Source organism: Cryptomeria japonica, chromosome 10 (genome assembly GCF_030272615.1).
Source record: "Cryptomeria japonica chromosome 10, Sugi_1.0, whole genome shotgun sequence".
Taxonomy (NCBI): Eukaryota; Viridiplantae; Streptophyta; class Pinopsida; order Cupressales; family Cupressaceae; genus Cryptomeria; species Cryptomeria japonica.
This window is the reverse complement of record NC_081414.1, coordinates 279,390,614-279,515,783: the sequence shown is the minus strand read 5'-3', so window position 1 is coordinate 279,515,783 and position 125,170 is coordinate 279,390,614. Positions and strand designations below refer to the sequence as shown.

General features: G+C 35.4%; 1 protein-coding gene across 5 annotated transcripts; it reads right to left on the bottom strand.

The window, feature by feature from the left end:
- Positions 1-9,069: 9,069 nt before the first annotated feature.
- On the bottom strand, positions 9,070-103,017 carry LOC131075949 (MADS-box protein JOINTLESS-like). Of its 5 annotated transcripts, none has more exons than XM_059211987.1 (7): positions 102,920-103,017; positions 102,559-102,704; positions 102,165-102,367; positions 64,756-64,813; positions 40,262-40,323; positions 40,062-40,161; positions 9,070-9,259 (listed from the first exon to the last, which is right to left on the bottom strand). In XM_059211987.1, exons 3-7 carry the CDS (start codon positions 102,344-102,346, stop codon positions 9,137-9,139), a joined length of 525 nt encoding a protein of 174 aa, XP_059067970.1. In that variant the 5' UTR covers positions 102,347-102,367; positions 102,559-102,704; positions 102,920-103,017; the 3' UTR covers positions 9,070-9,136. The 5 variants fall into 5 exon arrangements, with proteins under 5 accessions (XP_059067970.1, XP_059067969.1, XP_059067968.1 ...); XM_059211986.1 differs by having other exon boundaries at positions 102,559-102,735; positions 102,920-102,998; XM_059211985.1 differs by having other exon boundaries at positions 102,559-102,966.
- Between the last annotated feature and the right edge of the window lie 22,153 nt (positions 103,018-125,170).

Here is a 125,170-nt window from a genome sequence, read left to right as displayed (position 1 = left end):
ATTGTGTCTGAACGGGTCATATGGTGTGTTATGACCCCTTAAGACACAATATGACCCCTTAGGACCCCATACAACCCATAATGACACCATATGGTGTCCTAAGGGTTCATATAGTGTCCTAAGTGCTCATAGGACACTATATGATCCCTTAGGACACAATGTGAACCTTAACGACATGTAAGGGGTTATATGGTGTCCTAAGGGGTCATAGGACACTATATGACCCGTTAGGAGACCATATGACCCATTAGGACACCATAAGACCCCTTAGGACACCATATGACCCATAACGACACTATATGGTGTTCTAAGGGGTCACATGGTGTCCTAAGGGGTCATCTTGTGTCCTATGACCCCTTAGGACATCATATGACCCCTTAGGACACAATATGGGGTTGTTAAGGGTCAAAGTGTCGGCAGGGGTCATATTGTGTGCTATGACCCTTTCCTTTAGGACACCATATGAGCTCTTAGAACACAATATGGTTTTGTTATGGGTTGTATGGTGTCCTATGAACCCTTAGGACACCATATGACCCCTTAGGTGTCATTAGGGATCATATTGTGTCTTAACAGGTTATATGGTGTGTTATGACCCCTTAAGACACAATATGACCCCTTAGGACACCTTATGTTGTCATCATGGGTCATATGGTGTCCTAAGGGGTCATAGGACACTATATGACCCCTCAGGACACCATATGACCCATAATGACACTATATTGTGTTCTAAGGGGTCACATGGTGTCCTAAGGGGTCATCTGGTGTCCTATGACCCCTTAGGACACAATATGGGGTTGTTAAGGGTCAAAGTGTTGTCAGGGGTCATATTGTGTGCTATGACCCTTTCCTTTAGGACACCATATGACCCCTTAGAACACAATACGGTTATGTTATGGGTTGTTTGGTGTCTTATGGGGTCATATGGTGTCCTATGAACCCTTAGGACACCATATGACCCCTTAGGTGTCGTTAGGGATCATATTGTGTCTTATCAAGTCATATGGTGTGTTATGGCCCCTTAAGACACAATATGACCCCTTAGGACACCTTATGTTATCATTATGGGTCATATGGTGTCCTAAGGGGTCATATGGTGTCCTATGGGATCATAAGACACCTAATGACCACTTAGGACACCATACGACCCATAATGACACCATATGGTGTCTAAGGAGTCATATAGTGTGCTAAGGGGTCATAGGACACCATATGACCCCTTAGGACACAATGTGAACCCTAACGACACGTAAGGGGTTATATGGTATCCTAAGGGGTCATAAGGCACTATATGACCCGTCAGGATACCATATGACCCCTTAGGACACTATATGACCCATAACGACACTATATGGTGTTCTAAGGGCTCATATGGTATCCTAATGGGTCATCTAGTGTCCTATGACCCCTTAGGACACCATATGGTGTCGTAAGGGGTCATATGGTGTCCTATGACCGCTTAGGACACCATATGACCCCTTAGGACACAATATGGTGTTGTTATGGGTCCTATGGTGTTCTAAGGGGTCATATGGTTTCTTATGGGGTCATAGGACGCCATATGACCCCTTAGGTGTCGTTAGGGATCATATTGTGTCTTAATGGGTCATATGGTGTGTTATGACCCCTTAAGAGACCATATGACCCCTTAGGACACCTTATGTTGTCATTATGGGTCGTATGGTGTCCTAAGCGGTCATATGGTGTCCTAAGGGATCATCGCACACCATAAGACCATACTGACCCCATATGGTGTACTAGGGGCTCATATGGTGTCCTAAGGGGTCATAGGACACCATACGAACCATACTGACACCATATGGTGTCCTAAGATGTCATAGGACACCATATAACCCCTTATGACACAATATGAACCCTAACGACACCTAAGGGGTCTTATGGTGTCCTATGACCCATTAAGACACTATATGGTGTCATTATTGGTTGTATGGTGTCCTAAGGGGTCATATGGTGTCCTATGACCACTTAGGACATCATATGGTGTCGTTATGGGTCCTATGGTAACCTAAGAGGTCATATGGTGTCCTATGACCCCTTAGGACACCATATGACCTCTTAGGTGTCGTTAGGGGTCATATTGTGTCCCAAGGGGTCATATGGTGTCCTATGACCCCTTAGGACCTAGAGAGAGGAGGGAGTGAGGAAGAAACTGAGGGAAAGAGGTGAGAGAGGGAATTAGATGGGTGTAAGGATGGAGAGGGAGATAACTCGAGGGATAGGAGAATAAGGGAATTATGAGAGTTCGAGAGGGGAGGGACAAAGAAGAGTATGTATCTATAAGAATGAAGAGCCCGAGAAGAGGTAAGGGGAGAGAGAGAATATAAGATCTAGTTCATAGAGAGAGATGGAACTACGAGGAAAGGGAGATAAAGAACGGAGGGTGAGATGGGGGTTTCTATGTACACATTTGGCACTCTCCCTATTTGGCGCATGCCAAATGTGGAATATGGACCACATTTGGTGCATGCCAAATGGGAAAATCCATTCATCACATTTGGCGCACGCCAAATAGGGCGAGCACCATATTTGGTGCACACCAAATGGCCCGCTTTGGGAAACACCAAACCTATGGGTTGGATTTGCCTTGGGCATCCAACCCAAAGGTTTTGATGACCATTTAAGGCTAGAGACGTGTTTTTATCAGAACATTGAAAATTCTGACATATTTTTGGTCGTGCTCTCCATCAGGTTTGCAAGTGTTTCAATGAAGTTAAAAAAAAATACCATGGTAAACTTGAGCTCCCTCTTATCTATCCAACAATGTAATTTATTTCAAATTTTGATTTCGTTAAGTCTTTCATCTATAATTTCTTTTGATAGTGTGTCCGTTTTTTGTCAAAAACCAACATGCACTATTTTGGGTATAGATTTTTACACGTTCATCAGATTTTAAAAAAACTTACATTTTTAGAAACTAGACTCCATTCTACACAAATTTTTTTAAAAAGTTTTGATTTTTGATTAGTTTTCAATGATTTTAGGGGAAGCACGCTCAAATTTTTATTTTTCAGGATGTGTCCACTTCGAAAATTAGTAAAAAATCATATACTCATTAAAAAACTAGCTGAAAAATCTGGCATAAACTACAAGGTGTTAGCTAATTTTTCACCAAAGCAATTTTAAAAATTCAAAAAAAAAAGTTAACATTTTAGGGGGGCCACAATAGACGCTATGTTATGTTTTTTGCATAAAAATAGGACCACTTTTTGTGGCCCCCCTTTTTGAAGCCCTTAATCTCCACCATTTTCAAAACAAATTAGTAGTTTAGAAAGTAGACTCGAAGCACTCCGACTCTTGTTCTTGTTGCATCTTCAAATTTTGGAGTGTAATTAGGTTCAATTGGTCATTGAAGTTCAGACTTAGCTGATTTCAAAAAAAAAGTGGCATCTTAAGACCCCCTTTTGGTACCGCAACTTGGTGCATATACCCTTTATAATTAATGTATGTACAATGGGCCACTTGCAAACAAGAGCAAAGTAGGATTCTGATTTCAAGATTATAACTACTACAGATAGGCTAGATACAATAGTCAAACCAATAATGCACAAGATCTAAATTAAGATCCAAGCAAATTACAAGTACCAAATAGGCCAAAAAGACCTAATTCTGAAAGTAAAATTTCTACTAAAAAATGGTGAAAAACTAATTTAGCATCACGTGAAAGTAGACAAAAAATTATGCACTTTCAAAAAAGCAACACCTGAAAAGGAGTTCGTATGAGCCTTAATGGAGCCCAAGAAGGTGTAGAATTGAGGATTGGATAGGTACAGTTGTGAAAAACTAGAAATTTAAAAAAACTATCCACCGAAATCAGAAACTAACCACACCATTGTGGACAACACAAAAAAATAGCCCAAATAAAAAAAAAAATTACAATGAAAAAGACCTCAAAGTGACCAAGCTATGAGCCTTTGAAGTTTGACTACAAAATAAAAAAGCTCAATGGAGAGGGGTCAATTTTTTTCATAAGTGTTGATGCATTACAAACAATAATAATTTATAGGTTTAAATTTCACTACCATATGGTCATCATGCTAAAATCCTCCTTGCCTGTGTGGCAGTCCGTACTACATGGACTATTGATGTGGTTGTATGATCAACGACACGTGGCAAGTTGACGTGGAAAATCTGCATAGCAAATGTGTCAGGTGATGTGGCAGGTCGAGTCACTATCCGTAAGATAATTGGATGTATAGTTGATGATGTGGCACCTATGTTGCATGTACAAACAAGATGAATGGCACCAACTGGGCACTTACATTGTCGAATTTAATATTGGCGTGTGTCCTAAGTAGGTTGGCATGGACAAATGAAAACTTGTTGTGTGGTGTTACTGGTGGTGTTGTTGTGTCATGTGAGCTAATGGAAGATAGCCAAAAGGCGTAGCAATGTCTTGTCGCTGGTATTGGTGGTAAGTAGCAAACGGTAGCTTGCGTTGGTTGTGGGGTGTCGCACGAAGCTATTGGGAAGAGGATGTTGAGCTATTGTCTAACAGAGGTGGAGCGACCAATGACTGGGATGAGGCTCGAGAAAAGTAGACCGGACGGGTGGAGAGGCAACACAGTAGCATAGGAGGTAGTGGGTGCGGTTGTGTAGCAGGGGCCGACAACATGGGCACTCAATAGGCAGCTTGTTCGAAGGAACCAGGGGTTGAGCAATGGTTGCCAAGAAGTTGCGAAGCTATGAGCTTGGGACAAAAGCGGATGGTAGGTATAGTTGCTTGAAAGAGACGACAGGTGTTGAAAAGTACAACCAACAAAGGAGCATGAGCCTACAAAAGAAATAGAGGCAAGTATGGATCAACAGTAGGGATCTAAAGACCCCTAATTTAATTTTTTTAATTTTTTTAATTTAAAAATACTTTTACAAATAACTTTTTAAAAATTATGAATTGAAAAATGTGTTGGCATATGATGATATGATGATAATGTATGTTGTCATTGATGTCAATAAGTATAGGTGAACCGGTATGAAGATTGAAAGAAGTTGTTGTTTATGTTCAAGTAGGAGAACCGGTATGAAGAGATGTAGTGGACCGGTGTTAGGGTTTCACTAAGTGTGACTACCGGTTGGTAGTCTCAGCTCTAGGGTTTCCGGTTTGGCAATCTAGCTTGTGTGATGCAACCGGTGACATTCTGTGATGAGTTAGCTAAGAGATAAGGATGAGATCGAGATGCCATGTCATTTTTGTGTACATGAAGGATTTCCTTGAGGATCTTGCATGTGAAGATCGATTGCATTAAATGTGTACCTCATGAATGAACATTCTTAGTGGTGTGTGAAGAGAGCGTGATGGGTTAATGATTTCCATATGCGGTGAAGAATGGATGATGCAGAATGACTTATGATCTGTTTGAGATTGTTTTATTCTATGCAAAGTGTGAGAACGGTCAAGATTGGACCGCTTGTAATTGTAAACCTAAAATGTTTAGGGTTTAGGGTTTATGCTACTGACCTAACTGTTGTCTATAAGGTCAATGAGTTTTGATATTGTAAGTGTTGGCAAATGTTGTGTTTGTATCCGAGTGATGAGATACTTGCCAGACTAGTAAGTGGAAAACTGTAGTGTGATTGCAGAGTAGAGTTGAAAAGGATCTGCCTTAGCATGTAGTGTTGTTATCACATCAAAGCTTTACCTGTTGTCTTCTAACCATTTGAACAGTAGGAAAATCCCTTTACCAGGTAGCTTTAACAAGCTTATTGCAAATCCTCTAACCAGGTGACTCAAGATCATTGAGTTCTTCAAATCCTCTAGCAAGGTAACCTTTAACAAGGTATATAGCCATCCCTTAACCAGGTGATCTTTAATAGAATCGGTTCCTAACAAAACCTTATTGTAAAGTCTTTAACTAAACTAGGCTCCTAACAGAGCGAGCTTCAAAAGAGTTCAAAAATAAGCTTGTGGGTATTCATCCCCATCGTGGTTTTTCCCATTTGGGTTTCAACGTGAAAAATCTATGTGTTATGAGTTGTGCATTTTTCATGTGATGATTGTGCAATCTTTGTTTAAGTGATTATGCAGGCAAAGTTAATGGCTATGGTATTACTAATACAACACATGCATGAGTATATTAGTGAAGTAGTTATCAAGTGTTGAATGTAAAAAAAATTGTACTGTATTGCCTAATAGGCGAATTTTTTTCCTTGATGCCCTGAAAATGACTTTTGCCCAATATAGGCAAATTTATAGTCAAAATTTATGGAAACAGCCTCCTGGACTCAATGGTGATATCGTATTTGGTGTAGGAAACTCCCAAAAGATGTTTCTCCTTAAATCTAAATATCAAATGCACCAAGATCTCTCCAAAATGGCTACCAAATGGAGCCCCAATGGCTCTAATACCATGTAAGATTTTCTCAATAATAACCAAGATCTAGAGCCCAATGAATAGCACAACACAAGAGAGACAAAGAATTATAAGAGTAAATTGTATTCTCATCAAGATGCAAAAATGGATCAACTCGATAAACCATACAATGGAGATGAGCCTACTTATAAAGGCAAGGCCATTTGGATATGAGAAAACACAATCATGACGTGTCCCAATAAAATACAAGGGTAGGTACGAGAAATAATAAAATATTTTACAAGAGGTGGATCACCCACCGAAGGTGGAATGTCACAACAAGATATCACCACAAAAGGTGAAATTTCTCCTACAACCAACTTCCATAGATGCGCACTTCCCTGAGAGTCTCATATGCAAACTACTATGAATGCATTAACCTAAGTCAACTTAAGTAAAGTGTAATTATGAGACATAATTTATACCAAGAATTTGCAAGAGTTGATTTTGATGATTTGTTCATGATTGGTTTTCTTGGCCTTCTAAAATGAAGTGTTTTGTATCAATTATGCTATGTGAATATTCTTTTGATGTGCCAAGGAGAAAGAAGTATTTGGGAATGTTGCTGGATGCTCAAGGAGCATTCTTGCATGCTCCATGTGATGCTAGAATGATTTGTTTCTTGTGTTTCAAGGTAACTATTATAATTTGATCGACAAAAGTTGTTCTCTTGCTCATGGTGTATCCTTCGGTGTCGACACCTGCATTGAAGGTTGTGTATCATTGTATTTGAGTCCTACTTTGGCTTGTGAGGATCAAAATAATTTGATATATTCATTTAAAAGATATATTTTGGGCTAACTAGTAATGTGCTGGATGGCTTATATACATGTTATCTTGTTTACCGACTTTGGAGGATGTGTGCTAGCATGTGAAAAGTTTGAGGTAACTTAAAAACATGTGATACGATTATTTTAGATCCTCTCTATCTCATACATTGGATTGCTTTCACCACAAGTATGTTTTGGTGGTTGACTTGAAAAAACCTATGTTTTCCCTCTTCTTTGGCCAACCTAATTGATGGTATATGTAGAAGATCAAATTAGTGTTGATGGAATGGATGAGTGTGTCAATCAATATATACAGTATGCTTACATGATCATATCATTTACAAAGTTATTGATGTGAAGTTGTGGTAGTGTGTGGTGATTGTTCTAAATTTGGTCACTTGAGATAGAGATTCAAGGCTAGCTTCATACTTGGAGATTTGGATGTAGTCTTGCTAAAGGCATAATCATCTTGATTCATATGTTCATGTACCTTGCTCGGAGATAGTGTATATCCTTAGCAAGTTTTGTATCTTTCCCAAAGGTAGTGCGTCTCAGCTTGCAAGTCTCATGTATCTTTCCCTAATGTAGTCACCTCATCTTGGAAGTCTCTAAGGGAGCAATGTGCTTTCTTGGTAGTGAGCCTAAAATATTATTGTAATATTTCTTACATATTATGAGTTGTTTCTCACTGTGGTTTTTCCCAGTTTGGGTTTTCAACATAACTCTGGTGTTCTCTTGTGCATGACAATTTATTGTTTTATCTTTCATTGATGTTGATAAGATTAAGGCTAGGTTGACATTGAATTGAGGTATAAAGCTTAAGTGTTTGTTCAAAGACTGATTCACCCCCAACCCCTCTTAGTCTCGAGGTGTGTTTAACATGCACCATGCCAAAGCTCGTGCTAGGATATCAACTCATGCTATGTGGAGATATAAAGAATCACACCCATATAAGAGGAGGTTTCACATCATAATGAAGAGAAAGGTGACAACAAAGAGATTGAACTCTTAATTACCATGCCCAATAGTCTAAACCAACAAACTAGCTATAGCTCAAAAAAGATTGATGTCCAAAAAAATTATTGTACATGGCCTAGGAAGCATATACATGTAATCCAAAAGAAATCAACCTTCATGAATCCTTGGTTATTTTTTATTTAATTTCCATCCATTCAAATAAGCTAGCAAGGAGGACTTGCTAGCACATAAAAATCAAGAGGGATTGATTATTATATGTAATAGTATTAATGTCTAATATTGTAATTTATCTTTCTCAATAAAGTTCTCCTTCTTTGTCTTGTATCAAGTGCATATTAGGTCAAAGCTATGCTAGCATAAAATGATCCTTCCCATAAGAACATATCAACACATCATTCTCCTTATTCAGGAAATATTTTGTTTTATCTTAATTTATGCATTAATAGTCGATTTTCTTATCCATGCCTAAAATTTAGCACAAAAACTACAAAAATTCCTCCACGTCCAAATAACTCCAACCTAGTTAATCTTAATTTTAAAATAAATCTCTCATTTTTAGCTTAAATTGTCCTCTCTTCATTGCCCCGACCACTACAACAAATTTCCACTTTTCCAAATGTTGTGTTGGATGATTTGAACAGGCTTTGTCTCCCTTCAATTTTTTTTTGTCTTCACTAATGTAAATATGAACATGCAATTGCTTTCCAATACAAATGAATTTCAAGTAACAATCTAATTTGATTGTTTTCCTAGAATTCCAATAAAAACATACATATATAAAAAGCAACTTAAACCTCATAAAAATTGTAATATAAGAGCTACAAGTATTGATATTCACAAAATTAGAATTATTTGTCTTTCAACTTTGTATTACAAGTAAACACTTGACAAGAAAGACTAAGCATAAAATAATTTCATAAAGGTAACTCTACCTACTACCTTAGGTGTGATACACCTTCAAAATTGCCTAAAAAATGCTCATACAATAAGCTATAGATCTGTGATGAAGTTTCCAACTTATCACAAATCATAAATACAAGAACCAAGGTTCACAATACTCAAAAATGTATCTGAAATGTTTTGGAACAACAATATTTTAGGAAGAATTTGTAGACCACAATGCTTAGAAGTTTCCACAATCACCTTCAATGTGCAAAGACAAGATTGGAGCATTTCCTTAGGTAAGCGATTTGCAAAAAAAATTATTCCTTCACCAAAAGACACATATAATACCTTGAAAAGAGCAGCATGAGGAATACACTGAAATGATAGCCAAATTGATACTTAGAATTCTCACTGAGTTATGATCAATATTTTATTTCCCAGTTTCTCATAAAAAAGCACACTAACACTCAAAAAAACCATCTAATAACTACCAAACTTGAACAACACTCCAAAAGGACTCAAACCAAATTAAAATATGAACACTGGTATTAGAAAACTAAATAAATTTTCATCTCATTCAAATTCAAAGTAACCCATAAGCCAACATCACTATATTTCTAAAACCAAGAACACTAAGTAGCTAGGGTGGGTCTCTCACCACCAAAACCAACAAACAAGAAGAGAGTTTTCATCCTCAACCAACAAAACAATAATTCCATGAGCTCATTATATAACTATAACACAAAGTTGTCAATTCATCTACATGCAAATGAGAGCTCAAACTCATATTTGTAAAGTGAGACAAGAATTAGGGCAACTTGCATTTGAACTTTATTGTTTTTGCCTCTCATTTCACTTTATGAAATAACATCAAATTTTCCCCAAGAGTTTCGACCATTTTTGAGCTCATAACATAATTATTTAAACCACTTTATCTTTCCTTTAATCTGTTGGAATCCAAGAACACTGAGAGGGGGGGTGAATCAGTGTTCTCCCGGAATGATTAATTTTAACCTTATTAGCACAACAACTTAGTAACTATTATGCATAAAATCAAATAACAAGAAGTAATAATGCAACCACAAAGATGAACACCATAACACCACAAATTTATATGTCAAAAACCTCAAGGAGGAAAAACCACGATGGGATTGGAGACCCACAATATCTATCCACTGATCAGATGAATAAATATTACAAATAAGGGGCCTGCACATGAAAGAAGGCCAACAACCTAGAGGACACTTCTTATCACAAAAGAAGCCTCACTGACTACAAGAAATCTTCGGACTACAATCCGGAAAGAAGAGTGAACTACAAGAATACCATCTCCTATGTCTGAGTACAGTTCCGGTTAAGCACAATACCAGAGGTCTTAAACCTCTTACTCAAACCCAATTCGATCACCTATGATCGACCAAATCTTCTACATATAATTACAACTTTATTCGCACATAGATAATCTCATAACCCATGATTGATGATCTACAAAGAGATCTTACATCATATTTATACAAACCCAAGACCTAAACAATTAGGTCAGCCACCTAAAAGTAATACAATAAATCCATTACATAAACCCACAAACCAATGATAACCCAAGTCGGCCTAAGACCGAAACAACATTAACCAAACAATAAATCCAACCCATAACACATTGGGAGAATCCACCAACACATTACATAAACCGGTCCATAACCTAACAAGATAGCACTAGACCTAAAATAGGTTACCATAAGCCAAATGTAACACCACTGATCAACTAGAACATGAACATGATAACCATCAGCATCCTGAGAACCTTCTAGAAGCTGCACCAACACCACTTATCGAATCCATCAAAAGATCTTCAACAAAGCTCTGTCGGTAAAACCCTTACCAGTAACCAAAAGGCTTACTAGAACATATGATAGTTTTTGGATCACCAAATCCCAAACCAACTGAATGTGACACGCACATGAATGACTGAACCAAACCATTTCCACCAACCTGAACATACCGGAGAATACCGAAGATGATCTCCCGATCAACATCACAATCCAAGCACTCTACCGGAACCCGGTAGACAACCAAACAATCTAGTGTTGACATCAATGACAAACATCAATGGAACACATAATCAATTCCTCCAAATTGCCAATAATCTCCCCCTTTGGCATTGATGGCAACACTAGATGTGAAAAACATCCAAATGCCAAACAAGTCTCCCCCAATGGAAGACATCCAACAAATGATATATCAATGAAATTCTGAACCAATTAAACATCCATAGACCAAGCTCCCCCACTAACTGATATCTCTGTTAAGCTCAGTTTTTCACATGTATATCTCTCCCCTTTGACATCAATGCTAGAAATCTGACATAAACATCAAAGAAAAACCATAGATCCTCTGAACCACACAACTTACTACTCCCACTGAGTAGTAGCACCAACTCATCAATCCAGAGTGAATGATAGTTTTGATAATACATACTAGACTGATGCCAATTAACATCACTTAAGTCTCTATGAGAGGGGTAGAGATCCCAATCTGTCTCTAAAGTACTCAAATGATTCCTTGGGCAAAGGTTTAGTGAAGATATCTACAATTCGCTCTTTAGTGTTCACATAAACCAATCTGACTTCATTTGCTTCTACCTTTTCCTTCAAAAAGTTATTCTTGATTGATATGTGCTTTGTCTTAGAATGAAATACCAGATTCTTTGATATGTCAATAGCAATAGAGTTATCATAGTGAATAACTATCGGTTCATCACAATCTACCCTTATATCTTTCAACATTTGCTTCATCCATAGAACTCATGTACAACTAGTAGAAGCAGCAACATGCATGACTATTTCTTGTTGATCCATGAAACAAGTTACTTTCCAAGAAAGAAAACTCTACCAGATGTGCTTTTCCGGTCATCTATATCTCCAGCCCAATCTGCATATATATATGCACATAGTGTAAAGTCATCATCTTTAGGATACCATAAACCATATTCAGTTGTTTCTTGAGAATAACTGAATATCCTAAATATCGAAGCAGAAGATTCATCATAATTAATTCCTTCCTTCTAAGAATATCCTTTGTAGACCAATCTAGTCTTGTTCCTCACAACTTGTCCATCTTTTTTCAATTTATTCCTAGAAACCCATTTAGTTCCAATAACATTCTTATTTTTAGGTTGGGGAATTAAAGTCCATGTGTTGTTATTTTCTATCTGATCCAATTCCTCTTCCATAGCTTTCATCCAACATTCATCCTTACATGCTTCAACTACTGATACTGGTTCAATTTGAGAAATTAAGAATATCTCTTCAACTACCAGCCTTCTCCTTGTCATCACTCCTTCTCTCTTGTTTCCAATGATCTGATCTTTTGAATGATTCAACCATACCTAGGAGTCTTCTGACTTTCTATTTTTCTGCTCTACTCTTCAATTACAATTGAATTTTATGATACTACCAGGGTGACTGGTTCAACATTTTGTTCTGGTGCAGGCATTACCAGATTAGTTATTATCATTTCCACTTCCGGTTCTCTCTCATAAGTTTTGATTTCACCTCTGTACTGCTCATCCATCTTGACATTAGTGCTCTCCACAATTCTCTGCAATCTTTTGTTATAACATCTATATGCTTTTCTTTCATTTGAACAACCAAGAAATATCCCTTCATCATATTTAGGATCAAACTTTCCAATGGAATCATCTCTTTAGATATAGCATTTACTACCAAAGATTCTGAAGTACTTAACTATAGGTGTATGGCCAAACTATAACTCATAAAGTGACTTACTCGTAAACCAAACCACATCTAAGATCCCACAAATCTTCTTCGGTTAACCTTCAAACTGACATCTCCAATGTCTGAAATAGGCTTTCAGACCACTACCAGGGGCAATGCAAGATTTGTCATCAATTTGCCTCCCCCTAAAGCTAATGCCTTAGTTACCGAATCAATTTCCTGCTAGTGCAGGAACATTCTGCTCTGCCGGTTGAGTAACCAAGGTATTTGCTTCTACCGGTTGATTCTCAGACATTCTAATCCACTTCTCCTCATTCTCCTTCCCGATATCATCAACTTTTTGCTTTCCCTTCCCATTGGATTTGTCATTTCTTGTCGATAGGTTCTTGCTTCTGCAAAATTTAGCAATGCGTCCTAATTTGTTGCATGCATAACAAGTGACATTTCTCTTTTGAATTGCTTTGTTGTAACCTTGATCATTTCTTGACCTACATTGATTAGCCATATGTCCAAACTTTCCACATGCATTCCATTTTACATTCATTCTACAATCTATTGTCGTATGACCATACTTTTTGCAATTGAAACACTGACCGGTAAATGAATTGTTGTTCTGATTGACTCTATATCTCCATTGACTTTCCATATGGCTAAACTTATTACAAACAAAGCATCCAACATTAAATTTATGTGCATTCGGTTGTCTTATCAATGACCTTTGATTCCGGTTAACTAGTGGATTCTCCTGATTGTTCTTCTCACTGGATGTATCATCCTGATTTGCAATACCAGAGCTTTCTCCATGCTCAAATCCAAGACCTCTAGTGTCTCCACTGTCCCTTTGATTCTTCAATAATTCATCAATCTTTGCAGAACTGACTTTGAACTTGTCTTTGTACTCATTTGCAGAATCCAGATCACCTCTTAGGACTGTCACCATTCTTTCCAACTCTTGCTCATTGTTCTGAGGTTGTACTAATTCAGTTCTCAATATATCATTCTCATGTGCTAACCTAATGCATTCTTAAGATCTATCTTTTAGAGATTTAGCAAGATTTTCTTCATTCTTCTTCCAATCCTCAATATTCTTGGACATCCCCATAGTTAGGGCTTGCATTTCATTCTTCATGACACCATTTTCTTGACTCAGCTTCTGACATAGTTCCTTAAGAGCATTCATTTCTTCATCATCCTGATTTTGTAATTGATCACAAAGTTTTTTCCTTTTGGCTTGTGCAAATGACAACCTCTCTTGTAGAGTAAAGATAAATTCTTTCACAGATCTCAACCCATCTTGCAGCTTCATGTTCTTCAATCTTTTAGCATCATAGTCTTCAAGTGCTACTTCAAGTTCCTTCCTCAAACTCATCTACATGGATTTTGGATATAGGATCTTCCTCAAGCGATTAGACTTATTCCAAGGCACTAGGCTCTAATACCAATTGTTGGAATCTAAGAACACTGAGAGGGGGGGTGAATTAGTGTTCTCCCAGAATGATTAATTTTAACCTTATTAGCTCAACAATTTAGTAACCAATATGCATAAAAGCAAATAACAAGAAGTAATAATGCAACCACAAAGATGAACACCATAACACCACATATTTATACGTGGAAAACCTCAAGGAGGAAAAACCATAGTGGGATTGGAGACCTATAATATCTATCCACTGATCAGATGAATAGATCTTACATATAAGGAGCCTACACATGCAAGAAGGCCAATAGCCTAGAGCACACTGCTCATCACAAAAGGAGCCTCACTAACTACAAGAAATATTCAAACTACAATCCAGAAAGAAGAGTGAACTACAAGAATAACATCTCCTTTGCCTGAGTACAGTTCTGATTAACCTTAATACTGAAGGTCTTAAACCTCTTACTCAAACCCAATTCGATCACCTATGATCGAGCAAATCCTCTGCATATGGTTAACACTTTATTCATACACAAATAATCCCATAACCCATGATTGATGATCTACAAAGAGATCTTACATCATATTTATACAAACCCAGGACCTAAACAATTAGGTCGGCCACCTAAAAGATAATACAATAAATCGATTACATAAACCCATAACCCAAGTCATCCTAAGACCAAAACAACATTAACCAAACAATAAATCCAACCACTAACGCATCGGGAGCATCCACCAACACGTTACATAAACTGGTCCATAACCTAACAAAATAGCACCAGACCTAAAATAGGTTGCCATAAGCCAAATGCAACACCACCAATCAATTGGAACATGGACATGATAACCATCAGCATCTTGAAAACCTTCTAGAAGTTGCACCAACACCACTTATCGAATCCATCAAAATATCTTCAACAAAGCTCTTCCGGTAAAACCCTTACCGATAACCAAAAGGCTTACTAGAACATTTGATAGCTTCCGAATCACCAAATCCCGAACCAACTGAATGGGACACCCACATGAATGACCGAACCAAATCATTTCCACCAAACTGAACGTATCGGAGAATATCGAAGATTATCTCTAGATCAAGATCACAATCCAAGCACTCTACCAGAACCCGATAGACAACCAAACAAGCTAGTGTTAACATCAATGCAACACATAATCAATTCCTCCAAATTGCCAACATAATCTTTTAAATTCACTCAAAATATAGAAATATTTTAAATTCACAAAACTCCTATTCTTTGAATTAAGAGGAGATAGAATCCAAGACCAAGTGCTAAAAATAACACTCTCAAAATAGCAAGAACTACCCAAACACTAAAATTAAATATGCTACACATTGAACCTAAGAGGAGACAAAAGTTATAACCAACTATGAAATATAGTGGCTATTATAAATAGTTACTACCAAAAAAAAGAATTTGCTAAAAATAGTAAGTCAGCCAAAAAACTCCCAACTAACCAATCGATGTCCAAATTGACACTCTAGAAAGTTTTGCTCGTGTCCATTAATCTGGCTTAATACATTAGCGACAACAAAATACTCCTCCAATCCTCTTGAAACCAACCTAGAAAGCTAACACTAGGGTACAAAAATTCTATTTTTTATTTGCATACAAGAATTTTTATAATAAACCCAAATCTACAATTAGATTAATGATCTAATTTTTTCGCTAAAACAAATAAATTTTAAATTAGTATTATTGAATTTAGGAAAAGTAGAAAAAATCCTTTTATTTGAACCCAAAAATTTCAGAAATGCATTACAATCATTTTTCTTCTATTTTCTAGAGATAAAGTTGAAATAACTTTGTAGATTGAAATAAAAATTACCTCAAAATTTGTTCAAGCCCTAGCCATCCTCAAATATGGCATCAAACCCCCAAAATATATCAATGCAAGGTCTAGTTTTGTATTGTTGTCCTTAAGAATGCTAAAAAAATTGAGATACCATGTTGAAGTTACTCGAAATGTCAATATTCAACTCCAAATTTTATCTCTAAATCAACCTCCAAATCTGATAAACAATTGCAACCCTAAAAAATTAATGTGCTAAGGCTTGACAGACCAAATCTCTTTCACTAAAACACTCCTTTCTAACTTGCAGTGGCCCACATATCTATCTAAAACTAAGAATGCTCAAGGGTTTCAAACCTAAAGCCAAGTTGCAACAACAATAAATAGAAAAATCACCACATAACAAGCTCTAAAAGAACCCTAGTGAGTTATATAATAACTTCCAAAAAGATGAATTAATATGAACCCTTAACTCACCACCTCTTAATCTAATGCTCCATATTGAAACCCTAAAACATGAGTCAATAAGATCCTAAAAAACCCATGCCTCCTTTGCCATTTTATCTTACACTTTTTAAGATCACTTAAAGTACATGAAAAGGGGACAATTTAAGTCTTTTAGCTAGGAGTCATTTAAGTTGCATAAAAAATGTGCTTACAATTTAAGAAAAGAATAAAATACAAGCCAAATACTTCATATCCAATAATGCCCTATGTGCTCTTCCTCTTGCATAATCCAAGTAAAGGGAAACTTATTAGTCCGCATGGTTTGTGTTGAGGATATTACAATCCTCCCCATCCAAAGAATGCTTTCCCTCAAGCATTTGTAGTCTAGGATACTTAAGAATCTCCTCTTCTTCCCATGCTACATCCTCCAAAGGTATTTTTTTCATGTTGATGAGATATTCTGAAATTACTTTATTCCTTAGCCTTTTCTCTCTTACTTGAAAAACTATTTTTGAAATGAGTATCAGTTTATCTTCTTCATCTATGGGAGGCAATTCTATAGAAGGAGTCGCATGTTGTCCAAGAGCCTTCTTGAGGCATGACACATGGAATACATTGTAAATTTTGGTTGTATTTGGTAATTCTAACTCATATACTACTTCACCAATTCCTTTGACCATGTTGAAAGGCCCATAAAACCTCAATTTGTGCTTCTTCTTGCCACTTACTTTCAATTAGGATTGTCTATAAGGTTGAAGATGTAGAAATTTCATGTTACCCACCTCAAAAGAACTCTCAACTCGATAGCAATCAACATATTTTTTTGATGTTCTTGTGCAATATGAATATTATTCTTAAGTACCTTAAGGATATATATTGATTCTCTTTAGCCCACTCAAAAAAATATGGTGCTCTAGAATTTGAAAAAACCAGATCCATAAATATAAAAGCTTCATAACCATAAAGATTTTTGAAAGCAGTCCTACCTATTCTCATATGATATGTAATGTTGTAACATAATTATGCCAAAAGCAACCACTTTGTCCATGCTTTTTGCTGCCCTTGGACATAGTTTCCCAAATAGCCTTCAATATATTTATTTATAATCTCAATTTGATCATCCGCTAGTGGATGCTAACTAGTGTTATGTTCAAGTTCTGTAACAGCCAGCAAGTGTTGATGAATATGCAATCTCTACTACTTACAACCCTCTTCGACACATCATTAAGTTTGAACACTTGTTCCAAAAACAAACCAACAATTCGTGGTGCATTAAACTCAAGAGGCATTGGCATAAAATGAACATATTTATTGAGTTCGTCCACCACAACAAAAATATAGTCCTTACCATTGACCTTGGATAGCCCAAAAATAAAATCTGTTGATATTTGTTCCCATGTTTTATTGGAAATAGGAAGTGGATGTAACAGTCCTGCTGAAATTCTTGTGTTTATGGATATCATTTTGTGCTCTTGAATCATTTCCACCATAAAGATTTGGTGTCTATTCCCTTCTACCTCTTTAGCTCCTTAAATACTAGCATAAAGGATTTTAAGGATAACCCAGATAGCAACCCTCCCATGCATGAAGGGTGAATGTTTCTCTTAATACAACCATGTCAAGGCCTCCTCTGTGCAACATTCTATCACTGAGATTTCAAACTCAGAAGATGAGTATGAAAACTCAGAAGATGAGTATGAAAACTCAGATCACAATGAAGATGAGGGGTCTGATACAGAGTTGGAAGATGAGATCGATAGGGTTACCTCTGCTAAAGGAAGTGGGAAGGGTAAGGATAAAGATATGGCTTCTGGGTCGGGCAAAAAGACCGCTGGAAAAGGGGTTAAAAGAAATAGGAGTAAGGTGCAGGAGGAGGACAACTGGTTTGAAGAAGATGATGAGGATGATGAGGGGATGGAGACTGAAAGCAAAAATGCTACCCCTCCGCCCAAGAAGAAAACTAAGTGGAGACCTGTCATTTCTGATATCTGCCTATAGAAGGAGGACAATACCTCTAAAGATCCACTCAATTCCTCTTGACCCTAAGAAACAGACTTGTGATTTTGAGAAAGATGGGAAGATGGGGATGGAAGGTGAGACTCTGCCTCCCAATGGCAAAGCTACTGCTGCTGATGTGGACACCCTGGTTAATATTGCTATCTTTCCAGAGTTCAACAAAGGCAACAACATTTCTCCTATGACCATGCTTCATACCGCGAAGAATGGGATGATGAAGTTTTACAAGGTCATTGAATGGCTCTATCCAGAGATGAATAGCTTGAAGACCAAACATGTAAAATCTTCTAGAAAAGTGGATACTTTAGAAGCTGTTGGGATAGGTAATCTCAGGTCCCTGCCTAATTACCTGAATGAATTAACTAAAGCCATCAGTGATGTGAAGGCTATCACTGGAGTGTATGGCTCTCAATTCAAGGTTGTGGAGGCTGGGTTCAATGAATTGGAGAGGAGGGTTCTCAGCCATGAGAATACTCTGAAGAAAATCGGCAGACAAGGCCATAAAATTTTGAAAGCCTCTATCGATAGCTTTAGTGTGATGATTAGCAAACTAGAACAGATCCAATAGGAAAAGAACACAATAGATATTACTAAGGATAAGGTTTCGACCCTTGAAGGGGGGGTTACTGGACATGGGAAGAGAACTCGGGTAAGTATGCGGAAGATGGCTTAGCAAGCCAAGGAGATGGAGGATCTGAAGAGTGTTGTTGCCTCTATGGTCCAATTGGAGCAAGAAGTTGTGGAGCTTTTAAAATTTTTCTCTTAGGTCTCTTTTTCTTTGTTCTGAGTTGTCCCTTTTGTGTTTTTGCATTGTCCTTATGTTTCTTTTGGTGCTCTTGCTGGCTTTTCATCTTTGTTAGCTATCTCCTTTTTGTGTTTTGTTCTATCTTGCTGGGATTTCAATGTTTTATCTATTTTATAATCTGATGTAAAGAGTTTCAGAGCCCCTTCAAAACCTGCTTTTCACTTAATCAAAAACAGTTCTGCTGAAAAAAACTTTGCCATTGTTCCTTTGGCACTCCTAACATTCTGTCACATGTTTGAGAATAGATCTCATCTATTATAAACATAAAATCTATTAAGTACTAGAAAGTAAGCTAAAATGTATAAAAAACAACTGTAATATCCCTCATTTTTTGCAATCTTACAATTGAGTACTATAATTTCTCAACATCCACCACACCGTTGTTTTAAGTTCATCTTTTCTAGATGTTTTTCTCATAGAATATAAAATTGCATGATAAAATAAATTACAATTGCAATAGCAATATCACCAAGGAATGCTTAGAAAACAATATAACTTAGATAGAAGTAAATCAGATCAGATCATGTAAACTGCCGCAGGAATACTAAAATAAGATATAGTAGGCGAGCTTTTACATAGATAGCAAAAGAGATTTTTGCTTGGTGTTGCGAATCGCCAAAATATGTTACAATCTTTTCTCAAAACTCCAATAGCAAAAAAATGGAAGAATAGACAGATTTTAAGAGAGGAATTTCATTAATAAACTCACTAGTTCATACAATAGAGATTGATTCCTTTCCTTTCAACTAGCAACTCCCTCGAAATGTCTCTTTCCTTGACATAACTCAGCAACAAGTAATAAGATCTCATGCCATGAGGTTGAGTATTGGATTCTAATGCAGCAACAAAGGCGAAGTGCCTTCAAAAAGATCAGATATCCCTCTGTCTATAGTAAGTTGATACAAGGAAGAAGACTTCACACTAAATCCACGATTCAATATGAGAGTTTTGCACAGGAAGAGATAGCCACGCCGAGCACAACACACCAATAGTCTCAAGCCTCAAACATGACAAAGACCATGAACTCAAGGGAATAAATCCTGATCCACAATGCTAAACTCTAAAACATGAAGAAATGTCATGATCTCCAAGCAATTCCATTGCTAACTGCCTCAACCGGTAAGAACTACACTAGTACTCCTACATCAGACTCTCGGGGTTAATTGAAAAGTGACTCCCATCACTTGATTTGGTCTGATGATCTGAACAAGTCCACAAGTTGCCTCAACTTCCTCTCCAACCAACCGGTGCATAACCGGGTCCTCCTCCAACAACAGGTTCACAAACTAGCTCTGATACCACTTGATGCAGTCAAGGTAGGGAGATCCAGTGAAGGACATCCAATCCTTGCAGCCTAACACAAACACCATGCAAGATATACCAGTAACCACTAACACAATGCCAAATAAAGAAGAAAATACAACCGGTAACAACACATAATACAAAACCGGTAAATAGTATGAATAAATCTTATAACAACTTGAAGAATTACATATGCCACATGCTAGACTGCAGCCCAAGATTACAAAACAACTCTTACAAATTAGATCTATGATCCCTAGATCATCCTCTCAACAAATCATCATCCGGTAACAACTTCCACTGTTCTGCACTAATCCAGACTTCAGCCATCCTGACTTCAATCTCCCTGGACCAGAATCTCGCTGGAATCAATATAAAAATCAAAGATCTGCAGATCTTCTGCTTGATGAATAGGTCTCTCGTAACAGTCTGCACTGATCCGGACCTCAACCATCCTGACTTCAGTCTCCCCGAACTAGAATCTCTCCGGAAACTACATCTTGCTCGATCTTGAACTTCAGTCTTCTATCTTTCGTCTTCTATCTTCTCAAACGATTCGCCAACTTTTATTTATACCGTTCACAAATAATAATAACTTGATCAAGTTGGCCCAAAGACCAACCAGTTCATGAAGCATGTAAACAATAACAAGTCGGCTCAAATCACTAAGAACATCGTCCAAAATGCATAAAACATCACGCGGTTCTTCGGGAACATCAGAAAAGACTCAAGAAACATAAATCAACGATCTTTAAGTCACAAAGACCAACTGCAACCCGATCCAACTTCGCTCAACACACTGCAAGACTAACCAGTAAGAACATATCGACCAGGCCAATACCAGAATTGATATCTCACCAAAATTAAATCCAAATTCCATGAAACTCGAACATGACAAAGACTACAAACTCAAGGGAATAAATCCTGATCCACAATGCTAAACTCTCAAACATGAAGAAATGCCACGATCTCCAAGGAATTCCACTACTAACTGCCTCAACCAGTAAGAACAACACCAATGCTCCTACATCAAAGGGTATACCCAAATATTGGACAAGTCAAGCATCATTGACTAGTGGTGATAGTAAAAATAAATAAAGAACCATTACCACCATAATTGAAAGACTTTTTATGGAGGAATGTACACTGTTTTTCTTATTTCTAGATTCCTTCTTCACATGTCCTTTCTTACCACAATTCCAACACTTTACTATGCTCTTCCATAGGGTTTTAGAATGTCCTTTAGACTTTGATCTATCTTTCTTCTTATCCCTTAAGCCCCCCATTTTTTAACCTTATTTGTATATGCAAAGAATTTTCATGGATTTATTTCTAATCTATGCTAAAAGTAGAGTAGCAATAATATTATCCATTTTTGACTCTACACCACTACTACTAATGATAATAATCAGATTCTACCAAGCATTAAGTAAAGAGAGAAGTAATAAGATGCATATTCTTCTTCCAGCTTAATATCTACAAAAGCAAGCTTAACCTAAATCAAATTAGACATAGTTAAACAACTTATAATAAAATCACAATATTTCATTTTTTACTGAATACAAACATTTTTTAAGGTATATGTTGTAATAATACTTTCAATTTGATAGATATCGTCTATCCTCATCCATCTATCTTGTAAGGCATAGTCTTCTAAAAAATATTCAAGATGAAATAATCTACAAAATAAATCGAATAGTTCCCTAATCCTTCTTTTCTAATTTCAACCAATATTCATTAGACATATGTGATGGTTTCTTTTCTTATGAAATAAGAAACTAGTGATCTCTAAGTTCTTCAAGTAGATCTTTTACCTTCAACTTTCACATCTCGTATAGGATCTAGTACCACTTAATTTCTCAATTTATATAATATATACAAAGGATTGCAACGTAAGTTGCACCTCAATCCTATGTTTTTTTAATTCTTGATAAATGAAGCTTATTGATTTTTTTAAATTTTATTATTAAAGTTTCAAAATGGAACACTCATTGTGAGGAGAATACAAAAAAATGGTACCAAACTTATTTGTACACTTTATGAATGTCTAAATATTTACGTTCTTGTTGAATACTTATTTTCTTTAACATATATCCTTTTTGGTAGCTCACAATCAATTTAAAGTAGGGAAGAAATGTAATGGTGAAAATTATATACCTTATATATTTCCCATTTATTTTTCACTTATTTTAACCAATTTATTCCTACTATAATGAATAATATGAGAAATGATGTATATTTTGGTTAGAAAATAATTTGTTTCTAACCTAATTCCCTCATTGTACATCGAAAGGGTCTAGATTAAATTTTCATTCTATTTGCACATAGATTTGTCCCTTTTAAAGGATAAATCAAAACCCTCTGTGTCCTATTGATAGAGACAAATATGCAACAAACAGTTGGAGAAATTGCTAAATAAATTAGCAACTTTCCTCTGAATTTTAGAGGTATAGCTCTCTCTTATGATATAATTGGGGTTTTTATAGGGTATACTTTTAACTAGAAAGCAAGAAAGACAAACACACAAAAAGAACAAAGGGAAAGAACATGGCTGAAAAAGACATAAACAGGTGACGCAAAGTTAACCCATTCGTTACACATGATAAATGAACATAAGAAAATGACAAATATTCTTCTCAGATGATATAAATGCATCAAGAATCAAAGTATTGTAAACATATACATCCATAATATAATATGCAGATGAAATCAAGAAATTGATTGTAAATCTCAAAGTAAATGCTAACCAGAAGAACATGCATGAATACAAAGCTTCAAACAATTCCCATTCTTAAAATCACATTCAAATGCACACAGTCTCCATTTTTTGCATATAAAAATTATGTTACTGAAAGGAAAAACATGTTGTCACTTTCAAAAAACCTAATTTAAAAACAACTCAAAAGTGATAACTAATCGATTCTAACTCACGCATCAATGTACAAGGGGGATCATGTTAGACAACTCAAATACCCAGAAGACAACTGAGAGAGGGGGTGAATCAGTTGTCACAGATTACCAGAACATTTAGCAATTAAAACTTTAATACCTGAACCCAAAATATTAATACCGGAATGCTTAAACCAAATATCAGAATAGTAATTAATCCAATTAAGCATAAACAATAATCAGAAAATAAATACCATCCATATGACACCAAGATTTATACATGGCAAACCCAATAAAGGGAAAAACCACTGTGGGAAGCCTACCCACAGTCAAATAATACTTTTGCAGTAAGTATGTGAACTACAATTGAGGGGCCGAGACTTGCAAGAAGGCCAACAACCTAGAGTGCACTGCTCATCACAAAAGGAGTTTCTCACTGCAAAGATAACATCTCCTATGCCTGAATACAGTTCCAATTAAGCTCAATACCGAAGGACTAAATCCTCCTATATTAACCCAACTCGATCTCCAATGATTGACCAAATCCTTTGCTTGAATGATATTGCATTATTCACACATTACATATCCATATCCCATTCCCTAACCATAACCTATGATGATCTACAATTAGATCTTACATCATATATATACAAACCCTCGAACATAAACAATCAGGTCGGCCACCAGACAATTAACCAATTACATAACTAGAAAACATGTCGACCTTAGACCAAAAAAAAAATATCCAACACATAAGACATCCCGGAAACACATTGAGAGGTCCAATCCACATGTTACATTAAGCCGGTCCATAACCTAGATCAACCGGGACCCAATATAGGTCCATAGGATACAACAATGATCTCCATCCCCCTAGTCTCGAACATGATCACCAACAGCATCCTGAATCTATACTAGAAGTTGCTCCAGCACAACTTATGCATATCATCAAAGATTTTCATCAAACCTCTGTCGGTGAAACCCTCACCGGAACCACAAGCCAAGCTTCCAAGCAAACAGGATAGAATCCGATCACCAAACCAAAACCAACTTACTGAATATGAACATGAGTATCATGAATAAGCCAATTCCATAGCCAAACCATACCGGAGCATATCGGATCATGCTGATCCAATCCAATTAGACACCATACATCCTACTGGGACCAAAAGGGTGCCGGTAAAGCATCCCAAATAGCTAGTGTTGACATCAATGACAAAACATCAATGCAACACATAATCAATTCCTTCAAATGGCCAACAATATCCCCCTTTGGCATTGATGGCAACACTAGATGTGAAAAACATCTAAGTACAAAGAAAATGCCAAACAAGTCTCCCCCAATGGAAGACAACCAACAATCTCTTACATAAAGATATAGCAATGAAATTCTGAAACAAAGATCAAACTCCCACTGTGAATTATATCTCTTTAAAGCTCTAAATTACACATATATCACTCCCCCTTTGACATCAATCCTAGAAATCTGACAAAAATATCAAAGCAAAAACATAAACCACTGAAACACAAGGCTGACTACTCCCACTGAGTAGTAGCATCCCCACATCAGTCCCAAAATGAATGATATTTCTAATAATGCATACCAGACTAATGCGAAAAAGCATCAATCAGTTCTCTACCAGAACTACCAGAGGGGCAGAAACCCCTAACTTGTCTCTCAGGTACTCAAATGGTTCTTTAGGAAAAGGTTTAGTGAAAATATCTACAATCTACTCTTTAGTGTTCACATAAACTAATTTGGCTTCATTTTCTTCCACCTTCTCCTTCAAAAAGTTATACTTGATAGATATGTGCTTAGTCTTAGAATGAAATATCAAATTCTTTGATATGTCAATAGCAGAAGAGTTATAACAGTGAATAACTACTGGTCTAGTGCAATGTACTCTGATATCCTTCAATATTTGCTTCATCCATAGAACCTATGTACAGTTAGTAGCAGCAACAACATACTCAGCTTCAGTAGTAGATAAAGAAGTACATGACTATTTCTTCCTGATCCATAAAACCAACTTCTTTCCAAGAAAGAAAGCTCCATTGGAAGTACTTTTCTGGTCATCAACATCTCCAGCCCAATCAACATCTATATATGCACATAAAGTAAAGTTATCATCCTTAGGGTACCACAAACCATATTCTGATGTACCTTGTAAGTATCTAAAAATCCTTTTCACCGCACTCTCATGATTTTCTCTAGGATCACTTTGAAATCTAGATGCAATACAAACACCATTCATTATTTCAGGCCTAGTCTGAGTCAAATAAAGAAGACCACCAATCATAGATTTGTATCTTGTAGGATTTACTAGTGCATAAACATCTTTCCTTGTCAATTTCTCACTTGTAACCATAGGAGTACTTACCAGTTTAGAATCTCCCATAACAATTTTTTTCAACAATTCCCTAGCATACTTAGTTTGACAGATGAAATTACCTTTATCAGTTTGAGTAATCTGCAAACCTAAGAAAAATTTCATTGCCCCAACAATAGACATTTCAAATTCTTTCTCCATATTATTAGAAAATTCCATGCACAACTTATCTTCACCTCAAAAAATAATGTCATAAATAAATACTTCAATAATCAGTATATCATCATCAATGATCTTATAATATAAATTATTGTAAGCATTACCCTTAGTAAAACCAAGCTTCAAAAGATATTTATCCAACCTTGCATACCAAGCTCTAGGTGCCTGTTTCAATCCATATAAAGCTTTCATTAACCTGCAAACCATGTTTGTATCATCTGATAGTGAAAAACCATCAGGTTGCTCAATATAAACTTCCTCATCAAGCTCCCCATTGAAAAATGCACACTTAACATCCATCTGATAAACCTTGTAGTTCTTATGGACAACATAGGCAAGAAATAATGTTACAACTTCAATCCTAACTACTGGTGCAAAAGTCTCTCCATAATCAATTCCTTCCTTCAGAGAATATCCTTTACAAACCAATCTAGCCTTATTCCTTACAACTTGACCATCCTCACTCAATTTATTCCTAAAAACCCATTTAGTTCCAATAACATTCTTATTTTTAAGTCGGGGAACCAAAGTCTATGTGTTATTTGATAACTCAATGATGAGCAAATAGTACCAAACCGGTACTGAGAGGGGGGGTGAATCAGTACAGGCAAAAATATAGTCTTAAACTGGTTTGACAACAAACACTTCAAAAGACTGGCAGATAGAGATACCGGTTTGAAATAGAGTCCAACCGGTAAAGCTAAGAATGTCTGAGACAAGCATTAACCAGTTATTCACTTAGCCTTTCACTCAACTTGAGATTACACTACCATTTCACCCTTATGCATAAACAGGTGATCTATCATCAGATCATAATAATAGCTAGTTCAACATGTTTTATTGACAGGCATAAAACACAGAATGATCATATGCTTGACAAACAATAGCAAAGCATCACAAGATAAAAGCATCACACATGACACATATTTTTCACGTGGAAACCCAACTGAGAAAAACCACGGTGGGGATGAATACCCACAAGATGTTTTTGAACTCTTTGGAAGTCCGCTCTGTTAGGAGCCTTGTCCGGGTAGAGACATTACAATAGGTTCTGCTAGGAACCAATCCTATTAGAGATCACTCGGTTAAGGGATGGCTGCAATACCCGATTAAGGGTTAAACCATGTTAAAGGTTACCTTGTTAGAGGATTTCAAGAACTCAATAGCTAAAGGACTTCGAACTTAGTAGCTTAGAGTTACCCTATTAAAGGATTTACAGCAAGTCGGTTAAGGCTACCCTATTAAGGGATTTTCCAACTGTTGAGGTGGTTAGAGTCAACAGGTATTACAATGATTTGGTAACAACACTCAATGCCAATGCAGATCCACTTAAGCTCCTTTTTTCCTTCTGCACTTACACTCTGCAGGTATCACTTCTCTCCTTTTGGTCTGGCAAGAATCACGTATCCCTTCTCTTGGATGCTCACACACAACATTTGCCAACAACCCCAGAAAGAGTCACAACATCGACCTTATAGAAAACAGTTAGGTTGATAGCATAAATCCTAAACCCTAAACCTAATAGGTTAAGGAATTCAAACGGTTCAATCCTGACCGTTGAGTATGCTGCATTAATCTCCATCGTTCGTTTTCCACCGTTTTCATGGCGGCTGATAACCCACCACACGTTATCACCATTTTACAGTCTTCTCATATTTCTGAGGTAGATAGGCAAGATCTTCTTCATGCACGATCCTTCATGCACACAAGGCTTACATGGCAACACGATCTTGTTCTTTGTTATCATGCTAACTCATCGCACAAAGTCACCGGTTGAGCCACATAGGCTTGAAGCACTTCAACCGAAAACCCTAAAGTTGAGACTACCAACTGGTAGTCATACAGTGCTTCCATGTGTCGGTTCCCATAACCATATGTCGGTTCACCTTGAACAAGCACACCGCTTCACCTTGGCACAAATGTCGGTTCACAGTGTTATACCGGTTCTCACATATGCCGGTTCACACCTCTGCAACATATTGACATCAATGACAACATACAATGCCATTATGTACTCATACCAGTTCACATAATGCCAACATTATTCTTCCATAGCTTTCAGCCAATATCATCTTTACATGCTTCAATTACTGATACCGGTTCAAATTGAGAAATTAAACATACCTCTTTAGTTGTCAGTCTTCTTCTTGTAATCATTCCATTGTTCTTATCCCCATTGTTCTTAATCCCATTATTTGCTGATCAGAAAGTGCAATAAAGAGGGCTTCTCTTTCTCTACAAGCATTCTAAATCTCCTTATCCAAGTTTGCTGAACGAGGATTGCCAAATGCCAGAATATGAGGTGTAACACCATTCTGTGTGATCTCCCAAATCTCCATGCCAAGACATCTCAGATGAGTCTCCATCTGAATCTTCCATACTGTGTAATTTGTTCCATCAAGCCTAGGAATATCTCTCCAAAAGATAGCTCCAGATGAACTAGATGAACTTGAACTGTTAGTCGCCATAGGATCTTCCTCAAGCGGTTAAGCTTTCTGTAGAGAGGACCAGAGCTCTGATACCAATTGTTAGATAGTTCAACTAACCAGAAGATAACTAAGAGGGGGGGTGAATCATTTGTCACAGATTACCAGAACATTTAGCAATTAAAATTTTAATACTAGAACCCAAAACATTAATACCGGAATGCTTAAACCAAATACCGGAATAGCAATTAATCCAATTAAGCATAAACAATAATCAAAGAATAAATACCATCCATATGACACCAAGATTTATACGTGGAAAACCCGATAAAGGGAAAAGCCATGGTGGGAAGCCTACCCATAGTTAGATAATACTTCTGCAGTAAGTATGTGAATTACAATTGAGGGGCTTGCACTTGCAGGAAGGCCAACAACGTAGAGCACACTTCTCATCACAAAAGGAGTCTCACTAACTACATAGAAATCCATACTACAATCCGAAAGAATGAATGAACTGCAAAGATAGCATCTCGTATGCCTGCAAGCAGTTCTGGTTAAGCCTCAATACCGGAGGACTAAATCCTCTCATATTAACCCAACCCAATCTCTAATGATCGACCAAATCCTATTCCTGAATGATATTGCATTATTTGCACATTACATATCCATATCCCATTCCCTAACCATAAGCTATGATGATTTACAATGAGATCTTACATAATATATATACAAACCCTCGACCATAAACAATCAGGTCGGCCACCAGAGAATAAACCAATTACATAATTACAAAACATGTCAACCTTAGACCAAACAAATAATATCCAGCACATAAGAGATCCCAAAAACACATTGAGAGGTCCAATCCACAAGTTACATTAAGTTGGTCCATAACCTAGATCAATTGGGATCCAATATAGGTCCACACGCTATAACAATATTCTCCATCTACCAAGTCTTGAACATGATCACCAATAGTATCCTGAATCCATACCAGAAGTTGCACCAACACCAGTTATGCATATCATCAAAGATCTTCATCAAAGCTTTGCCGGTGAAACCCTCACCAGAACCACAAGCCAAGATTCCAAGAAACAGGATAGCATCTAATCACCCAACCAAAACCAACTTATTGAATATGAACATGAGTATCATGAATAAGCCAATTCCATAAGCAAACCATATCGGAGCATACCAGATCATGCCGGATCCAATCCAATTAGAAACCATACATCCTACCGGGACCAGAAGGGTGCTGGTAAAGCATCCCAAACAACTAGTGTTGACATCAATGACAAAACATCAATGCAACACATAATCAATTCCTTCAAATGGCCAACAGATCAGTCCTCCTCTTTTCCGTCCTACCTACCTATTGCTATATATAGATAAAAAAAATTGTAACTATTCTTGGAAATAACATGAGTCTTTGAAAATGACCATTTTTCAAAATAAAACCGACAAGTTACTTTATTTTAGACCTTATAAAAGCATAACCCGCAACACCAATAAGGCACCATATCTCAATTATCTTGGAGTGTAGATTTTTTGGATTCCTCGATCATTTGTTAAATATGGGTGTCAATCATCTCATCTTTCTCTTCTTCTTTGGCTAACACTATAGTTTGTTAGACTTATGTGAATATTATTATCATTGATGTCAAACCAGCTATCTAGTTTGGACCGAATAGTGTATGTGATCCGAATATTAGTCTAGACATTGTGGATATTGTGGATGTTGTAGACGTTATGGATGTTGTGGATGTTGTACGCAAGGTTGTACGTGTTGACAATTTGCAGGAATTGATTATGTGTTGCATTGATGTTTGTCATTGATGTCAACACTAGATGTTTTTGTTGCCTGTCGGGTTCCGGTAGAGTGGTTGGTTTATGATATTGATCTAGAGATATTCTCCGATATGTTCAAGTTTGTGGAATTGGTTTGGAGTGGTTATTCATGTGTTCCTGATGCATATCACATTTAGTTGGTTCGGGATTTGATGATCTGGATGCTATCATTTGTTCTAGTAAGCCTTTTGGTTATCGGTAAGGGTTTTACTGGTAGAGATTTGTTGAAGATCTTTTGATGAATCTAATAAGTGGTGTTGGTGTGGCTTCTAGAAGGTTATCAAAATGTTGATGGTTATCATGTTCATGTTCCAATTGATTGGTGGTGTTGCATTTAGCACCAGACCTATCTTGGTGTTATTCTGTTAGGTTAGGGATAAGTTTATGTAATGTGTTGGTTCATGCTCTCGATGTGTTACCGGTTGGATTTATTGATTGGTTTATGTTGTTTCGGTCTTAGGTAGACTTGATTTATCATTGGTTTTTTAGGATTATGTAATGGATTTATTGTATTATCTTTTAGGTGGTTGACCTAATTCTTTAGGTCCTGAGTTGGTATAAATATGATGTAAGATCTCTTTGTAGATGATGGATAGATGGTTATGGGATTATCTGTATGCGAATAGTGTTGTAATCATATGTAGAGGTTTTGGTCGATCATAGGTGCTCGAATTGGGTTTGTGTAAGAGGTTTAAGACCTCTGGCGTTGAGCTTAATCGAAACTGTACTAAGGCATGGGAGATACTATACTTGCAGTTTGATATTCATTCCAGATTGTACTCCGATGTTTTCTGTAGTTAGTGAGGCTCTTTTTGTGATGAGCAGTGTGCTCTAGGCTATTGGCCTTCCTACATGTCCAGGCCTTTTATTATAATATTTATTCATTTGATCATTGGATAGATATTGTGGGTCTCCAATCCCACCATGGTCTTTCCTATTTGAGGTTTTCCACGTATAAATATGTGGTGTTATGGTGTTCATCTTTGTGGTTGCATTGTTTCTTATTGTTATATTCTTTTATGTTTACCAGTTGCTAAGTTTTAGTGTTAATAAGAATAAATTTCTTCATTCCGGTAGAACACTGATTCACCCCCCCTCTTAGTGTTCTTGGATCCCAACAATTGGTATCAAAGCTTGGTGCCTCGGAATAAGTCTAACAGCTTGAGGAAGATCCTGAATCCGGAATCCATGGAGATTAGTATAGAGAAGGAACTTGAAGTAGAACTTGAAGACTATGATGCTGAAAGGTTGAAGAACTTGAAGCTGCAAGATGAGTTGAGATCTGAGAAGGAATTAATTTTTACTCTGCATGAGAGGTTGTCATCTCCACAAGCTAAAAGGAAAGAACTTTGTGATAAATTACAAATCCAGGATGATGGAGAAAAAAATGATTTAAAGGAATTATGTCAGAAGTTGAGTCAGGAGAATGGTGTCATGAAGAATGAAATGCAACCCATAACCATGAGGATGTCCAAGGAGATTGAAGACCAAAAGAAGAATGAAGAAAATCTTGCCATATCTCTGAAAGACAGATCTGAGGAATGCATTAGGTTGGCACATGAGAATGATGTGTTGAGAACTGAATTGGTGCAATCATAGAACAATGAGCAAGAGTTGGAAAGAATGGTGACAGTCCTAAGAAGTGATCCGGATGCTACAAATGAATAAAAAGAAAAGTTCAAGGTCAATTCTGCAAAGCTTGATGAATTATTGAAGGATCAAAGAGACACTAGAGGTCTTGGATTTGAGCATGGAAAAAGCTCGAGTACTGCAAATCAAGAGAATCCACCAAACAACCAGAATCATCGATCATCGTTAAGACAACCCAATGCACATAAATTTAATGGTAGATGCTTTATTTGTAATAAGTTTGGTCATAGCGCAAGTCAATGCAGAAATAGAGCAAATCAGAATAATAATGTAGTTCCCGATCAGTGTTCAAATTGTAAAAAGTATGGTTATAGGACAAAAGATTGTAGAATGAATGTGAGATGTCATGCATGTGAAAATTTTGGACATATGGCTAATCAATGTAGGTCAAGGAATGATCAAGGACTCAATAAGGCAATTTAGAAGAACAATGTTACTTGCTATACATGCAACAAAATATGACACATTGCCAAATATTGCAGAAGCAAGAATACATCGGAAAGAAATGATACATCCAATGAGAAGGGAAAGAAAAAGGTTGATGAAATCCAGCAAGCTCATGCTAAACAGTGGGTTAGGAAGTCTGAAGATCAGTTGGCAGAGGCAAATTCCCTGGTTACTCAACCGATAGAGAAGATTGTTCCTACACCAATAGGAAACTCATCCAGTAACTAAGGGATTCGCCTTAGGGGGAGGCAAATTAATGGCAGATCTTGCATTGCCCCTGGTAGCTATCTGAAAGCCTATTTCAGACTTTGGAGAAGTCAGTTTGAAGGTTAACCGGCGAAGATTTGTTGCATCTTGGATCTTTGATCTTGGATCTAGTTTAGTTTACCAATAAGTCAAGTTTATGAGTTATGGTTTGGTCATATATCTATAGTTAAGTACTTCAGAATATTTGGTAGTAAATTGAAAGTTTGATCCTAGGTGTAATGAAGGGATATTTCTTGGTTATTCTAATGAAAGCAAATTAAAGCATATAGATGTTATAACAAAAGATTGCAGAGAATTGTGGAGAGCACTAATGTCAAGGTGGATGAGCAGTACAAAGGTCAAATCAAAACTTATGAGAGAGAATCGGAAGTGGAGATGATCATAACTGAACCAGTAGCACTTGTACCGGAACAAAATGTTGAACCAGTTACCCCATCAGTATCTGAAAATTCAACAGTAACTGAAGATCAGAGAAGAGAAACAAAAAATTAGAACACTCCAAGGTATGTATGGTTGAATCATTTAGAAGATCAGATCATTGGACAAGAATAAGGTTGGCAGCTGATGAGGTATGCTTAATTTCTTTAGTTGAACCGACATCAGTTATTGAAGCTTGTAAAGATGAATGTTGGATGTAAGCTATGGAAGAGGAATTAAATTGGTTAGAAAAGGACAACACATGGACTTGGATATTATTGGAACTAGGCTAGATTAGTTTGCAATGGATATTCTCAGAAGGAAGGAATTGATTAGGTTGAATCCTTACTCCGGTAGCTAGGATTTTTCAGATATTTTCAAGGATTTTCTAGTATGGTTTTTGGTTTAAGATGACTTTACACTATGAGCATGTTTAGATGCAAATTGGGCTGGAGATATAGGTAACCGGATAGGCTCATCCGGTGAAGTTTTCTTTCCTAGAAAGAAACCGGTTTCATGGATCAACAAGGAATAGTCATGTACTTCTTTATCTACTACTGAAAGCTGAGTATGTTACTGCTGCTACTAACTGTATACAAGTTCTATGGATGAAGCAAATGTTGAAGGATATAAGGGTAGATTGCAATGAAATGGTAGTTATTTACTGTGATAACTCTGCTAATATTGACATATCAAAGAATCTAGTATTTCATTCTAAGACAAAGCACATTTCTATCAAGTATAATTTTCTGAAAGAGATGGTGGAAGCAAATGAAGTGAGATTGGTTTGAGGAATCATTTGAGTACTTTAGAGACATATTGGGATTTTTTGCCCCTGTGGTAGAGACTTGAGTGATGTTGATTGGCATCAATCCAACATGAATTATCATAACTATCATTCATTTTGGATTGATGAGTTGGTGCTACTACTCAGGGGGAGTAGTCAGCTGTCTGGTTCAGAGGATTTGCGATTTTTCTTTGATGTTTAAGTCAAATTTCTGGCATTGATGTCAAAGGGGGAGAGATATTTATGTGAAAAACAGAGCTTAACAGGGATATCATTCAAAGGGGGAGTTTGGTCTGTTGGTTCAGAACTTCATTGTTGGTGCTACTACTCGGCAGGAGTAGTCAGTTGTCTGGTTCAGAGGATTTGTGATTTTTCTTTGATGTTTATGTCAAATTTCTAGCATTGATGTCAAAGGGGAGAGATATTTATGTGAAAAATAGAGCTTAACAGGGATATCATTCAAAGGGGGAGTTTGGTCTGTTGGTTCAGAACTTCATTGTCATATCATTTTGGGGAGATTGTTGGATGTCTTCATTTCGGGGAGACTTGTTTGGCATTTCTTGGCACTTGGATTTTTTCACATCTAGTGTTGCCATCAATGCCAAAGCGGGAGATTATTGGTAATTTGGAGGAATTAATTATGTGTTGCATTGATGTTTGTCATTGATGTCAACACTAGATGTTTTGTTGTCTTCTGGGTTCTGGTAGAGTGGTTCGTTTATGATGTTGATTTAGAGATCTTCTCCAGTATGTTCCAGTTTGTGGAATTGGTTTCGATTGGTTATTCATGTGTTCCCCATGTGTATCACATTTAGTTGGTTTAGGATTTTATGATCTGGATGCTATCATTTGTTCTAGTAAGCCTTTTGGTTATCGGTAAGGGTTTTACCGACAGAGCTTTGTTGAAGATATTTTGATAAATCCAATAAGTGGTGTTGGTGCGGCTTCTAGAAGGTTATCATAATGTTGATGGTTATCATGTGTTGTTCCAGTTGAGTGGTGGTGTTGCATCTAGCACTAAACCTATCTTGGTGTTATTTTGTTAGGTTATGGACTGGTTTATGTAATGTGTTGGTTGATATCCCCAATGTGTTATCAATTGGATTTATTGATTGGTTTATGTTGTTTCAATCTTAGGACAACTTGGTTTATCATTGGTTTATCGGATTATGTAACAGACTTATTGTATTATCTTTTAGGTGGCCGACCTAATTGTTTAGGTCCTGGGTTGGTATAAATATGATGTAAGGTCTCTTTGTAGATCGTGGATGGATGGTTATGGGATTATTTGTATGCGAATAATATTGTAATCATATGCATAGATTTTGGTCGATTACGGGTGATCGAATTGGGTTTGTGTAAGAGGTTTAAGACCTCTGGTATTGAGCTTAATCGAAACTGTACTCAGGCATAGGAGATGTCAGATGTTTTCTGTAGTCAGTGAGGCTCCTTTTGTGATGAGCAGTGTGCTCTAGACAGTTGGCCTTCCTGCATGTGCAGGCCCCTTATTGTAATATATGTTCATCTGATGAATGGATAGATATTGTGGGTCTCCAATCCCATCGTGGTTTTTCCTCTTTGAGGTTTTCCACGTATAAATCTGTGGTTTTATGGTGTTCATCTTTGTAGTTGCCTTATTGCTTATTGTTATATGCTTTTATGTTTACCGGTTGCTGAGTTGTTGTGATAATAAGGTTAAATTTCTCCATTTCGGTAGAACACTGATTCACCCCCCCCCCCTCTCAGTGTTCTTCGATCCCAACAGTACGCAATCAATATGTGCATTTTCATGTTATGTACAAATTTTGCCGATATATATGTTGTGGACATCTATGGATGATTCTTGTTCCAAATTTTTTAGTGCACTTTGCATGAACTCATTGATCCTGGTATCAGTTATGTTTCCCAGTATTAGTTGCCTTGGTTAATATCAATAGTATCTCTTTGAGCTTTGTATTGTGTTCCTTTTGGTATGTGTGGATTCTACATTTTGGAGATATTGAGCTTGATCTTGTAATAATGGGTCGGTACTCTTGGCTTCGGATGACCCCACCCCATTCTGGTAATCTTGATATATGCATTGGCAATTGTAGTTTGCAAAGGAAGTGTGTAGAAGTCTTGTGGAGGCCAACATGAGCATATTGATAATGTGTTGAGGATAGACAACACACTATTTAGTATTTGTGTCCACCGGTATGCATACATATACATATGTAGTAGCATGATGGACAAGGATAAGTGTATGAGGGTATGTGTGATGTACAAAACAGAGTTAGAAGCGAAGATAGGCAGTGTGTGAAGTGTGAGTTGCAAAAAACAAAGGCAAACAGTGTTGCAATACTCCTTTATTGGACTTGCTATTGGACAGTTGTACAAAGATCTCTAATCAGATCTTTTGTGGAGTTTGAATATGAGCTTAACTTTAAGAACTGATCCCATGCATTTGGAGATGCAATATTTTTCAGTTCAACCTTTTCAATTGTAGTGAGCATTCTAACAGTTAGCCATTTCTTTGTATGTCTGCAATGAGCAGTCAGATAGTGAGTCATTTTTGTAATCTGGTAGTGAGCCACCCCTTTTGTAAACACAAATATAACCAGTTATATTCTCCCGAGAGTTAACTCTCTCTGTGATTTTTCCCATTTGGGTTTCCCACATATAAAAAATGGTGTTTATCTTATGGTTGTGTTCTTCATGTTTATTCTGCATTAACTTTTCTAGATCAGTCAAGCTTGTTTGATATTTTTTGTGGAGGATTTTAGTTGAGATGAAAGTTTCTTTTTAAAATATGTGGGAATATTGGTTCAACCTATTGGATTATTGGGGAGATTGTTGGATTTGGTTGTTCATTTTTGCTACTAGAATGGGGAGATTGTTGGATTTGGTTGTTCATTGCTACTGCTAGGATATGTTGTTGTCATTGATGTCAACATATTCATGTGAGTTATTCTAGTGAGTTTGGAAAGGGTTTTTGGTCCGGTTTTGTAGTTTGGTTTTGCTGATCACTGTTTTGCAGAATCCGGTATTCCCTCCAGTATATTCCAGTGTGATTAGATGTTGTGCTAAGACTTTAGATTATATTTGGGATGATCTTGTGTATCTTCATTTCAGATGGTTCGTCATTGGGTGCTCCGCAAGTTAACTTTCCTTGTGACAGTTGTTGATCGGTTGTGTTCTTGAGCTTTGAGACGTTGACTGATGAAGATTTGAAAAGAGGTGTTGGTGCAACTGTTCTAGATGATTCTAACGTGCTTGATGGTGTTTCCTAGTTGTGTCCTATTTGTTTTGGCAATTCACATTGATCGTTGTGCAAGTTTTTGGTGATTTCTACGAACCGGTGATAATTTGCGTGTTTTGCAGTATTTCTGGTGGTGTAGCATGTTGTGGTTGATCTTGGCAATATTTTCGGTGGATGTAATCATTTAGGAATTTGAATTAGGTCCATGCTATGTAATGTAAATCATAATATTGGTCCAGTGATCACTCTTTGTATCGTGTAATGTAATTTTTGTAATTATGAGTTGAGGGTTGAGGGTTTAGTCGACCTTGTTATCAAGGGTGATGATTTGTATATATAAGTGATATACTTATAGAATTTAGGTGTTGGTAGTGTGTCTGCATTATCAGAGAGAGGTAAATGTGTGAACAAGGGATATATCATTTAGCGAAGTGTTGTCGTGTGTTTGGTATTGCAGAGCAGACAACGGTGCTTAACCAGAACTGTCATCAGGCATTTGTAGATGCTATCATTGTAGTTCATTCCTTCCGGATTATAGTTTGAATCATATTGTAAGTCAATGAGACTTCCTTGGTGGTTGTAGCCTTCTGGGCATATATCTTTTGAGTAGTGAGCTCTACAAAGTGTGCCTGAATGCATGTGCATTCCCCATTGTAATATTTTCACATACTACTGCAGAGTATCATCTTGTTCTGGGTAGGTTCCCACCGTGGTTTTTCCCTTAACTAGGTTTTCCACGTCAAAATCTTGGTGTTATGTGTTGTGTTGTTAATTTGCTTATCTGTTATTGCTATAGGTTATCAGTTTACGTTTTGGAGTTTAATTTTCTTTGATCCGGTAAAGACAAATTCAGCCCCCCCTCTTAGTCTTCCTTCTTGATTGCTTCTAACACACCCTCCCTCTCAATATTCTAGTGCTTTCAACATAATCAACATAGTCAACATCATGAATTCTCAGTCGTTGTTGTGGCATTCCTAGGCTAGAACGATAAGCTTGCAAATAATATCTTCATGTGGACTTTCCATCATATTCTCGCATGGCTTCGTAACTAGAATGAGACCCTCCCCTGGAGGTACCATTATGTTGAAAACTCACTATAGGACGAATCTTTCTATGTTATGAGTCAATCTGTTTTGGTGATGAAATTTTTTGAGTATAACAATTTCCTTTTTGTAGGAGAGGATTGTGAATCTCTGCCTATCCCTTTCCAAAAGATGAAAATTACCTATACAGGGTCACCAACTTGTCAAGTAATCATTTTCTGGCTTAATTTATAAAAATGGAAGAAACTAGAAATGTTGCCACCTTTGTCTTATTAACGAATGATATTGATTTTCCATACCATTCTTTTTCAAAAATTGTGTCAGTACTATTCACACATTTTAACTAATATTCTTTTTGAGGCAACATTAATTTAATTTAATTTTTGGTGGTAAAAATAATTCCATCTTATCTCAAAAATCATGCCAATAACCCATACATCTTGACGATCTAATCATCCATTAATGTACCATGTGCATAATATCTTTAAAAGACTGTTCCTCGAGAGGTGGATAGATTCCTTAGTCAGGGTATCGGGTGATTTCTGAAGCCTCGAACCATACTTGCAGACAGGTTCTTGAAATCTAAAAACCTCCGATCGACCAACTATAAGGGTGACAAGAACCATTTTGAGTCGAGGATGTCGGAGAACAATAAGATAATTGATAGATTAGAAATACACCTTCCACCTTATCTCAGAAATTATGCCAATAACCCATACATCTTCACCATCATTATCCATTAATGCACCTTCCACATAAATATCTTGAAAAGACTATGCCTCGAGAGGTGGATAGATTCTTTAGTCGAGGTATAGAGAGATTTTTGAAGCCTCAAACCATCCTTGCCAATGGGTTCTTGAGTTATGAAAATCTCCGATCACCTGACTATAAGGGCAACAAGAACCATTTTGAGTCAAGGATATTGGAGAACAATCAAATAATCAACAACTTTGGGAACTGAGGAACTATGGATACAAGTTCCTACTTTATGCGGTTCACCAATTAGGAGCTATAGCCAATTGAAAAATTAAAGAAGGCCGCAATTGATATTTTGGACTACGGTTGGAAATTGGCCAAGAGAGGGCGAGCTTCAAAGTTTAAAGATGGGAGTAACACATTCTCAATGTTTCATTGACTCCATTGATTCTAAAAAATAAATGAATGAACCTTATTTAGATATGTGAGTGCAAAATTGACCCCTAAACTTATAAATTTAAACATTTAAATATGACCCATTCTGACTAGTCATTATGATCCAAATAAAGTGCAGATATTTAATTTTGAATATTAGGATTTTTTATAAATTGATAAACCCTAATTCAATATTAAGATTTAGAAATTAAGAGGAATCATTAAACATATCTAGAACAAAGAATCTATAGACAACAAACCATTATTATGTGACACCAATATTACATTAGCATTATAGGTATATTGCATAATTACTTAGTATCTTTGATCATCATATCATATTGTTGATATAGTAACTAAAGTTCAACAAGAGGAGAGCAAACCTAGACTAGGAAACTCCTAAACAATGTCTATCAATACCACCCTTTTCAAACACAAGTTGTATACATCGAAGTAAATAATTTCTAAGCAAAAAATAACAAAGTTTAGATTCACTTACAAGGTTTTAATTAGTAGGGGAGGAGGCCAGCTTCATAATCATAAAAGTGAACCACAACAATAAACATAATTATTGTAGTTTAAAAAAAGTATTTGAATGTTTTAATTTTCGAACACATTGACAAATCAGCTGATAACATAAATATTACAGTTAAATAGACATCAAACTAAAGACTAAATATATTTTTAATATTAATTTTAATTATAAACTTTTATAAATAACATAATTTATCTCAACTTTTTCTCTTAAACCGAATTATTTGTTTAGTAAAAATTAATTGATTATTTATATGAAACATTTTATATTCCATAATAATAATATAAAATAATATTATACCTTTGTTGATCGAATTCTATGCAACCCAACTTCCAACATTTGTTCTAGGCTTTGCAAATTTTTTATGGTTAGCCCTTGAAGGTCCTCTCCATCCATATGCCTATTAGAAGGCAACGAATAAATTCTTGGTTTTCAAAAAACTATTTACTTGCAATAAATTGTAGCTTCAAGATTTCAAATAATATTTATTTATGTTTTACCTTAAAGTATAGTTGTTGTTTTCTATGTCTTGTTTTAGCCTTCCGAAGTCCTCAATATCAAGCTGCAAGTACCTAAAAAAAAATTAGTAAAATATTTAAGGCTAGTATACAAGTTTAAACTATACGTAAAATGTTACATTATCATTTCTATTATATATCAATATAAAAATATTTAATTTAAATTAAATAAATAAAAATTAATTAATTTAATAATAAGCGATAAGTTAAATTTAAATTATTGATAACAAATGATATTAAAAAATTGAGTTACTAATAAAAATTTAATTTGATAAAGATAATAAAATATTATTTTTATTATAAGTTATTATAATAAGTTTAGAGTATAATTTTTTTATATTTATTATAATGGGTCATAAAAATGTAATATTACATAATTAAAAATGAAAGATAAAAATACATAAGTTTTGAGATACATAAATATTATTAATATCAATCAATATTGTTATCAATAGAGACAAAACTAAATGTAGAGATAAAAATTGTGTATTTAGCACTTTTTTCTAGTGTATTATTTACATTCAACTCTTTTGTTTAAAAAATGTTGTAATGACACCTTTAAAATTATTCAGTATAGAAACACTTCTTGATATTGTAGTATCTCCTACATTGACACCTTTTTAGACCAAAATAGACCAAGTATACCTCAATCCCTAATATTTATCCATATTAGATATCATTACATTTGCAATAGTATCTATTGGATAAAATGGTGAGTGGTAATGTTTACAACATTCAAAAGCTATGTTTTACCATTTTAATATTAGAGTTTTTACTCTAATTGCATCTCCATCGTTTCCCACATCCAAACCACTATAAACAATCACAAAAGAACTTATTAAAGAAATATATTTACATGAATGCATACAACAATTTACAATGCATAAATTAAAAAATATATACATTTAAAAAGCATAAGAAATGTCATTACTCATGTGTTTACCTATATATGAAAGAAGAAAAGTGTTCTTCAACATTGAAAAAACACAAAATAAACTAGTAGGGTGGAAAGGTAAGTTGTTAAGTCATGCTGGCAAATTACTTCTTAATTCCTACCTCCAAAGCATCCCTACCTATTATCTTTGTCTTCCTAAAATTCTTGTTTATCAAGGTGAAAGGATAAACTAGGTCCAAAAGAAGTTCTTATGGTCGGGTATCAACAAGAAGAGAAGGTTTGTACTAGTTTTCTAGGATCAAGTATGCCAAATTAAAATAAATTGAGGGTTTGCACTAAAAATATTAGATGAGTTAACATATGTTTGTTTGTGATGTAGAGCATCCATGGTGTAAGGATAATCTTGCATCACCAAAAATAATTAGTTCAACTTTTGTACAAATATTTATGAATAAATATTGTAGGAGAATAATTTATGTAATAAAAGCCAAATATTTTTCTCACTCTATATTGTTGCAACCTTATTATAATTTAAATTTATTCTGGAGGGAATTTTAAGGGAAAACGATTCACATATGTCTTTCATGGCATGGAAATTTGGAGTTACAACTTGTCATTTCTCCTAGTATCTTTTCTTAATGCTTGACGTTCAAAATGGGTGCCCATGAATTAGTGGCGTGGTAATTTCTATTTTCGAGTCCTAAGTGGAGTTATGTAGTGTCATAACTGACTCTTGATTTAGAATGTTGGTGGAGGTGGGATGGAAATTTCTTTATGAAGTATTAAATGCTATTTTTTTTAGCTTTATTGCATTTTATCCATCTTGGCATGGGTGGTAGGAGTCCATGTGCTATCAAAATTAGCATTATTTGCAATTTTTCTAAGTTAAAACTCAACTTCTCTCTTGGGAATAGGATTTTTGTGTGGTATTATACCCTTGGTTTTAGAAACCCATAGTTGTTTTCCCTCTCATTATCTCTTCAAATGGAGGTCTTGAATTGGCAGTGGGGGTATACTGAAGAGTAGAAGATACAGTTGAAGGAGACAATTTTCCCTTGTAGCTTCTCTTGCTTATGTAACTCATTTAAATATATTAGGTTTTTTATTCTTATACATGCCTATGAGGCTATAATGCACTATAATTTCATATTTCTATGTATTTGCATGTTTTTAGGAGTATTTGAATAGAAAATAAGAGTTTTGCCTTGTTGACATTCTAGCATTTTCTTTTCATCTCTAAGCTACTCATGTATGTTACATTGAGTATTAGGGGAGCACCCTACATCAATGGTATCATAGGAGTTTTTGAGTGTGCAAGAAGAAGCATTGATGGAGGCAGTTTGCACCAAGACCTGAGGGTTTTGTTTGTGGATTTTTCTTGCAAATGTATGTGCAAGTTGCAAGAGGAGCTACCTCAGGAATTTGAGCAGAGGTTCTTGAATTTGTAAAAAAATTGTGTAGTGTGAGGTAATTTGTAAAAGAACCTGAGTGTTGAGGATTTATAAACAGCTTATAGAGTGAGGTAGTTTACATGTGTAGAACCTAAGGGTTTTGAATATTTCTTTTGAGGCTTTATGAGACCTTGAGTATGGAAAAGAGAAGAAAAGAGGAAATTATGGGTATGAAAGAGTTGCATTATTTCTCCAACAAAGATGTATTTGTAAGTGAAGTTCTGTGTGTAGGTCAAGAATATGATTTACTACTATAGATTACAATAGTAGAGGTAGAGTGAAATACCTTGATTGTAGAAAACTGAGGTGGTATAAAGACATGTATGATGTGTAGCGTTATAAATTGTCATCGGGCCAATTTATACCTTGTATTTGTACCCCTAATTTAGCATGTCCTATCCTCATCACTTGTCTAGGTCCATTTTGTGCCCATTCTCCAATTCTAGTACAATGAACACCCACTGATGGATTCCCTTGTCGGTTAACCCTCTCCTTGAGGCTTCATTTTGGTCCCTTCTGCAAAAGGACCATGGCGCCCAGTGCCATGGTTCCTCTCAATGGGGCCCAAATTTGAATTAGGGTAGGGGTCCTATCCCTCTGACGTGAATTTATCTTTGTGGCTTTGCATGACCGTTGGAGATCAGCCTAGTCGATGATTTACCTAGATACCCTATATAAAGATATTTGATCAACCTAATTTCATCTATCCAATATAAGCATCATAAGTTGACATATCCTAGCATCCTTGCATTTGTGAAGCATTCATTATCAAGCGTTTTCAAAGATCTTCAAGGATGCATATTCATCATTCAAACATTGTGGACCAAAACTACATCTCATTCATATGCAATCATGTGTGTGTGATTAGGGTTTTGTCATATGTATGCCATTTCATACAATATATGTGATTGCATTCAAAGAACAAAGCATCATCATCAACAATTGTAGATCCGAGGTATATCCTTCCAATATTTATTTTAGAATATGCATTATTTCATTCAAGGTTAATTCCTAAACCAGAGTTTGACATAGGCAAACCCCTATTCTCAACAATTTTCTCCCTTTTCACTATGTAGGAACAAGTACAAAGCTACATTTGGGAGAAATGACAAGATTTACAAAGACGAATAGGTTCCCCTTTGGACAACAAAAATTTAGGACCAACACAACCACCACCATGGTCTTGCTATTTTAGGCCAAATTTTGGGGAGCAAATTTGAATCATATCCCTTAGACCAGATCCAGGTTTGTATCTCCATGCGATGACATCAGCTCACTGTTTATCTCTTCAATATTCACTTATTTAACCTAATTTTAGCATTTTCACAATTCAATTTAGAAAGAGGGAGTCAAAACCCTAACAAAGGTGAACCTAATTAGTATTTCAGATCTCTCTTCTTCTTAGGAGGGATTAAGCCTAGATCTATTAGGACCCTCCTTTTAATGTAATGGTCTTTTAAGCAAAATTAGTGGTTTTACTACATATAATGGTGAAACCCTAATTTTCACCCATTACATTTTGGTGAACTCGACTCCTAACACCCTTATTTCTGATTTGTGTTCTCAAATATGATTTGTGAGCATTTTAATCTTTAAATTTACATTCATAGATCTTATTTTTAATCAAATTACATAAATTGAGACATTAAATTCATTAAAAACCCTAATTTATTTTGGTTAATTTGATTTGTGAGTTTGCATAATTTGTAACTTTTATTTTTCAGATATGATCTTAGACATTCATAATGACACTTAATAGATCTGATTTATTTGTCATTTCACATATGATTACATTGATTTTTACTTATATTTATCACAATCATGTGTCAGATAATGGTTTCTTTCACTTCACCTTGCTTATTTTCATTCATAACATATTGGCATATTGCATTTTTAGAATTTCCAAGTTGCTTCATCTCACCTCTATATCTCTCTCCTCTCTAGTTCATTCCTCTCCACCTCCTTACCCCTCTTTCTTTCTTTGCGAACTTATCTCTCTTATTTTTTTCTCTCTCTCTCCTTCACCTCTCTACCTCTTCCTTCTCTAGGTCTCTTAGTCACTCTCTACCCATCTCTCCCTCCTTCATTTGCTCTCCCTTTTTCTTTATTAATCCCTCCCTCCTATTCTTTATCCCTCCTCTCTCTAGGTCATCACCTCTCCCTCCCTTGTATAGGATTTAGATAATAAGTTGTAGGATATAAGGTTTAGGGTATAGGGTACAAGATTGATGGTATGTAAGGTTTCACATACAAAGTATTGAGGGTACTAGTCGTATTGATACTTCTCTCTATCTCTCTATCTTCCTCTCTCTCTCTCGTCTCTCTCACCTATATCTCCCCTCTCTAGGCCACTCCCTTCCTTTCTTCCTCTCTCCCTCTCCATCCCCCCTCCCTCCTTACCTCCATATCTATCTCCTTACCCAACTCTCTCTTTTTATATCTCCCTTTCGTATTCTCTTTCTTTCTATTGTCCAAGTAATCACCTCTCCCTCCCAACCTCTATTGTTATGTGTAGCCTAATCACACTCAAGAGGTTAAATTTTTCCTACTTCTATCGGCGTGGTTTCCTCCCATATTTTTTGACGGGGGTTTGGGTTAGGGTTAGGGGTTTTCTATAGAGAATTTTATAGCATTTTTCAGTGGTATTGAGTTGCAAGGGATTTTTGGTTGTAATTGGTTTTGATTTACTGGATAATAATATTGGACTCTCTGTTTGGTGGATGTAGCCCGAGATTGGGTGGACCATGTTAAATATTGTCTCTTCACTGTTATTATTTCTATGTTAATATTTATCTTCATATATTTGATATTTTTTGCATGCAATTCCTAACAACCACTCTCTCTACTATTTAGGTTTCTCCCTTCCTCCCTCTCCCCCTTTCTATTTTTCCATCTTGATATCATTACCCACCTCTCTTTATCCCCCTCTATCTATCTCAATGTTCTCTCGCCATCTAGGTCTCTCACCTCTCTCTCCCCCTATAGGTATCTTGCTCGTCCCCCCTTACCCCTCTCCTTTTATGAACTCTATCCCTCACATACACTCATGCTCTCTTCCTTCACTTATCTATCTCCTCCTTCCCTAGGTCCCTTGGTCCTTCCATGTCTTCTTCTCCCTTCATCCATTTCTCTCTTTTTCTATCTATCTAGTATAGGGTTTAGGGTATATAGATTCTTTAGGGCATAAGTTGTAGGGAATAGGGTGGAGGGAGTAACAGACCTAGAGAAGTAGATAAGAGAGGTGAGAGAAGAGAGAGAAGTAAATACGAGAATTCATAAAAGGTGAGTGGTAAGGGGGGAAGGAGAGAACTAGAGAGGGTGCATATAGAGAAGTGAGAGACCTAGAGGAGGATAGAGAGGTGAGATACCTAGATGTGAAGAGAGGGGTGAGATAAATAGAGGGGGATAGAAGAGGAGGGAGAGAGAACAAAGAGAAAGAGAGGGCTAAGGGAGGGGGTGATGGAGAGGTAGACATGGAACAAGAGACCTAAAGATGAGAGAGGTAGATAAGTAAGGGAGAAAGAGAAGAAAATGATGGAGAAGTTCAAGAAGAGAGAGAGAGAGAGAGAGAGAGAGAGAGAGAGAGAGAGAGAGAGAGAGAGAGAGAGAGAGAGAGAAGTGGATAATTAGATAGGTATGGAGAGGTAGAGAGGTAAAGGAGGGATGGAGAGACTTATAGAGGGGAGGAGAGAGAGAGGGTGGGAGGGAAAGTTAGTGATCAAGAGAATGAAGAGAGATTGGGGAAGAGAAACAATAAGAGAGGGAGAGATACAAGGATAGAGAGGGCTTAAGGGGGAAAGTCAAGGTAGAGAGGAAAGGAGGCAATAAGGAAGTGAAACTCCAACTATACATCATCAATTATAAACCCTAAACTCTAAGTCTTAATCGAGATATGAGATATGAGATAGAGAGAGGTGGAGAGGGAGGGAGAAAAATAGAGAGGGGTTAGATAGAGATATAAGTGTAGCATCATGAATTTTAACCGGTCCAATTTACACCTCATGCTTGTGCTCCTAGTTTATCTTGTCCTATCTCTGGTCCCCCACTAGGTTTTATTTGACCCTATTCTCCAACTTTGATGTCATGAATAGTATTTGGTTGGCCTCATCTTGGAGGTACCTCTCCCATTTCTCTTTGTATTGGTCCCATTTATTGGAGGACTAGAGCATGGTGCACCCTGGTTTGGACAAGGGCACCCCAAAATGCCCCACTCCCCCTTGAACAGCCCCAATTTGAAATACAGTAGGGCCTTTATCTCCTCAATGGCTTTTGGTCCCTATGGCTACACATGATCATTGGAGATTGGCCTAATTGGTAATTTACCTTGTGAGCCCTATATAAAGACATCCTATTAATTCATTTTGACATCAATAACATATCTATAATATTTGTGCATCTATGAAACATTCATCATTAAGCATCTTCAAAGATTCAAGGCTATATATTCATCACTCAATCATTGTCAAGAAAAGTTAAATTAGTATTCATACAAGCATGTGTGTGTGATTGGGATTTTTATATTCATGTGCTTTTCATGCCATTACATTTAAAATTTATGTTTACATTCAAAGAGCATTACATAATCATCAACAATTATAGATCTAAGGCATATCTCCTTAAAAGTTATTTTAGTATTTGAATTATTTCATTCAAGGTTACTTCCTAAATCAAGGTTTGACTTAGGCAAACTCCTATCCACGACATCTCTCCCTCTCTTTCTGTGTGCAGGAAATAGGTTCAAGAGTTGTACAAGGAATTCCAACAGAGTCAGAAGTGATGACCAAGTTTAGCTTTCTATGGAGGAAAATTTAAGAGGACCAGGGCGAATTTGTGCTACCTAGTCCCAAAAAATTAGGCTGAACTTTTGAGAACACGTTTTGAATCAATTATTTTTCCTAAATCCAAGTATGTGGCTCTATGGGACATTTGTAGCATTTTGTATTCATTAATTTACCTCAAAATATCCCTCATTTTACCCTAATTTCACAACTACATTCCAAATTCAACTAAGAAAGAGGATATAATAATTCTAAAGTAATAAATACAATCAAAATCTCTTCCCTTTTATTATTTGGATTTTGGCTAGATCTATTGGGTTCAATCCTCTTTCAATGTATTTGGTTTATTTGAATTATTACTCATTTTATTATCTTAATTAACCCTAATTCTAAATTACACCAATGTAATAAGATACCTAGAGGGAAAGAGAGGTGAGATACATAAATAGAGAGAGAGAGGGGTGAGATAGATGAAGGGGGATATAGAAAGGTTGGTAATGAGATATGGATGGAGACATAGACAGGTGGAGAAGGAAAGAGGGAGAAACCTAGAGAGGGGGAGAGAGGGTGTGATGGAAAGTTGATGATATATATAATGGAGAGAGATAGGGGTAAGGATGGAGAGGGAGATAAAGAGGAGGGGAACAAAGGGAGAAGATACCTAGAAAGGAGAGTGAGGGATAAGAGGATAGATGAAAGAATCAAGAGAGAGAGGATTAAGAGGGAGTTGAAGAAGAGGTAGACATGGAAGGATTTAAATACCTAGGGAAGGAGAAGATAAAGAGGTGAGGGGAGAGAGAGAGAAAAGGAGAGAGTTCAAAAATAGATAGGGGTAAAGGGGAGAGATATAGAGGTTGAGAGAGGGATAAAACTAGAGAGGGGCCATATAAATAGGTGAGAGAACTTGGGTAAAGAGAGATGTGAGACCTAGATGGTGAGAGACAGGATTGCGATAGATAGAGGGAGATAGAGAGAGGTGGGTAATGACATATGGATGTAGAGGTAGATAGGTGGAGATGAAGGAAGGGAGAAACCTGGAGAGGGAAGAGAGAGGTGATGGCCTAGACAATAAAGAGAGATAATATGAGAGGAAGAGAGAATAATATAGAGTAGGGCAAGAGATAGATATGGGGGTATGTATATATGGGGAGATAGATAGGGAGAGGGGAAGAAAGGGAGGGAGATAATTAGAGAGGGACGCGAGGTAGGAGAGGAGAGACAAAAGACCAAACAGAGGAGAAAGAGGGGATGGATGGAGAGGTAGACATGGAGGGAGTGAGAGATATATGGAAGAAGGAGGTAAAGAAGTTAAGGGAGAGAGAGAAGAGAAGGAAGAAGTTTATAAAGGGATATGGTTAAGGGGGGGGGACAAGAGGTAGAGAGGGAGGGAGATAACTATAGAGGGGACATATAGATAGGTGAGAGATCTAGATAGAAAGAGAGGAGTGAGATAGGGAGAGTTGAGCAATGAGGCCTATATGTAGAGGTAGATAGATGGAGAGGAAGGAAGGGAGAAACCTAGAGAGGGGAGAGAGAGGGTACAACAGATAGGTGATGATCAAGACAACAAAGAGATATAATAGAGATTAGGTGATGGAGATAGAGAGGGAGAGGGGAAGAGAGAAAGGGAGAGACCTAGAGAGGGGAAGGAGGGAGAGGAGGAGAGAGAAGAAAAATGAGAGGAGTAGGAGGTGATGGATGGAGAAGTAGACATGGAGAGAGTGATAGATTTGGGGAAGGAGGAGTTATATAGGTGAGGGGAGAGAGAGAAGAGGAGAGATTTCATAAATGGATAGGGGTAAAGGGGGAGGGAGAGAACTAGAGAGTGGAAAAATAGATTGTTGACAGACCTAGAGGGGGAGAGAGAGGTGGGTAATGATATAGGGAGGGAGATGTAGAGGGGTAAAGAGAGGAGGGAGAGACCTAGATATGGGGAGAGAGAGGATAGAAGGGATAGGTAGTGATCAAAAGAATGGAGAGGGATGAGAGAGAAACAATAAGAGGAAGATAGAAGAAGAGAGACTTAGGAGGGAGTCAGGGATAGAAATGAGGGTAAGGAGGGAATGAAAGGTAGAGAGGGTAGAGAGAGGTGAGAGAGACAAGAGAGAGACAAAGATAGGTCTATAGTTCTGGGAACATAAAGAGAGTGAGATACAAAGATAAAGAATGCTAATAGGAGCATGTTGATTACTGAAATTTGACATGGTGATTACTAAAATTTGACTGTTTAAAAACTTAAATGATCTTCTAGAAGATAGAATCTACAATACAACTCCTATAGAACTAAAACCACTCACAAACATCCTACCAATATATACATGAAATATAACTTAAAGTATAAGTCACATTTCATGTATATACACATGAAATGTGAAAAATACTTAAATGTCATATTTCATGTATATATTCTTCTTTAGGGATTTGGTTTAATCTATGTCCAAATTGGAACATTTGCCCATTCACAACATCTCATACAATTTGCCTATTCAAAACATTTGGCCAGAACCAAATTTGGCACTAGCCAAATGAAAAAAGTACATTTTTCACATTTGGCGAGCACCAAATTTCTCACTTGCCAAATGTGAAAACTGCACTTTTTGAATTTGGCGAGTGCCAAATAGTGCAAGCGCTACATTTGGCACTTGCCAAATTGTTTTCATTGGAATACACAAACCCTTAGGGTTGGATTGTACTTGGGCATCCAACTGAAAGGGTTGGAGACCATTTCAAGCCTAAGATGTGTTTTTATTAGAAGATTTAAAAAATCACATATTTTTGGCCATGCTATCCATTAGGTTTGCACATGTTTCATTGCAAATTTAAAAAAACACCATAGTGTCCTTATGCTCTCTCTTAGCTATCCAACCACGTAATGTTTTTTCACATTTTGATTTTGTTAAGGCTTTCATCTTTAATTTATTTTTTTAGTGTGACTGTTTTTAGTTGAAAACCAATGTGTGCTATTTTGGGTATAGTTTTTACACAGCCATCTAATTTTGAAGCAACTTACATTTTTAGAAACTAGAATCCATTCTACACACCTTACAAAAAACGTTTTTATTTTTTATTCGCTTTCAATGATTTTAGGGGGAGCACACTCAAATTTTAATTTTTTCAAGATGTGTCCACTTCGAAAATTAGTAAAAAATTCATATACTCATTAAAAAATTAACCAAAAAATCCAGCATAAACTATAAGGTGTTAGCTAATTTTTCACTAATGTGATTTTAAAAAGTCAAAAAAAAAATTAACATTTTAGGGAGGCCACAATAGATGCTATGTTATGGTTTTTGCATAAAAATATGACCACTTTTTTGTGGCCCCCTTTTTCAAACCCTTAATCTCCACTGTTTTCAAAACAAATTAGTATTTTAGAGACTATACTTGGAGTACTTTAATTATTGTTTTTGTTGCATCTTTGAATTTGGAGTGTAACTATGTTCAATTTGTCATCAAAGTTTAGACTTTGCTAACTTTTTATAAAAAAAGTGTCATCTTAAGACCCTATTTTGGTACCACATCTTGACCTACACATACCTATAAATGATGTGGATGGCCTTTTGGCACTACTTGTGGGGTGACCCAATGAAGGTTGATATGATGGGGTCATGTCCTGATGATTTTCAAAATTTTGGGCTAAGAATTAGCAGAAAATGTGATGTTGCTATCTACCCTTGGGATTTGGCGTCAGAGGATATTTTCATTTGCACATGAAACATGTATAAAAATACCTAGAGAGAGACAGATTATAATTATCACTACTTATAGAAAGTTGTAGTTCAAAATATAAAATCAAATGAATCTTTGTTGGCAGCTTGTATTATTTATTTTGTTGATATTTCAAAAAGAGTCATCACTAAATCTTTTGCTCTAGTTTTGGGTCTTGTTGATATTGTTTCTAACTTCTAGATTGAAAGAGGCACTACCATGGGTGGCACAAGATTGAGGGTTGAACCTACCTTGTTTGCTTCTCTCAAGAAAAATGCCTAGGTTTGAGATATCTTCAACAAAGGTGGAATCACTTTATTTTTTAAAGCCATGATTGGGAGTGGTGAGGAGTTATCCTCACATTTCATGAGAATTTGGAGGAATGGTAAAGTCGAGGTTAGGGGTATTAAAATGGAAGTGTTAGAGGAACTCATTGACCAAGTTGTAGGCCTTAATTGCAAAGGTGAAAAAGTTCCTAGGTTGAGCTAGAAGAAAGTGTATCAAGACTGCTTGGAGATTTTCTGGAAAGAAGTGAATGCCTAAAAATGCATTAGAATAGGTTTAACCTAGACCTACCATCTAATTGGGGTATTGTGAGCTACCCTCTAATTAAATACTTTACCCTAAAAGAAAGGTTCACCATGGTCCACAACTACCATTTCCCTCTATTGAATCATCTCTACCATCACAAACCAATAAGTTTCCCCTACTTTCTCTATTCTTCAATTGAAAAATGTGCGTTCAAATGGGTCTATCCCCAATTCCATCAAGGTTTGATTTAAAATCTTTAAAAATTTTATTTGGATAATACCCATGTTGTGAATTTGAGCCCTCCCCATAATTCTTGTGACAACCTTGACCATAGCCTTTCTCTTCCCTGCAATTTCAAAAAAAGAATCACCTGTATATATGGTGTCATTTTCCTCACATGTCATTTCCCTTAGAAAAGATCTACTAAGCTCCCCTAAGAAATAAGTTCAAAACTTGGGTTGTGATACTCCCCCTCTAGTTGTGAATATTGCCCCCAAGATCACCTTAGGTAAAGGGAAGCAAACTTAGACAAACCCTAGTTGTGGTCACTCTAAGCCTATGAGTGGTAAGAGAAAAATGATTTGCATGTCCTCTAAATACATCCCTTTTATTTATCCCTTGTCTCTCATTAACCTATTTGATAGTGAGCTAGATAAAGATACCATTACTAACTCTTCATGGGAGCATAAATTAGCTAGATTGGCCAGGTTATCTACAACTACAAAAATTGTGGAGGGCATTAAGAAAGCCCCTTTGAAGAGTAGAATGGAGAGATATTTGAGGACTCTACCTTGAATGAGATTGGCTCTGAAAGAAATTAGGAAACTTAAGAGGACCTAGTTGATTCAAATCTAGAAAACTCTTTATCCCGTTTGTCCCCTATGGGAAGACAATGAAATGAGGCTTTGGAAAGACTAAACAACCTTAAGGATTTTGGGGAAGATGAGGACCTCGACACTGAAGGGAAAACAAAGGAATGATATGATTAGCAGAGGACCATTGTGCAGATGGAAGACCTTAGTGCTAGAGTTGAGAACTTGAAGACACCTCAGAATTGTCTAGGATGTGAAAAAAATCACATTGGATAAGGAAGTTGAAGGGTAGTATACAGTACCTAATAAAGATAAATTGATTCCTCATATAGATTTGTGTTATGTAGGTTAGCAGTGTCTCTAAGAGGATCAAGAATAACAAAAAATGAAAGGGATTTACTATAAGGGATGCTAGAAGGTCAAAGATGTAAAAGAACAACAACCTACTTGCATGGGAGGTGGATTGAAAAGGAATTTTTGGCAGTTGGCACTATATTTTTTAGTTCTCCTATAGCTTCTTAGGTTGTTCTTAGTTCTAGTACTATGTTGTTATTTTTTTGTTGTGATGCTTGCTCTCTAGACTCTTACGTTTATATTTTGTTGTGGTTATTTGGTTAAAACTCTTCAATTTTGGGGGCTTACTCTCCAAGCCCAATTTTTGATTGAAAGTTTTAAGTGTTGAATTGTATGTATTTGGGGCCTTCCCCACTTAACTTAATTGAAAACATATAAACTTCTATATATATACATATATATACATATATATGTATACATATACATATATATATATATATATATATAGATATATATGTATATGTATACATATAGATATATATGTATACATATACATATATATATATATGTATACATATACATATATATATATATGTATACATATACATATATATATATGTATACATATACATATATATATATGTATACATATACATATATATATATATATATATATATATATATATATATATATATATATATGTAAAATTAAATTGTGCTAAATTTAGGAGATTAGGGTCCAAATTTTAATATACAATAGCATGATATATTTATATGTTAGAAAAGCAATTTTTTTATTGTATGTAATTTTATTTTGGACTCATGAAAAACTATCAAATATGGGTAAATTGAATACTCCTAGAGAACCTAAAAATATCCAAATGGTGATGTATGTTCACTAAATACACCTTACGGTAGATAAGACATCCAATTTTAGAAAATAGTTTCTTAGCCAAAATTAGAATCAAACCCTCAAAACTAGAACCTTAGAAACTTAAACTACTCTTCTTGTCACCTATTTAGTCCCTTATGATCTAATACTTGGAAGAGATTGATTAATAAAATGAGACCATTGTAGATTATCATGTAAAAATAATGAAATATATAATTGATTAGAAAATGATTTAAAGAAGGAACTATTACAATCACTTAACAATAATTTTGAAAAGTTTTCTTATAGATATTACTAAAAACTAAAAAAACTCAAAGCATGATCTTTATTAAAAATTAAGGCAAGAAAAGACTTAATAAGAACGAAACAAATAAATGAAGCTCAAAATAAATAGATTTTAATCTATAGTTAATTTTAAGTTTTATTTTTTACTTAATTGAATAACTAACTTTTCAAATGTCACATCCCATCTCTTAAAAATTTGAAATGTCGCAGCACGCGCGAGGTGCAGGGGAGACTAGGGTTGCGGGAGAAGAAGCAAGAGAGGAAGGCAATGAGGATCCATATGGAAAGGGGTCGGTTGGTGGCCATTCAGTGTTGTGGTCGCCCTTCTTTTTTCCTGTTGTTGGCTCAGTCTAGGGGCTTTGTGGATGGTGTATGTCAGCGGCCTCGTTGGATCGTGCGGTTTTGCTATAGGATCAGTTGATTGTGGTGGCTTTGCCCAGCTTTATGGCTGGTGCGTGCGATTGACATGGAGTGTTATACGGTGCTAGGGCTTCTATTGTCGGGTTTTTTGTTGAAGACAAAGATGTCCATGTCTCTATTGCGTGCAGGGGTGTGTGCGGTGTGGCGATGTTTCCTTGGACGACTCTCCCTCGGTGTATGTCTGCTGCTTCCTCGCTGTGGTCTTCCTACGCGGTTAGGGTGTGTGGTTGTGTTGGATGCTATGCGGGTCTTGTTGTGGCTCTTGGTGGTGGGTTTGGTAAGGCTGTGTTGTGCCCCTATCCTGGAAGTTTCTTTTCCCTACTCACGTCTAGGTGTGAGCGGGAAGTTTGGTATCCGGGTGGAGGTATGGTTGCTTGAATCCTTCTTGGGATCTTGGGCTCTTCTTGAAGCAGTCACCGGTGAGGAGGGACCTCAAGGAGATCAGTCTGGACTGGTCAGCAAGAGTAAACATGACAGAAACACATAGATATGATGGAGGCAATGCAGAACGGATAGTTTTATTGCATGAAATTTGATTACATCCAACCAATAACAACCGGGTTACAACATACCGGCACACAGGCTTGGTAGAATAGGTCACAACCGGGACTTTGAATCGAAAGATCTATCTTCTAGGCACAGTCTATCTATCTGATACCCTGATAGATTCTAATTGATTCCATTCTAAAGCATGATCTTACAAATATATATATTGATCCAAAGGATCCAGTCGGCCCAAAAGGGATCAAAACCTGAAGAACAGACCTAACGTGCAAAATGAAAAAGGTCGGCCTCCGCCAAGAGATTCCTTCAAAAATCCAAAGGATGAAATGAAGAAGGTCGGCCACATCCCTAGGAACATCGAAATCAATGCTCAAGGCTCCACAAGCTTCAGAATGGGTTCTGGTAGACCACCAGAATAGGTCTTAGGCAACTGGTAACAAGAAACTGTCATGGAAACCGGTAGCGATATCTTGTCGGAAAGCGATCCAAATGAGATGTAGTCTGAAAGAAAGAAAGATGATTAAGTCTTCAAGTAGAATCCAACTCCACAGCATCTGGTGAGCCAAAAATGGGACACACAGAAAGAAAACTGAAACTACAAATAAAAGAGAAAGGAAAATGTTTTTGGTTGATGCAAGATTGTTGTGAACCGGGGATGCTCCTACATCAGACATCCGGGGTTAATGAAAAGTGAGCCTCTCACTTTGCTGGGGTCAGAGGGAAACCAAGGTGGTCTGCCTCTACCTAAGAAATCCAAGATGAATCTTCAACTGGCCTTCTCTTCCACTTCACAAGATATTCTTTGTACTGACCTTTCCGGGTACTACGCCCAATCCTACTATCCAAAATCTCTTCAATCTGATCCGGTTCCTTTTGGGGCAATTTTTTCTCAAAGTCTACAACATTGTCCTCATTGAATTCTGGTTCATGATACTCATGAAGATCTGCAATGTTGAATATAGGTGAAATACTTAGACTATCTGGTAGCTCCACTTCATATGCATTTCCAGAACTGAAATTTCTCAAAATCTTAGACAGTCCAAACTTCTTCATCGGCAACTTATTATAAGTTCCAACCAGGAATCTCTCTTTTCTCAAATATACCATCACTCCATCGCCAACTTCAAATTCCTTATGTCTTCTCTTCTCATCTACCTTCTCTTCATATTTGTTGTTCATGTCTTCCAAATGTTGTTTAACCTGAATATGCAATGCTGCCATGTGATCTGCAAAATCTTTTGCTTCTAAACTCTTCCGATCTTCATTGCTAATATCTCTCAATTCTTCTATTCCTCTAGGATGCACTCAGGTAACAATCTCAAAAGGTGTTTTTCTGGTACTTCTATTCATTGAATTGTTGTAGGCAAACTCTGCTTGTGCAAGGATCAAATCCCAACTTTTGGTTTTATCTCCCACTAAACATCTCAACAAGTTTCCCAAGCTCCGGTTAACAACTTTTGTTTGTCCATCAGTCTGTGGATGAAAAGTAGAACTGAACTTCAAATCTAGCTTCATCTTCTTCCAAAGTGTTCTCCAAAAATAGTCAACAATCTGAAACTATGCTCTTAGGTAATCCATGCAATCTCACCACTTCCTTGAAAAATAGGTCTGCTACATGTAATGCATTTGATGTCTTCTTACAAGGTATGAAATGAGCCATCTTTGGAAATATATCTACTACCACAAATATAGTATCATTCCCTCTTGATGTTTTAGGCAATCCAAGTACAAAATCCATGCTTATATCCTCCCAAGGTCTTACCAGTACTATCAAAGGTTTATACAATCCCACATTCTGACTACTACCTTTTGCAACTTGACAAACGCTACAACTCTGCACATATCTCTTAACATCCTTAAGAATCTGGGGCCAAAAGTACTGCTCACTCACCAATGCAACTATTTTGTCAATGCTAAAATGTCCAGCTAAACCTCCACTATGTTTCTCTTTTATTAGGTTCTCTCTCATAGAACTCCCTTGAATAACATCTCATCCTGAATGAAATAATCCAACCATTTGCTCCTATCAATCATAACCAGTTCTCTACATGCTTTCCAAGGTTCTGCAAAATTCGGGTCTTCACTATACAAGGTCTTCAAATCTTCAAAACCTAATACTTTCACTCTCATTTCTATCAACAAATTCCTTCTCCTACTCAATGCATTAGCAACTTTGTTAGATTTCCCACTTCTATGTTTCAACACAAAGGTGTAACTCTACAAGAATTCTACCCATCTCATATGTCTCTGATTCAATTTACTCTGACTGTTCAAATATTGCAAAGCTTGATGATCTATATACAACACAAACTCCTTAGGCAACAAGTAGTGTCTTTATTTCTTCAAGGCTTGAACTATGGCATAAAATTCATGATCATACACTAAATATCTATTCTGGGCATCATTCAATTTCTCACAGAAATAACCTACTTCTCTCTCTTCTTGACTCAAAACTACTCCTATTGTTGTTCCACTTGCATCACAATCCACTTGAAATACCTTATTGAAATCCGGTAAAGCTAACACAGGTTTCTCAGTCACTTTTTGCTTCAACAATTCAAAACTTTTGTTTGCTCTGGTGGTCCACTTAAATTCCTTTCGATCTCCTCTCATGGTCTTAGTCATAGGGTTACAAACTGGACTGAAATTTTTGATAAACTTCCAGTAAAAACTAGCCAATCCATGAAATGATCTTACCTCTCCAATGCTTTCTGATGTAGGCCACTCAACATTGGTTTTCACTTTCTCAGGGTCCATCTTCAAACCATCCTTTGATATCACAAATCCTAAATAGACTAGCTCATCCTTCATGAAAGTACACTTCTTGATATTGATCAACTTTTCTTCTCTCAACCTCTGTAAAACTTGTCTTAACTGCAAAAAGCTCCTTTTTTGTTCTACTAAAAATCGGAATGTCATCCAAATACACAATAACAAACTTACCTAAGAATTTATTCAATACCTCATTCATCAGCCTCATGAAAGTGCTCAATGCATTAGTCAATCCAAAAGGCATCACCAATCATTCATATAGTCCTTCATTTGTCTTAAATGTTGTCTTCCACTCGTCACCTTCTCTGATCTCGATCTGATGATATCCACTCTTCAAATCTATCTTTGTAAAGTATTTTGCTCCACTCAAACAGTCCATTATGTCATCCATCCTAGGCAAAGGAAACCGATATTTCATTGTGATCTTGTTTATTGCTTTTGAATCGGTACACATCCTCTATTATCCATTCTTCTTAGGTGCTAATACTACTGGTACTACACAAGGGCTCAAAATCTCCTTGATCAAACCCTTCTTCAACAGCTCGTGCACTTGTTTATTTAGTTCTTCATTCTCTGTCGGTGTCAACCTGTGTGCAGCTATGTTAAGCAAACTAGCTCCGAGAACCAAGTCCATCCAATGACTAATACTTCTAACATGTGGCAATCCATCATGTACATTATCTGAAATGATGTCCTCATATTCTATCAGCAAATCTCTTATATGTTTTGGGTGTTCTCCTTCTAGTTTCGATGTCTCGGTCTTCTTAGGAATTAAGGCAAGACACACATTCTCATGTCTCAGTCGAACCATGAATTTCCTTCCATCTACTAAACAGATTATGGTATTTGTACAGACTTCACTCTTCAAAGGTAACAAGGTTTGATTCATCCCATTGGCCACAATAGTGTATGTATTCTTCCTCACATCATGTATTGCCTGTCTATCAAACTACCAAGGTCTTCCCAATAAAAGATGACAAATATCCATAGGCATAATATTACACAAAACTTCATCATGATAATTCCCTATTTTGAATTTTACCAAACATTGTTCACTTACTAACAACTTACGTTCATCCTGAATCCATGCTATCTGATAAGGCTTAGGGTGTTTCAATCTCTCCAATTTCAACTTATTCACCATCTCTTCTGAAACAAGATTATCAGAACTACCACTATCAAGAACAACTTTACATCACTTATCAGATACCTTGCATCTGGTCTTGAACAGATTCTTCCTTTGCAATGGTTCTTCATCTCCTCTGGTGTGACACAAAGCTCTCCTCACCATCAACAGTTCTCCATCTTCTGGTTTACTGTCTAGCCCGATGGGGTTTTCTTCCACCACTGCTACTCTTCTAGTAGCCTATGTCTTCTTACATTTAAATGCATGGTGTCCTTCTCCTCTACACTTAAAGCAAGTTTCTTTAAATGTCCTCTTGTCTTGTCTTCCAAAGTTCTCATTTCAGCAACCATCCGGTTCTCTCCTCCGGTAGAAATTTCTATCATCCTTCTAGTACGAATTACCTTCTTTGCTCACTTCCTTGTCCTTATTCTAATTTATATTGGTTCCTCTTCCTCCTTGAAATCTTCCTCCGGTAAACCTTCCACCTCTGTTCATGTCTTTTGTTCAATTTCTCTTCAGCCTTTAGTGCATACTAGTAAGCCTCTTCAACACTCTCCAATTTGATCATATTGAGTTCATCTTGTATAGACATTCGTAATCCATTCAAATATCTTGCAATTTGTTCAACTTCATCATCAATAGTCCAGATCTGATGTTCAATTTGTAAAATGCTTTGGTGTACTCCTTCACACTAGATTCCTTCTATCTCAGGTTATGCAATTTCTGAAAAAAATCCACTTGATAAATCACCGGGACAAACTTTGATATGAACTTAGCAATCATCCGATCCCATGTCTCGATCTTTTCTTTACCTCTTCTTTGTCTATAAACTTGCAAATGCTCCCACCAAAGAGATGCATGACCTTTCAACCGAGTACAGGCATATTTCACTTTCCTTGCTTCTGTAGTGTTTTCAAAATAAAAATACTTCTCCATCTCCGAGATCCAATCCATCAATTCATTTGAATCTAAATTCCTATCATATTCCGGTGGGATAAAATGAGGTTTAGTGTTTGCCCTACTCAAAACCCTTAAAAACCTTTCTTCATCTGGATCAACTGCCTATAGGTTTACTCGTTATGCCAAGGCTTCTTCTCCTTCATCTTTGCTTACATCTTCAATATGTCAGCCTCTTCTCTGGGTTGTCTCCACAGCTTCTAACCGGGCTGCTATTCCTCACAACAGGGTCTGCATTCCCACGCGCTCCATTATTCCTAGTTCCTCTTCGCGCCATTGATTCACGCTAGTTCTCTGCAATTGCAGGTCGGATCCGCAATCTGCCACCCTACAACAAAAATTCAAGACACGCAACCTCCGGAACAAAACTTTGCTCTGATACCACTTGAAGTAGTCACTAGTGAGGAGGGACCTCAAGGAGATCAGTCAGGACCGGTCAACAAGAGTAAACACAACGGAAACACACAAATATGATGGAGGCAATGCAGAACAGATAGTTTTATTGCATGAAATTTGATTACATCCAACCGGTAACAACCGGGTTACAACATACCGGCACACAGGTCTAGCAGAATAGGTCACAACCGAGACCTTGAATTGAAAGATATCTTCTAGGCATAATCTATCTATTTGATACTCTGATAGATCCTAATTGATTCCATTCTAAAGCATGATTACAAATATATATATATATATATATATATATATATATATATATATATATATATATATATATATATATATATATATATATATATATATATATATATATATATATATATATATATCGATCCAAAGGATTCAGTCAGCCCAAAAGATATCAAAACCCGAAGAACAAGACCTAACATGCAAAATGAACAAGGTCGAGCTCCGCCAAGAGATTCCTCTGAAAAATCCAAAGGCTGAAACGAAGAAGGTCAACCACACACCAATGAATATCAAAATCAACGCTCAAGGCTCCGCAAGCTTCGGAATGGGTTGTTGTAGATCACCAGAATAGGTCTCAGGCAACCGGTAACAAGAAACTGTCATGGAAACCGGTAGTGATATCTTGTCGGAAAGTGATCCAAATGAGATGTGGTCTGAAAACAAGAAAGATGATCAAGTCTGCAAGTAGAATCCAACTCTACAGGATCTAGTGAGCCAAAACTGGGACACACAGAAAGAAAATTGAAACTACAAACAAAACAGAAAGGAAAATGTTTTTGGTTGATGCAAGATTCTTGTGAACCAGGGATGCTCCTGCATCACTTCTCTCCACTCAGGTTGTCTTTTTCTCTTGGAGTGGGTCTTATTGTTATAGGGGGCCTTTGTGTGGGAGGTTTTCTCCACCCTGCAATTATACTTTTTCAGGAATCCTCTTGATTGTTGTGGGTGGGTCATTTTTTTTGTTTTTTTCAAGAGGTTCTCTATTGAAGTTCAAGTTTTTATCTTTCCGCTTTTCTCAGACTGACCTATAGAGGTGGATCATTCTTCTATTGAGGGGAAGAGTGGTGGGCTGAGTTTTGTTTGATGGATGTTGCTGGGGGCTTTGGTTGCCCTATTTTTTGAGGCTCGCTACTTGAATGCTTCTCTCTCCTTGTTTCTAGGTTTCTATCACTTTTCTCCTATGGAGGTGGAGATTTTGGTGGATCTTTCCTACGTGGAGTCTAACTGGTTTATGCCTCTTCTCTTGCTGATGGTTTTGGGAGCCTTTTCAAAACCCTTTTGTCCAGCTAAGCATTATGGTCTTGTTTCTTGGTTGCTGGACTTTGTTTGGTGGTTTGAAGCTATAATCTTTTTGCTGATGGTATGCGTCTCTTCAGCCCTTATAGAGGTGGGTCCCTGTCTTATTGAGGTGGAAAGGAGCTTTCCTGGATGAGTGGTTACTATCAGATGCTTTGTGTTTGTTGGCTTCATTCAGCTGGTTTTGGGAGCCATTTCAAAACCCAACTTGAAGGTTTGGGGAGCCTTTCAAAACCCTCTAGTTATAGATTATTTCTTAACACTTATTTTTTTGGATCTTGCTTGGGTCATGGCAGGTTGTGGGAGCCTTGTAAAACCCATGGATAGGCTGAATGCTAGCAGTTTTAAAGGGCCCAGTTTGGTCAGTCTTTGGTGGTTAGGAACGAGCTTTGTGGTTTGTGGCTTGATGATATTGCTTCTGGTTAGGGGAGCTGGTAAAAACCCTGGTTGGCTGAGGGTGCCTAATTTACCCTCACTATTGTTTGGTCCTTTTCCTATGGAGGTGGACAAATGCTTATTTGGTTGGGACCTGACTTTTAGATGGATTTTCTCTAATGGTTTCAACTTGTGGGTTGTGGGAGCCTTGTAAAACCCATGGACAGGCTGGATGCTAGCAGTTTTAAAGGGCCCACTCTGGCCAGTCTTTGGTTTTGGTTAGGAATAGGCTTTGTGGTTTGTGGCTTGATGATGTTGCTTCTAGTTAGGGGAGTTGGTAAAACCCCTGGTTTGCTGAGGGTGCCTAATTTACCCTCACTATTGTTTGGTCCTTTTCCTATGGAGGTGGAAAAATGCTTTGTTGGTTGGGACCCGATTTTCAGATGGAGTTTCTCTAATGGTTTCAACTTGTGGGTTTTGGGATCCCTTTCAAAACCCATAATGTTGTTGGTTGTGGGAGTCAATTCAAAACCCAATTCAAGTTGTGGGAGCCTTGTAAAACTCATTAATTAGGTTATGGGTGCTTGTAAAAACCCTTGGTATCTGTTGAAGGTTAAGGGAGCCTTGATAAAACCCTTGTGCTAGTAAAAGGTTTTGGCCTTTTCCCTTTTTAGCTAGAATTCATTGGTATCTCTTTGTTGATAGGTTGTTTTTAGGTTGCTAATTATCTCTGATGTATCTTTTGCAGCTGTCTGTTTTGGGTTTCAGATCTTGGTAAAATCTGAGAGTTCAGGTCCCTTCAAAACATGTTGTAAGGGGTTTCAGGTCCCTTCAAAACCTGTTGCAAGGGGTTTTGGGTCCCCTCAAAACCTGTTTATCTTAATCAAAAACTAACTTTTCAAATGTCCATTAACTCATGATTTATTTATTTATTTTGCAAATAAGAAATCTATCTCAAGGTTTTAGTTGCATACCTTATAACTTACTAATCCTCCAATGGGCTTTCATTTTCGTTTGACTCTATTTATTTATAAATAAAAGAGACTTATCAAGTGTAGAAACAAAACATGCTTATTGTAGTGTTATAAATTGTACACCCTTAATTAAGTTTGTCCAAGTCCACGCTTAGGTTAGCACCCCCCTTTGTGTGTCCTATTGCATCTTGCATTTATGAGGCTCCTTTATACATTTAATTATTAATTTAATTAAATCTAAAGTCCTCTCTCATCAATTCACATATTATAAAATTGGGCCCTTAACCCTGACCGCATCCTTTTTTATTTTATTTTACTTAATCCTAATAAAGTCCTAATTCTCATCTTCAAGGCATATTTTTGCATATCTAAACCACCTTGGATTGACATACCGTGTTGGATTTGACTTTACAATCATGATATCTTGAATTGCTAGAAATTTGGAAAAAAGTCGGCCAGACCAAAATGGTACCATTCTGGTTCTGACTTTTTCTCCTCAACTTTTGGGAGCTTAATTTGGCAGTATTATAATGTTTAAATCCTTCTTTGTGTCAATTTTCATCAATTATAAGTCATCCTATGATCAAAATTAAAGTTAGGGTTTCATGTATAAAACCTTTTCCTTCCCCTGATTTGAGAATACATTCTCTAGCAATTAAAGGAGATCATTTTTTGAAGTGAAAGTACAGGTTTATGTGAAGTCTTTAATCAACAAATTCATCATTAATCAAGTCTTCATCAACCTTTTTCACCAATCATGGAATCTTAAGAGATGTTGAAGAATAATAAGGAGATCACCAACTATTGCTTAGATTGTTCCTCCCTCTTAGGGTTTGGTATGGTTTCATGTTATTTTCATATCTCTAAGTGAGTTTTTAGATCTATATATCATTCATTTTCAGATTTACATTATTGCTTTAGATCTACATTGCATTTGTGATTTGAAGCATTGCATTTACATTTATTTAGGTCTTTTACTCCGAACATAGGGTAAAACTAAAGTTTACATTTTAGCTCATAGGAATTTTACAAACACATGAGATTCTAGGGCACACACACCTTTCAATATTACATTGGCTATTTGTGGAGGTATAAATCACCAAAACAAGGGGTTTGATTAAGGAAAAACCCTATATAGCCGCATACACACTATTTTTCAAAGTGTAGGTACAGGGACAGTTTTTCATCAGAGATGTCAACTTTCGAAAAGTCTTAATCAATAGTCACAGATCTAGTTTTAGAATTATGACCCAAACGTCTGGGACCGGAGTGCCCAGCGCCTTGCGCCCTGGTCCTAGGACCAAAGAACCCAGCACCTTGGTCCCCCTTTATCAGTTGAAAACTTTGGTAGTTTAGATCTAGAGCACTTTAACATGTAGATTTCCAGTTTCTAGCACAGTACAATAATGGGGACCAAAGTGCCCAGTGCTCTTGTCCAACTCAATTAGGCTCAAATTTCAATATCAAGTGCACATTAGAATTCCCTTATCAGATCTGTACTCCGTCTCTCAGTTTCATTTCTCCATCCAACTATTATTTACTATTGTTCTAGTTGTTTTCATTACTTCTACTAGTTTAGTTTGTTTTCATCTTACATTTGACCATTCCTCTTTCATACCAGAAAATAAATAGAAACCCTAACAGTATTCCTTGACTCTCTTTCATGAGAGGAAGTCAAAGTGAATCGCTTCCTTAGACTCTTTCATATTCCAATGTATGGATGAAAGTGAGATTTGGTCATAAACTACTCGATCCCATTTTTTACCATCACACTTATACTTAAAGAATATATTGATATCTATGTAATGAATTTTCATATATTTCTATTCATTTGTGTCATTTGTATTTAATGAATGAAAAAATTGTAAAATAATTTCTAATAGTAGGTTTGTGATAGCTTGCAAAAATAATAAGCATTCTGTATTAAAATAAATGACTTCTTATATATATATGAAAAAAATGGTTGTGAATATTTACCTCAATATTCAAAATTCCAGTAAAGCTTTCAGAATACTTCTTCAAGATCATCTTCATGCTTTAGAAAAAAAAAAATATTAATATTAAAAAAATTAACTATATATTTTTGAACAAATTAATACACAAATTATTTTTTATGTTAATTCTTAAATAAAAAGTTACACGAGTTTAAACATTAAATACTATCATTTAACCTTTAATAATTGATTATTACGTGAAATAAAATTTATAAAAAAATTTCAAAGAATATATCATAATTTAAAAATATAAAATGATATGAAAACTTCACTTCATCATAAAATTCAATGCTCCAATATTTAAGTTCTACGTACTCTAACCAACTATAAATTAAGTATGAACTTACAATAATTTTCATCATCGAACGTGTAAAATAATATATATTTGATAAAATTTTAATAATAAAATTAGTACTTAGGTAATTTTTCATTTAGTTTTGTATTTATTTTGATGTAGTTGTTTAACAAGTAATAACATATTAATAAGTGGCATACTCATGTGTTAATTTTGATTCATGATTTGATCATTGTCCATATTTATTTATGTTAATTTATATTAATTCTCAAATATTACTTATTTACTAATCATTATGGTTAGTTGTAAGTATTTCCATATATTCAATCCTTACATCGAAATTATCATTTTTCCTAAATGTTTATTTTTAGTGGCTCAAGATCACCTTAGTTCAATTTTGGGATGAGTATTACTGAACTTTAAACTCACAATTCAAATTGTAAGTCTCTCATCCCCTTCTCTAGTTGTCATGATAACTTAAAACATGTTTGTATAGTTCACGCTTCTATTTTATGTCATTGAAAGATATTCAATGTATGATTAATTGGTCTACCTAGGAATACATATAAATAAAGAAATCATTAGCTCATACTTCAATTTCTAATGGGAGCAAGAGTATCATCTACATATAGGCGATATGCATGTTTATAATATATGTTTCCTTTAATGTTGCTCTTTACCATTGATCCAACCTACTAAAAGAGTTTGAACTATGACAACATATTCAAACATCAGGTTAACAAACTCTTAAATAGTCTCTCTAGACACTGCCTTGAAAAACACAAGTATCAATAAGATAAATGGAAGTACTTTACATTATGACATATCATTCTCACATGACACAAATTACATCCATACAGTTTAGATAGTTTTCATGGAAATTAGGACAAAGCCTATACTACTAAGATTTGAATCATATAGTTTTTTTAAGATAATATAGTTTATGATATATCATCAAAATAAGGATACTAATTTTAAACAATAACAAATTGATTCTATGCAAATTTAACACATTTCCTCGAACATAAATTTTAAAATATAGCACACCTAATTCTCATATAATACTCATACATTTTATTGTAACTATTTATCCCAACACTTTGTAACTTTATGCAACCATCTAAAGAGCATTAATCAACTAGAAGAACTATGCACAAGCTTATGGACATCCAATATAACTAGCTCTTAAGGAATAAAAACATGACACAATACATTAAGTAGTATGACCAATGTCAATGGGCCCACAAACCCACTCATTCAAATAAAATGTTGCTTCATCCTCAACAAGTTGTATAACCTTTGAGATGGATTGGGTTTCACCATGCCCATCAGCCTAGTATCAAAGGAAAAGAAATATATTTTGGTTTGCATTGGTTGTGTCGTCAAACGGACAAAATTACAAGCTTTGAGAGTTTCAAGATAAGAAGTTTGACTTCATGTATGGGAATGCATTTTATGATTAGTAGAATCCTAATATATTGTATCTTATTAATGACCATAGTTCATGTCAAATGTTATTTAAGCCTTTATGTATCAATACCAAGTCAGTCAAAGAAAATTATCTCGCTACCACTCTCAATCCAATAAATAGGTCAAAGTCACCAACTAAGAATTACAAAATATATTCATAAACACAAATATGGATAATTGAAACAATTAGGCAACTAATCTACTAAAAGAAATAATGGCCTACAATTTCACATGGAAAGAAAATACATGATTTTCTACATATGAACTAATCTATGGGAAGAAAGTAATTCTTCCCATAAATTTGAGAGTTAAACTCTATGAATTTCAACAAATGCGGGTACAAATATTATTTAAGCATAAAGTGAAATAGTTTTACCGCTAAATAAATTGGATAAACATAATATTAGAATCATTTCAATATGACACGTAACAAAGAAAGACATGGCATGATCATCATATCATATTCAAGAGCATTAAAATAAGAGATTAAGCACTAATATTTGACTCGATATAAATATTTTGAAGGAAATCTACTTACATATCCAACTTATCCCTCTAGATCATTGTTATTTTATTAAAGTAATCTAACTCTTAACTTGAAGAGAACAATAAGAAAATAACACAATCACAGGGAATCTATGATGACAAACCCAAATATACTTGATATATTGAATTAATATGAATAAAAGTGTACAACCTAGACACAACATCGAGGCAGAACCATTAATGTTTTGCAAACTAGCTAATATATGCTCATAGAATCAACTAATTACAATTTACACATTATGTCTATGACTCATCCTCAACACTCTTCTATCCTACTTCTCTAATATAGAATTTCATAACCCTTTAAAAAAAAGAAAGAATGAGAAGATATAGGAATAAGAAGCCTCTAGATCATATCTCCAATTGACACCTATCCCCTTCCCTTTATTTGGTTGTCACAAATATTTCCCTCTTTGCCATATTCACCTTTAATAAATAGCCTTCGTTTTGCTTGAAACAATAACTTTTGTCCTTATTTTTCTTCGCTTTACTCCTCAAGTGAAAATTATTTTCATTTAATGGGAAATATTTGTTTTGTTGCACCTTTACCTTGGACGAAAAAAAAATCCCCTTGGTAAAACCCACTGACTACCATTTATATTTCACCTAGACAATGGTGAAAAATAGAATCATTATTGCATATTACCTATTTTAATTTTGTTGCATTATTACATTTTTACTTGGTTGCAACACATTAACGCTTGAGTAAAAAATGCCCTTTGATTAAAAAACATCATTTCACAATTAAAATTCCTCCTATGTACATTTAAAATTTCTAAACTCTCAAGATATTTGAAATATCATTCGTGACTCCTAGCTTCAACACTCTGTCCTAATTTTGTTTAGTCCATTCTCTATTAACCATGCTCTGTTTTAACTTTTTATAATCTGAATCTACCTACAAAATATTTTTGTGAAATCCTCTATTTATGATACGCTATTCCCTACAACACATATTCTACATTTGTATGATTATTACATTCCCCCCTTTGATGAAAATAATTCCCCATTATTGTCCATAAGCTACTCCAATAGAAACATTTTTAAACCAAAATATTGGTCAACTAGTTAATATTTTGTTCAAAATACCACACTCTGTATTATGTAATTGCGACATATTTTCAGAAAAATGTTGTGCTCATTAAACCTTTATATTGCAACATACTAAATATAGAACTTAATGCAATTGTCGTCATTTTCATAGAATTCTCTTCTCGAATATGCATCAATTGGAACTATTTTTAACAAAACATTATACTAATGTAGGAGCATCAAACAAGTTTTGTTTTTCTTATTTTATTTCATTTTATTTGCGCAAATTCAGTTTGGAGTCAATTTTGGGGATAGTTTTTGGAATGGTGTGAGACGGTTGGTGAAAGCATGATCGATTTGAGAAGACAGAGAGGGAAGTTTGGAAAGGAGTTGGAGAAACAGTGCACAACTGTGAACAATAACTGTGGTCAGGAGAAAAGATGGGAAAAGAGGATTGAAAAGAAAAAGAGAATTAAGAGGAAGGAAAAAAAAAAAAGAGATTGACCTCAATGAAGATAATTTAAAGGTCGAACATACTAGAAAACATCAATAAGAGGTGAATGCTCAAACAGGTCAACAAGAACAAATTAATGGAGAAGTTGAGGAAATACAACTTCAGAGATCCCAAGAACACTTGCATGCAAATACTTGTCACAAGAGATGAATGGAGGCACATAAAGCAAAAAAGCATAAATGTTCTGAAGAAGAAGATTATCATTCAAAAAGGGAATCAATTGAACGAACAAGTACAATACAATCCTTATAAAAAGATAATAGCAACCCTAAAGGTGTGCAACCCTAAATAAACCCTAAAGGGATGATGTGTATTAAATACCTACAATATTTATTAAATGTCTAAGTTTAGCTTAAGCGTAGAGTTTAATAGATTAATAATTAAATAGATAATTATTAGCTAATACAAGATAACTCTAACACCCCCCCTTAAGATGAACTTAGGGAGTAGCTAAAAAACTAAATGCATGAAGCAAAAAATGCAACTACATGATGAAGGCAAATTTGGGTCCCGGCAACAAGGCCTGATGAGGTACCCAATCACAACCAAATCTCTATGAACCGGAGAAATAAAGAAAACCACGTGGGAAAAAACTCTACTCCAAAAAGAGATGGAAAAACAAGAAGAACACCACTGAAGCAGGAAATAGCTGCAAACACTGTCGAAGAGTAACTGCTGATCTAAAGAACCTCCACTGAAATAGAACATGACCAGGTAGAGAAGACTGTAATCTGCATGAGTGCCCTCAAATGGCACTACTCGAATCAGATGGCAAACAAAGGCAAACAACTAAACTCGAAGATATAGATGGCATGAGACACCAAAGCCTGAAGAGCTGATCAATCGAACCAAGGAAGCATTAGAACCAACAGGACAAACCTCCCCATAATGCTGAAAAGGGAGAGGGACAGGTACACTGAAAAGAATGGCCAACAAGAACTACATGATGAAGAACTAGGAACATCAAAGGTGCAGAGAAAGTACATGGTGTCGTGGAAGGAACACTCACTTGACACACATCATGAGGTGAATGTCATGGAATGAACACTCACTAGACAATGGTAGATGGCAAACAAGGCAAACATCAACCCCCCTCATGGCACTTTATAAGTAGTGCACGTACAATTAGGCACAAGAGGTGCAAGATTCCATGTAAACAATGCATGATGACACTTTATCTTAGTGCGTTTGCATAAATACAAGCTACAATGATAAGAAGACTGGAAATAAAAACGAGAACAAAAATAGAGACATCCTACCCAGAGAAGAGATCCTAGGACCTGAAACAACCAAGACATCCACTAGAGTGCTGAAAAACAAAAAACTGAATAAAATATGCATGGAGTAGAATCTGGAAATAAAACTCATATGATTGGAAAGTGCACAGAATAAGCTTTCCAACGATATAAAGTTTTCGAAAAACGAAGTTCGGATGCTTATTTTATGGCTCCCGGAGTGCAAAAATGAGACCCCAATTTGACTGGAAAAAAGCACAGTCAAACAGTAAAATTGGAAAAAATTACCAATATGGCGAGGTCCGGCTCGGAACCAACTTTCTGACGCCTATTTGTTTTCGAAAAAACGACTCCGTATGCCCAAGATATGACCAAAAGAAAAAAAAACTCTACTTTTTGGGCATAAAAAGGGTTTTAAAAAAAAAAAAATTAAATTAATTTTTTTTTTTTTTTGACGAAAATTTTCTGACGCATTTGCAGGTACAGCCGTATGGATTTTTGTGCCTCGTAAAGCATGCCAATGAAAAATCATGGCCTAGATGCACTTGTCACCGAAATAGGTCGAATTATATATCAAAATGAATGGAAATGCCTTTTGGAAGCTAATGATGAGGTTTGTTTTGGCCCAAACTGCTCTAAATTTTTTTAATGATTTTTTTGACAAATTTCTCGAAATTCGTGCCAAAAAAGGCAAAACCAAAGAAAAAATTTTAGAACCCAAAATTGTCAAAAATTGACAAACTTTATATGGAAATGGGCGTTTTGGGGCATTCTGAGCTCAACAATGAGGTCCGTTTGAGCCCAAAATGATCAAAAACAAAACAAATACCCCAGATCCAATATAAAACTCTGAAAAAACTTGAAACCCTCCTCCAAAAAATCTTCTGAAAAATCAAGAACAAGTAGCAGCAGATGTAGGCTCTGATACCATGAAGAAGTTGAGGAAATACAACTTCAGAGATCCCAAGAACACCTGCATGCAAATACTTGTCACAAGAGAAGAATGGAGGCACATAAAGCAAAAAAGCATAAATGTTCTGAAGAAGAAGATTATCATTCAGAAAGGGAATCAATTGAATGAACAAGTACAATACAATCCTTATAAAAGGATAATAGCAACCCTAAAGGGATAATGTGTATTAAATACCTACAATATTTATTAAATGCCTAAGTTTAGCTTAAGCGTAGAGTTTAATAGATTAATAATTAAATAAATAATTATTAGCTAATACAAGATAACTCTAACAATTAACACAAGGAAAGAGAGAAGAGAGAACAATAGGAGGAAGTGTCATTGTTTCCTGAAGAGGAAGAGATAGAGGCGTAAGGAAGAGTGTCATTGATTCATCACAGGATTGGGTGGATTCAAAAGCATTAGCTAAAGGTTGTGTTTGGGTCTATTTTGTGCTAGGTGAACAAAGGCCAACAATTGATGAATAGTAAACATTTTGTAGCTTAATACAGAAATAAAACTTTCATTGTGATTATATGGTTTAAGGATTTATCTCGGGTCTTGTAAAGAACTATTTTGCTACAATATTGTATTAAGTTTCAAAGTTTTCTGTCACATTTAGTAGTTAATGTCATTTCCCTCAGTTCATGTCACTATCATAGAAAGAGATAGTTTGCATTTGTTTGATAGTGGAGTTAGTCAGTCATCATATACTTTTATCGTGTCTAGCATGCTTACTCATTCATTTCACCTTTCATACATGCCAAAACTTCCTCACGAGAAGGGAAATGAACAAACCCATGATCATTTCTTTTTTTATTTGGATAGTTACATTACAATTGGACTTTCTTGGTTTCAACAAATTTATCGAGTTCCCCTTTTATATTCTTTTCCACGGGGATCACCTTGGGTTCTTTTTAAAATCTCCTCTTTTATGGAAACAAGAAATTTTCCAACATTGGTTGCTTTCTTTGGCTTTGCTATTTTTTGCACATAATCTACAACTTTAATGAAAACTTGTGAAAAATCAACCATGAACACTATTGATAAAATTGTGCCACAATCAGGTACATGCTAAAGATATATCCATCGATATCTTAGAGAAGGAATACTATAAAATAATTGGCCAATATAATGCCACTGCCCATAGTGTCTAATGTAGCCAATTCAAATTATCAATGACACCATTAATAGAAACATTAAGAGGCACTAGAATGGATCCATTTTTCCTTTACTATTCTTCTTGTGCAATTTGTTTCTACAACCCAAAGAAATTACAATATCAAGTAATTTGAAATTATCTTTTTTTGGCAGTTTTTGACAGCTTTTAGAATTTTCCATTTTTTGGGTAATTTTTAAACTTATCCAAAAAATCATGAAAACTTCTAAATATTTAAAAATCATAACTTTGACACAAATTTCCATCTTTGTAAACATATCCAAAAAATCATGAAAACTTCTACATATCTAAAAATCATTACTTTGACATGAATTGCCAACTTTCTAAACTAATAACAATCACGAGTTCGAAAAAAACTGAAAAATCAACTTACTAAAGTGTAGGAAAAAATAGAAAATACTCATTTTCAAGCCCTTGCATCATTCTCCTTCGATTGAAAAGAATGAAGCTCCCACAAGTTGTTATCCTCAAACTACTCCCACTTGCCTTTATCAAACTTCTTCAACTCCCCCTTTGTAATCAAGGTGTTATCTACTGGTGATAATCCTTCCCACTATACCAAATACCTATTGAATTTTCCATGTTGAGTGGTAATGATATTCTTGTCTAGTATTTGTGCAATTTTCTCCTTATTCTTATTCAAAATATGGTGTTGCCAATCAACTTCACCTTCACTGTCCTTATCATGAGTCTCACCATGGAAAGCATATAAGTCTAAAATATTAAATACAAGTGAAATATCCAAATGCTCTGGTAGATCTACCTCGTAGGCATTATCATTAATCTTCTTAGTAATCTTGTAAGGGCCAACCATTTTGTACTTCAATTTGTTGTAAGTACCTATGGGAAATCATTCCCTTTTTAGATAAACCATGACTAAATCACCTTTATCCAAAATCTTATTTGTTCTACTAGCATCACCTGCAACTTTGTACATATTATTGCTCATTTCTATCTTCAGTCCCACATCATTTTGTAATTGTTAATGATGCCCAGCATAGGCTTCTCCATCATCACTGATTCTGTTATGAATGGGTAACTATACCAAATCTAACACAGCTTGGGGATTCCTTCCATAGACAACTTGAAAAGGGGACTTTCCTATAGATCTATTTACTAAATTGTTGTAGGCAAATTCAGCTTGAGGTAGTGTCAAGTTCCACTTTCTAGGATTTTCACCAACTATGCACCTTAATAGATTTCCCAAGCTCCAATTTACAACTTCAGTCTACCCATCTGTTTGTGGGTGATAAGCACTACTAAATTATAATTTAGTTCCCATTTATTCCACAAAGTCCTCCAAAAGTGACTCAAAATCTTGGTATTTTTATCAAAGGTGATAGTCCTAAGAACATCACATAATCTAACAACTTCTCTAAAAAATGTCTGCCACCCTAGTTGCATCACTAGTTGTTATAACTATAGTAGTCATTGCACCAAAACATTGACCTGTTAATGCCCGATACAATCATGAGACTTAATGAATCTACGAGATGCAGTTAAGCCATGTCGCAAACCTAAGCGCTATGTTGCACAACACAAGGAGACCAAGGGAGAAAACCTTGCAACAATCTCCCCAGTGCAAGCAAGGGGTTTGAACCCATGACCCAAGCTCTGATACCACTTGTTAGAAACACAGTTGCAGTTGCACCAAAAGATCAACATTTTAATGTCCAATACGACCGCGAGACTTAATGAATTCACGAGAGGCAATTAAGCCATGCCACAAACCTGAGTGCTACGTTGCACAGTACAAGGAGACCAAGGGTGCACACCTTGCAATACTAGTTTTCTTGCAAGCAATAAAATGACAACAACAAAAATAGAATCATTAGCCCATTGTGTGTTTGGCAATCCCAACCCAAAATCCATACTTAAATCTATCCATGGTCCTATAAGTATTGGTAATGGCATATATAATCCTATATTATGTGAGTGTCCCTCAACCCTTTGACAAATTCTACACCTCATCGCATACCTGGTGACATCTCACTTCATCTTTGGCAACTAGTACTTGTCTCCAATCAAAGCTATTATCTTGTCCCTACCAAAATGTGCAGCTAATTTGCTACTATAAAGCTCTCAAATAATATTCTCTCTCATAGATCCAACTGTAATATATAGTTGGTTTCCCTTTAAGAGGTAGTCATCACATAAAATATTCACACCTAATGTGTTGTATTAAACTAGCTACTAGATCCTTCAATAGTACCACAATCTCACAAAAATCATTATCTAATTCATAATGTCCCTTTATAGTATCAAACCTAATTATCTCATATTCCATAGTTTACAAAAGGAAAACATGATTGCTCAAAGCATCTACAACCTAGTTTTGCCTAGCTAACTTATGCTTCAGAACAAATGTATAACCCTGTAAGAAAGAGACCCATTTTGCATGTTTGTTATTCAACTTCTTATGAGTATTTAGATATTTCAATGCATTGTGATATGTAAACAACACAAACTCCATGGACATAAGATAATTCCTCCAATGCCTTAATGCTTGCTCAATTGCATAAAAATATAAATCATAGGTAGAATAGTTTTCTTACATCATTCAACTTTTCACTAAAAAAAGTGTTGAGTTTACCAACTTGACGAAGTACAACTCCAATGCCTACATGTGAGGCATCACAACCCACTTTAAAAACTATATCAAAATATGGAAATGATAGTATGTGAGATATAGTTGCCTTCTTCTTAATAAAACTTAAACATTGATGAACTTCATTGGTCCATAGAAATTCCCCACCCTTGGTAGAATCGGTTATGGGTGATACAATGTTGCTCAAATTTTTAATAAACTTGCGATAAAATATAGCCAACCCATGAAAACTTCTTACCTCTATCATACTTTTTGGAATTGGTCATTCCAACATTGCCTTGACCTTGTCTACATCCATCTTGACACCTCTATAGAGATGACAAAACAAAAAAAAACTAGACTTTCTTGCATAAACTTGAATTTCTTCAGGTTTGCATAAAGTTTCTCTACTCTTAACACTCTTAATATGATCCTTAAGTGTTGTAGGTGCTCCTCCTTACTTTTGCTAAATACTAAAATGACATCAAAACAAACTACAACAAACTTGCCAATGTAAGGTCGTGGCACAATATTCATTAGTCGCATTAAGGTACTAGATGCAATAGATCATTTGAATGGCATCACTATCCACTCATACAATCCATATCTAATCTTAAATGTTGCTTTCCATTCATCTGCTTCTTGAATCCAAATTTGGTGGTAGCCACTTTGGAAATTAATTTTGCTAACATATTTAGCTCCTGCAAGCACAACCATCATGTCATCTAGGTGAGGTATCGGAATACAATATTTGATGGTGATTTTATTGATAGATTTGCTATCTATGCACATCCTCCATGTACCATATTTTTTAGGAATTTATAATGCCAGTATAGCACACAAACTCATTCTTTCCCTCACAACACCTTTTTTTATAATTATGTCACTTGGTTATTGAGCTTTGCATATTGTGTAGGACTCATCCTTTAGGATGCTTAATTAGGTAGAGATGCCTTTAGAATTAGATCAATATGATGTTGAATATCCCTTTTATGTGGTAGACCATCAGGTAACTCATTTGGTACAATATCAAAAGACTCTTCTAGAACTTTTGTAGATATTGATACTTCTTCATCTTCTCTTCTTTGGGCCATCAATGCATACCAAAACCCTGTTACCTTCATTTCTTTGATAAGCTCTTTTGTGGTCAACATAGTCTTAGTCTTCCCTTCATCCTTGAGAGGTAGTAATATTATTTTAGAGCCATCTACTAGGTAGTATATGTCTTTTTTTTCCCATCATGCATAGCTTTTCTATCATATTTTCATGGTCTTCTCAGTAACTTGTGGCATGCATCCATTGGGATGACATCACACCATTTTATCTTTATAAGTATTCCCTATTTAAAACTTGATTAAGCATCTCTTATTGAAAATGACTTCATAACCATTTTTTAAAAATGCAATACGATGAGGATGGGGATGTTTTTCACACTGGAAGTTCAACTTTCTACCATTTCCCTGGATATCATATTTTCATAATTGCCAGGTTATCAACATGATATGGAATACCTTTCATCCTAAGGTGCATTTGGTTCAAAATATATTTGTTCAAATCCATGAACCTTCACTATCAGTTGTCTATATTTGATCCCTTTCAAGAATCACCATCGCTTTTCTCATCATGAGATTCTCTCCAACATTTAGTGGAGCTTGAGTTTCAACTCCTTCTTCCTTGGCTTGGGCTAGGTTTAATATAGGGTTGCTCTCCTTATCTCTACTCTTGCATATTATAATTTGAGCATTCAAATTCTCTATGACCCTCTTTTCCATATCTAAAGTAGATTAAGGGACTTCATCATATTTCTCATCCTCTACCACTATTGTATCCTCTTCCTCTCTATTCATATGATTGATGCTAGCAAGTATCTTCTTGTTTCTCTATATTTTGGGATGACTCTCCTTGGCTGTAATTAGAACCACCATGTCATGGGGATGATGTACCCCTTCTCACTCCTTTATTCCTTTGAAAATACAACCAACTTTATGTTTCTTTTGCCTTTAAGGCAAGTTGATATGCCTCTTTCGTACTACTAATCCTATACATGCTCAATTAATCTTACATTAGGCCATTAAAATATTGAACAAACCGGAATACTAAGAGGGGGTTGAATCAATATTCCCCAAATTAAACACACAAAATTTTTGGAACTTAATTTAATCTCAATTAACCTTAGCATGAAATGAACACACACAACCATAAGAGAGACACCAGATTTTTATACGTGGAAAACCCAAATAGGAAAAACCGTGAAGAGGGTTAAATCTCAAGAGAATATAACTAGTCAAATGTGATTACAAAAGGAGGCTCACTGCCCGGAGGGCTCACTACCCAGATTACAAAGGTTCATTGATGGAAGGCTCATTTCGAAGAAGAATAAGAATGAACTTAGAAAATTGCATCTACATATGCATGGGATTAGTTCCTGTTAATCTCAGGAAAAATAACAATTACTTGTAGTAGATCTGGTTAAGAAACTTTGCAACTCATTCACTATCAGCCTGCTCACATTGAAAACATTGTCGCACAAAAACTATCCTTCTTCTTCATCTAGTTCATCACATTCTTCACTCACACTTTGCTCTACTCTTTCATTCATGTGTGTCTCCAAATCATAATATGTATATGTATATGTATATGTGTGTGTGTGTGTGTGTGTACCAATAACAATATACATTAAGTCAACCTTAAACACACTTACCCAAGAGATATTCCAACAGTTAGATCACATGCTACAATCACTAGAGAAAAACAATAAAAACATTCAAGGTCGGCCTGACCTGGAATGAACATAACCTCGAACTTCCACAAGAACATGCTACTGAAGCATAAAGAACATGATTCACCTTACCATAAGAATAGTTAAAGACATGAATAATAGATCATCAACATAATTAACATCAGACATCAAAATTCGGAGGCAAAACGAAGCTCATAGAGTTGTCAAACACTGCACGGTTGAATATATCTCTACAACACAACATCTAGAGCATAACTTCCAGAGCACAAAAACTTGAATATAGAAATCTTGAGGAATGATAACTAACACATAAACATATGTGTTATCAAATCTACAATGAGACAATCATGCAGAGCACTGCAATCCTATCAACTACCAACTAAATATAATTAGAGTGCATGTACATACAAAGAAAAAAACTGATTGCCACAACCAACACTAAAACTCAAACACTATGAGAAACATATCCATGAACTAACACTGCACAATTTCGGAGCAACAGTCTATTGAAACAGATGACTATATTTCATACATACTGTAGCATCCTAAAATTGCGACATTTGCAATTTCGACTGCATTTGGGTCTTCATGATGGCGGTGCAACGTTGAACCTGAATGGAGACCCCGAAACCTGCTTGCGACATCAAAAACTGCATAGTTCTGCACCTTGGCCTGATCCTTCCTTGCACCCTGCTGTCCCGGGAGGTGGGACCATGGCGCCCAGCGCCCTGGTCCCTAGCCCTATTTTGGGCCCGGTCTCTTGTTGGGCATTGGGTCTTTAAGTTTGCAATTCGGAAAACGATACTTCTAGGTCGGCCTAAGGTCGGAAAATTCAGTCTCTCAGCCCTAATTGACAAGTATATAAACTACTTTTCCTCTCCTAGAAAGAGAGGAAGAAAATAAGCAAGAGCAAGGTGCGGAAGCGATATTCAAACATTCAAACATTCAAGCATTCCAGCATTCCTTCAAGCAATTGAGTATTCTAAGTCTCCATTCAAGGCTAAGTGTTGCATTCAAAGACAAGGATTCAACCATTGAAGAGGAGATCACTTACAAAATACAAAATACAACATTCATTACACCTTCGCATGCAAGAATACAAACATTCTTACAACAAGGTATCAGTACTTGTTTACATTACAAACATTTACATTTACAACATTCTCATTTCTTGGTTAATTCCAAAACCAGGGTTTGACCTAAAGGCAAACCCCTAATCCCTAACCCCCCAATCGTCCTCTCTTTTCTGTGTGTAGGTTGCAGGTACGTGGCTGTAATTAAAGATTTGGAATCCTTGTGCAGAGACGAACAGATCCCCTTCGTTTCGCGGATTTTTCGGAGGACCGTGTGCACTCTGGGCGCCATCGTCCCGTCAACTTTCACTCAAATTTGTAGAACAGAATCATCTCGACATTTTACTGCTAATTTCAGGTCCGTAGCTTCATCCTGTGTCCCTATCTCTGTTTACAAGCGAATCTTTCTTACTTTACATGCCTTCCTAGTTCAATCATTCTATCTACATTCTTTACAAAAGAGGATATCCTTGATGTCTTAACCCTTGAAACTCATTTAGAATCCAGTCTTGCATTGTGTGAGATTGGATTTTGTGGATTTCAACCCCTCTTTTGAATGTAAAGTCTCTCCTAAGTGAAAACCATCAACCCTAGTGACCCTCCTTTCTCTCTCCTTGGAGTGGAGTGGGGGGAACAACTAGGGTTCGATTTTTCTACTTTACACATACATACCTATCTTCCATTGTTCTGCACTACCAACATTCTGCATACTCAACATATACTGCAAACACTATATACTACAATATCTTAACCATTCCGGATCACCAGGATTGACATCAATGACAACTAATCAAGCATTTATAACATAAAATAACTTGTAATCATTTTCTCATCAGTTTCTTGGTGCTCCACACAAATGGATAATTTGAGAACTCACTCATCTAATCTTCTAGAGTAGACAAATTTTGCTCTGAATTCTGAAATCTTCAAAAAAGAGGTTGTGCATAGTCTACAGGCGGAAACTTCTCTTTCAATTTCTTCTCAATCTTCTCTCAAGTTTTTATCTTCTCTTTTCATTTTTGGGTTCTATATTTCTGCAAATGGTCCCACCAAATCATTGCATACCCCTTTGAATTGGTGCATCCAAATTTTACTTTTCCTCTATCATATGTTTCCATTCGAAGAATTTCCTCATGTTCTTTAGCCAATCTACCAGCTCTTATGGTTTAAGAGTGTCTACATAAATTGATAATTTAATTTTGATCCCACCATTTCTTCGTTCTAATGCCTAAGCATCCTTTCCTTAAACATTAGTTCATTTAATTGTTCTTTCTCGCTCCCGCATGTTGGTCTACACCTCTTCCTTGGCCTACTTCATCATCAAAATCATCTCCTCTTTGTCTTTTCCTTTGATTTGTTGTCATTTTTTGCAAGAACTACTACTTGCCTTTGGAGGTTTTGCATATGCCTATGCATCTATGCAAGACCACCTCTTCCTCTGCCTCTCTCAGCGATCTTTACACTCTAATACTAGATGATGTAGCCAATTAAGGACATGAATGAAACCATTAATGGAAACATGAAGAGATGCCAAAATGGATCATTTTTTCCTTCACTAAAATTTTCTCCTATAATCTATTTCTACAACCCAAAGAAATTATAGTATCAAGTAATACAAAATAACTGTTTTTGGTAATTGTTGACAACTTTTAAAATTTGTCATTTTTTTGGTAATTTCCAAACTTATCCAAAAAATCATTAAAACTTCTAAATATCTTAAAACCATAACTTTGACACAAATTGCTAACTTTCTAAACTAATAACTTTCAAACTTATCCAAAAAAACATGAAAACTTCTAAATATCTAAAAACCATAACTTCAACACAAATTTGCAACTTTCTAAACAAATAAAAATCATGTGTTTGCAAATAACTAAAAAATCAACTTTCTCAAATCTAGGAAAAAATAGAAAATGCTCTTTTTGAAGCCCCTGCTTCAGTGTCACTGAAATGAAAGGTTTCTAAAATTTTGTATCCACATATTTGTAAATAACTTGCATCAAGAATCCAGAAAAAAACATATGCACATACCTATTTCATATTATGCAAATGAAAATCCTCTTTCACCCTGCGAAGTGCACAAGCACACCATTAAATTTGAAACCAGTCACTTAATGCTTGCAAATTCAACCTTGATAAATCATCATCCCAAATCCGCCAGCTCCCATTTGTAATCTTTGTTCTACTATTTTTTTTTCAATTTTTAGTGCAGATCAAGCCAAGAACATATACCATAATGTGAACCCTAATATGTTTTTCACACAATAAACAAAGAACCTTCATGTGTTCCCGCCCCAATTTAGGGATCACCCCTTTGTTTCCCATGAGTGTGCGGGGAGAGGAAGCCCAAATACAACTTTTGTTATATTTCAAACAATGTCATCCATTAACTCTTTTGACTTTCACTTAGTGGTAAAATTTTATATCTATTAATTTGCCTTACCCATGTACTTGCACAATGATTTTTGTTTTGATTGCTTTTGTTCTACAAGTAGGGTTTAGAAGTATGGAGCCCACCCAACTACAAGTGCATTTTAATTTCAAACACAAATCTCTCTCTCTCTCTCTCTCTCTCTCTCTCTCTCTCTCTCTCTCTCTCTCTCTCTCTCTCTCTCTCTCTCTCTCTCTCTCTCTCTCTCTCTCTCTCTCTCTCTCTCTCTCTCTCTCTCTCTCTCTCTCTCTCTCTCTCTCTCTCTCTCTCTCTCTCTCTCTCACTCTCTCACACAAGCCATTTTTCCAAATGATTAAATAACTTTTTCCTTTCAACTTCATACTTCGAACATTATTTTGAACATATACCTTTACTTCTTAAATGACTCACCATATTATTATTAATGATTTAAATGATAAAAAGGTTCAAACCAATTTATACTCACCTTTCAATGTCATGATGCATCTTGGGTCCTATTGTGGGCCTGACTAAAAAAATTTCATTTTCAAACAACTTGATCCCGAAATGTGACGCAATTGAATTTGTATGCATTTGGGGCCAAAACACAAAGTGGGTTGCCACTAAATTTTGGTTTTTGACATATTTTTCTTGAGACCTAGGTCCTGTTGTGAGCCTGACTAAATGTTTTTTAATTTTCAAACAACCTAAGCCTAGAATGTCACAGAACTGAATCTGTATGCATTTGGGGCCAAAACACGAAGTGGGTTGCCACTAAATTTTGATTTTTGACACTTTTTTCTTGAGACCAAATCTCGCTTTCATACATCTATAATCACCTTCGAAAACTCATTAGAACTAAACTTGAGGCCACAAAACTAAGTAGGGACCTTGCCATATGATATGAAAGTGTGATTGTTGAATGGTTTTGCACAATTCCTCCCGATTTGTGAGATTCTAATAAGTGAAGATGGACTCATGGGAAAATTAAGAAAAGTGCAAACATGAAATCTCTCCAAAACTAAACAAATTTGGTCTTTGAAAACTTATCAAATCAAGTCTTAGGGTTGTGAAACTGAGTAGGCACATTCATGTATATCAATAGAGTATGAATCCCAAAGGATGTCTCATGATAATTAATAGGTTGCAAGATAGTAACAGTTGAAGTAGGCATCTAGGAAAAGTTTGCAAATTGAAAATACCTAAATCCTCCCTAAACTCATCAACTAAGGGCATTGAAAATGTGTTAAATCTGATCCTTGGAATGTGTAACTAGGCAAGTGCACTTACTTATGACATATGAGCATGACTACCAAACCATTACACATGAAAATCAAGAGGTTATAAAATATTAAACTCCAAAGTAAGTCACTTGAGAAGATTTAGCAGTGGTGTTTCTAAGGGTACTACTACAAAATGAAGACATAAAGACACTTCAAATTGCAAAAATTTAAACATGCCAAAATTATTGGAATATTAAATGTTATTGGTCAATGGATAGAGATTGTTTCCCTAGAAGATTACAATAATTAATAAGAAAATCATAAATAAAATTTTAAAACATTTAAAATTTTGTTGTTTTTATTGGATCTATTCTACCTCCAACAAATTCTAATCAAAGAAAAAAGCACAATAAATAAGAAGAGGAAAATTTAAAACTAAAAATGGTAGTTTTTACCAAAAGACTATGGTGCCACTCTTTTTCTAAATTCCATAACTATTATTCCTCAAATATTTAAATTCATTCACTCACAAACATGGGGGTTTTCTCTCTTACAAGCTCCATAGTTTTCCCCTTCAAACCTCTGGAGATATTTAATTTTATAATTTGAGGCTATTTTTAATACTGATTAAGTAGTAGTCTTCCAATAATAACTCTTTAGTAGTTCTTTAATAATAATTTCAACTTAAATTATTGTACAAAATTTATACTTCATTGGAAATTTACCCTTTAATTGCTAGCATCACCTTAATATACTCCACTTTAAACCTATTTTTAATCATGATTATACTAATGCACATAAAGGACTCATCATGTGTATAAAATATTTTAGAAATGGTAATCATAAAATAGTACATATTGAGTAACAAGAAGAACACTAATAAATAGATCATGACAAGGATGATAATCAATCCCAAAATAAATAACTTTTAAAGGCCAAATCCAATATAAAAAAATACTCCTATTTAAAATTATTGTTATGCCATTTCATAAATATTATACTAATTAAAAAAAAATTCATCATGCAATAGCTACTTTCTATTTGTTATGATCATATTATTGTCCACCATGTACACATGCATTATATATTTCAAATTTTTGGTTTAACTTTATCCTCATGCCAAATAAATCATGATTCAACATGAGAAACCTTTGAGCAACAGTGACCAATTGTCTAGAAACTAAAAAAAAAATTAGTTATCTTTTGCTAATATTTTAAAGATTTTGCATGGGCAAATATCTACCTCTCCATTTATCTATCCGCTCACTCTATCCATATATCTTCTCTCTTACTCTCTTTATCTCCCCTCTCCCTCTCTATACCTACCTCTCTTTCCATCTCTCTCTACTTTTATCTCCCCTAACTCTCTACCTCCTTCCCTTCATCCTACTCTCTCTCTCTCTCTCTCTCTCTCTCTCTCTCTCTCTCTCTCTCTCTCTCTCTCTCTCTCTCTCTCTCTCTCTCTCTCTCTCTCTAATTTCTTGTCTCTATAGACCATCACTCTCTTTGAATACCTATCCATCTCTCCCTCACTCCAATTCTCTCTCTCTCTCTCTCTCTCTCTCTCTCTCTCTCTCTCTCTCTCTCTCTCTCTCTCTCTCTCTCTCTCTCTCTCTCTCTCTCTCTCTAGACCATCACTCTCTTTGAATACCTATCCATCTCTCCCTCACTCCAATTCTCCCCTCCACTTCTATCTATCTCACCTTCCTTTATTTCTCTCCTCCCCTCTCCACCTCTCTCTATCCATTTCCTCCTCTCAACGTATCACTTTCACCCCTCCCCCTCCCTGCAAGACCTTTATTTCTATCCCTCCCTCTATCACTCAAACCTTCCCTTTCCACTTCTACCAATCTCACCTCTCTCCCCTCTCTCTAGATGTAGGTTGAGAAAGAGGTAGTAGGGAGGGGGAGTGGGGAAAGAGGTCAGATTGATAGAAGTGGCAAGGGAAGGTTCAAGAGGTATATAGAGAAAGAGAGAGGGAGAGGGGACATTGAGATAAGTTGAGAGGGAGGGAGAAAGATAGAGAGAGGTGAGATAGATAGAAGTGGAGGGGAGAGTTGGATTGAGGGAGAGAAGGAGAGGAAAGGTAGATAGAGACAAGTAGTTAGAGAGAGAGAGAGAGAGAGAGAGAGAGAGAGAGAGAGAGAGAGAGAGAGAGAGAGAGAGAGAGAGAAGTATGGAGGGAAAGAGGTAGAGAGTTAGGGGAGATAAAAGTAGAGAGGGATGGAAAGAGAGGTAGGTAGAGAGAGGGAGAGGGGAGATAAAGAGAGTAAGATGGTAGATAGATAGAAAGATATATAGAGAGAGAGTAGATAAATAGAGAAAGGGAGAGAGGAGATAGATGGATAAGTAGAAAGGTTGAGAGAGGGAAGGAAGAAGGTATAAAGAGAGAGGGTGAGAGGAAGAATTATGTAGAGAAATAGAAGCAAGTAGGAAAGGAGAGAGAGAGAGATAGGTATATAGAGAGGCAGAGGGGAGATAGATACAAGTAGAGATAGAGGGTGAGAGAGAGGAGGGAAGGAGAGATATGTATAAAAATAGAGGTAGGAATGGAGTGAGAAGGATGTATGCAGAGAGAGGTGGAGAGAGATAGATTGAAAGATAGGTCTAGATCTTGGGGTGGAGAGGAGAGTGAGATAGTGAGATGTAGAGGGGAGAAAGGGAGAGTTATAGGAAGAGAGAGGTATAAAGATAGGGGGAGACAAAGAGAAATAGAGAGGGAAGATGGATGAAGGGAGTGAGAGAGAGGGAGATTTATCTAGATAAATAGAGGTAGGCAGGGAGGGAGGTATAGGTATGTGGAAAGAGGGTGGGGTGAGATAGAGATAAGTAGAGAGGGAAAGGTGTGTGTGTGTGTGTGTGTGTGTGTGTGTGTGTGAGAGAGAGAGAGAGAGAGAGAGAGAGAGTTGGGGAGGGGAGAGATAAATGAGATAAAGAGAGAGAATATGTGTGAAGTAGGTAGAGAAAAGAGGAGAGATGCAAAGTAGAAGAGTGAGAGAGATAGATTTAGATCTTGGGGAGAGAGGATAGAGTGAGATAGAGAGATGGGGGAGAGAGGGGGATAGGGAGAGTGATAGGAGGAGAGAAAGGTCTAGAGATTGAGGGATACAAAGAGAGTGAAATAGAGATAGAGAGATAATGATAAGAAGAGTTTAGTGATTATTGAAATTTGATTGTCTGAGAATTATAAGATCTAGAGCTTTATGAGAGAGGAGAGTGTGAGATTGAGAGAGGTAGAGAGGGAGGAGAAGGAGAGAGATGAGAAGATAGATAAGTCTAGAGCTTGGGGGAGACAAAGAGCATGAGATAGAGAGATAGCAAGAGATTAACTTATAGGGGAATGTTTCCTTTCTAACTTTATATCAACAAAATGCATACGTGTTTTGCTTGTTTACCATAACGCATACGGGTTATAATGTGTGTGCCTTTCGCTCTCTTAAAAGTGCATACGCATTTTTATTTTGAGCAACACACACATTTTTAATTCAAATAACGCGTAAACATATTTTGAATTAGATTTTTTGAGCCTTAACACGTATGTGGTTTTTTAATTTTTTAAAAGGACATGCATTTCATTCGTTTTAGGCATTCTTTTTACTAGTGACCACTTTTTTGTTCACCATCTTGGTGCACATGCCTAGGTACAAATATCACTTAGGCACAAAATGAAAGACTTACAATTAAATGAATTGGATGAGATCTCATTAGAATAATTTTAATAAGCCATGTTCATCTAGTGGTAAAAAGAGAGGCATCACATGATTATTATATCAGATTGAAAAATTCAAAATGAGATATTGGGCCTTGATATTTGACTCAAAATACAAAGATTTTTTATGGAAAATCAAGCATCCATTAGCTTACCATGTTTGAGGTAAAAAATATTTTCAGCAAAGGAGTGGTTAATAATGATTTTTGGAGAAGAAAAATGTCATTTTTAAATAGACATAGATTGCACCCATATTGCATTCATGTGACCAAGGAGGAATTCACAAACTAATTTATTAAATAATCAAAATTCTACTATGTGTATGAGATCTCTTTCACCTCTAATAATTTTCATTCAAATTTAAAAAGTACTATAAATAAATAAGAAATTTTTTTAAAAGATAATGGTTATTTTATCTACCATAAAAAAATTGAGACTCTTTTTCAAAACTCTAAAACTACTCTTTTTCTAAGATTTGGAGTTACAATTCCTTAAAATTTTGTAGTTATTATGACACATTATATCCAAGGATGGAGTAAGGATTGATCTAGAAATAGCCAAAGGTATTGACCTTATTCTTAGACCTAGAAATGTTAAAGGAGTGCATTCATTTTTTTTTGATAAATCATTTTTTTAAGGAGATCCATGTAAACTTGATTGAAAGGACTAAGGTAATCTCTAAGATGTTCAAAAAATGACAATTACTCACATGGGGTTACAAATTCACTAAAGTGTTTATGCAAATCAAGGAAGAAATTAAAGATGTGTTAGTCTAGGTAAATTTTTATTATACCAAAACCTTCCTACTTTTTTTTTGTATCATATTATTGTTATTGCATTATTCCAAAAGAATAAGGATGTTTATGAGTAGCATATTTCATTCTTCAAAGAGTCTTTGTAATTGGTAAAATTGAAATATTTTATAATGAAAAAAACATCTTATGTCTTAGTTAAACCAATTAAGGACTACATGCCATATTTGACAAGAGTAATAATAGTAGCATATGTCTCGCATATTATGGTAAAGGATATAATAATACAATAAGATAACTCAATTAAATGATGTGGATGGATCAATAAGATTCAATAATATGATATTATGGTCCAAATAATGAATCTAGTAAGAGATCAAAGTTTGGCTAAGCTCATAGCCTAAACTAGTTAAGGTCTATATGCTATATTTGACTAGAGCAATAATAGTAGCATACGTCTCGCACATTATGAGAGGATATGAAAATGCAATAAGTCACCTCAATTAAATGATGTGGACGGATCAACAAGATTCAATAATATGACATTGGGCTCCAAATAATGAATCTAGTAATAGGTCAAGGTTTGGCTAAGCTCATATCTAGTGCAAATCTTGAGGAAACTAAAATAAATAAGATTGATGTTGACTATGCATAATTTTTTTGTTCACATTAAGGTGATCCTTAGTATAAAGATATCATCTTCTACCTTCAAAATTATTAAATTATTAATGGGATGAATAAGCACCAACAAAGGAACCTTAAATTATAGTCACATATATCTATGTTGATCTTGGCTTTTTTAATATTAGAGAGATTTGAATGAATTATTACTCAAGCATATTAACCAGGAATAGTCCAACAAGTTGACAGATGATAGCATGAAGGTATTTATGGGGGTACATTTCAAGGGAAAGACCATTGTGGAAAGGTCTTAGAGAAAGTTTATGGTTTCTTATTTTGTCTTAGGATGTCCCTAGAAGAGCTAGGAAATATGACACTTGTCAAAAGTTTACAAGTTGAAGTTTGTAGGTACTCTTTCTCTGATGTCCATGATGGTTAATTCTCTCTTTCAACATTAATGAATTAATTTCACATGGATGATTAAAGAAAATATAGTAATAGATATAAATTAAATCGTATAGCTACCAATTATTTTAATAAGTAGGTTGAGTAAATTCAAACTCATAATGTTATGATGAGGAGGTAATCAATTTGATATTAAGAAATATAATAACCAAGTCAAGTGCTCCTATAAGAATCAATGTAGACATATCATGTGTTTCAAATCACAAGATATTGAATCATATAAAAAATGTATATTATTAATCCAACTTAGTCTACTCCATATCATCCTCAAGGAAATAGATATGCAAAGTCCAACAATAAGAGTGTTATAAATATTATTAGGATACTAGGCATCAAAAAGAAAATATATGAAAACAATGTAAGGTTTGCACTATGAGTTGATATAATAACATACAAAGTTTTCATTAGTATAAGCACCTTTGAACTCTTCTATGGATTAGATGCAAAGATGTCTATTAGTTTCAGGTTGCTAATATATCAGTTAATTTAGGATAATGATGGAGAAGAGTGTGTTGCAATTTATCATACAATTATGGAATTGATAGATTTGGTGAGAGCACGAAGGTTGTACATGAAAAAATATTTTCATGTAAACAAACAATGATGGATCTATTTGATAAGAAACTAATTTATGTGAAGAAGATGCTATGTTGCATATTTGGTCCTCGTATGAAATGCTAGATAAAAGGAAAAGGGGAAGTATGGAAAGTTTGATCCCTTATGGATTGGTCTATTTGATATTCTTCAGGAGTATAGTAACAATGTGTATACAATGTGTATAATGTCAAATATCTAAAAATGGAATTTAATGGGGCTACCCATCCATAATTAACAATTAAAACACTACTTGTAGGTAGCGGCAACCCTACTTTGTAAGTATTTCATTTTTTGTGGATATTTTGTGTCTATGTTATATTTTTTCTTGTAATATTATCTTTCTTGTGTCTTTATACAATCATGATCCCTATTTGATTATGGTGAAGCATGTTTGTCGTTGTCTTCATTTTTGTTCCTTATTTTGGTGTGCTCCTAGATATTTGAATTCTCATTGTGTCGTCATATGGAATACATTCCCAACTAGAGCTATTATTAAGACTCGACTTAATGGTCTCATATTTTCCTAAGCATTATCTTGTTTGTGTGTATTAACTTATTTTTAATAAATAATTATGTTTGATCTTAAAAATAATGAATGGTTCTTCCTATTATGTTGGTCAAATATAAAAAGTGAGGTATTTTCTGATGGACTCGAAAAGCACTGAGAGGGGGGGTGAATCAGTGACACCAAAAACCAAACTACTTTAAACACTAACTGGTAGATGAACTTAACAAAGCTTTTAAACACAATGCATGTAATCCAAATCGATATAACAACATCCAGAAAAAGTAAAGCATCCACCATAACACAAGTGTTTATACGTGGAAAACCCAAATAGGTAAAAACCACGGTGAGATGGAACTCACAAGTTAACTATCTGCAGTAATAGATAACTGACCAGTTAAGGTTTACAAAGTGCTCTGCTAGGAGCGAATCTTGTTAGAGAACCCAAAGCTTGATTAGAAGCTTATACCCTGTTAGGAGTAACCTCGGTGGAGGATTTCAGAATCCAAACTAATGGATCACCTTGTTAGAGGATTTGTACATTGAAGCTTGTTAGAGCTTACTCGGTTAAGGGATTTGATTCTGTTGTAATGGTTAGAAAATAAAAAGAATGGTTTGATCTGTTCTGAGTAGCACAATACTTGCTTGATCAGATCCTTCTAAGTACATTCAACACTACTCTTCAACACACTCTTCATCTTAACAAAAACTTTCACTCTTCATACATACATCATAACATAACATGACATCTATGTCAAATGATTCACTAGGATGTCTTTAAATAGACATTCAAATGTTAGGTTGGTCCAGGGAAATCAAAACACAATTTCCTAGTTGCAGTGTATCTAGATAAGTGATCATAACTCATCACAAAAATGACCACCAAGTAGTCGATGCTGGTAACTCATCACAGAAATAACCAAATACCTGTTGGAACAATCAATACTGGTTTGAATAAAACATATGAATCATTGTCCTTGAATCTCCACTTGATCTCCATCTTTATCTTCATCTTGATGCCGACTTAGTATAACCACAGGCTATCCCTTATGCACATACCGGTTGACACAAAGTACCAGTTAGGGATTAACCTCTAACATACCGGTTAATAGTGTAAATAATTGAAGTTACACCGGTAGTTAATATGATCATATGTGTGTGTGAGAGTGTTTCACCAATGACAACAAGTGATGAATACATTACAATCATCATCAAGCCAACATTTTCTTGTGCGATGTTTAGTATGTGTTGATTCTTGGGTTGTAGGCTTTTGGATTGACTTAAAACCTTTTGATTAGGTTCTAAGGTTTTAAGTTCTCTTAGACCCTAATTCACACCCTCTTCTTCCATCCATTATAGTATGTCATATCAAATCTCGGGTTTGTGTATAACCTTATGCTCCATGATCCATTTGAATCTCAATTCACATGGTATTTTGGTCTCTTCATGAATTTTTTGCTTCTCAAGTGTTGACTTCTAAAAGTAATTGAAACCTTGGAACCAAGTTCCAAGTACCATGTTCCATTCATACCCCAATCCTTACCATCTTCTCAGCCTTGTAATTTCTTTATTTTCCTCATACTTCAAAATTTTGAGTGTACTTTAGCCATTGACATCCAAAAATCCTAGTGAAAAGTATATACTTCCTTCCCCTCCTTATTGTCTTCCTCTTCATTCCTAATTCGGGTTCCATTTTTAATCCCAATCCTTGATTATTTTTTCATTCTGGTGCCCTCACAATATTCTATTCTTGACCCGGCCTCTTGGTCATTCCTTATCTCGTGGTTCCTTCAAACATCAAGATCTTTCTCAAAATTTTGAGCACCTATTTGTTCCATAGGTCATCCTCCCTTCCCACACCCGACTCTCAACCCTCATATCATGTTTGTAGGGACATCCTAAACCTAGACTTCCACTAAAATTTTCATAGTCTTATAAAACCTTAAATGCATCAAATATTATTTTATTTACCACAACTGCTTTGTGGCCACCATTACACCTCTAGTTTACCCTATCACACACAAAAAAAAATCATATATATAGGATATAATTTCAAGAAAAAAATTATTGGGTTTGTGATCGACAACTATGCTCCTTCAATATCATTTGGTAAGTCATGCTTGATTTGTAGGTTTCATGTTTGTGCACGCTTTTAGCATGTGGCACAAATATTTTTCAATAGTTTGTAATTGTCAAATATTAATTCTTCAACAAATCCTTATTCCCATTAATTATTAGGCATAAAACCCTCTAACATTAAAAAAAATTGTTGAAGAGAAATACAAAAGGTTGGTCTTTTTTAGTTTTTACAAACACCATGGTGCTAAGAATCTATTAGAGTTACAAATTTTTTAGCTTACTGGTCATCTAAGTAGTGCATTCTAGGAGCTATAGAAAGGTGACTCATTGTAGTAATAAGCAATGATCTAGTGTCTCCTTTAGTCAAGTACAAATATTTAGTAGAGTTCTAAGCAAAGAGGAATGATAGGTTCCTATATATTGTTTGTGATTTTCCTTCACCATATTTGCTAGTTAAATGTAATATGAATATGGCCAATCTCATGACATTTTAATTCATTAGAAGTTGGCCTTTGTGATGTTAGTTCTGATCTTGCATATGAATGTTTACAAGTTTAAAAGATTGTTTTAAGTAGAATTGATTACTAGTTAGATCATATGATCATTGTTATTTCTTATGTATCCCTCTTATGGTTGAATGGGAATTCGTAATCTATATAAGGAATTGGTCTTGCAGATTCAATGCTCCATACAATTTTTAAAGAAGAAATCATTCATTGGTAATATAGAAATTAGTTTAACATTTATGCACTTTATGATTCAATAATTGTAAGTAGGGAAAGATCATTGGTGAGCCTTGTCATACAAATAGTTTGTGAATAATATTTTTTACCAACAACTTGCATCTTCCATAATGACAATTGCTTCAGCTATAGTAGATTTCATTCATATAATTGTTCTACATTTTAATCTAGTCACAATCTTCAGAGTTAACAAACCTTAGATACAATTATAAATTCCTATATTATTGTATATTTTAGCACTTTAAATACACCTCTTCAAACACTCTCCTAGGTCTAGTTATGTTAAAGTATAATTCATATCCATAGTAATTATTATTGCTCAATCCTCGACAATATGATGGTAAAGTTTTTTTCACCCTCATGAATACCATTCTTAGGCCTTGTTCGTAAAACTATGTTCTAGGACAATGAGAGAACTATTTTGGTACCTAATATTGAGAACATAATATGTTGGCAATTGGTTATGGGTCCATGAGTGTGGGTAGGTGTTACATTAATAACTATGCACAATGCAGATGAAAGACTTGTTGGTTGCCAAATCAACAGATTGGAAATTTATAAGGTTATGCCAAATTCTATCTTCAAGCTTCCCAATTGATTTGGCCAACTAACAGGAGTAACCAAAATATGGTCAGCTTCCCATACATTTCATGTTCTGCAGGACCCTAGTGGGTGTACCTACTCACCAACCGAATCTTCAAGTTGATCCTTTTTATATAAGATTAATCACTTCTATCTGGTTATGTCTTCTATCTCATAATAGCATAAATTTCTAAAATAGAATGATTTGATCACAAATTGTTTACTTCTACTTGTCTCTGTTGTACCCCTTACTCTTATCTCCTAACCGAAAAATTGAAAATGTAAATTTTTTGAATAAGATTCATTATACTTGATAGATGATCAATGCCTTCCACCTTTTGGGATACATAGTCACCACTTTCCAGAATCTCATGTATAACCCTTGTGAGACATTTTTTAAGTCCACTGCTAGAATAGATCTGTCAACTATTCCAACCTCCAATACTACTCCACTATTGCTTGTCACAACAATCAGTCTAACTGAGTTTAACTTCTACTTGAAAAGATTAGTAAGACAAGACCCATAAGGATAAGGTCTCAAATGAATCTTGTTTGTCAAACTGCTATAACAATGAATAAGTATTTCATAAGAAAGTTTAAGATAGCATTCATCTACTAGAAATGAATATCATGGGAGAACTGATATCTAAAACAGAAGATCTTCTTTAGCACAATTGAATTGCAAAAATACTGGATCATATATTGAAAAACTAAAGTTGCAAAGAGAAAATAACTATCTTCTATTGATTGTCTTTTGAAAATAATTACATTACATATTTGTAATAAAGTGAGGGTCAGACCCCTTCAAAGAGTCTTTTGGGTATTTAGAACAACATGAAACTAACTTACTAACTAAAGATCCCTAAGACCTAATTAAAGCACAAATGCACTTTTGTCAAATGATCGCTATATTTTGTACTCAAATAGGTATCATAGTCTTCCACTAAAATCTTTGCCATGTGTTCTGCAAGGATCATTGCCTCCATATGGCCGCTGACTGCATCAAGACCTCCTTTTTTAGCTGCTTTCAGAGCATCTTGCAGGTACTTCTGGAAATATTGGATCCATCTGATTTGATCCTTTGCTCCCACTGCTAGCAATGCTTTACCAATTTTCTTTGACTGAAGCATCTGCAATTATCCTTCTCATAGAACTTCGATTGTGTGGCATTAATGTCGTCTTTAACACTTAATGCTCAATAAATTTTGAATTTCGAATGATCTGGTTGATGTGACAAGTTCCTTTTATCGGTGTGACTTTATATGTTTACACATCGCCAAGACCTAAGTGATATGCTACCTATGGGGGGTGTCAATCGATCACCTCGTTTGATTTGGTTTGACAACTGCTAGTCTTATTGATCCATTTGATAACCTTTCATCTTGTCATGTTTTGTTCATTGGGGAGACTTTCTCTGATCTCTCTTATCTCCTCAATCTCCTTTCCTGCAGTCATCCCTAAGAGTCACAACGATCAAACACCATCGATGGGATCATTGATGTCGGGGTTACAAAGGAAGTTTCTGGCCAATGGTCATTTTCTTGTCGATGTACATTACCTTAGTGATAAAGTTGTTTGTTATTTTCCTTCTATCGACATGACTCTCAAAGTCGCGTTGACCCTAAGTATTTCTTCCTGATTTGGGTAGGTCTGGCCAATAGAATAAATCTCCTATTTTGCCTTTTTGGGGGAACAAGTGGATCTCATACCGATATATTTCATGTTTTTAGTTGTCAAGGTAACTCCTCTAATCGGCCTGCCTTTTGTCATTTCCTCCCAACAGCATCTAGTCTTCCCATTAGATTTTTCCTTATGATTCACATTGGAGTGGACTTGGGCCGATATATTTTCATATAGTTTCATCGGTGTGTCTTTTATTATCGGGTTGACCTCTAATATGTCTCTTCGTCTTCGTAACTCATACTGACGTTGAATCCATCGGCCAGGCTCTTTCTGATGTCTTTTCACTCAATTATTGGGCTGACTTATATAATCGGTATAGCTTCTATGTTTTTAGCACGACGGTGTTAGTCTCTCCAAAGATTCATAAACTCTCATCATTGTTCATATCAGGTTGAGTCATGCTGATATATTTACCCATATTGTCTGTCAGTATGACTCTCATGATCGGGTAGATTCCTTAAGTTTCTTGCCGACCTCATAACTCTTCCCGATATTGTTCTTATCGGGCAGACTCACATCGATAATCATCTTTTGTTGACATATATCGATATGACACATGAAATCGGTCTGACCTTTTTGCGCTTACTCCGAAGTAGGTTTTTACACTGATAACCAGTTCATTCTTTTGTCGGTATGTCCTTTCTGGATAGAAGTGTAGGTTTGTTTTCTATGATGGAACTTTGCAAGATTATGATATGAACATGTCTCCCCGATGAGTTCTTGTGTTGCTAGTTTGAGAGACCATAATGCGATTGATATGACTTCAACATGGTCTTGTCGATTTACATGTTTTGAGGCTTTGTTATTATGAAGTGCTAGGCTTATATATTACACAAATTGCTTGTATTTTAACAACTTTAGGTGTACCTAGGTAGTACTATTGAGGTTAATGAGGACCACGATGCCTGATAATGGATATTCTAGTCCTATATAAGAATCTTCACACAGGAAAATTACTTCATTTATCTAGGTGTTTATAGTCCCCTCATGGCTATATATTGGGCTCTGCCTTTGTGGGAGCCCATTTTACCCCACATATAACATATTTGTTATTTATGTGTGAACTTGCACTACTAATAACTCCATTTGATAAATAAACCATTCTTCTCAAAACAGTTTCACGAATTCAAGGATAATTTTCAACAATGTAGGGAATGTTTTCAAGGCTATTGGAGTATAAGGAATTGATTGATGGTCAAAAAAATTGCTATTCGAAAGTCCTAAGGGAAACTTTAATTCAACCAGAAAATATCATTCCAATAAGACCCATTACTAATAGCAAATTGGTAAACTTATCTCCATAGTAAAACTTGTCCCATATGTTTCTATATTAACTATTGGTTGCTAGTTGTTAGATACTACTCCATTTGTTCAATGATTGCCTTATCTCTTTCAATGTGCATGTGTTTTACGCTTCAAATTTTGCATGTAGGGGTGCTTCTTGTATATGGTAGTATGCATAATTCCTCTTTGGTGTATAGATATTTATATCGATAATGGTAATGCTCCAACATATGTTGACCAATATCATTGTGGCATGAAGTTATATTCTAAATGTTAGGCCTCATATAACCTTGTTTGTTATTGCAAGCTACTTATAGATTAATTATCTTTATGTAGGTGACATGGGTGTATTGTATTAATCAAGACAACCACATCTTACTAGGTGGTAAAGAGGCATGCATAAGGTGCCCATGAAAGTGAGACTCGGATTTTTAATAGAATACACACGTGTACAAGGAAAGAATGATATCAAATTATTTTGTTGAAGACAACTTGTGGTAGTCGGTTACCTTTTTCTTTGGTGAGTTCTCTATGCTTGGTTGCTAACCAAGAATTCAACTATTATAGAACTCCCTATGTAGTATAAAATAGAGTGAGCCAATAGGCTCCCCACAAATTATTAACTTGCTACACCATTGATCTTGTGGTGCCTAACCATGGTGGCTACGTGCTAGCAATCTTGACCTAAATTTAAAGGTTTTAAGCAATACTTGCACCCATAAATTTCTAAATGGACAGTGTTGCATGTGTTAGCGTTTTTAATGCATTGCTAGAAAGTAATAAGTAAAATGAGTACACAAGTGGATAATTTGAGACAATGACTACACCAAGAGATCAAAAAAATGATAATTGCTATTTGCCACCTTACTTATGATGTCATACTTACCTAAAAGAAAAATAAACCTTCTGGGGCCATTTATTATGCACGATATTGCTATGAATAGGAATTTGGACTAATTTTCCTTATGTTGTGTGCAAATAAGTTAATATTAAACTAGATCTATGGTATGGGTATCATCACTACACTTAATAAAAGCTAGCAACTATAAGTATTTTTTTGCAAGAGGTTAAGTATGTGAAATTACAGTTATTTCCCTTGTTTATATAGGGAGCTCACATAAAATGGGATTGTCTTGTCTACAAGATGGTATCCAATATTGTCTTATTATTGAAAATAATTTATTCTCTAGTACAAAGAGATAGTGTTTATTATAAAGTCCTTGATTTGTGATGAGTGTCAAATCCTATAAGTTGTTGGGCTTATTTCTAACTATGTATACATATTCTATGATGAAAAGATTATTGGTCACTGAACCAATTCTTGTATAGGGTTAATCTTGATGGCACTCTACAAAATCAATTAATATGTGTCATTATTTGTAAGGGGTTTGAATTCACTTGTATAAGTCAAAGAAAGATATAATCAAGTAGTGACTTGCTTACATTTTAGTTGCCTTCGTGGATAGCTAATATGTTTCAAGGGATATTATGAGTGTGCCGTAAAATCTTGAGAATCATAATTGTTGATTTATTATCTTGAGAATTATTTAGTTATAGATCATCGTAAAACTAATGTAAAAGGCTTTGTGCTATTCTTCTCGTTAATGCATATGAGATATTTTTTAATATATCTGGAGTAGATCCTTTAATGTGTTTATCTCTTGAGTCCTTAATTTGTACATGAGTATATTTCTAATTCCATTTGTTGATCTATATAAGTGATTGTATTCTCTTCTAGACATTTCCTTTACCTTCCAATAAATATGCACTATTCTTAATGGTAAATGACCAAATATTTTACCAAAATTCATCTCTTTTATTCCTTTAATAATTTAAGACTAGAGTATGTCCACTCATTTATATGATTTAATATTTTATTTGGTCTAAACTCTAAGAGAGCTCAAATATGAAATATGTTTAAAGAACCATGCCAATGTGGATTCCAAGTTGTACAAGTGTATGCAAGGTGAAGGGGACTCACCTAAATATTTATTTCACATCACTAGTTACATGTTCAATCTTGTTTTCATTTTCTTAGTAGAGATCTATAGGTCTCTCCATAGCAATTCAATATATTTAGGAGCTTAGTAACAAATCTTTGAGATTATCATATACAGGCTAGTATGATTTACGAGGATTTGAAGTGTTTTTTATCTCTCTTTACTTATGTAGGGGAGTTTCTCACTCCTATTAATTGGCCCATTGGTGCTTATAGCCTAATCACGAGTTTAATCATTTATATCTAGATCGACATACTTCCACAAATTTAGCCTTTGGTAACTTTATTTAGGGTTACAAGGCATGTGGTTTTGAGTGTCACCAATGTCTATTACCATAGGATAGCATAGTTGGATATTGCATGGATTGAATAGTAATCATTATGTAATTAATGACCCAATGTTAATATGACTTGCTCTCAAAGAATCTCCTAATTGCATGTATGTAAATTGTAGTATGTGTGTATGCCATATACACTATTGGCAAATGTTGAATTCTTTTAGGTGACTTAATGACTCTAATTGAAAGCCTATTTCATGATCTACAACAACTCAATACATATTGGTAAGGCCAATATTTACTTATAAGATTTTATAATCAGCTTATAAAATTATTCATGTATTTCACGCTTTTAATTAGACTATAATATAACTCAAACAAAATTAATTAAATGATCTAGAGCTTGAATAACCCACCTTAAAAAGGGCTTAAGTTCTTTGACTAAGAATCTAGATTTTCTTGTATTTCAATTTCTCATTAGTGAGCCAATCCCTGAATCTTTAAGATCTCGCTAGCTCTTTATGAAATCAAGACAACCTCCTACAAGTTATCTAGGTTAGTTGTAACTGTATAGTTTCTGCTAATAATATCCCATTGATACCAGTACTTAATTTATGATTCTCTTATTTTCTTCATTGCACTCTATGCCTACACTAGTCCTAGAATCCTAAACTAAAAACTAGTGCCATGAGGTTATACAGATGGAATTCAACCTCAAAGTTGCGTTTCGGTTCGGAATGAGTATCTTTCATTCAAACATCATTAGATTACCTGGTCAATAACAATTTAAGTAGCCCTCAAGTAAATATTTTGATCTAAATATGAATTCCTGCTAATGAAGCCATGGTGATCTCTTAACTCACACTAATAGCAGTCTAGTTTAGAGGCCTCAGTCTTGTACCCTTGGCCGTACCCTTAAAAGATGCTTGTGAAACGAATGCTGAATCGCAGGCAAAGACAATCGTATACAAGCCCACAAAGTATGTTGTTCTAGGTGTAAGCCATCAAATTTCTGGTTGCTGAGATCATACAGGGCAAAAGGAAGTAATTGTGACCGTTGATCTGCATCCATCATAGAGCTGGTAGAAGTTTAAGAGTCGTCAGAGCTCTAAACTACCCTCAAGCAATGTGGGCTTAATAATAATCGATCCAAAGATGTGCAGATTATTTTTATCATTGATGTCATTGATGCTACAGAGCCACGTAACGCTTCGTCTTTGTGTTTTTACTATTCGGTGACACTCTATAGCCTGTAGCATGGATTGAAGTAATCGATTCGTTGCCATGTTGATTTTGCTAGGCCCGAACTTCAAGGTTTATTTGATTTGATCTCATCGGGTCATCGCTCGAAACTCATTTCTAACATTTGCAAGTGTTTCCTTTTGGAACTCCAAGGACCAAACGTTTCTCCACTTCACTCAATCGCTAACATCTTAGCAAGGATAAAACAAGAAACCCGGGTCCCATCGGCCGGTCCCATCTCTTGATGACTTAGCTACAAGTCGATCAATTGTGAAGCTCATTTCATTAAGCGTTCTCAAAACCTAAAGAGAGGGTTGAGAATGAACGAATCAAAGTTTTAATTGATCGAGAATGAATGAATCAAAGTTTTTATTGACGTTTATTAGATCAGCCAGTGTATGCAAGTTCTACAAAAATAAAATATCTAGACATTAGATCTTCGACGTCATCTAAAAATTGGAGGGCTCATTAGATGCATGGTATGCACTAATGATTTCTAATAGTTCAAGGCTCATTAGATGCATGGTATGCCTTATTAATTTCAACTCACTTTATAAAAGAAGGGATCACATGGGAGATTCTTATTGCATCAGACGATCTCTTCACATTAGACATTCACTCTACCCACAACCTGTGGTTCATTGATCTGGTGTCTCAATCAACATTGACTATTGATCTACACTTAATGTACATGTAGTTTAACTAGAGTGTTAGGCCATATAGTTTGAAGGAAAATAGAGTGTCTATGTGAATTCTTATGTGAATTAGTGTTATCATAGGGAAGTAGGATAACATGGTGGTATGTGCTCTTCATTAGCTATGTTAATATAGTGAGACTATTCTTGGTGTTTGCGTTTGTTCTTCTTAAAGTTTGACACATATTTTCAACTCTTAAATAAACTTGATAGTTTGTCTAAAAAAAATATATTGCCCCTATGAATATTTTATGATCTATGTGATTCAAATAATGTTATTTAGCAAGTCATGGTTGATCTATCAATATTTTAAGCTATAACTCATGTAGAATGTTAAAAAAAATGGTATATTTTTTGGTTGTCTAATTGGAGTGTTATAGTTGACAAATAACTTTTTGTCATTTACTACAACATTTCTAACTATCATTATTTTAGTATTTTACTTTCAAAATATTTTGTTTAATATATTTAATTACATTCACATCTCATTTATTTTGAGATAAATCTTGAATGCTTATGTTATTTATTTATTCCAGATTTAATATGTAAATGATATTATATTCCCTCTTTAATTCTAGTGAACCCCTCCACTCTTACATCCCTTTAGATCCTATCTAGTAGTTTCTCTTTTTATTTACATTTGAGAGTGGTTTATTTCACTAAATCTTATATATTTCTCTTTACCATATTACTCTAGGGTTTTCCTATGTTACAAGAAACTCAAAATCTTAATTTTCTTTTATGAAGGAGTTATCATCTTAACTCTCACATGGATAGCCACTCAAATGACAATAACTCCCTTTACAACATAAATGCTAATCAAATTCATACTAAGGAACATGAAAAATAAAAAGTACTAAGCAAGATTTTTCCCTCATAAGGTCTAAAATTACTTATTGATACACTTCTCCATAATAAATCTCCTCAATAGTTGGCCATTGGTATGCATAGTGTATTATTGTGTACTCTTTATACCACATATGTTGTTCATAATGTTGACAATCCTATGGCTTCTACCAATATTGGATCTTCTTAACCCATGGATTCACCCACCCACCCCTTTAAGTAATATTTTGATCCTTCCTCCCCTCACCGTGTAATTTCTTCCACTTTCATGGGCTCCAACACCCAAGTGGTCCCTCTCAATTATTCTTTTCTCTTCTATTTCTACCTCTAGTTTGAACCCCCAACTTTCTTTCCATTAGTATTCCACTTTCCTCTAATCCTTCCACATCTAGTCATATGCATGGCTACTAGCATTTTTTCCCCATGCCTATGTTCTTCATACATTGTCACCTCATGGACTAAGACGACCATACCTGATAGTGTGGCTTCTCCTTCCATTTCCATGTCATTACTCGTTATCCCTCATCCTCTTTGCACATCCTTCATTGTATCCTACATAACTCCTACCACTTCTATTTCAATCTCTACCTTGGGTAAACTATTTCAAATGAATTTCATCAACTTAAGAATAAAGAGGATACTATTCCTATTAACCATGACTTTATTACATATACTCAATGTTACATTTGATCTTTTTATATATCCAATGCCCACTAGCTTTATGGCATCTAAAATTAAATTATTTTATGTAAGTCTCTATCCTCTTGCTATATCTTGGGTCACACTTCCATGTGCCTACCCATAATGTGGAGGTCCATAGTCCTTCAAACATCCTTTAGTGTCATTGTGATTTGATTTATGGGAAGGGTAAAGGTGTCTATGTATAAATCCCACCTCTCAACTAAAGGTGTGAGCATACAACTCATAATACAGTGGTAGAAATGGATCATATGCCTTACCACATATTACATAGTTGAGCTTGCATATATGATCATGTGCCTAGAGCTCTCCTATTATATTAGGAACATCTTATCTTCCCCAACCTATTATGTGATTCCATGTTTTATCATGTTATTGGAGGCTAATTGGGGGCATCATGCCTTCCCCTATACCATTAATTACTCACATGTTTTGTCTGATGCCTAGAATTAATTAATCATTACAGGTTGCATGCCTTACTTATCCCATTGTGTACATACACATCTTTTGTGAATAGAACCACATCAAGGACACATTCCTTTCTTGATGCTATGTATAATTACATGATTTTTATCTAGCCATCAAGGCTACCTCTTGATTTTTTTCTTTTTATAATATAAATGCTTTCAAAAAAAAAATTTTAAAAATGTATATAGTTTCCTTTAAATTTCATTATATTATGAATATCTCTAATAAAATATCAAAAACTTCAAAGTATCTAAACTCTAAATTCACATTTCTTGTTTAAAAAACTAAGGAAAGTTGCTAAATTATAAAAAACCGACTTTAATTTTAAAGTGAAGAGTGGAGTCTATAACATTAAGTATTCTTATAACATACACTGGGTTTAAAAAAGTGTTTAAAATTTGATAAATATGAACATAATTTGAAGATTGATAAATAATTACAAAATTTGAACAAGATATATTAAAATTATATCTAAAGTTATTAAATATACAAATAACTCAAATAAAAAACTCTGAATAAAATAAAATAAAACAAAATAATAATTAAAAAATAATAAACACTTAAACAATAAATTATTAAACGTACAGATAAATCGATAACTATAAACATAAACAATTCAAAATATATATATAAAAACTAAATGTAAATAATTTATAAAAAAAATAAAATTAACACCATTCTCCAAAACCACTATTCGTATGTCCACAAAACCACTTGGATTATTTAAAAAAACACTCTCCAAAACCACTATTCTTAGGTCCAGAAAAACCACTTGCATTGTACGTCTGTTAATGTGTGCAAATATTTTTGAAGACTGCTTTGTCATGGATTCGTTATTTCTATGAACTTTCTAGTCAAAACTGTACTTTTTTTCCATAAATAAAGAAAAGCAGGCACGAAGAAGAATACCTGGAACTGGAGTACTCGAAGAGCCTTCCCGTTGCAGAAAAAACGATAAGCCCGACATCCGCGTCGCACATAATGGAAAGTTCCTTTGCCTTTTTTATCAAACCCTTCCTCCGCTTCGAGAAAGTGACATGCCTCGCAGCTGTTTTCTCTATTTTCTTCAGTTCTATTCTTTCTTTGCCCATCTCAAATCTCAAAAACTTTACCTGCAAAGAGGATTTGAAATTTCACAAATATTTACAGAACGCCCAAAACTTAACGAAACCCTTACTAGAATACACGAAAATATCCATCAAACCTCTCAAATCGAGCCTTACGTATTCCATCAAAAGATAAGATACGAAAAGTAGATGCTATTTTAGGTAGGTTTTATCTGTTTCGCAGGGTATTATACTACCTAAAGATGTGATTCCTGATTGGTCTGAAGTTGCTCTACAGAATACAGTCCAAGCTGTCCTGTCCGGATTGAATCTGCACCTTGCAATTTTGAGAATGTACACTTTCCATTGATGGCCGAGAAACGATATGCGAGGGAGGCTTTATCTGTTAAAGAGTCGCAGTCACTGTATGTACCCTAAAAAAAAAACTTCTTTCATCGATGGCCGTGCAAAATAGTGGTTAACAAAATTCCTTTAATGGCTGTGTTATCTCCTAATTACTCTATTTCATTGCATGGATTTGCGATAATTGGACAGCAGAAAGCATTTGTTTTGTTATTTGCTGAAGAATTGCATAAAAAGCTCAGATAACTTTTGTACCAGAGTCGGGACAGTTGGAACGCCCTGGAAGCGGCTGTGTGCAATGAATGTGCACATTATTGGAGCGCCTTAGTGAATGGAAGAAGCCAGAATATGAGTTCATTACGTGTCTAACTGTTGTCCGCAGGCGGTACTTTTCGAAAAAGGGACATAACAATAATTGGGTTTTGATTTGTTGCTGCTTATTTTATTTTATTTGGTTGTTAAATAGGATTGTGGGGCGTTTAACTTTGAAGGTGGTGTAAAACACACAAAGGTGTCACCTCATCTTGGTAATAGTGGAAGGGTGCAAAGTCTAAGGGTTAAGTGGTGATGTAGGCATCTAGTTGGTGTCAAACCGTTTTGTCAATTGAAAAAATTATTAAGAGTAGTTGATCATTAATGATAAGTGTGGAAAAAGAAATATTATAGGAATAAAAGATTCCACATCCATAAAGATATATATTTTATTTTTGAAAATATTTCAATATAATTTCTTGGATTCTTTCAATATAAAGATCAATTTAAAACCATTTAGTAGAATTATATCATTCACTCTATGAGGGTATTGTATTTGTGAGACATATTCATTATTTGATTATATCATCAAGTAAGCACAAAAAAAAATCTAATAAGAGAACAATATCTTTCAAGAACATTATTCTTTAACTTTACACCAAGAAAATAGAGAGTAAACAAATAATACGAATTCAATTTAAGCATAAACAATTTTATGTCATTAGCATTATGTATTTATTGTAACTAAGATCCTTTTATGTCAACTCCTTAAGTTCAATTTACTTATCTTCCTTGAATTTTGAAACAGAGATCTTTCAGCTGAATACTTTACAACTAGATAGATTTTATGCTCAATCAAGTACAAATGTGAGTAAGAGTCTTATATTATAATGTAAAATGCACAATCTTAAATTATTTTCCCACCATGACATCATTATCATGAAATTATGCCTCAAGAACAAACAAAAAAAACACACAATCGAACAAATAAGTGCATATGATGAAAAGAAAACTAAGGTTTTACCCATAATCATGCTAAAAATTGAAGATTCATTGATGATGATGATGATAGCAGTTGATTCTAGAATAATGTATCTCAAGAACAATGTAAGGATAGGGAATGGTATATGCTGAAAATAATGATTTTTTTAAAGCTAATCAAGGCTTATAGCAAGGCTAGGAATATATTTTGATAATAATAATAATTTAGAGGAAACATGCATGTTTATTGTTATTCATGTAAATGTAATACAATTTTTTTGTATTTACTAAAAGTGAATAGATGAGGTTAGGGTTGGCTACTTTATGATTAAATAAAGAATGTTGAATCCTAATAATGAGTTATAAAATCTCCTAGGAAACCTTAATAAAATTAAGGTTATATAATGTGTGTTCCTTTCCTTCCATATTTATGAGTTAATATCGTAAATAAATATTGAAGCAATTTAGGCCTTGTATGTTTCACTTATAAATGTTTTAAGTCTATTAAATTATTTTCCCTATTTTTAACATGAGACATTATAGTGGTATCAGAGGTAGTTTTCATATCATCCTACTTTCTTTATGAAAGTTAATTTCTACATGTTGAACATTTATGCATTGTAGTGAAAAAGTGAGTAGGTATCTTTTAAGAGAAATTTGAAAGAAAAAAAATATTTTAGGGGATCTAAAGGGTGAACACTTTGGGTTAGGAACTATATTAGAACATAGTAACATGGGAAAAGGGAAAATAATGAAAGCTTGAAGGCGAGGGTAGAAAAGGATTTTGAATTGATGATGGATATATTGGTATAGATCATTTATAAAATATAAACGAATATGGATATGCCTTTCTAGTAGCATGGTGAAGGAAGCCATTCAAGAGATTATAATCACAATACCTCCTTTAGCTATGCTCAAAATATTTCCCTAGTTTCATCAACTAGTTCCTTCCAACCTACATTCATTGTAAAAGAAGAAGAGATGCACATAAAAGTTCCAAACATAAAATATCAAATATTAATTGTAGATGTAAATACAATGTGTTATGTAGAATACCAAGCCCTCTAAAATAGAATCAATGTTGAAATATATCTTCATAACTCAATAAACTTAAATAAGCTAAGTAGGAATGGCTCTAGTATCAAAACAAGAGTGTTAGTCACCCTAGAGATGTGTAATATTTTCTAAGAATCTTGACACTCCCTACCTTTGAAGGATCTAGCAAGTCCAAAACTTGTGCATGGGTTATGGAGTTGGACATATACCTATCTCTTAGACCCATGATTAACAATGAGGTACTAAGTTTTCTACACTACATCTAGAGGGAACTACACATGAATGGTGCTACCATGTATTCACCCCTAAAGACCACAAATTCATCAAAACATACGAGATATTGAGAAATTGCATAAAAATATTATAGGATGGATGTTAAGGTGCACCTTAGGGAGCTAGCACATCTCAACAAATTTATTCTAGTGGACAATTATGAGATAAAATTATAAAAATTGGTTGTGATGGTGCTTAATTTGTCAAAGAAAAAAGGTTAAAAGTTCTCTTTGTCAAGGGACTTACTAAATTTCTCAAAGTTTTAGTTGGATCCTTCAGACTATATTCTCTCCAAGGATGAATCAAGAGGCCTTATCTCTAGAGATAGTTATTTGAAGGAATAAATGTAAAAAAAATACATTATGTCTCGAGAATATTTTTTTAAAAGATGATCACCAATCTAAAGACACCCTTGAAAATAAGAATTAGAGTTAAGAAATAGATTATGCTTCTCCTATAAGGAACCTCAGTCAGTCATAGATTCTTAGGAAAAAGGCAAGTACACTATATGGAGCTAGTATAAATAAAGATGTGATATAAGTTGAAGAACTTGAGCCATAATTGAAGTGGAAGATCCCAAAACTTAAAGTTGAAGAAGAAGATAAAACAAAGGATCCATTAAAAAAAAGGAATACATAATTCACCAAAAAAAAAATTAAAAGTCATACTATGCTATAAAATCCATAAATGCATAAACAAAAATAAAACTACCAATTCCAAGAGATGTATAGTGTTAGATTCTATGAGAAGCAAAAACTAAGTTAGGATCTGATGTTGATCATAGATCATATGTAGCTCCAAGCAATACCCAATTGAATATCAAAACAACTAAATGAAGAGAAATCTAAAATGAGAAAAAAATAGAGAGAAAGAAAAGGAATTTTGAGAACTCTCAATACTCTCACTAAGATATCATTGAACTATTGAAGGTGAGAGTAGAGTGTTGATTATATAGTAAAATAATAGCGTAAACATCCAAGGAGTGCATTAACTTCTATTCACCATAAAATTTAGGAGGTTTTACCATCTTGGTAAAATTCCAAAACATGTGGCACAACCTCCTTACATGAAGATTGGAAAGGAGTTATGAAAGGTGGCACATAAAGCTAAAAGAGGGTAAGAAAGCCAACTACCCCATAACCCACTTAGAAAATGGTAAAATAGTGGTTATGTAAGGTGACACAACAAGCCAAAATAGGGTGTGTAACTCAACTACCCATGTGAGGGAGATAATTACACATGTAGCTAAAGTATTTCACCATGTGTTCTCATATTAACCACTTCTAATAACTTAATCAAGATTAAATAAAATATGTAGGAAAATAAATAGCCCCTAACATAAGAAAAAATAAAAAACTTACACTAACACCCCTCCTTAAGAACAACTTAGTTGGGTCAAAAGATGGGTCTCAACAAATGAGGCCATGTTAAGTACCCATGTATATAGAGATCCCCCCAAAAGAAGAAGCCCCACCATAAGGAGAATATCCCTCCCAAATAGATAGAGAAAAATGACCACTAGAGTAGAGAGAGAATTAAGGACTATGAAGTCCCTCCTATAGTATATACCTATTACATACTGAGAAAAGCTTGTGAATGAAGGAACTTGCTTTCAGTGAAGAGTTTGGTGAAGGTTTCCAGAGTTTTCTTTGATGTATAATAATACTTAAGTTTAATGATACCTCCCTACATCAACTCCCGAATGTAGTGCATATGTATCTCAATGTGTTTCATCCTTTGGTGATGGATTGAATTTCTAGAGATCTATATAGCATGGTGATTATCACAAAAAGATGATTATAGGCTTTTCAACTAGAATAGAAAACTCAATGAGAATATTTTGAAGCAAAATAGCCTCAATGGTAGCATTTAGTACCCCTTTATACTTAGCCTCTATCGATAAAAAATCAATTGCAGACTGCTTCTTGCTTGAGACGAGCAAACTCGACCCAAACCAAGTGAGAAGCAGTATCTTGAAGTAGACATGTGATCCTAAGAATCACCACCCAATCTAAATTTGTACATGTACCACAAAGTCAATATCCATACATGTTGTATATTGAATTTCATAATTGTTCATACTCTTAATGTAGAGGAGGATCCTCTTAGTTTCTTTTCAATGCAACTCATGTGGCTCTTGCATGAATCATAAAAACATGCCCACAACATATAAAATGTTAGGTGTCATATGAGTCAAGTAGATGAGACTTCCAACAAGCTATAAGTATAAAGTGCCATCAACCAAGGGTGAAGAGCACTTAGCATCATGTTTTACCCCTAGCAAAAATAGAGTCAGTGTTGGCTTATAGTTAGCCATCCAGAATCTAGCAAACATATGAATTGCATACTTGGTTTGAATTCATCTTAGCAACTAGTGAAAAAGTCTTAAAGTACTCAATCTCAAGAACCTAGGAGAATCCTTTTGCTACCAAGTAAGCCTTAACCTTACCAACTGACCCATCTACTTCAATTTTTTTTTGATAGATCTACTTACATTGAACAAGTTTTCTTCCCTTAGGAAGATAGACTAAATCCTATGTGTGATTACTTTCCAAGGAATTAAACTCTTCCTACGTTGAAGCACCCCACTCAGAAAATACCCAAAACTTCTCAAAAAGATAGTGGATCAAAAGCTCAAGAAATGAAGAGGTGTGGAGCCACCTAGAATTGTAACCTTATTATTCTAGTATCGAATGGATCACCAAGCCAATAGCTTGCTAACTCAAATGTCTATCGATCCCAAAGATGTGTTGAGACTGGAGTGTCTGGCAGAGAATCATCAACCTTTGAATGATGACTAGGAAAGGAATTTGAATCCTAATTATTATTGTGAGCATCAGAAGTGGAGAAATAAGACCTCTCATCAAAATTAGGAGGATTACTAAAATCCTCTGGAGAACTATCATCGTGATGCAATTTATCCAATATGATGGTGGATGTAGTAGTATGAGAACTAGAATAACTCTCCTCAAAATGAACACTCCTCTCTATGAACAACTCATGAGTGGTGGGATGGAGATTTCAATACCCTTTGACATCATCTAGATACCCAATAAATATGCAAGGATTTCTCTAGAGATTCATAGCCTTATGTTTCTTTGTTGAAATATGGGCCCATGTTAGAGAACCAAACACTCTAAAGTTCTTAACTTTGGGTTTCCAACTAGTCCAAGCTTGAAAAGAAGTTACCCACTTTATAGATTTGTGAGGAACTTGGTTATGGATGTAACACACATAGTCAATGGCCTTTTCCTAGTACTAAGTTGCCAAAGACTTCGAGTGAATCATACAATTGACCATCTTTCAAGGATACGTTCTTGCATTCTACAACACCATTATTCTCAAGATAATATGGAACTATGTGCCACATGTTGATACATTCAAAAGCACAAAACTATTTAAATTGATTATTAACATATTCACCCCTATTATCTCTATACAAAATCTTGATGAACTTCCTAATATCTTTGCAAAAGCTTTAAAATCTATTAATTTATCAAAGACCTCAAACTTTTATTTGAGAAAGTAAACCCATGTGTATCAAAAAAGTTATCAATAAATGTCAAGACATATCTAGCCCTACTAAAAGATGCTTGTTGAAATGGTCCTGCCAAATCACTATTTACCAACTCCAATAGTTGTGTAGCTCTCCATGCTCTTCCTTTATCATACTTCTCCTCAAGATGCTTACCAAGAATGCATCCTTGGGGAAAAATCCATCAAAAAGATGAAGAGAAGACAACATTCATAAGGAAGTTAAGTAGAAGAACAACTTCCTACACCAATCTTGAGAGGAGGGTAATGCAAAAACTTTTATATACCTTTCCAATAGTTATAGAAGCATAACCAAAATAAACGTACACAAAATGCATACCACAACAGTGTGATTTATGTGGGGAAATCTCTTTTAGGAGAAAAACCCCACACTTTAAAACTCGCCCAATGCTATTTAGAAATTAACAATAGATTACAATATACTTGCAGAGAAAGCTTCTTATAGGAGTATCACCAATGATTTAGATCTAGAGGCAACTCAACTACTATCAAAATCTTTGAATACATCACAATACATAGGTGTAATAAAATGTCCTCATAAAATAGGGTTTCCTTCTAGGGAAAACAAAGTGCATAAAATATCTACCATTAAATCCCTACCTAATGATAAATGGTCAAAGATTTACTTGTGAAAAACTATAGATAACATGTGGCTTTGGGGGCGCTTCCTCAGAAATTCCCCATCAAGGTGTGTAGCCCCCAAAAGACCTCTTACAACCCCACATGCTCATTTATCAACAATAACCTTTTTTTATTGGAAGGTTGAGACACCATTTTCCTAACAAATCTCCCGCTTGTCAAACACCTTGCAACAACAATAGGACGGGTACCAACATCATGTTTTAATTACTAGGGACTGAGAAGCCCATAGACTTCGAACACCATCTAATCTTCTTTATGCCTACAACCTTGGTTAGAGAATCTATAATATTCATCAAAGTCTCTAACTTAATTAGCTTGACCCTGCCATCCTCAACCATATTTCTAACAAAGTGATACTCAACATCAATGTGTTTGGTCTTGGAATGAAATGTTAGGTATATCACACTATAAATATCACAATAAACTATCATTACACCTTATTTTATTCTAATATCTAAACACAGTCTCTTAAGCCAAACAACTTCTTTACAAACATGAGTAGTTGGCATATACTCCACTTCATTAGTGGGCAAAGCAAGGTCACAACCTATTGCTTACTCATCCAATTAATTGCACCATAAAATAAAGTAAACACATAGGTAGGTCAATGGATCTTGTGCTATCAACATCACCTTCCTAGTCTAAATACACATAACCATGAATATCAATTGAAATTTAATCTCCTGTCAAATTACCATGATAACACAAAGAATACTTTGGGGTACCCTTCAAATATTTGAAGAATCTTTTAACTACATCCCAATAAACTCTACCAAGATTAAAAATATATCTAGAAATAACTCCCACTACTTGGTAAATGTCTGGTCTAGTGCAGACCGTAACATATATCAAAGCTTCAACTGTAATCTAGTAAGGTACTTTGCTCATGTCTTGCATCTCTAATGGGAATGTAGGATAGTTATAAAATTATAACTTTGCTCCAAATATAAAGAAAACGTATAATAGTCTACAATCCTACATGTTAAACCTCTGTAAAATTGGATTCACATACCTCCTCTAGCCTATCCAAAGATTTTAATTCATTTTATCTCTTCTAATTTCTATCCCAAGAATATGTTTTGCTGCACCAAGATATTTCATCTCGAACTTAGTAGCAAGCTGAGACTTTAGTTTTGAAATCATACCTTTCCCTTTACCAATGAATATAATATCATCAACATATAATGCAATGTACAAGAAATGATCATCGTTAGATTTATAATAAACACTGTGATCTAATTCAGAATGCTCAAATCCCAAGCTTAACACATATGTACCGGATTTATGGTACCACAAGGTCCACTTGGAATGTTGTGCCAAACATGTTTTGTAGGTAAGACCATGCATGTATCAACCACCACACCAAACTGGAAAATTGTTGACACCTTGGATGAATCATCATTTTATACGTGTCATATACACATAAAATTAAAAAAATAATCTTTTTTCATTGCAAATTAGATTTCTTATGTGCCTGCATTTATTGACACCCTAGCCAAATCATCATTTTAGACATTATCAATTACATACACATATGCTACATTGAATAGGTGACACCAATTGAACATAGCTAGAAATAAAAAGAATATCATTACCATATATTCATAACATATAATTGTAGTCCACATTATACATTATACATCAAAATCCAAAAAATAAAGGATGCCTCTATAGATTGTCGATTTTCAATTCAATGATTGATCCATCTCAATCTCAGATAGACCAATTGAGAAAAGAATGAGGAGGATTCAAGTTCAATTCTTGGGGTTGCATTGGGAGATATGTTCTCAACCTCTGATGGTGGTTGTGGAGTGCTCGTTATTTGACTTGGAGTTAGGATGGAAATTTTAGTGTTGGTTGCATGTGATGGGACACCTACAACACAATTCATAAAACTATAGTCTAGGGTGATTGTAGGCCAATTACATTGCTCATTGCAGTAGAGAAGTTAAGGATGTTGATTTTGAGCATATCTCATAATATGTCATGGATTTTAGGCATGAGAGTGGAAGGAGTACTTAATCACCTTTTTCGTGTAAAAAACCCTTGCTGCATCTTGAATGGCCTTTTCCTTTCTCTCTCTTGTTCCTTTAGTGTCTTTTCTTTCTCTTTTCTAGCATCTTTATCCTTTTTCTATTGTTCTTCGAGATTTAATTTTTCTTTACGCAAAATTTCCTTTTCTATTATGTCATGTTCCTTTTACTTTACAACAAAATGTGTTGACTTATTATCCTCAATCTATTGTTTCTTTTTACCTTTGATATACTCAAGTTCTTTCTTCCTCCACTCCTACTTTATCAAAATAGTCATGTAATTATCTATTGTTAAGAGTTAAGATTGATAGCTCAACAAGATTTCATTATCAACCATGTTGTTGTGTTTTTGGTTGACAATGTGCATGGGTAGACTTAAGAATTTCCTAATTATACAATTTTGTTTGAGAAGCCTAGCTCTAATTTACTTGTGAGTCTACTTTGTCTCTTTGTCATTCCTAACTATGTCTAGTACTCAAGTGAAATTTGTGTCATTTCCACAATCTGAATGGCACAATCATCATAGTAATCCACCAATTTGGATAGGATAGTTGTGGTTGGTGGTGATGGGAAATAGAAGTACCTTGTTCTTCTTGGCCTTGCAAATCAATACCTATATTTTTCACCCCTCCACCAATCATGTGTTGGCTTGATGATGATTGTAATAGATGACATCATGTGTTGTCATTGATGGCACATGTATACACACACATATAATTACATTGTCTTAGTCATCTTAGTTAAGACAAACCGATATTACTCCTTAAGTCCCTTATATTGCAACCGGTATTAGATGTTTAGTTTAAGATGGTTTAGAGGGTGTCTAACCGGTATATGTAGACAAGCGATATATGCAGGAATGACTTGAAACCAGCTTGGAGATTCAACGGAGACCATCAAAGAAGCAAATGAAGGACAATCGGTTTATATGTTGAATATGGTTAACTCTTAACTGGTATCGGTGTTCCAGCCGATATTCATTGATTATGTGATGAGTTATCACTGGTCGTGATGAGTTATCCCTAACCGATAGATTTGGCGACAATCTGTGATGAGTTATGTTAGATTGTCCAGATACACTGCACCTAGGCGATTGTGATATGATTCCTGAGCCGACATAAAATCTATGCCTATATTATGACATTATGATGAACTATTCTTATTATGCGAAAATAGAAGTGTTGAGTTGTTGAAGACATTGCAAAATATGTTGGTGATGCAGTTTTAAGTGAACATGAGAGGATCTATTCAAGCAAGTTGTGCTACTTCTATATCACACCACCTGTTGTTTTCTAATCACTACAACAGTTAAATACCTTAATCGGGTAAGCTCTAACAAGCTTCAATGTAAAAATCCTCTAACAGGGTGATCCATTAGTTTGGATTTTGAAATCCTCTACCAAGGTTACTCCTAATAGGGTACTACCTTGAACAGGGTATAGCTCCTAACAAAGCTTTGGGATCTTTAATAGGATTCGCTCCTAGCAGAGCACTTTGTAGAACTTAACCGGTCAGTTATCTATTACTGCAGATAGTTAACTTGTGAGTCCCATCTCACCGTGGTTTTTCCCATTTGGGTTTTCCACGTATAATCACTTGTGTTATGATGGATGTTTTACTTGTTGTGGATGATTTAATATCATTTCGGATTGCATGCATAGTATTAAGTAAACTGGTTCAGTATCTTTATCGATCTGTGTTTCAAGTGGTATTGTTTTTGCTGTCACTGATTCACCCGCCCCCCCCTCAGTGCTTTATAATTCTATCAATTGGTATCATAGCCAAACATCCTTAAAGCTTAATCGCTTGGAAGGAAATCCTAAAGCCACCATGGGGGATATGAGCTACTTTGAGATGGCTAGAGTGCTTGAAGCTACCAAGGAAGAGCTTGAAACCCTAAGGGTCAAATTTAAAGCTTCACAAGTCAAAAGGAGAGAGTTGACTGAACAACTATTGGAGATATCTGATAATAGTTCTTCAGATGAAGTTAATATTGATGCATTGGTTGAAGAAGTTGATAAACTGAATGGTGAAAAGATAAATCTGAGAAGAGAGTTAGAAGCCCTAACTATCCGCATGAACCAAGAGCTTGAAGCAAGGAGGGTAGTTGAAGACCTAATCAAAGAAAGAGATCATGAGATTTCTAAGATAAAATAAGAGAATGCAACTTTGCATGAGCATTGGCATGAAGACAAAGAAGAAAAGGAGGCTTTGTAGCTAGATCTTGAACTGGCAACATCTCTAAGAGAGACTCTTACAAAACACAATGAAGATCTTACCAAAGAGCTCACTGAGGCTAATGGAAAGCTGGAAAAGTTCAATAAAAGTTCTTCTATGCTGGATGAGCATATTCGATCTCAGAGGATGAAAGGTGATACATATGGACTAGGTTTTAATACATCTAAGAAAGGAGAATCTTCCGATACAAAGAACAACATACCCAGAGGTAAAAATTCTCCTAAGGCTAACAAGCCTATCGGTAAGAAAGTTTTTAAACTTGCATGCTTTGTCTGTCATAAACCTGGACATACTGCAAATGTGTGTAGAAGATGACCTAATGAGAATACAGGCTATAATGCAAATGCTAGGTATGTATCTAGGAGATTTGAAGGGCATTGTTTTGCATGCAACATGTATGGACATAGATCATTTGAATGTAGATATGGAACAAACAATCTAGCACCACACATGAATCCAGGACCTAATGGTGACTGGAGGAGAACCTATGACAACTAGGGAAACATGAACTCGCACAAACCCTATGTCAACTGGTTTAGTCCATTTGAAATGGAAAAGGTAACTAATGTTATTTGCACCATTTGTAACAATTATGGTCATGTGGCTATGAACTACAGAAGGAGAACTAGAAGAGGTAATGGAGGACCTTGGAGATCATCTGGAATGGCTTACTACAATTGTCACAAACTGGGACACATGGAAAAGTTCTGTAGAACTAAAAAGAACAAACTAGTTAACCACTTTGAAGATCGGAAAGGTAACCAAAAGGTAAATATTGAGGAAACTAGAGAGGAGATGAACCGAATTTGGAAGAAGAAGAGTGAGGAAAAGCCTACAGAAGAACCTAATCCTTCACCCAGCGTGGAGAATCATGTACTGATGAATTAAGCCTTTCAACGGGCCTAAGGGGAGCATTGGACCCCTTGAAAAATGTGTGGTAAGAAAGTTTGCATTTTGAGTTATTTTGTGAGAAATCTTGATATCTTTGTCATTCGATTTTTTGAAAGACTGTCAACCGGTTATATACCTGTCAGTATTGGAAGTATTGTTAAGCGATATATTAGGGTTTGTTACCCTATCGGTCGAGCAATTAATGCGGTGGGTAAAGTTTATAAAAGAGAGTTTTACTATGTTATTTTTACCCTAATTGCATTTGAAAGAGAGTTCTTGAGCACTTGCAGAGCGAAAAGAGATTTGCTAGCTGATTATAGACGGGTTTGTGCTGTGAATTGAAAGATTGAAGTTGATTCAAAGATTAGTGAAGGTGGAACTGGTGTACATTCAAGAGATCAACCGAAAACCTTGTTGGCGTGGAGGAATTAAGGTATTCTTTTGTCAATCTCTTTCAAATCGAGTTTATCCAGAATGGCATCATCATCTAAGCAAGTAGAGAGACTTATGATCACTGCTGAATCTATGGAATCTATGCAAATAGACAAAATAGTGTCATATAATGCTTTGTCTCAAGTTCCTAATGGTGTTATTGTTGGCATATGGACACTCCAATGAGACATTGTGTGTGATTGAAGGTTTTGTCATTGATGGAAACCTTGCAATCCTATGGCACCAGCAAGACATTCTACCGACAAAGCATTATTCAAGCAAGATAGTGCACTAGCATCAACAAGACCACTCTACACTGGCACCGACACCGACATAGAAGAAAAGATGTATGCCGGCATAGAGGCTAACATGATTTTTGATATGTAATATTTTGTCTATTATTGTAAGTCGACTTGGCAAATTGTAAAATGACTCTTGTAAATAAAGGAGATCATTGTAGACATTTGTAGGAGAAGGGAAGTGAGCATAAAGAAAATTATTAGATAGACCTAATGTGCGAATTATAGGTCAAGGGTATATGTAAAGAACAGAACAAGAACCGGTACAAAATCTGGCATTGAAGATGCTATTATAAAGCAGTATAGAATATTGGATTAGCATAATCCTCATTGTAAGTCAGTGTGACTTCTCACTGAGCAGTGTGCTCTAGGCAATTGGCCTTCCTGCATGTGCAGGCCCCTATTGTAAGTAATATTCTCTTATTGGCCAATAAGTGAATATTGTGGGTCACAAATCCCACCGAGGTTTTTCCCACACCGGGTTTCCTCGTTAAACATCTTGTGTTATGGTGTTCTTTTCATGTGGATGTTTTTGATTCTGTTTATTACATTAATTCTTGCATACCAGTACACTGTTACTTTATGTTCTGCATGATTTTAAGAAAATTACATTATCGGTCAAATACTGATTCACCCCCCCCCCCCCCCCTCTCAGTATCTGTGGGAACCCTAACAATTGGTATCAGAGCCTGGTCCTCTATTTTCAGTAGCCTAACAACTTGAGGAAGATCTTGACACCGGTAAAAATGGAAAATCTAATGAAGCAACTTGAAGGAGCTCTTACTGACTATGATACAGAGAAGTTGAAAAATATCAAATTAGAAGATGATTTAAAAGTAGCTCAGGATATCATTCAGGCACTTTAATAAAATCTTATTGTTACAAGAAATAAGAGAAGAGAACTTTGTGAAAATTTGCAAAATGAGAATGATGAAAAGGAATCACTTAATGATATGATAAGCAAGTTGAAACAAGAGATCATGACAACAAAAAATGAAATGCAGGATATGACTATGAGATTTTGCAAAGAGATTGAGGACAGAAAGAAGAATGAAGAAGAATTGACCAGAAGACTAAGTGATGCAGCAAATGAGAACACAAGACTTAGCTATGAAAATGACATGTTGAAGACAGATCTGATGCATACTCAGAATGACTCGAATGAACTAATGAGACAAAAAGAAATCTTGGAAAGGGAATTGGAAACTGCAAATCAACACAAAGAAAAATTCAAGAAAAGCTCAGAAGAACTTGGTACCTTATTGAAGAATCAAAGACCCAAAGGTGACACTTCTGGAATTGGATTTGAAGTTGGAGAAAGCTCTGGTACTACAAATACTCAGGATCATAGCAAACTGGTAAGACCTCCTAATACTTATAAATTCAATGGAAAATGCTTTAACTGTAATAAATATGGTCATAGGGAAAACAAATGTAGATCTAGGAATTATCATAATATCAATCCTCCCACCGGTCAATGCTCCAAATGCAACAAAGTTGGTCATAACTCTGAAAACTACAGAATGAATGTAAGATGTTATGTTTGTGGAAGATTTGGACATTTATCAAATCAATGCAGAACTCAAACCAACATAGGTTATGGGAAAGCTATTCAAAAAAATAATGTAACTTGTTATGCATGTAACAAGATTGGTCATATTGCTAAATTTTGTAGAAGTAAAGGTACACCGGTAGACAACAAAAATACTAGCTTGAAAGGTAAAGAAAAGGTTGAAGAGGTTAAGCAAGAATTCTCAAAGCAATGGATTAGAAAAGCTGATCTAAAATTTGGGAATACTCCTCCACCGGTAGAACCAACAAATGCTCCACCGGCAGAACAATGTGATGCTCCACCGGTAGGACAGAGCAGTGCTCCACCAGCAGGAAGTTCTTCATCTAATTGAAGAAAATTATCTTGAGGGTTTGGCAATCTAATGACACATCTGCTATTATTCCGTCGGTTAGAGAAAAGAAGTTGAAAATCACTTATTACCGGCAAATAAAGTTAAGTGAATACATTACCGACAAGCAATTAATGTGGTAGGTAGCGAAAAAGATTTTATAAAATAAGGTTTTGGCTCCATTTCATTTCACCGTGATTTCAAACTTTCAGAGAGCGCGAAGATTTCCGAGCTAGGGCATTTCAAGCAAGAAGCTAGCACACTCCAAGCAATCATTCATCCAAGACAGAAAAAGGTATTTTATCATGGCATCCACCTCTGCAATTGAATACATAGCAAACCCTACTGTTGTGGAAGTAATTAAAAGACCTAGGCCCGTATTTCAGTTGGTCCCCGAAATAGCAAAGAAAGATGATACCTTAGGTGCATTCTCTCAAATCCCTAAAGGTGTTGTATATGCTGAAGACCCTAGAATGTATATTCACTGCAATATTGAAGAGCTAGGAGATGAGGAAATCAAAACCATGTACAAAACCGAGATATGTGATGGTACCGACAATATCAAAGCTGAACACAAAATCATTGAAACCCTAGCATTCACAGAAATCCTTAGTATTCCTAAATTTCCTAAGGATGTGATTAGGATAGTATTAAGCAGAGTTCATGGAGAATTTTTCTGGTTAGATACAATTCATAAGATCACCAAGCAAGTGGTAAAAGCTATCACAGGGTTACCAGCCACTGGTAAAAGACCAGATAAAAACAAGAAAGTTTCAAATGATTTAGTCATTGACCTAACAGGTGCAACATCTGATAAAAGATCTTTAAGGGTTAATGATGTAAAGGATACAAATGTGAGATTCATAAGCATGATATTAGGTTACAAAGCCACTCATGCCAATAGACTCAACTCAGTTTCAAGTTTATGCATCAAGAGTGCTTATGACATAATAACCAACAATGCAAAAATTGACATTTGTGAATGGCTAAAGGATGAACTAATAGACAACCTTGGAAAGATAAAGAAGGATAAGAAAGGAACCTTCAGATTTGGAAATCTGTTAGTGTGTCTAATGCTTCATATAACAAAACAAGTTCCCGGTATAGGATATAAAGATTTCAGATATGACATACCGGTAGGAAAGCAACTGACAAAACTATTCAATACCATGGGCGAGAATAAGGAAAACATCATTCATGACTTTTTCCAAGCACTAAAGACAAAAATGAAGAAAAGGACAAGGTTATCACAGAAGATTGTAAACAAATACAAAGATGATATATGCTTTGTTATCAAAAAGGATGAAATATGGATGGAAGCAGTCATCCCCAGGACAATCTGGGTAACAGAAATGGGCTATGAAACAGATGACCACATAGTTGAAACTTATGCCAAAGCACTTCTGGAAGCCCCCAATGAACCTAAAGACGAAATATTTGGTAGTGCTGAAACCATAGAAAGCCAAATTCAATCAAAGAAAAGAGTGAAGAAGGTAGAAGCATTTGTGAGAAAAGGATCCAGACAAGCAAAAGCCATTAAGGAAGATATATTAAAGAAAACCGACATAATTGAAGATGAGTTGGCTGCCCCACAACCTGAAGCTCATCTATCACCGGTAGGTACTTCCTCAGAAGGAGATATGCTAGCAACTTTTAAAAGAGTTGTTAGGAAAAGAGATCCCTCACCGACAACCACTCCTTCACCTAGAAGGACAAGGCAGAAGCAACAAGCTGTGAGATCTCTGGTCAGAAAGGTCACACCTAAAAATAAGCTGACCCCTAAGAAAAAGAAAAGGCAAAAACTGACTTGGCACCTCTAGACATTTTGTTAAATGAGATCACAGAGGAAGGAAAACTGAAGAACATAGGGAAAATTTATGACACCCTATCGGCTGATGAGAAAGGGCAAGTTGAGGAGAGTGTAATATTACACATGGACATGTTTAAAAAGTTTTTGATGCAAGTCATAAATGAAATTCCTGATGACTTATACAAAAGACTTGAGGCCAGAAGGCAAGGAGTAATTGAACTGGACAAGAAAATAAAAATAGAAAAACTACTTGTTGTATATTCGGTAAACTCCCCAAAAGAAATTGATGATCTGATAGCTCAGGCTAACCGAACAGTTTTTTCCACTACACATCGGCAAATTTCACTGATGGTAGGTAGAGTTACAGAGGTTTCAGAGGAAACAGAAGATGGTTGGGACATATTTTTGGTTGAAAAAGAAAAACAAGAAGAATATAGGAATCCCAAGCCTATTAAGGTATATCAGAAGGATAAGGTCAAAGGGAAAGGGAAAATTGGTGGACCTCCAAGCATAAAGGTTAAAGATAACCTACCTCCACCTGTAAAAATTACAATCCTTGAAAACCAACCGGCAACTGAAAGCATGGATACAGAGGATAGCAATACAAATCCTGAAGTCCTATTCACTGTAAATGTTGATACCCAAAAGATCAACATAATAGTTGATAAAGACCCAAGTGAAAAATCAGATATGGCCAAAGAGCCTCCGGTAACAGGAAATATAGAGCAACCGACAGCGGATACAGGGAAAAAGATGGAATCTGAAGCACAAACAGAGAAACCGACAGAGCTAAAGGCTCTAGAACATATGCCACCGGTAAGAAATGAAGCAGGAAAACCAGTGCTAAAGGAAATGCAGACACAAACTGACCTGCCAGAGGTCAATACAAGCATGGTCATTTCCACCGGTACTCAGTTTGTTGGGTCACCGTCAAGGTCAACAAATGTGACTGAGGTATTACTTGAATCCACCAAGAAAATAACTGACTATAGCTCACAAGCTTACAAAGCAATAGATGATTCAATACCATTTTTGAAAACAATCGGTCCTAATTGTAATATAGATAATAAAGATTCTTTAGGACAATTAGATACACTATGTAAATACATTTCTAGAAATATTGAGCAAATAAAGGTAGAATCTATAAAGGACATTGTAGAAAAGGAGAAACAGAAATTCTTTGAGGAAGAAATTAAGAAGTGTAACAGAGATTTTGACACACTTCTACCAGAACTATGTAGTTTGTTAAAAGAGTACAAAAACCTGTACAAAGACACATGCAAAATAAACTTCCTGACTATAGATATAGACAAGAAGATAAGCAAGACACAGGAAGAGATAAACAAGCTTGCAAACAATTTTGTCAACTCACTGGATTCATTATCTATTTTTGAAGATAAGTTAGCAAATTTTGAGACAGAATTACTTAAACAGGAGAAAGAGAAAGAGACAATAATAAATAAGGCAAAATACTTGAGATCTAAACTGAGTCCAAGATTGGATTATCTAGCATCTCTATGGAAGGAAATCTCTAAAGCATTAACACCGGGAAGTAAAACACCGGCAGAGCAATTGTTGCATCTCACCGACACTGTGAAGAGAACTGAAACAACAATAAAAGATAGCAAAAAGTTTATGGATACGATAAACTTAATTTTGGGTGATCTTTTTCAGATAATAACTACCCAGCTACAAGGTTGAGGTTATGGACCGGTATAACTACAAACTCTACTAACATCTTGAAAACCTTTGTCATTGATGCCAAAGGGGGAGTAGTAGGATGAGAAAATTCAAAACACAGGGATCATATGCTCAGGGGGAGTCCCTCATTTTTTTGGTAAATTTTTGGTCTACACATTTTTGGACATCTTTTTGAAATTTCTCATGAGTGTTGCCATCAATGCCAAAGGGGGAGATTGTTGGCATATGGACACTTTAATGAGACATTGTGTGTGATTGAAGGTTTTGTCATTGATGGCAACCTTGCAATCCTATGGCACCGGCAAGACATTCTACCAGCAAAGCATTATTCAAGCAAGATAGTGCACCGACATCAACAAGACCACTCTACACCGGCATCGGCACCGGCACAGAAGAAAAGATGTATACCGGCATAGAGGCCGACAGGATTTTTGATATGTAATATTTTGTTTATTATTGTAAGCCGACTTGGCAAATTGTAAAATGACTCTTGTATATAAAGGAGATCATTGTAGACATTTGTAGGAGAAGGGAAGCGAGCATAAAGAAAATTATTAGACATACCTAATGTGCGAATTATAGGTCAAGGGTATATGTAAAGAACAGAACAAGAACCGGTACTGAATCTAGCATTGAAGATGCTATTATAAAGTAGTATAGAATATTGGATTAGCATAATCCTCATTGTAAGTCAGTCTGACTTCTCACTGAGCAGTGTGCTCTAGGCAATTGGCCTTCTTGCATGTGCAGGCCCCTATTGTAAGTAATATTCTCTTATTGGCCAGTAAGTGAATATTGTGGGTCACAAACCCCACTGAGGTTTTTCCCACACTGGGTTTCCTCATTAAACATCTTGTTTTATGGTGTTCTTTTCATGTGGATGTTTTTGATTCTGTTTATTACATTAATTCTTGCATACTGGTACACTGTTACTTTATGTTCTGCATGATTTTAAGAAAATTACATTACCGATCAGATACTGATTCACCCCCCCCCCCCGCTCTTAGTATCTGTGGGAACCCTAATAGTTATTATAAAAGGTGATTTATCCAGTTACATTGACTGCAAAATCAAAGATTTAGGATCATTATCAATTTACTCTCAACTGAAATCCTTGTGCGATGAAAGCAGCAAGATCAAACCCGAGTACATTAGGGTTTATGAAAAGGGTTTTCACAATGCGGCGTATTTTCTTGAAGAGGAACATGTTAGGATAATTCTTAGTTGTGTGCATGGTGAAAATATGTATCTTGAAAGGTCACACACAATCACTAAGGAAGCAATTCATGTTGTGATTGGTTTTTGGCAAACCGGTGAAGTTCCAAAGTTGAGGAGGATTTCAAAAGAGACTATGACTACATTAACTCAAACCACCTCTGAGAGACGTGCATTTTCAGTTAACAACATTAAGGACCCAACGACTAGATTGGCTAATATGGTTATTGGTTACAGGATATTTTATTCCAGTAGAATGAACAATGTGCCATCTGTAGTTGTGCATACAGCTTATAGAATGATTACTGAGAATGCAGATTATGACCTATGCGAGGCTATAAGGAGTCAATTGATGTTAAATCTACAATCAATAAAGAAAGACAATAGTCAAAAGTTCAAATTTGGTCAATTATTGATTGGTCTATTCTTTTACTTTCAAAATTTCCTATCGTGAATTCGTGACATTCAATGGTCAAAGGACCTACCGGTAACTACTCAAATCAAGAACAACATTAAGGTTATAAAGAACACATTCTCTACTGCAATGAATAGATATTTCAATGAATTCCAAAAGAAGATGAGTATGAGGGTGAGGCTACCTGAAGATGTGGTGAAAAACTTTGCAAAAGACATCTGTTTCACGGTCACCACAGACTTTTGTCTCATGGAAGCCATCGAACCCAAGGAGGATGAAATGGAAGATATGAGTTATGAAGTCAATTATGACTTGTTAATAGGTTATGCTAATAATCTGTTGGCATCTCCAGTGGATAAGAAGAAGAAAATACTGGGAACATTCGAGGAGCAAACTGCACCAGCTCAAACCAGTAGTACTCAACCCAGTAGTGCTAAAGGAAAGAAGAAGAAGGTTGAGAGAACACCTTCAGTGCCAACTAGTACAAAGGTGACACAAAGTGTCCAAGTCAAGAAGGAACCGACACCAAAAGTATACGCTAAAAAGAAGAGTGCAATGAAGAAGAGAGACAGGCAACTTATTCTTCAAGTAGAATATGATGATATTGATACTAAAGAGGAGCCAAAGAAAATGAAAGCAACTGGTAAGAAAGCCAAACTAGTAGGAGACACCTCTCAATAGGGTATTCCTATTAATTCTTTATCTTACAAACCTATGATTGATTTTGAGAGGTCTGTAAAAACATTAGGGAGGAATAGGTTTGATAATGTGAAAGAATGTTTTTGATTCATTTGATGAAGATCAGAAGGCACAAATTGTTCAAAAGGTAATCAACTACTTATGTCAATACAATCGATTACCTCAAGATCTTAAAAATGATATTTCTAGTTCTTTGTATTCTATTCTTGCAAATAAGTGGAAAGTGGCGGTTGAACAAGATCAAGAAATAATTGATAGTATTTTCATTCTGTATTTTCTTGAATTGTCTAAAGATGAATTAGTAGCATTGATTGATAAATTCAAGGGACAGTTTCATTTTAAGGCAAGAAGATTGATGTTAATGAATGGAAAGGTGCAATATGTTGAAGTAGGAACTCATCAAATAGCTAGAAATATTCAACGGATGTGTAAGAAGATAAAGTCTCATAAAACTGATCAAACAGAGACTGGAGAACAACCAAAGTTATTGTTAAGCATAAGGATGACTCTCTACCAGTTATCTTTGTTGATGATATCCAAGACATCATTGATTTATCTAGTAATATCATTGAACCTGTTACGCAACCATTACAACAACTAGTTATTATTGTTACATAGGAAAAAGTAGTTGAAGCACTGCTAATTCAACCTAGTGTGGATATTCCACCTCCATCGGAAAAGGATCATCAAGTGGAAACACAATTTCCACCGGTTACAACGGTTACTCAAGAGGAACAAACAAAGGCAGAACAAGAGAAAGAGAAACCTGAGAAAGAGGTTGTAGTGAAGGCATCTAAATAGAAAAAGGAGGAAGAGAAAGATAAAACTGGGGAGAAGATACCCGCTGAAAAGGAAAAAGCAATAGCTAAACTGCAATTTGATGATGAAGATGACTCAATAGGCATCAAAGGGCCTATAGATGTAGAAAATATGAGTGCATCTAAACTCATGGAGATTGCAATAGTGATGCAATCTAGAGCTCAGAAGAATAGATTGAAAGAGTAGAGGAAGGAAGCATAAACAATTCAAATTGTCATTGAGATTTTGTTTAGTCTTCTACCAGAGACCGACATTGGGAACTTGTCAACTCCTATTGGCAAGCTTAGCTAGTTGGTTGTTGATGCTTCTGACCAACTGAAGTCCCTTGAAGAATATGCTTAGACTTTAGCTGAGAAGAATTACAGAAAGAAACAAGGAGAGCAAATAATGAAAGATACTGATACAGGAAAGATTTCTTTATCCCTGAATAAAGATCTTTTGTGGACTGCTATTGAAACATGAGGAAGGATACTAGCCTATACATCTAATGTTTCATTTTTCTATACTGGTTTGATTAAGAGGCGAGAAGAGACAGAACAAAAACTGGAAAAGATATGTACTGACTACATACCTTTATAGGATTCAGCCTTAGGTTTTGGCAAATTAGTTGATGATTTGCAAAATCGGTTAGATATCTATGATTGTGAATAGGCTAAGAGACTTCGATCCCTAAAGGAACTAAAGAACTAGTTGAGACCCTAAGTGGACATCTTGCAACAGGCATATAGGGATGCAAAAGCAATTTTAGCTACTCCAGATATGAGCACAGTAGATGCGATGGAAGAATTCACTGCACAGGTTATGACAACCATTGAGATCACTAAAACCTTATTGGAAACTTGGGAAAAAGATTTTTGTTAGATGAAGATCACTTTTAGTGATATTTTCTTGAAAATTGCAGTAAACACTCCTTGATAAAGACTCTTACATTTTTGTATATGTAAACTTTTGATGCAATTTTTTCTATATATATGTATTTTACTTTTAAATCTAGCATTGTTGTCAAAGGGGGAGTAGAAATATGTACGTGTTATTGTGAAAATTTTGTATGTATTGTTAAGGGGGAGTAGAAATATGTATGTGTTATTGTGAAAATTTTGTATGTATTGTTAAGGGGGAGTAGAAATATGCTTGTACAATTTTTGTAAGCACACATAGTTGTAAAGTTGTAAATTTTTTTAAGTGTTTCCATCAATGCCAAATGGGGAGATTGTTGGCTTGATGATGATTGTAATAGATGACTTCATGTGTTTTCATTGATGGCACATGTATACACACACATATGATCACATTG

Excerpts from the sequence above, each read along its gene's own strand:
- LOC131075949 (XM_059211987.1), bottom strand. The coding sequence starts at position 102,346 with ATGGGCAAAGAAAGAATAGAACTGAAGAAAATAGAGAAAACAGCTGCG. Across the intron at positions 40,324-64,755 it reads CTGGAATTTTGAATATTGAG|CTTGATATTGAGGACTTCGG; the intron begins GTAAATATTCAC and ends AGGTACTTGCAG. Across the intron at positions 9,260-40,061 it reads ATAGAATTCGATCAACAAAG|GTGATTGTGGAAACTTCTAA; the intron begins GTATAATATTAT and ends TGCACATTGAAG.